This window comes from Hibiscus syriacus, unplaced genomic scaffold, assembly GCF_006381635.1.
Source record: "Hibiscus syriacus cultivar Baekdansim isolate YM2019G1 unplaced genomic scaffold, ASM638163v2 tig00110325_pilon, whole genome shotgun sequence".
In the NCBI taxonomy this organism is placed as follows: domain Eukaryota; kingdom Viridiplantae; phylum Streptophyta; class Magnoliopsida; order Malvales; family Malvaceae; genus Hibiscus; species Hibiscus syriacus.
Window position 1 is genome coordinate 194,820 of NW_024062683.1, and position 127,647 is coordinate 322,466.

General features: G+C 35.3%; 14 protein-coding genes, 1 non-coding gene and 3 pseudogenes across 20 annotated transcripts; 9 read left to right on the forward strand and 9 right to left on the reverse strand.

Annotated features, from left to right (window-relative positions):
- Positions 1-9,745: 9,745 nt before the first annotated feature.
- Positions 9,746-10,687, forward strand: LOC120117976. Of its 2 annotated transcripts, XM_039138124.1 has the most exons (3): positions 9,746-9,831; positions 9,873-10,028; positions 10,161-10,687. In XM_039138124.1, exons 2-3 carry the CDS (start codon positions 9,884-9,886, stop codon positions 10,583-10,585), a joined length of 570 nt encoding a protein of 189 aa, XP_038994055.1. In that variant the 5' UTR covers positions 9,746-9,831; positions 9,873-9,883; the 3' UTR covers positions 10,586-10,687. The 2 variants fall into 2 exon arrangements, with proteins under 2 accessions (XP_038994055.1, XP_038994054.1); XM_039138123.1 differs by having other exon boundaries at positions 9,778-10,028.
- A 2,331-nt stretch (positions 10,688-13,018) lies between these two features.
- LOC120118058 lies at positions 13,019-14,464 on the reverse strand (annotated as a pseudogene).
- A 1,267-nt stretch (positions 14,465-15,731) lies between these two features.
- LOC120117958 (protein DMR6-LIKE OXYGENASE 1-like) lies at positions 15,732-17,021 on the forward strand. Its single transcript, XM_039138108.1, has 3 exons — positions 15,732-16,189; positions 16,291-16,618; positions 16,716-17,021. The coding sequence occupies exons 1-3, from the start codon at positions 15,732-15,734 to the stop codon at positions 16,962-16,964; spliced, it is 1,035 nt and encodes a 344-aa protein (XP_038994039.1). The 3' UTR covers positions 16,965-17,021.
- Positions 17,022-24,601: 7,580 nt separating this feature from the next.
- Positions 24,602-25,846, forward strand: LOC120118071 (ethylene-responsive transcription factor ESR2-like). The gene has a single exon (XM_039138211.1). It carries the CDS (start codon positions 24,602-24,604, stop codon positions 25,844-25,846), a length of 1,245 nt encoding a protein of 414 aa, XP_038994142.1.
- A 5,803-nt stretch (positions 25,847-31,649) lies between these two features.
- Positions 31,650-34,233, reverse strand: LOC120117977 (BTB/POZ domain-containing protein At1g67900-like). 2 transcript variants are annotated; one of them, XM_039138126.1, is made up of 5 exons: positions 33,989-34,233; positions 33,835-33,904; positions 32,487-33,746; positions 31,894-32,403; positions 31,650-31,688 (listed from the first exon to the last, which is right to left on the reverse strand). In XM_039138126.1, exons 1-4 carry the CDS (start codon positions 34,045-34,047, stop codon positions 31,906-31,908), a joined length of 1,887 nt encoding a protein of 628 aa, XP_038994057.1. In that variant the 5' UTR covers positions 34,048-34,233; the 3' UTR covers positions 31,650-31,688; positions 31,894-31,905. The 2 variants fall into 2 exon arrangements, with proteins under 2 accessions (XP_038994057.1, XP_038994056.1); XM_039138125.1 differs by lacking the exon at positions 31,650-31,688 and having other exon boundaries at positions 31,799-32,403.
- A 5,289-nt stretch (positions 34,234-39,522) lies between these two features.
- Positions 39,523-41,029, forward strand: LOC120117979 (annotated as a pseudogene).
- Positions 41,030-41,157: 128 nt separating this feature from the next.
- Positions 41,158-41,893, reverse strand: LOC120117978 (probable E3 ubiquitin-protein ligase XERICO). The gene has a single exon (XM_039138127.1). It carries the CDS (start codon positions 41,660-41,662, stop codon positions 41,222-41,224), a length of 441 nt encoding a protein of 146 aa, XP_038994058.1. The 5' UTR covers positions 41,663-41,893; the 3' UTR covers positions 41,158-41,221.
- Positions 41,894-45,061: 3,168 nt separating this feature from the next.
- On the forward strand, positions 45,062-46,895 carry LOC120118049 (probable protein phosphatase 2C 14). The gene is made up of 5 exons (XM_039138196.1): positions 45,062-45,382; positions 45,485-45,655; positions 45,850-46,020; positions 46,109-46,288; positions 46,368-46,895. Exons 1-5 carry the CDS (start codon positions 45,098-45,100, stop codon positions 46,833-46,835), a joined length of 1,275 nt encoding a protein of 424 aa, XP_038994127.1. The 5' UTR covers positions 45,062-45,097; the 3' UTR covers positions 46,836-46,895.
- Positions 46,896-47,473: 578 nt separating this feature from the next.
- On the reverse strand, positions 47,474-49,385 carry LOC120118072 (annotated as a pseudogene).
- An 812-nt stretch (positions 49,386-50,197) lies between these two features.
- On the reverse strand, positions 50,198-51,081 carry LOC120117981 (eukaryotic translation initiation factor 4B2-like). Its single transcript, XM_039138128.1, has 2 exons — positions 50,660-51,081; positions 50,198-50,225 (listed from the first exon to the last, which is right to left on the reverse strand). The coding sequence occupies exons 1-2, from the start codon at positions 50,920-50,922 to the stop codon at positions 50,201-50,203; spliced, it is 288 nt and encodes a 95-aa protein (XP_038994059.1). The 5' UTR covers positions 50,923-51,081; the 3' UTR covers positions 50,198-50,200.
- Positions 51,082-55,521: 4,440 nt separating this feature from the next.
- On the forward strand, positions 55,522-59,813 carry LOC120117982 (coilin-like). Of its 3 annotated transcripts, none has more exons than XM_039138131.1 (13): positions 55,522-55,739; positions 55,824-55,888; positions 55,965-56,246; positions 56,362-56,565; positions 56,806-56,875; positions 57,251-57,328; positions 57,818-57,971; positions 58,100-58,137; positions 58,566-58,763; positions 58,863-58,934; positions 59,020-59,169; positions 59,316-59,490; positions 59,566-59,813. In XM_039138131.1, the coding sequence occupies exons 1-13, from the start codon at positions 55,551-55,553 to the stop codon at positions 59,754-59,756; spliced, it is 1,866 nt and encodes a 621-aa protein (XP_038994062.1). In that variant the 5' UTR covers positions 55,522-55,550; the 3' UTR covers positions 59,757-59,813. The 3 variants fall into 3 exon arrangements, with proteins under 3 accessions (XP_038994062.1, XP_038994061.1, XP_038994060.1); XM_039138130.1 differs by having other exon boundaries at positions 55,529-55,739; positions 58,097-58,137; positions 59,569-59,812; XM_039138129.1 differs by having other exon boundaries at positions 55,532-55,739; positions 58,097-58,137; positions 59,566-59,812.
- Positions 59,814-59,962: 149 nt separating this feature from the next.
- LOC120117983 (serine/threonine-protein kinase AFC2-like) lies at positions 59,963-65,210 on the reverse strand. 2 transcript variants are annotated; one of them, XM_039138133.1, is made up of 14 exons: positions 64,979-65,210; positions 64,254-64,440; positions 63,602-63,628; positions 63,341-63,494; positions 63,203-63,251; positions 63,000-63,114; positions 62,603-62,691; positions 62,269-62,425; positions 62,126-62,190; positions 61,947-62,044; positions 61,760-61,862; positions 61,503-61,677; positions 60,200-60,268; positions 59,963-59,995 (listed from the first exon to the last, which is right to left on the reverse strand). In XM_039138133.1, exons 1-12 carry the CDS (start codon positions 65,078-65,080, stop codon positions 61,528-61,530), a joined length of 1,296 nt encoding a protein of 431 aa, XP_038994064.1. In that variant the 5' UTR covers positions 65,081-65,210; the 3' UTR covers positions 59,963-59,995; positions 60,200-60,268; positions 61,503-61,527. The 2 variants fall into 2 exon arrangements, with proteins under 2 accessions (XP_038994064.1, XP_038994065.1); XM_039138134.1 differs by lacking the exon at positions 64,254-64,440 and having other exon boundaries at positions 64,979-65,114.
- Positions 65,211-71,811: 6,601 nt separating this feature from the next.
- LOC120118053 (glycosyl hydrolase 5 family protein-like) lies at positions 71,812-73,975 on the forward strand. The gene is made up of 3 exons (XM_039138198.1): positions 71,812-72,202; positions 72,531-73,299; positions 73,447-73,975. The coding sequence occupies exons 1-3, from the start codon at positions 71,813-71,815 to the stop codon at positions 73,956-73,958; spliced, it is 1,671 nt and encodes a 556-aa protein (XP_038994129.1). The 5' UTR covers position 71,812; the 3' UTR covers positions 73,959-73,975.
- Positions 73,976-75,836: 1,861 nt separating this feature from the next.
- On the reverse strand, positions 75,837-75,908 carry TRNAT-UGU. The gene has a single exon. It is a non-coding gene; the product is annotated as a tRNA-Thr (tRNA).
- Positions 75,909-81,381: 5,473 nt separating this feature from the next.
- On the reverse strand, positions 81,382-82,767 carry LOC120117984 (protein JINGUBANG-like). The gene is made up of 2 exons (XM_039138135.1): positions 81,458-82,767; positions 81,382-81,418 (listed from the first exon to the last, which is right to left on the reverse strand). The coding sequence occupies exon 1, from the start codon at positions 82,735-82,737 to the stop codon at positions 81,460-81,462; it is 1,278 nt and encodes a 425-aa protein (XP_038994066.1). The 5' UTR covers positions 82,738-82,767; the 3' UTR covers positions 81,382-81,418; positions 81,458-81,459.
- Positions 82,768-92,897: 10,130 nt separating this feature from the next.
- On the reverse strand, positions 92,898-98,207 carry LOC120117985 (ABC transporter B family member 15-like). Its single transcript, XM_039138136.1, has 7 exons — positions 98,016-98,207; positions 97,880-97,934; positions 97,622-97,806; positions 97,096-97,553; positions 96,471-97,011; positions 94,401-96,376; positions 92,898-93,279 (listed from the first exon to the last, which is right to left on the reverse strand). Exons 1-7 carry the CDS (start codon positions 98,205-98,207, stop codon positions 92,904-92,906), a joined length of 3,783 nt encoding a protein of 1,260 aa, XP_038994067.1. The 3' UTR covers positions 92,898-92,903.
- A 6,861-nt stretch (positions 98,208-105,068) lies between these two features.
- Positions 105,069-109,816, forward strand: LOC120117986 (protein SDA1 homolog). The gene is made up of 15 exons (XM_039138137.1): positions 105,069-105,558; positions 105,681-105,857; positions 105,938-106,062; positions 106,147-106,285; positions 106,603-106,752; positions 106,840-106,893; positions 107,141-107,236; positions 107,314-107,373; positions 107,490-107,564; positions 107,645-107,698; positions 107,957-108,058; positions 108,176-108,805; positions 108,987-109,085; positions 109,180-109,287; positions 109,539-109,816. Exons 1-15 carry the CDS (start codon positions 105,154-105,156, stop codon positions 109,689-109,691), a joined length of 2,427 nt encoding a protein of 808 aa, XP_038994068.1. The 5' UTR covers positions 105,069-105,153; the 3' UTR covers positions 109,692-109,816.
- A 2,488-nt stretch (positions 109,817-112,304) lies between these two features.
- LOC120117987 (actin-related protein 3-like) lies at positions 112,305-121,000 on the forward strand. Its single transcript, XM_039138138.1, has 9 exons — positions 112,305-112,382; positions 112,505-112,964; positions 113,875-114,021; positions 119,567-119,659; positions 119,800-119,919; positions 120,140-120,250; positions 120,350-120,486; positions 120,561-120,648; positions 120,817-121,000. The coding sequence occupies exons 1-9, from the start codon at positions 112,336-112,338 to the stop codon at positions 120,925-120,927; spliced, it is 1,314 nt and encodes a 437-aa protein (XP_038994069.1). The 5' UTR covers positions 112,305-112,335; the 3' UTR covers positions 120,928-121,000.
- Positions 121,001-127,647: the final 6,647 nt, after the last annotated feature.

The following is a 127,647-nucleotide window of genomic DNA, read 5'->3' on the forward strand; positions in this document are numbered from 1 at the left end:
GTAGTTCAAATGCGAATGTGAGCAAGCAGCAATGACATAAGAGCATGTATATTTGAGTGCTTGAAAGAAACCACAATCGCACCACCTCTCTTGCAGATTAACTCTGAAAGAGGTAGCTCCAATCCCTTGCAGCGGACGTGGCATTTCGGTTACACGAAACAATTTAAGGGTGCGAGAAAAATTTGTAACTAACATCCCATTTGATGTATCCACTTTTTTCTGTAAATCAACTACTAGTCATGGGTGGTAAATATGTTCGTTTTGCATCCAAGTAAGAGCTTGTCCACCTAGCTTTGCAAAGAGTTGACCCAAACGAAAATAAGTCGTTTTAACTAACGACGTGACTGGTAAATGACGCCCCCCCTTTAAGGCTGAATTTATTGCTTCAGCCAAGTTTGTTGTCATATGACCATAGCGATACCCCTCGTCATATGCATTTGTCCACATTTCTTTGCTGATGTCCATAATGTACTCGCACCCCTTCTTATTTTTGCCAAACAACTCTTGTAGCATCGACTCAAACCTTTGAGGTAAGAGTTCGTAACCTAAGCCATTAGGAATATGTAATAGTTAATATGAAGTATAAATAAGTAATAAGAAATTGATAGAAAAATTGGGAAAAAGTAACATACCCATCCGTAATAGTTTGCAGCAATATGACGGACACAATAACGATGTTGAACATGTGGAGGTCTATACATTGTACCCAAAGAGTCCATTGCTGCTTTTATCCTGGCTCCTCGGTCTGAAATAATGCATACTCGTTCCCTGGTGACAACATGTAAACGTAAATTTTTAAGGAAAAAAGCCCAAGACTCAGTGTCTTCTCCTTGAACGAGGGCAAAAGCAACAGGAAGAATATTGCGGTTTCCATCTTGGACCACAGCCAATAATAAAACTTGCTTGTATTTCCCATACAAGAAAGTACCATCAATTTGGACAACTGGTTTACAGTACTTGACTGCATTAATACACTGAGGGTAAGTCCAAAAGACACGGTAAAATTGGCAGCGATCGCGAACCATTCGATCATTCACGTAATGATGTTGAGTTTCGAACTCAACAACTGTCCCGGGATTAAGTCTTTGCACAACATGAAACCAACTGGGCAGCTCGTTGTAAGAGGAATCCCATTCGCCATGAAGTTTGCAAATGGCATTCTGTTTTGCCAACCACGCTTTTTTATATGAGACAGTGTACCCATATTGTGACTGTATAGCAGAAATCAACACTGCAATAACTATATGAGAGCTTTGCTTCACAATGGGCATGATTGCTTGACAAATAATGTTGGAGTCCAAGTTGGGATGATCCTGATTTATACCTGTTGCACAATATGTATGAGGACCGTTGTATATGGTTAGTTCCCATAAGTTGTTCTTCCTCTTCCTCTTTGATACACGGACCATCAATTAACATCCGTTGTCACGTTGGACGCAGTAGCAGACATATTTCTCCGTGTTAGATCGATCAACTCGGGACTTAACTGAGTTACGAATATTGTAACTCTTTATTGCCATCATTGCTTCTTCCTTCGATACGAACTCCATTCCAATATGTAAATTACCATCATTGACTAATGATTGAAGTCCATAGTTGCCAACATCATGAAGATCTGGAAATTCAGGCTCATACATTGCATCATAATCAGCCTCATACATATGTGCAGGAAGTTCAGCTGGTGTTGTATTTATCGGAACGTCATCCTCGTCATTATCAGAATGTACGTTAAACTGTAGTGAGTCAGGTTCAACGAATAATCCCGTTTCAGCACCATCTGCACCTGGCTCCCGAAGAGGTTCTTCTGGTGGAGATGAGGGTTCATCCGATAATCCAATGTTGAGGTCAAATAAGTTCCCGCTTGCGTGTCCTCCCCTTGAACTTGAGGCCATTGTATCATGTGGGATGTGAATAGACTGCCGTCTCGTTGGCATTTCCATATGTAAGTCGAAAACATTGGCAGATGAATGTCTGCCCCTTGAAGTAGAAGAGATGTTGCCATATGGATTATTGGTGAAGCCACGTGGGTTGAGATCATAAGCAGTTGCAGATGAATGCCTTCCTATTGAACTTGATGGCATGATATCTGGCGTTGGATCCGCCATTAATGATGTGAAATCATTACAGATCAGTTGTGTCGGGCTATCAACTTTATCAGCTTGATATGGAATGCCAAAGTGAGAGGAATATGAGAGACCACGAGTTACACGAACCTCAAAAAAAGTGGCATACATTTCAATAAGAGATTGTGAACTCCCCATATGAGCATCAATCATCATAAAAATATCATCATCATTTGAAAGCTGAAATGATGTATACGTGAGCGGAAGTTCAGTAGGAAATCTATACTGAAGTGAAGATAGTCTTCTCTGGCCTGCTACACGAATCTTTAACAAAATTTTTGTGATTAACTCCTCAATTGTGATGTTTCTCTTCAAGGTTAAGGGGATATAATGATCTGACTCAAAAACAACCCCCTCTTCAGCTTCCTTAATTTCTCCATCATACAAAACAATAGCAGAAAGACGACTTATTTTCAGAGAATTTGAGAATTTAGAGTTTAAGAATTTGAAAATTTGAAAGCTTGTGAACTGAAGTTTGTTTTGAAAGTTTATAATATGTTGAATATAATAGTGTCTATAATCGGAGTACTATTCACATGAAGACGCGTTCCCGGGCGCGCGCCTTCCATTATTTTGTCAGAGAATATGTTATCATTGCCCTATTATATCACTCATGTCCCTCGGGGACACTATTCATATCAGTACCTATTATTTCTCAGGGGACTTGAAGGCGCGTTCCCGGGGACGCACCTTCCATTATTTTGTCAGATAATATGTTATTATTGCTCTATTATGTCACTCATGTCCCCTCGGGGACACTAGATATATCAGTACCTATTATTTTTCAGGGGACTTGAAGGCGCGTTCCCGGGGGGGCGCCTTCCATTATTTTGTCAGAGAATATGTTATCATTGCCCTATTATGTCACTCATGTCCCTCGGGGACACTATTCATATCAGTACCTATTATTTCTCAGGGAACTTGAAGGCGCGTTCCCGGGGGCGCGCCTTCCATTATTTTGTCAAAGAATATGTTATCATTGCCATATTATGTCACTCATGTCCCTCGGGGACACTAAATATATCAGTAAATCAGGTAAATTATAACCAAAATTTAACTTTTTTTGAAAGTTCAGCAAGTTAAGAATAACTTAAATTAAAACGTTATGTGAAGTTTGAATAAATTAGATAAAATGTTATGGATAAATTGAATAAATGTGAAGTGATAAGTTGATTGTGACATTGAAATTGTATGGAATGAGCATCGAGATGTTTTTAAGAATAAATGTGAAGTGATAAGTTGATTTTAATGTATACGTTTTAATATATATATTAATGATAAAATCATATGTATGGATAAATTTAATTTCAATTTAAGTATTGTGAACTATAATTGGAATATAACTTTTAATTTCGAATACAATTGGAATATTAAGTTGAAATTTAATGTTAAATTTCGAATACTATAATTTATATTTTAATTTTAAATTTTGAATAATATTATTTTTATTTTTATTTTAAATTTCGAATAATATAATTTGTATTTTAAAAACATTTATCAAACATTTAATGTTAAATGTGAATAAAAATAACATTAAAAATATGTATGTAACAACCATGAAACATTTAAATAACATAACCAAATTACATAAAATTCTAAAATATAACTATTTAAATAACATTAAAATACAACTGGATCACCGATGTCGTCTTCTCGAATGAGTTCCACATGGCGGTGGTTGTCTATTTCGTGGAGGATTTCTTCGTGGAACTTGTTCTTCAGTCTCCTCATCTTCACTATCATCAGCAACAACATTTTCTTCATTTGGTGTAGATGACGCTGAAGGGGCTGAAGGGCCTGTATAAAATAACGACCCTGGATGAGTGCTAGTAACAATCCCACCGCTCCTCGGGAACTGTGAAAACTGTGAAAACATTGGCATCGATGTCTGTGATCCAGATGGAGATTGAGGTGTCTGCGGAGAAGCACCACCAGCCAAATAAGATGCATATGAACCATATGTTGGATCATTAAACATAGTCGTATATGCACCTCCATATGGTATTAAACCCTGCGGGCTAGGCATGTAACATGGCGGGCAAGGAATGTAACCCTGCGGGCTCGGAATGTAACCTTGCGGGCTCGGAATGTAACCCTGCAGAGATGGCATATAAACTGGTGGGCTTGGCATATGAAGTGGAGGGCTGGGCATGTACCCCTGCGGCATCGACGGATAAGGATGTTGTGGTGGGACTGATGCAGAACCGGTAGCGCCTTCTCTTCGTCCACGCGTCGGGGGACGATGATATTGAGATGGTTGACGTCTTTCTTGGCGCCTAGGAATGTTAACCCCTCGTGCTTCCGCCGAAAGTAGAAACGACTTCCCATTTTCATTAAACCAGTCCATATAGTTATCCGTAACCATTTGACCAGTTTCAGCGTAATATTGTCGAGGGGCTGTAACATCCGCAATACCGGGTTAGTGACCAAATTGTAAAGTTTCAGAATTTGGTGACTAAAGTAGAAGAATGAAGAATTCAATGATTATTTGAATATATATATTGAAGGTTATTTGGTAATTATTAAAGGAAATTAAGGGTATTATGGTCATTTGACCAGAAAGATTTTTTATAATTTTTTTTAAGGGTAATAAGCACGTATGAAGAAGAGTCCAGAGCATTCTTCAGTCTTCTTCTTCCTCCTCTCCACCGTGAAGCTTGGTATAAGGTAAGTGGGTCTTTAGTTGGTTAATTCTTTCGTTTTAAAGCTTGTTTTGATTCTTGGGATATTAAGAAAGATTAAGGAAAGCTTTAGGGGACTTAAACCTCAAAGATTAACAAGTTATGAGAAATTAAGAAAAATGAGTTTTGAAGTGAATTTTTGATATGGAAGGAGTTAATAGATTGTGAAGTTGAATTTGACTTGTCAAGGATTAAATTAAGAGGTAGGAAGTGTTAGAATTGGAATTAGAACACATTGGAATTTTGGTATGATTTTTGAATCTTATATGGAAGATAGAATTTTGAGTTTAAAGAAGGGATTATGGAGTAAAAATGAGTTTAAGTATGTGTATGAAAGTTAGGAATATTAAAGGGAAGGAAGTATGATGTGTTGAGCTGAAAATGAAGGATTTTCGAGCTCAAAATATGATTTCTGGGCAAGGGGAATCGGTACCCATTCAAGGGGAACCGATACCCCTTCAAACGAACAAGAATTTCCAGTATGTCATGGGGGAACCGATACCCCCATAGGGGGGAACCGATTCCCCCTAAAGGAAAATTGGGATTATGGGTTTAATAAGTTCGTTTTAGTTGCTAGTATCCAATTAGAAGGTGTAGGTATCTAATGATTGTCACGAAATGTACATTTATGTAGATTCTACGCATAAAGAAATTCCGGAACGTTTGGCAAGTAAGATCGATCAAGGGAAAGATAAGAGATTGGAATTGGCTAGTGAGGCCAGGTGAGTGCATATTAATTAGTTGATGGTGCTAAATGGAAACAAGACTTGCGACAAGTCTATTTCCTATGTTAGAATGCATGAATATATGATTATACGTATATGAATGACATGAATTGTATGTAGGCATGAATATATGTGTTGACATGCTTTTGAATGTAATGTTATGAGAAGTATGTGCTAAATAAGGTATATATATATATATATACATATGTGAAACTGAACTATGTGACTGCATGAGAAAGATATAAGCCATATGACATGATATAGGTGAATATGAGAAAGCAAAGTATGAGATATAAACTATGTGATCATAGTAAAATATAATTATATTTTTATATGATAAGTGAAATAAAATGGATAATATTGATCTATAGGAGGAAGTGAAAATAGTACACCAACTAGGGGATTTGAACATAAATGATAAGATGAACGTATAAGATAAGCTAGATGGGAAAGATTTATAGGTTTAAATAAAACTATAACACATGGGTTGAATGATGGAAATTTGTGAAGTTATAGGAGAAGATTATAAGAGCTATATGAAATTGAATTAAGTAACAGATTAGATTATATATAGAAATAATAGAAGTGAAATATGTTTATAAGTCTGCCCTAGATGAATACGAAATATAAGAGTGCTATATGATTATATTAGGATAATCTTGAGGATATATATATAGATAGATATGAAATGAAATGAAATGAGTTATATGAATACCCAATTATGTGATGAAATGGTGAATTACCTGAACATGGGAATATATATGTTTAAGAGAAGGCATACGATTAAGATATAAGCAATGTGACTATAAATATATGTGCTTTAAGTGATATGATTTATAAGTATTTCTATTATAATGTTACATGATATGTTATGTATGTTAAAGGAATTATGTGATGGTATAAGAATTGATAGGAAATATATATATGTGAAAACAAGTATATGTTACGAGACAAAACTTATGACTATAAGCTACGGGAAAGTGTTCTAGGTGTTTCGATATATTATATGAAGTATATGATCTTATGTGAACAAGACATGATAAGTATGTTTATATGAATAAAGGTGATTGGGTGAGAAATGATAGAAATTATATGAAAACATGACATATGTGACATGTGAATTATATGGAAATGATCTACGGGTAAGTGAACTACGTGACTATGTGATCATATGAAAAGAAGCTATGTGATACGTGATATGTGAAAGTGAATTACAAGTTTATGTGTATATTTGAAATGAAATAAATGATAACGCCCATGTTATGTGTCATGAGAGCTAGGGGTATAGTTGGCATGCCAAGAGTCGAGGGTTTATTCGGTTCTTTAGGACATATGTATATCCTTTGGAACCTGTGTGAAGTCTTGAAAGACACATACTTGATCCATAGTATATGTATATGATTCTTAAGGAATTCTACGTGGTCCTTATGGACATCATTCTACAGGCACTACGGTGCAATTCTACGGGCACTACGGTGCAATTCTACGGGCACTTCGGTGCAATTCTACGGGCACTTCGGTGCATTTATACGAGCTGTGGTGACAGCATAGTGCACAACCTCTATAGACTCACATATCGATAGTTCTCACATATGTACATGGGCTAATCCAGAGATATAAACAAATATAAGTTATTGGTATGATAAATGCTATAGAAATGATATGATGTTGTGTGTGTATAGTGTTTGATTGAAATAGTATGTGATTATATGATAAACTGTTAATGATGAATTATGTGTATGCATGTATTTACTGCAATTAATCTGATCTGATTTTATACGATATGAAAAATGCATGAACTTGCTGTAACATGATAGAACAAAACATGCATGTATCAATATAGATTTTAAAGTGCATTATAAGTTGTTATGCCTCACTAAGTCTTCGACTTAGCGTGTGATTGTTTCACACGTAGGTTTCGAGAAGAGTAAGGAGTGATGCGGAGCAAGACATGTCAGTTTTCCTTACCAAAAGATCAGATCAGAAATATTTGATAAAGTATGTTTTTGGTTATGTATAAAGTATTGGCATGTAATAAGTCATTAAGTACGAGCACTCTGATAAAGTCTGTATTTTGTTTTAAATAAAGTTTTAAATTTCCCGGGATTTTTCTTAAGAGTCAAGGTTTGAAAAGTCAATGTGACACTTCGGACTCGTATCCGGGTCGGATACGGGTTGGGGGTGTTACAGGGGCCAACAGTGTATATCGGTTCTCCCAAAGCGCAATCAAATCTCTGTGTCTCACCACCCAGTTAACATCTTTCTTTCCTCGTCTATCTATGTTATGCACGTCGTCTAAATTCCTAGGTGCTCCAGGAATATATTGCGTACAACCATACTGACGGAGCACACGATCAACTGGATGTCACTCAATAATAGTATAACATATAAAAGGTATAACCGATATCCATACCTCTAATGACCCACTAAGGTGGGGTGGGATGCAAGCTTTCACTTCATCGCTCGCATATGGTATCCACTGAAACTGAAATATAAATATACAATTCAAATAAATAAAATATTCTAATTATATCTAATATTTTAAATTAAAATATTAATAATTAAACAAATTTAAAAACATACCTCAGACCCAACTTTCGTATCAATAAGTAACGAATTTCCTCTAACCCAGTAGGTATACTTTTATGGTCCTTTCTTTTCATCGACCACCTATGAAATATAATATAAACTAAATATCACCATATTTAATTGAAAATATTTAAATCAAAATTTAGTTCGAAAATTACCTCAACAATAAGGGGAATACGTATGGTTCATTCACGATCGGGCATAAGAAAGGCATACGGAACCACGCCCATGATTGTATAAGCAGAAGACATCCACCGATAGCAGTTTTCTTATAATTCGTCGCCCGACACATTTCTCTAAATAGAAATGCCAAAACTGCAGCGCCCCAACTATATCTTCCAGCTTCATCAAAATCGATTAGATGTCGCAACCACATACAATGCACCTGGTTGCGAGATTTGTCGGGCATCAATATTCCTCCAATTATTCGTAGAATATATGCCCGAGCACATGCATTTGCTTGATCCTCTGAAGCATTTTCATTTAAAACCTTCAAATTAACTTTCAACCAAGATAAAGCTATTCTACCTCCATTAAACTCTGGCGGAGCAGCTCCAAGATAATCAATGCACATTGATTGCCAATCACCATCCGCCATAGCACACATCATATTTCCGTCGACGGGAAGCCCCAGATGCATAGAGACATCCTCCAATGTAATTGTGGCATATCCACATGGAATGTGAAAAGTGTGTGTCTCGGGCATCCACCTCTCAATCAGTGCAGAAATTAGGACATGTTCGAGTTTGCTACCGCCAATAATTGTTGCAATATACCCGAACCCGACAGAAGCCAAATATGACAAAATACGTTCCGGTGTCGGTATACGTGGATTTTTAATAAAAGTCTCTAAAATACGATCAGTATCCTAAATAATATACATTATAAAAAATAAAAATTAATATAAATTCATAATAACTTTAAAATAAAAATAAATTTAAATATTAACATTAATTATAAAAAATATTATCATATCGCTAAAATGTCTGGAGATATGATCAATATCCAATCGCAACAGCATTTTGTTTTCCATTATAATTGTAGACAAAACATTATAATTAGCACAAAAAAATTAATAATTCTAAATAAATAATAATTATATAAATATTATTTTAATAAAAAAAATAATATTTACATAAATATATTAATATAAAATATAATAATTATTTTAAAAAATACTAACATAAAAATAAATTTCTTACCACTAATAACAAATTTAAAACTCAAATAGTTGGAGAATTTGAGTTATATAAGAGAGGAGAATATGATTTTGGTGTGAAGAATGAGGGAGGGTTGAGGGGATTTATATAGGGGAGGAGGGGTAGTTAGGAAAAACGGATGGGGGCATTTATGGCATTTAATAGAAGGCGCGTTCCCGGGATACGCTTTCCACATGTGGTAGTCGAGTCATTGAAGACGCGTCTCCGGGGATGCGCCTTCCACACGTGGCATCCAACTCAGCAAAAACACGGATAAAGCACGTCCCCGAAGACGCACCTTTCGTCAGTTCAACCGAAAGGATACCACTTCGAAAAATATATATTAAACGGTGTCAAAAAGATAAATATTCGTTAAATACATGTCAATTTAGTCAAATCACCTTCTTTTCCCTCCCATAGTCTCTATAAATAAGGATTCTACACCTCAAAACCTAGGCTTGAAGACACCACTCTCCACGGTCCAGAAGCATCTTCTGCCGCCTCCACCACCCCTTTTTCCAAACACTGCACCTATCATCTTCCATACCCAGTCACCCAAAAAAACCATGGTCGGACAATCTAATCCCGCCACCATCAAATTCCTCTGCAGTTATGGCGGCAAAATACTCCCTCGTTATCCTGATGGCAAACTCCGTTATCACGGCGGCGAAACCCGTGTCCTCGCTGTTGATCGATCTATTCCCTTTTCTGGTCAGTACATTCTTCGACTTTTTTTCCTGCCATTTTTTTATTTGTATATGTGGTTTAACCTGGTCAAAAACCGGTCAAAATAAATTATGTGTTGTTGAAACAATGAGTGAAATCTATGATATGATATTACAGAGTTGATGTTGAAGATGGGAGAGATGTATGGTGGGAAATCGGTGATTCTACGTTGCCAGCTGCCGAAGGAGGATCTAGACGCTCTGGTTTCGATCACTTCCGATGAGGATCTCACGAATCTCATCGAGGAATACGATCGGCTTGCTTCCTCGCCATCTTTGAAGATCAGAGCGTTGCTTTCGTTTCCCAAATCCACCAAAAAAGCTATTTCTCCTTCTTCATCGTCGGCTTCGTCTTCTAAATCGTCGTCATCGTCTCCATCGAGTACTCCCAGGTTCCCCTGCATACCTCAGATCTCGGGGACTCCCGTTGCTTTCCCTCTTTGCTCGGCGACGGGGAAGAATATTCCTTACTGCGGTTACGATGTTCATCATGGCAACCCTTGCCATGCTTACCTTGTTCATAACAGGAATCACTGGCAATAGCAGCAGGTCTAAAGAAGATTAAGGGTCATGATGTATATTATGATCCTGTTTGAATTTCGCGAAGAACAAGTAAAACAATATAATACCCATAGAAGGAAAATTTAGGAACAAAACAATATGATGTATGTTGAACTGTAAATCCCTTTTATGGAGAACTGCTCTTACATGATGCGTGGTCATTAATGAATTCTCCCACTCCGGTTTCGTTTTGGATCATCTCTCCAAAAAACCAAATACTTTTCTTTTAATGGTGAGTTTTTCCCCCATTCTCCGTTCTTATCAAGCGCCATTAAACCCAATCGTTAAACAGTCCGGTATTTGCATACAATACAACGTTCTGTTCTCTTATCCTCAACAACTTCTCGTCGTCTTCAGTCACCCTTTTCATTTTCTGTTCTGGTTCCCATTTTTCCTTTTTTTTAATAGAATTCCATTGATTTTGCAGGTATAAGTAAAGATAAACTTGGGGTCTGAAACGAAACATCGAACCGCCCATTGAATGATATGAGGTAGTTATGGAGAGATGTCGTGTAAGTTGGTTTCTGCCATATTTTCTTTACTAGAGAAGTAGGCAATATTTTAAGCAACCATTTGTATTTTGTATAAAAGAAAATATTAATTGATGATGACCCATAATTGCTTGTTATCCATTGATGATTGTGGCATCATTGAGAGCCGACAGTAAATCCTTTGAACTTTGCATGCAAGAAGACAATGGCAAGTTGATGTGGGTCTTTTGTATTGTTGAATCTTTATTCCTTGCCATCTTATGTGTTCACAGATACAGCAACTATTTCCGGAACTGTATGCTTATGGTTTAGGCCTGGAATATCTATGTTTTCATCGAAACTCTCTGCGTCAGGTAGTTGTTGGGTTCCTATTATATCCAGAGTCGAGTTGGATTAAATTCCTAAATGGAATAAACCCTTCTCGGAGCTAGTCATGTTACTATATCAATTATGCTATACTGTGATGTTTGTTGATGGATGGTGTGTGCGGAAGATCTTTAGCGGGGTACAACAATGTTGATGTCGGATTTATCTCGAATTATTTGATATTATATTGCTGTTTATGCTAAGTAAGTTGTATAGGGCCGTGGCCAACTCCTGATCAATGATTTTCTTTTTTAACAGATTGTGGTGTTTTAATTGCCAGAGAGGACAAGCAAATCAGCATCGAAGCAAGCAAGCAAGCAATGGTTGTTTGAATAAAACACCAAACGAAGTAACGAACAAGTCCCAAAAAGCAATGGCAATGAATTATGGAAGACTAAGGGGACCATTACCGGAATTTATCGAAACTTGCAATGGAGAAGGAAAACCATATGAACTCTCATTGGACAGCTTGGATACATATACACATAAAAGACATAACACTGGAAAACGATAATAACGTGGATTAAAGTGAAATGGTATTGATAGAATAAGGATTGATATAAAATATTTTGGAACTTAGGAGTTAATCTATAGTTAGATAACAATTTGAATATTAATCTGAAATATTTTATATACAACGGATAAATTAAATTGCAAGGCATAGTTTGGAGAAATCGTGTGCAACTAATTCATAATTTTATAAGCAAGATTGCCTTTACTGTCCCAAACAATTTTGGAGAGATATGAAGGATTTAATTTAAAATAATATTAAATTGAATTAGTAAAGGGAAAACAAATAAGAATAGGAGTATTAGATGATTGTTATGTTTGGGGGATATAGATGAATTGTGTGCAAGGCTAGCCTATATGTCCCACCATGTGCTATCTTTGGTTTTTTTATAGCTTTTCCTCCTAACATTACTTTGATTAGACAATATTACAGTAATAAAGGACGACAATTAACATATGCTTAAATAAAGTTTTGTTATTGTTCATTTTTTTCCAAATTAAATTTGAAATTGTGAGCTTGAGAAATGACTTTGAATTTTAAGATGTAAATTTAAGTATTTTAGTTTAAATATATTCGAATTTGATTTTGTTAAAGAAATTAACTATGGAAATATAAAATCAAATTGATTTAAATTTATATACGTTCAGATTGTTTTTATTTGTATTTTGTAGGTTTCGAAATTGTGATGGAATATCGATATTATTAGAGAAGTTTTACTAAAATATTACAGTACACCAATGATGAGTTGAATGAACATACAGTGAATATAGTTTATTGAGTTATAATATACAAAAAAAATTTATGTACTGATTTTATATAAAGGAGTTTCATCATTTTTTGCTAGGAAAAAAAAGTATTTTGGATCTTCATTCTTAAATTTTTAGATCCGCTACTGATATTTATCTTTCACTATTGATTATGATGTTTGTTCGTATATTTAATTTATTTATTTATTTTATTGAAATTTTAGTTATTTCCCTATGTGGTTCAATTTTCATTATTTAGTAGTTAGTTTGTGTTTTAATGATCATAAACAAATGTTCGATATAATTAATCAGGTCCGTGTTGCAATACTTACAGTGGAATTACTCGCTAATGTAACATTATTTTCGGCGAAACAATATTTTTCCCAGCACATTGGAACATAACAATTTGGGGCATTTTTAAACTTTCAACTCAAAAGTTTCTTTGACCATCCGTCTTGTTCCTTCTTGCTTGAAGAATTCTTCAAGGAACTCTGAGAAACTATATTCCCTATATAGAGGAGGATGCTGCTCACCAATCAAATCCCGAATCGGACCGATAATTGTATCTTTACCCGGAGTGTAGAACGTCGCTATCGAAACTCGTTTTCGAGTTTTGTTCGTCACTGCCCTGTGGTGCACGCTCTTGAACCTTCCATTACTCAGTACCTTCATGCATTCGTACACCATGAGTCTTTTTGCAGTTAGATTCTAGTCGAATTCACCAATGATGCTAAAGTTTGTGTAACATATAAATGATTTTTACCTGAATTTGATCGCCGATATTGATGACAAATGCATTGGGGATTGGTTCAACTTGAACCCAGTTTCCATCTTTGATCACTTGTAGTCCAGTTACCCCTTCGGATTGCCTAATGATTGTGAGTGCACTCACATCAGTGTGAACATTTTAGTCCCAATGTAAGCTCAGGGTCCGGACATGGTGGGTAGTAGTTCCCCTGTGCTCGAAACGCCGGCTTCTCGCCGATCTTCATTTCGAGACAATCGTTTTCTAGTCCGAGTCCTTGAGATATCAAGCTCAATAGCCTTTTCATTAGAACATAAATCTCCTTTCCATATTCAGCAATAACCTCTCTGCACACAGTTGAAGATCATCAAATCAAATTTATATAATGTACTATGATCAAATTATCAGAATTAAACATTAAAAGCCATAAGACTGACCGGTATTGAGGAGGATTTTGGGGTAAAAGATGGAGGATATCATCCAATGGATGCCAAGGGTGAGCAAAGCATTCACTCCACATGGAAACTTTCTTTTGGCCGTCACTTTTAACATGGAAATTGAACAGCTTCACTTGCTGGGTTTGAGTCGTTGCTAAAAACGGTGCCTTTTCTTGAGGTGGGAGTTCAAAGAAAGCAGTGAGAACGGCCAACATTCTGTCGCATAATTCCTGGGGTACACCATGGTTGATGATCTGAAAGAAGCCATATTCCTCACAAGCTTTCGAGATTTTGTCGACAACTAATGCACACGGTTCCTCCATCAAGTCGATGACAGGAACCGAAGACAAAAGGGGTGGTTGGTTTAGGTTTGGTCTTTTGTCTTGAGGAAGGATATGGTGGGGAGAGACAGATAAAGGGCTGCTGCCATTGACGAAATGGAAGGTCTGGGCATCCATGAACTCTGAAGATTTTCTGCAACTCGCAAGGTGAACGGAGGATTTGTAGATATAACAAGTTGGAGATTATCAAGTTAGATATATTACTTTATTTATCACACGGAGAAGAGGGGTGGTCCATGAATATAAGAAACAAAGGGTTGGTCCATTAAATCAGATCGAGTGATATCTAATTTACATTTGCAGTGAAGGGGTTGAAGGGTAGGCAGGGCCATTAGTTGTCTAAGGGTGGTAGGTACAATGGACTCGCATTTGATGCCCACCCAAACGTTGTGAGCTAAGAAAGGAATCCTAAATCAAATTCTCCTCTGTTTTCAATCTTCTTTGGAAAATTCTAATTTAAAAAAAATGCTATTTTTAACGTCAAATTCTTCTATTTGTCTGCCAATTTGGGTAAGCAGACGCTTGAAATGAAAACAGTGTGGTGAGTCCAATTTTAGCCATTATTGCCTAAATGATATATATCAATAGAATATTTAAAACCCAACATCGTTTGGGATCATGTGTTATGTTTTCAAAATTCACGGAAGTCTTTTGATAAATAAACAATTCAAGGGTAAATTGACTCCAAAATTTACTTATGGCTCAAAATAATTAAATTTATCAAACTTATCGATTATTATGTACAAAATATTTTAGTTTTACAGAGATTCAGAATTATTGAATGAATACAAAAAGATCTGATTGTATCTGAAAATAAATTTTAATAGGGGATTAAATTATTGAAAAACTAGCGATAATCGTAAATCAGAATCGAGCGGCGTGAAAAAACTATCTATGAACGCAAACCGCATATCTAAATTTAATATGAGGGTCTAAAGTAGAAAAAAAAATCAACATAATGACAAAAAAGTTATATCTTAATCAATTTAGATAACTTTAAATCTAATCCTGAGAAAATTAAACAAAAAAAGATGAAACGAATGATAAAGAAGATTGATAACATTCCAAAAAGATAAAAAAAATTATAAATATAAAGAAAAACATATCATAAAAATAAAATTATTAAAAGATAAAAGATATGATATAATAAAGTAAAAAAAATTAAAAGAATATTGAAGTAAACCATAAGCATCATAACGTCAGCAAACAAAAAAGAAAAAGAGAGCAAGCCATCTAAATTTTGTGACTTATTTTTGCCTTACAAGTGCATGAACAACCCCTTTGTTTTTTTATGTTCATTGGTCAACGCTTATTCTCAAATCTTAATGTGATTAATAAACTAATAATTTTTTTTCAACTGACTGAACGAAGTAACAAATCTAATTTGTTTATGTGCAAGTTGTTATGACGTTTCCGGATCTCTATAATCCTCCGTTTACATTCAGAGTTCACCATACTTGCAGAGAGTTCCATAAAAAATCTTCAGACTTCATGGATGCCCAGACCTTCCATTTCGTCAATGGCAGCAGCCCTTTATCTGTCTCTCCCCACCATATCCTTCCTCAAGACAAAAGACCAAACCTAAACCAACCACCCCTTTTGTCTTCGGTTCCTGTCATCGACTTGATGGAGGAACCGTGCTCGTTAGTTGTCGACAAAATCTCGAAAGCTTGTGAGGAATATGGCTTCTTTCAGATCATCAACCATGGTGTACCCCATGAATTATGCGACAGAATGTTGGCCGTTCTCACTGCTTTCTTTGAACTTCCACCTCAAGAAAAGGCACCGTTTTTAGCAACGGATCAAACCCAGCAAGTGAAGCTGTTCAATTACTATGTTAAAAGTGATGGCCAAAAGAAAGTTTCCATGTGGAGTGAATGCTTTGCTCACCCTTGGCATCCATTGGATGATATCCTCCATCTTTTACCCCAAAATCCTCCTCAATACCGGTCAGTCTTATGGCTTTTAATGTTTAATTCTGATAATTTGATCATAGTACATTATATAAATTTGATATAAATTTGATTTGATGATCGTCAACTGTGTGCAGAGAGGTTATTGTTGAATATGGAAAGGAGATTTATGTTCTAATGAAAAGGCTATTGAGCTTGATATCTCAAGGACTCGGACTCGAAAACGATTGTCTCGAGACGAAGATCGGCGAGAAGCCGGCGTTTCGAGCACAGGGGAACTACTACCCACCATGTCCGGACCCTGAACTTACATTGGGACTAAATGTTCACACTGATGTGAGTGCACTCACAATCGTTAGGCAATTGGAAGGGGTAACTGGACTACAAGTGATCAAAGATGGAAACTGGGTTCAAGTTGAACCAATCCCCAATGCATTTGTCATCAATATCGGCGATCAGATTCAGGTAAAAATCATTTATAAGTTACACAAACTTTAGCATCATTAGTAAATTCGACTCCATTCTAACTGCAAAAAGACTCATGGTGTGTGAATGCATGAAGGTACTGAGTAATGGAAGGTTCAAGAGTGTGCACCACAGGGCAGTGACGAACAAAACTCGAAAACGAGTTTCGATAGCGACGTTCTACACTCCGGATAAAGATACAATTATCGGTCCTATACGGGATTTGATTGATGAGCAGCATCCTCCTCTATATTGGGAATATCGTTTCTCAGAGTTCCTTGAAGAATTCTTTAAACAAGAAGGAACAAGACGGATGGTCAAAGAAACTTTTGAGTTGAAAGTTTAAAAATGCCTCAAATTGTTATATTCCAATGTGTTGAGAAACTATCTTCATTGGCTGAAAATAATGTTTTACATATAAAAAAAATCATAACTTAATGATAATATAAAGAGTAACCCTTAAATAATTATCGGCCATCTCTACTAGTGGACATCGCCACTGCAAGAGTAAATTAAATACGTTAGATATCATGTGCATGAACAACCCCTTGTTTTTTAACGTCCATTGGCCACCCCTTCTTCTCAAATTTCAATGTGATAAATAAAGTAATAAATCTAATATGTTTATGGGCAACATGTTACCTCATTTCCGGATCTCTGTAATCCTCCGTTTACTTTGAGAGTTCACCACAATTGCATAGAGTTGCAGAATATCTTCAGACTTCATGGATACCTTCCACTTCCTTAATGGAAGCAGCCCTTTATCTATCTCTCCTGATCATATTCTTCCTCTAGACAAAAGATCAAACTTACCCAGAAAGAATATGGTTGGGAGACACAGAAAGATGGCTGCTGTCATTAACGAACTGGAAAGTTGGGCATCATGGAAATTTTCTGCAACTCTCTGCAAGGGTCTTCAACTCTACATTTTTTGAACATGTCTTAAACTATACTTGAGATTAAGAAACGGGACATTGATGGTTATAGATGATCATTAGTGGATTGTTGCCACTGATATTCCATTAAAGTGCTTAATAATTATTTCTAGTATGAATTTTATTATCCATTGCTGAATTCTACATATTTAGTAGGTTATTATTAGTAAATTGCAAATTTATGGGGGGAAATATCAATCTCTTCAAATGATTTAGTGGTTAAGTGCCTAAAGATCCACCCAAAAGATATCCTGAATTCAGTTCATCGTGGCATTATGCTTATGAGAGAGAAGGTTTTAAACAAGCAACTTCAAATCAACTATGGTTCTGCTATGATTCAACTCGTTTGCATGAATTTCAATTCGGGGCTTCGAAAATGTCCGAGACATTGTCACATGTTAAACTAGTGGGTACAATCTAGTTGTACCAGCACCGCAAGTAGCAAATTGGGTAATGAGACAAAGGAAATGTCTCTCTCTAGTTGGCGTCTCTGTCCAGGGCCACCCCCCAGATATAAAGTTATAAACCACCCTCTCTCCTCTACACTGTCACTATTTCTCTTTCTCATGCACTATGTAGTATGTATATATATATATACTATTTTACATACGTACCATTTCACTTTAAATAATATAAAATTCATTTAAATTGAAATTTGATTTATTTATTTACATGTGTTTTGATCTATTTTCACTAATATCTATTTACGAGAGTGTATATATTTTTATTTTAACTAATTTTACGATTACATTTAAAAATAAATAATTAAAGTATCAAAGTTAATCATAATTTTAAAATTAATATTTGGTTTGAATAATTAATTAATTAACACATTTTATCTTATAATAAAATTAAAACTGAATTTCACTAAAAATATTTTTGAACCAGTTGTTCACCATAAAAAAGTGCAAAGTTATTTTCATCTTTGTTAAATCAAATTATTTGTTTTTAAATCAAGTAAATGCGACGTGGTAATGCTATTAATGATTTTTAAAAGTTGAACTATTTTTTATATTTTATTTTTAATATATATATATATATATATATAGTATTATTTATTTTAATGTCATATTTCCTATTTAACATGTATAATTTGGGGTGAAGTGTTTATATTCTTTAGGGCTGCGGCGGATGCAAGAGGAATTCGAGTGGGCTCGTATGTAATTTAAAATTCAAATTTTTTTATGTTAATTGTTTATTTTATTAATAATATATATCTTAAAATTTTATTTATATACATTTCATATGAAAAATTATGTTATTAATATATATATATATATATATAGTTGACGTTCAATTCTTTTTTTTCTCTTTTTGATAAGTTGAGCTTTATTTATCCAAGAAGCAACAATCACGCTGCTAAAAAAAAACATACAATCACTAGACCAAAGGAAGTCAAAATCTAGCTATACACAAGTCATGGTTGTCAGCATCACTGCTAACATCCTTTCTGTACATTTTCAATCTAACAATTACTTTAATAACATCTACAATATCCCTCACCCCTCTTTTAATACCTCTAAACTGCCTAAAATTCCTATCTTCCCATATACAATGCATGTATGCACACCAAGCAATTTTAAGTATGTAAACAGGCAGGGATTTGCCCTTAAAAAACACAGCAGCCCAACTTAATTCCTCATTCCAGCTCCCAACAGCCTTGCGAATACCACACAGCTGTAAAACAGCCTTCCAAACCTTTATCGAGAAAGAGCATTCAAAGAAAATATGATCCCGAGCCTCTTGCATCATCCCATCGCAATTCCTACTACCACCATCCACCTGCAATCCCATTCGAATAAGTCTATCAGTTGCAGGCAACCTACCAAGGATTACCAATCAAGCAATAACCGAATGCTTGAGGACATTCATAAAGAACCACAGGATCATCTTCCATGCCACCTGTTCCTGCTTCTCTGTAACCTCATCCCACAGCCACCTCACCGTGATCTTGCCCCAATCATTGACACCTTCAAACAACTGCTTGCCCCCCTCTCTCATTCGCATAACCTTTTTCAAGATCCAGCTAAAATGGCGCTTACAATTCACTTGCCAAAAATCCATACCCTTGAACACATAATCCCGTACCCAAGCAACCCATAAAGATCTTTCCCCAACAAGGATATTTCTCATCAGCATTAGGACACAAGCTTTACTCCAACTCAGATTTTTAATCCCTAACCCCCTTCAGACTTAGGCAGACATACACAATCCCATTTGACCCTAGCTCCCCAGACAGGCACATCGCCACCTTTCCAAAGAAACTGAGCACACAAATGCTCGACTCTTTTGATCACAGCAGCAGGCATCACCAATTATCTACACCTGAAGTTTGCAATGCTGAATAAGACAACACCAATCAGCTGCACCCTACCTACATACCTGACAGGTAGGGAACCAAGCTTGAAACCTGTTGCCTCATGAACCAACCCTGATTGAGCCTCAGTCATACCAGAGAAAAACATCTCAAAATTTACAGCATTAAGCCTCAGCCCCGAAAAATCATAAAACACCTCCAAGATGCACTTAATACCCAAATGGAGTCTAAAGTTCCCTTGTAGAAAATAAGTAAATCATATGCAAAACACATATGAATAAGACCTATTTTCCTACATTTAGGATGATAGTGAAAGACCTTCCTTGCAGCCTTTGCATCCAGCAATCGAGAAAGCACATCCATGGACAAAACAAATAAGTAGGGATCCCCCTGCCTTATACCCCTTCTGTCTCCAAAATATCCAACAAGTGTTCCATTGAAAGAAACAAAGAACTTTGATCCAGTAATGCAAACTTCAATCCACTTCCTAAACTGAGCAGGCAATCCCAACACCTCCAGGACAACAAGGACAAAATCCTGACTTAGAGAATCATAGGCCTACTACAAATATGCCTTAATGGCACATCTAGGAGATAACGAACTCCTATTATATCCTCTAACAATCTCTTGAGCAAGGAGTGTATTATCAACAATACCCATACCTTTCACAAAAGCTGATTGATTCAAGGAAATCATTCTAAGAAAGTAAGAAGCAAGTCTAACAACCAAAATTTTAGTAATGACCTTATAGACAACAGAGCAGCAAGAGATAGGTCTATAGTCCTTTGTCATATCAGGATTTGGCATATTGGGAACAAAAGTTATGGCAGTAGCATTGCAAGCAGGGATCGACTCTGCAGTAGCAAAGAAAAACTGCACTGCAACAACAACATCTCCCCTTACAATATCCCAAACAGCTTTGAAAAAGCCAGCTGTGAACCCATCAGGCCCAAGAACCTTGTTTTTCCCTTGCTTAAGCACAACAGCTTTGATCTCATCACTAGTAACTCCTTTAGTCAGCTCAGTTTCAGCTCCACCAGACAGAATAATTGAGCAAATCCCTCAATACCTCTACAGTATAACCCTTAACCCTATCATCAGATGTACCAATCTGTCTGGTAAAAAAACCTCACCATCTCAGCAGCCATAGCATCAAAGGTCTCAAGCTTAAGCCCCTCCTCATCCTACGATACCCTAAGGGGGCGTTTGGATGGAGGAATATGGGATTCCTATGGGAGTAGAATCCGCATTCTCCCGTTTGGTTAGCCCGGGAATCTCATTCCCTGTAATTTAAGATTACCAATAGTGGATTTTTTGGGTATTTTACCGTGAATGTCATTACCTCCCTTTCTTTAGGTATTGTTGGATTACCGGCGTTTTCGACTCAAATGCATTAAATTTTTTTTTCTTCAAAAATATATTTCTTCTGTCATTGAATAATAAAAATTCTACGAATGTTAAATTACAAATATATCCTTAAACTATTTTAGATTTACAAAAAAAAGTCTATAATTAAAATTTTATATGAAGTTCAGGGGTTAAAATAAAATTTTACCATTTCATTAAACCTTTTTATATTTTTAATTTTGTAAAAAAATTATATAATTTTTATGAATTTAAATTTTTTAAAGAAAATATATAAATATTTTTCAACTTGTTAAAAAAATAAATATATAATAAGGATAATTTGGTCAAATATACATTCCAATAATCTTTTATTCTTTTAACCAAATATGGTAATCTTACATTCATACTAAGTCAACCAAACACAAAATACAACATTACCAATAATTATATTTCCTGGTAATTTTATTGCCTGGTAATCTTACATTTTCACTGGTAATCTTACATTCCGTAAACCAAACGCGTGTATTCCTCTCTCTCTCTTTACTGCAACCTGGGAGAAAAAAAAACTTTGTACACTGATCCCCACCCGCAGCCAAGCAGCCTTGGCTTTTTTGTTGATAAAACAGACCTTTAGCATTTTCCAACTCAACCAATTCCTGCAAAAGCTTCCCCTGAGCTTCCACATTACACAAGCCAGCACCAGACAGATTCACAAGTTGCTGCTCAGCTCCTCCCTCTTAGCAGCAACCTTCAAAGAAATATCAGAGTAATACTTCTTATTCTAAGCTCTCAACTCAGGCTCTAATCTCTTCAATTTGCAAAACAGTACTTGCATAGGGTTCCCCTGCAAAGGCACCTCCCAGGAATTCTTAACAATAGTCCTAAACTCAGGATGCAGAGTCCAGAAGTTTAAAAACTTAAAAAAGTTTAGGCTTTGAAGCAAGCCTCTCCCGAGTATGTCAAAAATATTTTTTAATCTGTCATTGCTTTAGAGTTATTTTAATATATGTAGGGTTTATGATTTTTTTAATAACATTATCTCTAAAAGTTGAAATAGATTAGAATTTTGATATATCATTAAACGAAAAAAAATACATCAAATCACTATTTTTCGTCCAAATAATCTCAAATCTAAAATTTATTTAGAAGAAGTCCGAATTGTCATAAGTAGCATTTAAAATATACGTGAATGATAGATCACACCGTGCATGAAAGATAGGTGAGAATCCCGGGTTCAAATATATACGTGTATAGGTGAATAAATGTTTATTATTAAATGGTTTATATTATATTATATTTATATATATTAATAAAAAATAAAAAAACAGTACATGAAATAAACTAGAGTTGCAATTAATGCGTCCTTCCTTTTTCTGACTTTAAAGTGTGGGGGACTCCTCCATTAAAGACCCTACTAATCCCCTACGTGGGACAGGTGCATGTGAGCCATTAAAACCTTGATTTTCAAACCCTAAACCAAATCACCGACGCACCAGCAAAAAGGCAAACCATTGCCCTCAACTCCTTGAAAACCCAATTATTTGCAAAGAAATGTCAACGCTGAACCATCTCAAAAGGGAGCAAACAGCGTCCGTGTGCCGCCGGTGTAATCATTCTGCACCCAACAGCTCAAAGCTCTTCAACTTGGAAGAAAATTGTCCAGAAAATATGGATTATTTATTGCATGAAACAGAAGTGCATTGATTTATAATACAATCACATCAATATTATTGAAACCTTTGAAAAGGAATTGCTCGTTGAGATGGAATTGAAGGAAAGAGAATTTAGAATGCGATAATAACGTTGTGGGATAAAAGTCTGCGTAAAGAGACGAGGATGGTCCGCAACACCTACAGGGGAAAGTACTGAAATTTAATCTCTTCAAAAATAGGGTTTGCTTAATTAATGTTTAAAGGTAAATACTGTTTAAAAGTTAATTTAATTATTGTAAAATGGGGTCCTTCCACTTGTTGAAAAAATCGTTAAATTAAAATTTTGGATTAAGATATTCAAATCTATAAAATTGTATTTTATTGTCACTTTAACATTTAATTTTTCTTATTTAATCTAATTATTTTTTTATTAATATAGTATGATTACAAGGTAATATTTACTATAAAAATTCTTGCTCGAACTTGAGATCTCTAGAGATAATAATCATCCATTTAACCACTGAGATAGTTTTATTCATGTTAATTATATATATATATATATTTATATTTAAAAATGTATGTATATCATCTCATTTATTTTTTATTATAAAAAAATCATGGGATGTTTTAAGAATGTATCACAAAACATATAATATATATTAATTTTAAATATTAAATATTAAAAACTCACAAAATATCATAGGAAAATACATGAAAATATTAAAAGAAATTACTAATAATTATAATGTAGGAATCAATTAACATTGTAACTAAAAACATTTAGTCTTCTTATTTATCTCTCTTGTTTTTTTTTTAAATTCTTTTATATGTTTATAAATAATTAACATTAACATTAATCTTTTGAGTTTTTTTTATTAATTTGGATTAATATAATTAAAAACCCTTATTATTTGACATTAAATGATTATATTGTTATATACACGGTGCTTAAACCCGAGACCTCAAGGGATAACAACAATAATAGATAACTCTGCTTGTTCTTGTAATATGTTCTTGTATGCTTTTGTAGCACAACTTCTATTTTCTCATGATTAAATTTATCGTTTACTTGGTTATATTATTTATCTACTCATGTTTTGAACTCTTAAATTGATTATCTTTTACTGATAAACTCTCACAATTATCACATAAATCGGAATTGAAATGCGATAAAATTAGTTTATCAAAATGTCATTATTATACACCTTTAAGTGTTGATGATGTTTATTTTTCATTGTAAATAATATTATTGTATTTATAGTTTTTGAATTATTTAATCATATTTTTAATATATTATTGGGTAATTCTATTTTATTATTTAGTAGTTAGTTGGTGACTTACGATAATTTAAAAAGAAAGATTATTTATTGATGTGATTTAATTTATTTTAATCTTATATTTTCTTTAATAATTTTATTATATATAGTTTATCTCCGTAAAATAGAATTAACAGTAATTGTTGTTCTTAATTAAAAAAAAAGAAACTAGTAATTATGATATAAAAAGTATTAAGTTTAAAGTTTTAGCTGGTTTGAATATATTTTGGGAGTAATGGGTCATTTCCATATAGATATCTCCTTACCCTCTCCTCTTGTCAGTTATATGTATTTATACCTATAAATACAAGCATATATGCTCCGCCACTATCCACATCCTTGCTTCCACTTTCAGATATTGTACTCCTTCTCTTTTCGCTTTTGATTTATCAGCTACTTTTTCACTTGCTCTCCCGATGGAGGAGACTTTCAGGCGACTAAACGGCATCGTTCATGTGCCTTCAACTGACCCTATCGAAGAAAATTCAAAGAAGTTCGCCGTCTCAGCCACAACCTTCGCCGCTGCCTCGAAGATTACCACCACCAGAAGCAGCACGGCAGCGACATCAAACAAGAGGTCTCTCAAAGAGAATGGTATATCTGGTGGGACTATGAAGTACCGCGGAGTCCGCCGGAGGCCTTGGGGGCGTTACGCTGCTGAGATACGAGACCCGCAGTCCAAGGAGAGGCGATGGCTTGGCACTTTCGACACGGCTGAAAAGGCTGCTTGCGCTTATGATTGTGCTGCTCGTGCTATGCGGGGGATCAAGGCTCGAACCAATTTTGTCTACCCTATAACCGAACCTCATTCCACCAACAACGATGGTCTTCTTCCTCATCCGTTCAACTTCTCCAAGCAAGCACAGCCATCCATCAGGGATCTTAACAGCAAGCACCATCAATGGCCACCCTTTACTAACCCCCAACTGGGAGAATTCTCTGTGGGCTCTGCGCCTCAAAGAAACGCTTCTTTGGACATGCTTTTATTACGCGACCTCTTAAACTCACCTTCAAATTCATCTTTTCCGGCGTGTCCTCCGTGTCTGGTTAACAATTTTCCATTGATCAATGGAACATCATCTGCTGCTGCTTCTTTCTCCATTCTGCCAAGTTCTACTTCGTTGATTCCCCCAACAAGCGACAACGATATCACTGGTTCTTTCATCGGCTCTACTATGACTCTTCCTCACAAGGAAAAGAATTCAAGTCACACAACGGCTGTGGCGCCACCGTCTGCTGCCATGGAAAACCCTCAAGCTAATGACATGGAGTTCTTCATACACGAGTCTTCTGATTCAGGCTTGTTGCAAGAGATAATTCAAGGATTCTTACCAAAGCGCACATCAAAAAAATCAGTTACTGATTGTACTCAAGATTCCATTGTTCCACCAGCAACTCATATGTCATTAAATCAATCCCTGAGTGAGTTGAAGGAGCACAAGAAGAACGAGCATTTAGACGTTTATATAGATCACCGTCATGGTGTTCCTCAACAGATTGAGAGCTTCAATGGAATCACAGGTCCTCAAGTGGGGCCATACTGCAATGAGATACCGGCGAACCATCTTCAGCTGGGTCAATCTCAAGACTTCATGTTGGATAATATTTGTCAGTTCCCAGATTTCTTGGCAGCCTTAGCAGCCAGGGTTCAAAATGGTTGATCATCCCATCAAAATGTAGATCGAGGCTCAGTTTTAGGGTTTTTCGTGTAAGTTGAAGTCATACTTACTACTTCTAGTATTATAAAATGTAATCAATCCATGGACAACTAAGTGAATCATCTTTTTGATTTGCATGGTGTAGTGAACATGGGATCTTATTTGGAAAACAATAAAAACGACAATAAAGTGTTTTCAATCTAGTAGTAGAAGCAAACTGCGTTGACCTTTGGAAGATGAAAAGGTGTCTGGCCGATGTTGTCGGAATTTTGGGTTCTACGTGATCGTGTAAACAATAAAAAGGCATTGGTTAAGGATCTGTGGGTGGATGTTCTGTGTATCTTCTTTGTTGCACAAACCTAAGTCTTTGAAAATCTAAATGCAACGAGACAATGTAAAGTCCTCACTGAAAATGACTAATGAGATGAGAAAGCCCGTCTCTATGTGTCCGATGATATGCAGGAATAATCTCTGGGAACTAAGACAAATTGTTTTTTTAGGGACCAGAGTGAACAAATCGAATCCTCTTGATTAAATACTCATCTTTATTAAGGATTATCACTCGCAATTAGGGGTGCTAATTGAAAAGATTAAAATATAGAGTTTGTGAATTAAGCATCGGGAGAATTGTCTTTAAAATTTATATATATTATTAAATAATTAATTAAATTATCAATTTGATGAATCAAAATACGTTCAGAGAACTCTACTAAAAATATATTTAGACAATTTTAACATAGATACCAAACTCACACGTGTATAAAAATACAGTACATGTCAAAACTTTAAATATAAATATAATTACGCAATAAAGTTGTTTCATTAAGTACGCATTAATTATGTATAAAAGTGGGGGTTCTTTCAACAAAAAAAATGTAGGATGTTATTACATTATTTTTATATTTATTAAATGATTTTTATTTAAAATACTTATATATTTTTCTCAAAAGTATCAAATATAATGTTAGATTGGAATGTAATAAACTTATAAATAGTCGAGACAGACCAACAGGATGTTTGGGCAGTTGCATTCTTCAATTTTTTTTATTTTTTATATAATTTAAGTATTTTTTATATTTTTATTAATAATTTGATAACGTATTTTTTAAATTTCTAATATAGTTTATTAAAAGATATATGTTGACAATAATCTTATGTTGTGGGTGAATTTCTAAAATTTTAAAAAATAACAAACTTTTAAAATTCTAGGGTGAAGACATATTTTCAATTTAAAATATATAAAAAATCTAAATATATAATAATTTTAAAATTTTAAGGGGATATTCTTCCCACCATTATTTTAAAAATCGGACCGGACCGGCCGGTTCAACTGGGAATCGCTACCAGTCCGGTCCATTATATCCCGGTTGAATCGGTGTTAGTGAACCGTTTTGAACTGTTCGAACCGGCTTTGAACAGTTCAAACCGGATCGGACCGGACCGTGAACCGTTCAACCTAAATTTTTTTATTTAATTTTTATTTAATTTTTTATATAATTATGACGTCGTCCGGTTCTTATGACCGGTCTGACCGGTTCAACCGGTTGAACCAGTAAATCGATAGCACGACCGGTCCGGTTCTAAAAACCATGGTTCCCACCCACTCATCCTTGATTTCAAACATTATATGCACGATGAGCTGTTAAGAGATATAATGTAGGATTGGGCGAAGCTAAAGGCAAGATAGATGGCGAAGCATTTATTCATAAAAATAGCCGTGCTTCAACTTTGGGAACAATGGCCTGAGCTGAGCAAATCTCATGAATGTACAAAGGACAGCATTAACCACTGAACAATATCTTCAATTAGTTCTTTAGGATTTTTCCCTTTAAAGGTTATTTGCAAAACTGTAAAAAACGTTTCACTGACGGGTGAATAGTTCATAACGAAGAAAAGGGTTGGTCTCCATCGCTTTATAGATGCATGCATGCGGCACTGTATCGAACGGTGTTGGCCAAAGGGCATGCAGTGTGCTCAGGGCCGTGGCAGGGTTTTCGGGGCCCTGTACAAATTCGTATAAAGGGACCCCTATTTTCTAGATATATTCGATTTCGGGGCAATAATAGTGGCGTTTTTTTAAAAAACGTCACAATATGTCTATCTATAGTGACGTTTATTGATAAAACACCATTATATATTTTTTTTGAGGCACCTTTTTTAGGGGGTCCTGCGCGGTCGCGCAGTTTGCGCCCCCCAGCCACGGCCATCAGTGTGCTTGGTATAAGGCCAAGCACTGGGTCTGCCTCATCATTATTTTCATCTGCTCATTTTCATAGGTATGCTGCTTTAAACTAGGGATTTATTATTATACTATTGTATTGTTTATAGTTGTGTTGAAGGAGATGAGATTGTAATGGTTAGTGATAGTTTGATTTTTTATTTGGATAGAAAGTTGTAATAATTGTTGGCTAGAGAGATTCGATGGGCTGAAGAAGACGACAGAGAAAGTTTGAGTGATTTATATGTAAACTCTTAATGTTAGTGTGATTTTATTTGTTTATTCAGATTCATATATAAAAATTTAAATTTATTTTAAAAGTTTTTAAATAAAAGAGCATTGCCTTATTTATTTATCATATTCATTTTAATATTATTCTTTTCCTATATACACTATCTATGTATTAAATAATAATATATTCATAAATATTATGAATGCAAATAATAACATTTTCTATCAATTTATAAATTTTCAAATAATCAGAAAATTCATATCTATATATTTTACCACGTGATTATATTAAATTAGACTCAAATCATGGATTAGGTTATGTTGAAGACCCACTCACTCTGGACCCAACCCATTTTAGTTGTAATTTTTTTTACATGATAGAAGTATTCAGTTTTATTAATAATAGAAAAATATTCAAATTATAATGAATATTTATAATCACGGTCATAAACTAGAACATTTAATAAAAATATTTTTCTATAATCACTCAGATAATAAATTAGTAACTTAAGATCATACAAGGACTATATAAGGAAAATATTAAAAATATAATCAAATAGTCTCGAATAAAAGATGGATATGAATAGATCTGATCGCATCGGTAAACGAACCAAAAAATAGGATCAAGTTATTGAAAGATCACCGACAAACCACAAATCAGAACCGAGTAATGTGAAAAAAACTATCCACGAACGCAAATCGCGTATCCAAATCCAATCTCAGGGTTCAAAGCAAAGAAAATAAATATGATAACAAATGAGCAATATCTTGATCATTAGTGGTGTGCTAAATCCAACCCTAAAAAAAATGATAAATTAAAATAACAACCAAACGACCTAAAACATGCCTAAAAAACATAGAAAAATATGTCATAAAGGCATAGTTATTAATTTTTTTTAAAGAAATGAAAGATACGACATAACAAAGTAATGAATATCCACAATCAGTGATTAGTACTAAAGCTAGTGCCGTTGTCGGTTATAAAGATGAAGAAGAAGAAAAGTCTAACATCGATATTTTAGTTGTAAATTTATGGCTTAATATAAAAATAAATGTCTTAACTATATTGTTTTCCCATTTAAGTACCTAAACTATTTTTCAGTCAATCCAGGTGTCTAATGTTACAAACGTTATCATTTTAAGTGTCCTGATAGTAACGGCCTTTGAAAAATTCCGTTAAACGACATATGTCACATTTTGATAATTTTGAAGATTTTATTTAAAATAAAAAACTTCAAATTATATTTTCTTTTAATTTTTTTTTGAAAATCTTCAAAAAATAACTTCAAAACTTTAAAAATATTCATTCTAATCCCTATACCAACGTCGACCACTGATGTCGTCTTCGACTGAACCTTCACCCGATCGAACTTTTACCGACGACACAATCACCATGAGAGGGAGAGAAAGGGAGGGGGTTGAATTTTTTTTCTTAAATATAATATATTTTTTAATTTTTAAAAAAAATAAAATCTTTAAAATTATCCGATACGATACATGTTCCTTAACAAGAATTTTTAACAGTCGAAAAACCTAAAATGATAACATTTGTAACATTAAACACTTGAATTAATTGAAAAATAATTTAAATACTTAAATGAGAAAAACAGTATAATTTGAATACTATTTTATATTAAATTTAAATTTAAATATGAAATCTTATAACTCGACTAATGACCGACCTAATTAACACTCAAGAGGATGTCTGCCATTATAACATAGGGACCCCGGCCATCCCCACCATAAGATTATTGGGAGGGAAAGGGATCATCTTCATCATCATTATCTAATTTCATGATTCAAATGCATGCTCAAGAATAGGTGATTATATATAGAGAGAGAGGATAGACAAGGTGGTTGGAGTGTTCGTATCTCATTAAAATTCTAAATTATTATATATTTTAAATATTTTTATATTTTTATTAATAAATTATTTTAAATTTTTTAAATTTTTATAAATTTATACTAATATAAAATTTAATATCCATTTATATATTATAAAATGGTTGAGGCATTAAAAAAGTTATAAATGTTGGTGGAGGGTAAATGGATTTGATATAGAAATCTCTTGACAGCGATGGTAAGACACATGTAAACAAGAGAATCATCATCATCTGTTCAAAGATCATTCAAGAACCAGTGTGAAGAGGTACGGAGTCCACAAATTTTCCATCTTTCACTTTATCCAGATACTGTAATTTTCATGTTGATGCCAATCACTGAAACTTGGCAACAGCAGGAGTGGCAGATGTCAAAGACAGATCTGAAGGTGGAGATCCCATCGGAGACTGAAACCGTAGAGGCCGCTCATGCGGCACCGACATCCACGTCGGGACTTGGCAGACAGCCGAAGACCAATTGCTTGTGCTCTCCGACCAAGCATCCCGGTTCGTTCCGCTGCAGGCTTCATCGAGCACCGAGTCTCCACCGGGCCAAAAGCATAGACTCTCAATCTACAGCTAAGCAGAATTCTCCCACTGCTGAATGATCTAGTACTACAAATGTATGGGGCCTCAATAAGTCTCACTGTATATATATATATCGTATGTGTTATTGATTAGTTTGCTATGAAATCAAGTTTCTTGGTGTTCTTGTTGAGTTTTTCCATTAATCTCCTTATCAATGATTAGGTCCCAGAACAAAGATTTTCACAGGTTTGGGGGGGGGGGTTGATGAGTTTGGTTAATGAAGGATTACTGAAAGGGGATGACTTGAATCATTAGTCCTAATTTGAAAAGGAAAAAAAAACATTAGGGTCATTCTTGTTGAGGATGAGACGGGGACATCTGAACCAGCATGCAACTGATTTCAATAATTCTGCCGAGGGAATCATTTGTCGGAAATTTGCTGTTATGCATAACAAGATCTCCACACACAAAAGTTTGAACATGGAGGATATGGAGGTTTTATATTAAAAGATTAATTTATAATATATTATTAAAATATTTAAATTATATAAGAATTAAAATTTTTATCTCTAAAATAGAATATGACATGACATAGGTCGGGGATCAAATTCTCCATACCATATGCGACATACTCCAATGAGGAAGGAGGTTGCGGCAAGTGATGGGAATTCATGGAGGGAAATGGCATTGAGGAAGATGAAGTTAAGAGCTCATCCAATCTTATTGAAACCTTTATTAATCAAACCCCAACACCCATCAATGAACAATATCACATGAAACTAACATGATTGAATAGAACTTTGATAAATTGTATAATACGAAAATTAAAACATTTCATCCATGTGAACAGCTAATCCATGCAGATTGTTCCATTGAATCTGTCATCCCATTCTTAATCATTTAACTAATCCCATCAGTATTTTCAGATACGGTTCTACGTAATTTGGAATAAGGATATCCGAATATAGCTAAGAACATGGATGTAAGACAGAATTTCCAGTAAAAAAAACAGCACTTTGTCCCGACAGTTTTGCACAAGAATTTTCAAACAGAATTTCCCGTGTCTCCTCAAAATCTTGATTATGATATTATTTTTACATCAACGATGCTCGTTTCTGGGTTAAGTCCCAGATTTTACGTTCATGTTCTTTGTTTCTAAGCAAAAATTACAAGGCATTTACTTAAATGACAGCAAGAAAATGAACTCAGTTCTTTTCACTGCCACTTCTATTGATTGACAACAACTTACTGAACATTTTTTTAGGTACCGTAGGTAAAGCACAGAAGGCCTTGAACTTGGAATGTCTTTCCATTCCATCTGGATCCATGTCGTGTTCGTCCAAATCATCATCTTCCGCTAGCTTCATCCTTAGTGTTGAATTTCTCGACTTGGGAGATTTAAGGCCCGAAACACTCCATTGATCGTCGGCTCGAATGCTGGTAGTAGAGCTTAATGTCCCTGGATGCTTTGATGGATCGATGTTATGGGAAGCTAAAAGCACCTTAATGTTGGTAGGGAGATCAGTTCCTTTGTCCCCGGCCGTGGCGGCTCGAGCTTGCTCGAAGAAGAGGACTTGTACCACTACTCTTAGAGGCAGTTTTTCATTTTGTGCAGCGTGCATGCAGGCCTCGGCGGAGAGTTTTTTGCAATCGAGTATGCGGCACAGCTTTTTCCTCTCGCTCTTGTTTAGGTCCGGGTGTGCCTGCACATACAAAATAACAACTACAATAAGCACTGATAGATCAAGAACATGAAAAAGACTATTTATTCAAGAGAGTTGGTTACCTTGAGATATATGTCGATAGCTCGGTAAAGATCATCGTGATCGAGCCGTGAGAAATCGGGGATTGTATCGGCTATTGCAATGAATTTCGATAGTGGTAACTTTCTGTCTCTAGCAATCTCTTGAAGATAGCCATCCACGGTTTTGGCTACTTTTAGTTTGGAACTGTGTAATGCTGAAGAAGATCTCCTACTTTCCTGAAACTCGAAACCGATATTCTCAGCCGAACGGGACCTTCTTCTCCTTTCGAACCCCATCTTTGATCTTGGGGGGCTAGTCGGAGGACTCTGTCCTTGTAACATGAACTGTTCCAAAATGGCGAGGACGATGTCTACGTCGTAAACGGTATCACTTGAGTACGATAGAGAAGGTATTAACAGATCGCCGACTCTTGCTTCCTCTAACTGAAGCGCTACTCTTCGAGCCAATTCCGTCTTCATAGACGATGAAGCATTAAGAATGTTGGCTGCTTTCAAGAGCTTAAGTAGAAAACTGCAGGAAACAGCTCCTTTCTCTGATGGGAGTAAACTCACTATCGATTCCAACAGCAGCCTGTGCTTTGAAGAAACCTCATCAGCCGAGTCCGAATCGGATGTTTGTCCTCGGTTAGCCTTTACTTTCCGGGATATATTCGGCAGCCACCGAGATGCATATATTTGCAATGCTTCACCAATGAGATTAGAGGGTATTTTCCCACCTGATTTAACAGCAATCATAGTTCTCCAATAAAGGTCTATACCCAACTCAGCCATGTCCTCTGCCCACCAACCTTTGATCATCGGTTTATGCCGCTGGCTCTCCGTTCCGGTACATGACATATCGCTAACCCGTCTCGAATGACTATGCGACAAGCTCACCTTGGAACGGTGTGCCAAAACTTTCGACGCAATAGATTCGATGCATCTGCTAGTAATTCCAAGGTCTTCACACCATAAAGGAAACGCCTTGGTGCTTTGTAATGTCACAATAGAGTCTCTCCACCCTTGTAAAATGCATGAATTGAAGAACACTTCGAGCTTGTAAATCAAGTTACCCTTCTCAACATTTTCGGTCATCTGCAAATTCTCGGCGGCGCATTGCGCCGCCACGATGTTATAGGCGCTGATCGTGATCGTGATACCGTAACAGAACTTGGCACAAAGCTCGAACGCCTCGATTCCGCCGGGGAAATCGGGTAATTCGATTACTTGGTGTTGTGATGTTTCAGGAGATATTTCATAGCAGAACCTCTGCAACCGCAAACACTTCGACAACAAAGGAAACTGCATATGTAGAACGAATTTTCAAAGAATCAATACAGCATCAAGAAAAAAAATAAATAAAAATTCAACAATCGTACAAAAATCTTACCTTGTGAAGCAGATATTTAGTTCCTTTAACTTCGATTATAAGGTCACTAGAGACTTCACAAGAAACAGTCCTGCATATCAAGAAAAATAAATCATCTTTCTCGAGAAAAATAAAATCTTTAACCATGGGTTGAATCGGTTCATGAGAATCATACCTTACAGACTCGGCTGTGTAGAAAGTGTCGGGCCGAGACCCGAGTTTCATAAACTTCATGACTCAGTTCTAGTGTTGTTTTCTGGAAATAAGCTCCTTCTCTAACAACAAGCAAAACATATTCTCCGAACAACCCAACAGACAAGACAACCCATTTGCCTGTAGGAAAATTTCCCAACTACAAACCACCCAAAGAAAATGACTTTATATACTCTAGAAAAGTATACAAAAAGACCCTTCTTGTTTAGCAGATAAAACAAATAAACTGAATTATACTGGAGGAGATGATATATCCGAGAAGAAAGAAAAATAAAACTCTCTCTCTCTGTTTCTCTGAGTTTAATATAAAGCACAATAGTTAGAAAAATCCAAATGAAGAAGCTTAAGAGAGTTTTCAGTCAAATCCCATACAGAATCTGATTTTGACATGCAAAACGAATAATCAAAGATCAAGTGAAGAAACTTATCAAAGCTCTCTCCAACTAGCTTACTAGTGGTACTGTAATTAAAAAATTTCCACATCAAGTACGAATTCAAACCAAAAAAATTATATATCAAATTTAATTTTAAATATTAAAATGTATATTTTTCTTTATATATATGTTTGTAGCATAGAAAAGAATATATGGTCTGAATTAGGGTCAATTTGGCAATGAGTGTTATGACCATGCGATGCCAGCATGTAGTGAGAAAGGCGGGGTCCACTTCTCACTCATCATTGCTACGCTGTTTCTTTATTTTCCACCCTCTACGCCCCCAGTATTATTTTACTCGAACACTAGTTTATAATAAAACATCATCATACATTAAATTTTAAAAAAATATAAATGAAATAAATTCGAATACATTGACGTGTACAATAGAATACGGAATCGATGTTGAAAGTCCTGGTGCTTTTCACTCGAATATCACTCAACAACCCTTTCCTCGAATTTAAGCCTAATGGTCCAATGATGATGAAAATTGATGGACAGGTTGGCGATTTTAGTATGAGCTAATGAGGCAACGAAATGTGTTAGCTTGGGCAGTTGACGGTCAGCTTCAAAACCATGTTTTTGCATTGGATTCTTACCGGTATGACTTCCCCCCCCCCCATTCTTTTGCAGCTTTTTTATTTAATCTTTAATTTTATTTATTTGTTATTGGCAGGTTTGGTGATCATGAAATTTCGTGGGAAAGCTAAGGGATAAAACGTGGAAACGAAGAGAGGAAAAGTGTTGGTTGGGTGCATAAATTGATGTCAACCCTACGTTAGATAATGGACGATCCACAAAGAGTGCAATGCTCATTTCTCTATATGCTGCCCAACGGGGTGGCCAGCAGCACACAACACCCTCCTTGTGTAGGACCATCGTCCCCCATCATTGAATGTCCTCTTGAAAATCTGAATTTTATAATTGATGCATCACTGTTCCATATGTTGTTTCTGGGATTTCCTTTGTCAGATCGAGTAATCTGAACCATTGAAATGATGCAGCTGGCGTCTGGTTTTGGTGATTTGCTGGTGGTGGTGGTAATGTCGCGTTGCTTGTCTGTCTGCTTCGGATTCTGTTCGTATAAGTAAAAACGCACACGCACGACCCCAGAGCTTGGCCGTGGTCGGAATCTTGTGTTTTCGAGACTTAATGAACTGTAACCTTCAGGGTTACAGCGGGACCTCTTATCCAGTGCCACCGGCCTCGGCCCTGACCTGACCTTAGCATGGGAACCCCAAGTCACTTTCTACTTTTCCAAAGTGGTGCCCCTCCTCGTTTACTTGCCGGATTTCTATGTTCCAAACTGTTCATTCATATATATATACATATATATAGGATTAAATGCATATATTCATTTTTTTTTACTTTTGGAGGTGAAGGACCGGCATCTTAGTCATGACCACTAACCATATTCTTGTTAATTGGAAAAATCGAGTTGTGTTGATTTTACACGTTTGTTCTTTTTGATTTAAGTAAAAAATGGTGATTCAATGAAAGCGATCAAGAGTGATGAGTTTAACAAGATAATATATTTGATTCTGATAAATAATGTAGACTCGTCTCTGATCCTATCAAGATATTAGAATTGGTTGGAAGTTATAAAACTCTCAAAGTTTCTAGAAACTTATAAACCTCCAAAAGAATAATAGTGGAAGTGTAACATAGTTTAAATGTAGAAAATATCTTTTATGGAAGAGATCAAAAAGGTATAATAATAATACTGAAGCAAAACGGTGACCTTTGAGCAGTTTATGTATTATGTTTAGTCAAATTATACGTTAATTACTATGTTAATAATAAGATTACTGTGGTTAATGGACAAGTAGGAGCAATTAGTCAATCGACAATAGCGTTTTAAAGCATGAAAAAAAGCACAATTTGCGGTTTTTAAATGATGGGATTTAGCTACCCAACTAACCCACCAGGCCACCACCTCTGACATGCTTGCCAAAAGATCCGCTTGCAACGCATGGTTAAGGCAGGATGAGTTTGACACCTCAAAATTGGATTTTTCAGCTTTACCTCATTATTGAAAAGCCAAAGATCTCGGATAAAAAAATGAAAATATTTATTTACAATTTAACCCTTAAATTATACCCATTTTCTCATTTCGATACTTAAAGTATCATTCCATTACATGGTAAAAATAGATGACATTCGTCTACCCAAGTCATCAATAACATTATCTCCATCGGTTGTAGTTGATCGATAATATCTAATTGTTGAGCAGAGAAAAATCCATCCAAAATATGATCTATTCAGCTAAGAAACTGAAAATCCAAGTGCTGAATTTACTACTAACACATTGTACTCTTAACAAAATAATTAATGTTCAAGGCATTAAATAAAAATAGTGAATTTAAATTTTTTTAGAGAATAATCGACGAGATCGTCTCTTCGATCCATCACTAAATACAATCAAAGTAGATTTAGATCGATTCATCTTTTGATGGATAAACTATGTCATTTATCGTTGCATTTTACATTATATTCTATTTTATTCATTGTACTTTTAATTTTTTTAATTTATTCACTGAACTTTTGAATTGCTTCTATTTTGATCATTATAAATTATTTTATTATTAAATTCCCTTTCTCGTCACAGTCGACCATCGTTGGCCTTCAGAATCATCAACCATTTGATCCCAAATTGTACCGAGAGACTCGCTTTGACACGCTGGGTTTGAATCGAGTGGTTGTTTCACAGAAAAATATCCCAAAACCCATGAATATCGACTGGAAACATTTTGATTTCCTCACTTTTGATCTCCAATTCATGGAATTCGGAGCATATTCAGAAAAAATGGAGGTCAGATTTGAACTCAAGGGATTGAGGAAAAGCGACCCATGAAATATGAGATCGAACGACCATCATCTACGGCCTCGATGTTTCGGCTTCCTCACTTTTGATCATATTCAGAGCATGTTCCGACACATTGAGGTCGAATTCAGACTCAAAGGGTTAAGACAAAGCGGGCTGATGAAATATGGGACCGAACACCCACCATCTACGCCCGTCGACGGTGGCATCCAATGACGACGAATAGTGGAAGGCCACCGTCTGGTTTTAATTTTATATTTTAAATTTTTTATATTAAATAATAATAAAAATGACGTGTCATATTAAAAGAATAATAAAATAATTTAGAGGTTTGATGTTTGAGAGCAGATACGTGTCATTCGACTGGATTTTAAGGTTTGATGTTTGAAATAATAATATAGATTTACACAAAAACTTTACAAGGAAAAAATTATTTTAATTAACAATAAATTATAAAATAATTATATAATTTACAAATATAATTATATTAGCTAACGCCACATGGAAGGGATTTTAAAGATTAGATTAGTTGTTTCTTTATATCATCAACATCACTTTCTTTAAACTAATGTTACATTTTGTTTAATAGTAAAATCTTTAGGTAAAATACCACTTTAACAAATCCCAAGTTGATGGAAGAGAGTAATATATAAGATAAGAGTCCGAGTAGGACGGTGTTGAGTTGCTGCTGATCACCACAAAACTAGTCCATGCCCAGAAAAGTAGGCGACAATGGCAGCAGCTTCATCAGCATTACTAAATTAAATTAGCTAACCCTATTTACATATATAATGGGGTGAAGAGAAGATAGGATAGTAGGTTGTCCTTAACGTCAGGTTGAGAGCAGCTTCCGTAGAAGACTTCCAGCAATCAGAATTATGAATTGATCACCGTAGAACTCGATCCCACGACCACAAAATTAAGAGCCTTGCGCTTTACTAACTGAACTGGACGGACAATTACTAAATTGTTTGCGTATAAAACAAAACAAAGGCAAAGCCCAAACGACACTACATCAGGATTGGGTCTGCGCCTTTTTGGTTACTCACTCACACCACACGTCAAAATTCTCACTCAAAATCATTTCTCTTTCAATTATTTCCAAACTGATATCTTTTTTAAATTTTTATAATATTTTTTTATTAATGATCTGATTATAATTAAATTGACAATTTTATCCAGATATTGTTTTATGCTGGATCTTTTATAACGTCCAAAATTGATCCCTCGCCATTACAATGAGGAATGAGCTTCAAGAGTGGTGCACGATTTTCTTGGACATATTTGCTCGATTATGTTAAGGGTATATTACAAATTTCATCACCGGTTTTCTTTTCACTCTTATTTTGATCATTAAAATTTTAAAAAATTCAATTCAACCTTTAGACATTAATTTTTTTTGTCACTCCTCCATCTTCTAAAAATTAATATTAAGTTTATACAATTTATAATATTATATATTATATTTGATATTTACAATAAATAAAATTTAAATTTTTTATCAAATGAAAGAAAATTAAAAAAATGATTTATGCAATATCACCCAAACACATCAAATGATTTCAAAAAATTGTTTTCTAAAATTCTAATTTATTTTAACAGACAAAATAATTGTTTAAATATGTTTTTCATGTGTTGAATAAATTTTAAATGTCAAACTCATCAAGCAGTCTCAATAATAAAAAAATATCATTCTCTGTAAAAGTTTTAAATTTGAGCAATTGTGTCTATAAGATGTATATGCGTTATCAATTAATTAAAAAAATTCTAAACATATACTACCTTGTAAGATCTCAAACTGTTAAGAAAAAATCTCGAAATGTTGAAGTGAACAAAATATTTAATTATCAAGTCAAAGGGGATAAGTAATAATTTAACTATTAAAATTAAGAATTTATTAATTGAATTTAATATAAAAGTAAATATTATTATTTCTAGAGTACTTATGTTTAAGTAATGCATACATAATTTAAAGAAGAGAAAATAACTTCAGTGACCAAAAATCCCAGATAATTTATCCTTCTTTCTCGATGGGTATTGTTTGTCTTTACAACTGCCACCCGTCAACAGAGAAGCACCAGCTCTTTTTTTTATATTTTAAAAATATTTATTCTCTTATATTTTTCATTAATAAGCCTAATTATTATTATTAATTTTGTATATTAAACGAACTATCAAAGCTAGATATTTTCCGTTTACTTGTTTTTCGAGAAAAAGTTTCATTCTTTGGCCCCTGGTTTCAGAGAGAATTTACAGATAAGTGGATGACGAATGGAGGAGGAGGCCATTATTGTTCCAAGAAAACTGATGATATCTGTGGCGATATTTGTGTCCAGGTACTTCACTATTCTGATAACACTTTCTTTTTGTTTCTTCATGCTTAAATTCTTGGGTTTTAATGTCAATGGGGTTGAAGATTTTTGTGAACTCTTTCAGCTTTTAATCTTCAAGTTAGCTGATCGGTGTTGCCTGCGAATCTGGTTGGTTTCTGGGTTTTGATTAAATTCTGAGCGAATGCCTCTGCTTTTGGTTTGGGGAATTGAAAAACATACCTGTTTAGGGATGTTGAATCGGTGAATTCAATCACGAACCGAATTTAATTAATTAAAACCAAATTAATCAAATATTTTTACTGTTAATCAAACTAAATTATTAATCGAATTGAAAACTAAATTATTAATCGAATTGAACAAAGTTACAATGCTTACTGCGCGGCACTGATTTGAAAACTTATGTTCTTCTATTTATACTCGTTCCGACCTACGTGTTCGGTGTATATGTTCACGGGCAGAATATTTCGTACTTTCTCCGGCCGTTATGGGAATCGCCACCCAAGCATTTGCACGTCTGGTATACGATGGAGAAACTCTGCAAACTTCATGGTTGGAGAGTTCGTGAATTTCCAAGACGGGTATACGATGCTGTGTTGTTTAGTAATGAAGTCGATGTTCTTACAATTCGATGGCAATAATTGTGCCATTACGTAACAGATTTAGTTCTTCTCAGTCTAATTCGACGTTTACCGGGATTCAGAATCCTATGGTTTTCGCTAGCCATCGAGATCGATTCAAGTTCGTTGAGCCGAGTTGACTAACAGGTCAATCGGAGTAAGGTTCAAGAACGGAGAGAACCCTTTTGTTGAAGAGGCTCTGCAGCGACTAACATTGGACCAGCTTCTCAAAATGGCCGGAATTTCCGATGATGCCTTGTTGATCATGTCAGATGTCGATGAGATACCTAGCCGGCATACTATCAACCTCCTTAGGTGGTGTGATGGCATACCTCAAGTTATTCATCTTCGGCTGAAGAACTATCTTTATTCTTTCGAGTTCCTTGTAGATAACAACAGCTGGAGAGCATCGGACCTGCAAAACAAGGCATGCACATTATCCGCAGACGGACGAGATTTTAGCCGATGCAGGATGGCACTGCAGTTTTTGTTTGTCTCATCGATGAGTTCGTATCTAAGATGAAAGCTTATAGTCATAACGATCGAGTGAGATTCTCCCGTTATTTGAACCCGAAGAGAGTTCAGAAGAGTAATTTGCAAGGGTTCTGATCTATTCGTCATGGTTCCGGAAGAGCGCACATTCAAGGAAATAATCGGGAAAATAGGATGGGACCTGTTCCTCATTCCTTCTCGGCTATTCATTTTCCATTGTATCTTCAGCAGAATGCAGATAAGTACAAGCTTCTTTTACCCGGAAATTGTTTGAGAGAAAACGAGTGAATTCTTCTGATTATATAGATACTGCTACAACTTTTATTTTGTTATCTGATATATGTGTACATATAGAAATATATAGCCAAAGATTGTTTATACTACCGAATCTAATCAAAGTAATATCTGTTCAGAATTTCTCTTAATCTATTAAAAACATATTCTAATAACACAATTGCTCGAATTCTAATCTTCTAGGAAAAAAAAAGAGAAATTTTAGTCAATAGATCGACAGAGAGGGCATGAACTGTGCTTGTTCCCAAACCATTTCTCCAAGCAACTTTTGTGGAAGAAATGTTTGCAGGACAACTCACTCACCTCCTCATCAGCTTCAAAACCACTCAAACACACACAACAAGCCTCCCTTACGGGAACCGAATCTTCAGATGACGACGGTGACGACGACGAGCACCGGTCGTGGCACAAAGACTTGAACTGAGTTATTGATATCCTCCTCTCCTTTGCATCGTTCATCGTCTCTTGTTCTGGGTACCCAACCGGGTACTCCTCGATATCTAAATTCGAAGAAGAAGATGAATCCAGGACTTGGAGTAAAGATCTCGCCATGTTTTTCAACAGAGCCACCGAGAGAACGGTGTTCATTACAAGCACCGGAAGCACACCTTCGGCTGAGCTAGGGAAATTCGACAAGCCCATGATGTTGTGATTTTTGTCCCACCAAAGCAAATAAATTAAACAAATACACAATAAAAATTCCTAAAGTGGAAATAATCAGATTTTGCAGCTGAGGAAGACAGAACAAAGGAAGGGAAGGGAGGGAAGCAAAGGTATGTTGCCCGTATAAAACATTAACAAAGGTTGCCCTTTTAGCAACGTAAAGGAAGTAGTTTGATAAAATCATAAATTGACACGAGGCATGGCAGAAACCAGTGTGCTAACCAGGGGCGGACTCACTGGGTACACGTGTGGGATTTGTGGAAGATGATAGGATTAATCATTGAATTAAAAAGAAATATCCGGAACCGGTTGTGGTGGCGTTTTCAGTTGATGGAAAAGGGTTTAAAGTAGAGATGGCACGTGTGCTGTGAACGGTTGTTAGGGCCAATGAGGTGGGAGCTTGTGGCGGAACTTTACGTTAATTGCTGATTCATTGTCCACTCATGAAAATTGAAACATCGCAAAGCTTTGTTATTTTTTTAAAAATTAAAACCAAAACATCGATTCACTATTAAACTAACGGCAGATAGATAATAGAAATGATATCTATTAAAACTGTGATTACGTAATTGTGATATCATAATTATTATAATAACATTCGTTACGTTCATAATTATGATAAATTCAAAAACGTAATTATAATATAAATCTTTAATTAAAATCACCACAAAGACATCTACCATGCAGCAAATTGTCCAGTCTTTGTCGTATGGCTACTTACCATACACCAACCTCGGCATCGTCACCGACAATCCGACATTGGAACAAGTCCATTATTGATAAAAAAAAAATTATGCCATCAGAAATGAATATTGCAATAGTTGTTTAACTTATATACCAAAAACCAGACTCATATTCTCATATTTACCTTTAATATGCTTAATAAATGTCTTTTTTTGTTAGGTGATTTATTTAACCTTGAGGTTGTGGGATCGAGTCTCATGGAGAGTATTTCATAATCTGGAGGTCTCCTACGGAAGTTGCTCTCAACCAAGTGTTGGGAGCAACCTACTATCTTACCTCTCCTTTACCCCCATTACATATGGGAACAAGGAACAACCATTAAAGTACAAATAATTGTCTTAAAAATTAATCCATATTAATTAATATAAAAGTTAAAATAAACGTCATCTTTCAAGATTAATATATAAGTAAAAAGTAAAATAACAATATGATAATAAAAAACAATAATAAAAACAGGTTTATTTTTTAAAAAGATAAGATAAAGTCATAGAAAAATTACTTTGGTAGTTGTATCTTTTAGAAATAAAAACAATTTTTATTTACATGTTCAAATTAAGGATAAAAGTCAGTAACGATTACAGAAATAATTATTTGTCATAAATATTATTTTTAATGATCATAAAAAATTTTAAAATTTTATAATGACTAGTAACGATAAGATATATCATGATAGAGTTAGTTGTATCATTTGTCTCCAAACTATGGTTATTATTTTAAATTTATTTTTACGCTTTTGTATATTTTAATTTTATCATCAAATTATGACTTTTATTTCAAATTAGTCTTTATACTATTGAATATTGTAATTTCATCCTCAAACTATAACTTTCATTCCAAATTAGTCCCCAAACTTTTGAATATTTCAATTTCATCTCCAAATTCATCCAAATATATAAACAGTTTCAAGCATAATTTAACTTAAATTTTATTTTATTTTTATAAACATATAATAATATAACTTTGCCTAACCATTTTATTTACAAAGGATGCCAGGGGCGGACCTAGGCCATGGCCGCCTCCATGCTAAGAGAATAAAAAATATAATTTTATTAAATTTAAATTAAATTAATTAGAGTCCTATTTAATTTTAAATTTAGCTATAATTTTATCTCTTCAAAAATTTTATAATTTTATTAAATATAATTTATTTATAATTCTATTTTATCAAAATTAAATTAATTAGAGTCTTATTTAATTTTAAAATTAACTATAATTTTATCTCTTCAAAATCTTATAAATTATACAATATCATGCTCTCTCTTTCTTGTTTATTTATATTCATTATGCACTTTTTAAATTCAAATAATTCTTTTTTTTAACTTGAAGGTAATCGAGTATCTTAACTAAAATTTAAAGTCTTTGATGTTCTTCTTCTAGTTTTTTATTACTTTTTTTTTCTGAATTTTCATACTTAATTTTTATTTCGTTCTTTAATTACTTATCAATTTGTGGTGTTATTAACGTTTGTTTAGTATTTTTTTTCAACACCACCTACAAGGTTATAATCAAAATTTAAAAGATACGCCTCATATCTTATTTTATTCAATCAAAATTATTATTACTTCTTTTTCCTCGATCATAGATGATTTTGGTCCTATGAAAAAGAGAGTTCATCTTGATCGATGAAAATATTATATTCCGAACTACGTTATTTTATTAATATAAATTCTTATATATATGAGAAATATTAGATAAGCATTTTATTATGTTTATATTGGCTCAGTCAATAAATTTTTTATGTATGTGATTAGTATATACGTATAGCTTGGGATGAAATTGAAATGTTCGAAAGTTCAGGGAACAATTTAGAATGAAGGTCATAGATTGAGAATGAAAATGAAATATTCAAAAATTCGAGGATGAAAATAAAAATTCAAAATTTTAAACATGAAAATGAAATATTCAAAAGTTTGAGGACTAATTTAGAATGATAGTCATAGCTTAGGGACGAAATTATAACATTTAAAACTTTTATGAATTAATTTAAAATAAAAATCATAATTTGAAAATAGGCGATAGAATTGTATTCTACCGATAGAATTGTATTTAAAAAAATACTCACAAATTAAACCAAATTAAACGGAGCAAGTCTTATCTAATATAAAATTCTTTACATTTCCAAGTAATCTTACTTTGAAAATATCAAATTCTTTATTACTTATCCGATATACATCAATGTGTCTTGGTCTTAATCATACTTTATGTAATAGTAGGTAGAGGAAATAGGCGAGACAGGTAATGTATGCAATTGCTATCATCTTATATCTGCATTATAGTAAAAAGGAAATGCCTACTTTCTTTTGAATTATTTAATAAATCTTCAACTTTATTTGAAATGTTGTTGGGTGAATTGCATTTATTATGCATCCAATTATTATACAGCAATAATTAAGGTATCAAATTGAGATGTAGTTATAATTCAAGGACCAAACCGGGAATAAAGCCTTAAACTATTCAAGTCTTATCTCAAATTCCAAAATTTAGAACGTTTCCCCCTCTCAGTCCCCACCAAGCAAAGATTCAAAGCTTTTGACCAATCTCCGCCAGCCCCCCAACGGCTCAAAAAACATCAGTAAAACCAAAACATCTATAAAATCTAAGCTTGTATCCCCTTTCTTCTTCTTCTTCTTCTTTTTCATTAGCCGTTTGCTTCAGTTTGATTTATAAAATATGACCAATAAACCTTCTTCAGTTTCACTTCAGCCAAATGAGAAGCCTCACGAACAACCTGTTCTTTATTGTAATCTGAAACGGAAAAGGCCGCCGACCATTGAGATCCCGAATGTCTTGCAAGAAATCCAAGTCAACTCCCTTAAAGTTAAAGACTTTACCCCACGGGACGACACCGTTTGCTTCAGTGGGTTAGGTGTGGCTGTTTACTCTGTCAAGGGGAAGAAGAAGTTCATGGAAGATGCACACAAGATCGTTTCTTGTCTCCATGGGAACTCAAACAAGGTAGTGTTTGTAAATGGGTTGTTTTTGTTTTGTAAAAAGAAAAAAATCAACCTTTTGGCCTTTCCAATGAGCAAAATTTGGGGTGTTTTGTGTTTATTGTAGGCATTCTTTGGCGTTTATGATGGACATGGAGGGAAGGATGCTGCTGATTTTGTTGCACAAAACTTGCACAATAATTTGTTTGAGATGCTGAAGGATTGTAAAGGAAATGATGAGAAGGAGGAGGCAGTCAAGTCTGGTTACCTTAAAACAGATGAGGAGTTCTTGAAGAAGGTAATAGCATTATGGCTACTTTGAATTCAAAATTCAATCTTTACCTATGCCCATTTGCTTCTTGGTTTAGGGTTTAGGACCTTCCTAAGGGCGTTCTCATTCGAATTTTGAACAATAGTTGCACCCTTCTGCACATAGAGCATGGCAATTATCAAATCCTACTGATTTGAATGTTAGAATTGTAATCTTTACAGGATATGGTCAGTGGCACCTGCTGTGTCACAGCATTGATTGAAGGTGATGCCATTGTTGTTTCAAACTTGGGAGATTGCAGGGCTGTTTTAAGTAGAGAAGGAGTAGCTGAAGCCCTTACAACAGATCATAAAGCTGAGCAACAAGATGAAAGAACAAGAATTGAGAATAAGGTGCCATATCTTACACACAAAAAATACATAATCTGGGTAGCTTGTTGATATGATTCCCATTGTTTATGTTGACATTGGTGGCACATAGGGAGGATATGTCGAGTTTCACCGAGGAGCTTGGAGGGTTCACGGGATACTCTCCGTCTCTCGAAGTATCGGAGATGCCCATCTGAAGGACTGGGTGGTGGCTGAGCCTGACACAAAAGTTTTTCAGTTGACACCAGATATGGAGTACCTTGTTTTGGCTTCTGATGGTCTTTGGGAAGAGGTAAGAAACGGTCTGTAAACTTCACTGCACTGCATTTATCATGTTGTTAGCTGTTTGAATCACTTGGCTGTTGAATCAGGTTAGCGAACAGGAAGCGATCGACACCGTGACACGACTATCTGTCGCAAAAAGAACCGACAACAATGGAGGTCATAGTAAAGAAAACGATGAGGATTATGGGCGTGTGAGTGTAAGTCCATCGAAGATACGGAGAATTTCATTGGTTAAGCAGCAACAGAAAGACACATGTCAATCCCCTAGGTACAAGAACAATATTGATGGTTGGAAAGATAATGATCGAGATGTCTTTGCTTGTGAAAACAGAAGTCCGCCGTCGAAGTTTCGCAGGATTTCGATGGTGAAGCGGATAAGCACGAAACTCGAGTCGCCTACTCAAGAAAACACCAGTTTCAAGAAGAAACCATCATCTGCAGCTGGTATCATGGCTGCTTGCAAGGAGCTGGTAAGCCTTGCTGTGAATAGGGGCAGTTTAGATGATATTACGGTCATGATAATTGATTTAAATCACTTCAAATGTAACATTTAATCGTGCTTCCGTTATTATTTATCATAAAGATTGTTAATTTTTGTAAAACAACCAGATTCATGGGTACAAATACTATGTAGCAGCAGATTTAACAAGCACATCCATTCCCCAACACACACATTGCAGATTCTATTAAGCTGAACATGTTCGAAATATTCAAAAAGGTGTAGAATACAAAGGAAAAAATAATTTATTCTGAATCAATAAATACAAATGTTTTTAACCTCAATCACTCTATTTATTTATTGTAGCTACACCCATATAAAACAAACAAGATTATTATTTTCAAGTGTTTCTCACTAAGCACGTCATATAGATTTATAATCATATATCACAAGCACCCTAGGGATTTATGCCAACGTTAAACTTTCAAATTTCAAACAGAAACCCACAAAATAAGAAACATTACTATATATAAATTTGTTCTTGAATTTCTAAATAAAATTATTATTATTTATGATTTTTCATAATAATAGTTAAGAAGAGTTGAGCTCCCCCTTTTTTAGTTCCTATAACAAGCCATGTTTAAGGGATTGAGAGGGTCTGAAAATGAACCATGGACGATACGATCAAATATGTAGCGGTTAGCTCCTTGGGTAAAGTGTATTCCGTCCCAATTGACATAAGTGGCAGGATGCTTGCATGGAGCCGCACTAATACATCTTTCCCATGTTTATGAACCTTTCCTCCACACCCCAATTTCTTGTTGTAATTGTACTTCCCGCCATGGCCGCAACATGCTCTAAAGTTTGATTGAACCCTGCATTTTCCACATATAATCCATTTGTCAAACACAATCCCACCATGTACGTTGTTTAGATGTGTTCTCATTTATCGGTTTTGCTTCAGTGTTTTGAGTGTTAGGAGTGAGTATTAGATCGAGTTGAGTTCAAAAATTTTGAATTAGTCCAAGTGTTGTATAGTATTAGAAGAGTATGTGGTTTAAATTTTATCAAAAAATAAACTTAAAAAGGAGTAATTGAAGAAATAAAGAAATCATGCAAAGTTTAGGGATTAAATTGAAAAAAAGATTTCGGAAAGAAGAATTGAAGCTACATAAATATTCTATTATGGTTTAAGAGAGTGTGATTCAAATTTGATAAATCCAAACTCGAAAACCGAAATTAAAATTCGAGTGAACTCAAATAATTCAAAAAAAAAATCAAGTTGAATCAAGTTTTGCTCATCTCTAATGAGTTTAATAATTAATTTTGATGAATTTTAGTTGTAGTTTGATATAATTTGTAAGTTTAAAAAAGAAATGGACTCACCATACTTTCTTCCTTGGCTGATAAGTGAATATTTCACCGAGTAAACATCCACATAAGTGATTGCAGCATGTGGCAAATCTTTGCGCAATTGTTCAACTGTGTTTTCAATCCACCGTTGAAAAATCGTGCCACTTCATTTAACGGCGAAGCACATCCGTATTGGTCGATCTGACTGGCCAACACCGGTATCCGCTCCATGACGTACGGTAAACATCCCACCGGACCTGTGTTGTGTATCCAAAAGTATCTGCCTCCTATGTCATAAATATACTGCAAATTACATACAAAATTTGCAATGAAAGATCAATAACCAAAGCTTAATCTATTCAAAGTTCGAACATTTGGTTCGAAAGATTTGTTTATTAACCTTAATTACAATCCGGAACTGATTAAGCACATCGGAAACGTAAGCCTTAACTTGGTCGACAGTCATGTTCAAGAAGTAACCGGCAGAGAGATCATTTTGGCCGATATCGAAGGTGTACATGGCACTTGAGAAGTCTTCTTCCTTTGGCAATAAAGTTTCATAAACACCACCTACGCACATATAACATAATTTAGATCGATCCCACTCGAAAAAACATCAAAATAGTATAAATCTAGTACCTCTTGTACGCAAGACTTGTGACCTGAGATGAAAATCGTACCTCTTTTACGCAAGACTTGTGACCTGAGATGAAAATCGTGGAACTCGTAATATTGAACATTCAAGGAGATGGGGCTCAAACCACTTTGTTGCCTGCTAGTGTTTTGAGGTCTAATGGTTGAACCAGCAGTGGCAAAGTTGGCTCCATGTGTGAAGTTGGTTCCCAGGGAGTCGAGAAATGCACTTAGATATGGTAAACCCAGGCTCTCAGCTGAACAAAAAATGTTCATAATCAGTAATCTTTCTTGTTTAGGGTGGTTTGCTTAAGAGGAAAAGAAAATGACCGATGACTGAGAAAGTTAACTATGGTGAAACAACTCTTTTTTTGTTGCTATAATTATCAGTTGAATGCTAAGAAATATACAAGAGAAAAAAGGGTACCTATGAAGTTTATGACAAGGCGGCCATCGCAGTAGCGGCCGGCGGGGTGGCCAAAGTAAGACATTCCATTAGGAGGAGGAGCTTGACCGAATGCAGCTGACAAGCCTCCGGTGTCGGAGTTGGAGTCGCCGAAGTTGAATATTGCTGGGAAATGACATTGTTTTTAGCAATCACCGCCGACGGTGTATTAAGGTTCATTGAGGAGAGAACAAATATAGAGAAAACTAGAATGGAGGATCGATCACAAGCCATACGTAAGAGAAGAAACAAAGAAGATTGCAAAGAGAGATTTTGCAAGTCAGTGATGAAGATGATGGCCTAGTACTACAATATTTATAGTATAATGTATTATAGGAACTGGATAAAACAGCATTTTAACCTCATAACTTGAAACATTTTGCAACGTTGTCCTTGAGTTTTTCTTCCACATTAGTTCCAAAATTAGGTAATTTTTCTCATTTTAGTCATTTTGATGATATTTTACACTGGGATTTGATTATATCACGTGATAGAATCTCCGGGTTTTTTAAGTTTAGATTTAAGATCTAATTAAAGAAATCAAGAACGTAAGACAAAATTGTCAAATTTGAATTTTAAAAGTTGTATGTCTATATAAAAATACTGTCATTTGTCTATTATTTTTTGTTATTATTATTTTGGATAAATTACCCTAAGATCAATAAACTATTAACTCGATTATAGTATGGTGAGTCACTTTCTTCTTTAAAATTACAACTTAAATTCATGGGACATTAAAGATAAGACCCTTCCGTATAGCATTCCAAAGGAATATTAAAGATAAAACTGGTGAACCACACAATGTTTCTTAAGCAAAATTCGAGTCCCATTGCTCTAGAAAGAACAAATAAAATAAAAATAGCCAAAAAGAAGGGGAGGAAAGGCCATTTTACATGAGAGCACCGAGAGAGAATAATGCATGGTTCCTTGTTACAATACTCGAGAATCCTTGCTCCACTTTACCAGGAGCAATAAGGTAACAAAAGATTATTGGTCCATGTCGTCAAAGGTTATTTGACGGAATTCGACAAAGCAATTCCGATTGCGGTTCACCATCTCTCCCTTGATCTTGGCCTGCCATATTAAAAAAATAATACCATGATTTCATTAATCTGATTTCTGTGTGCAGATGTGCATTGTTGCAGACCCTGGTATTACAATGTGCAAAAGAGCATAACAAGTGGCAATGACAGGACATCAAACGGAGAAAGGATTAGAGTAACAGCGAATGCTTCATTCGGTTAACATGTATCGGTCCTAGACAGAGACAAATAAAAATGCATCTTAAAAATATCGGTTTCTAGTTCACTAAAAACCAAAAAAGAAAAAAGAAAAGCTTCAAAGATGCATGAAAAAGGACATTTGAATATATCAGTCTTAAACTTGCAAATTCTACTAATTATTTATATCAATAAAATGGGGGGGGGGGAGACAAGGAGGCCAAGTTTTCCATGAAGATTGGGAGGAAAGGCATGAGAGATTTAACTGCTGATATTTTATACCCTTACCTTTCCATATCTCTGTTTCCTTGAAATCCTCTATCCCTGCCACCTTGAAATCCTCTTCGCTCATCACCAGGCATTGTCCATGCAGCTGCAGTACCACGAGATCTAGGCCTATCCGTGAACTCCACACTTCTAGAGCCATCAATAGATCCAGACTGAGAAGGAGGTCCATCAGGGAAGCTGCCAGTCCTGCCAGCTCCAGATCCAGGCCTTTCAACAGCTTTCTGCCCAAATCTAATTTTGTTCCCTAAATCTTTGATTAGCATCTCTAATTCCCTTTCCTTGTGCAGAAGTTTTTCATGTAAAGAGTGTTGGTCCCCGGCAGGTTCTGAACTCGGTGTCGAATTTTTCTCAAGTTCCTTCTTTAAATTATCTATTTCTTCTTTCAATATCTTTTCCTCTTTGGTTTCTTTAAATTATATATTCAAAAGTTGCTTGCAAACAGGAAAGGAACAAAATGGATTTACACACGATGACAAGCAATTCCGTAGAACAATTAGAGCATCTGAATCCATCTACATTACAGCCTCACACAGAAAATCACAATGGATCACATCAATACAGCAAAGCATTCTGTTAGAACAGAAAAATGGAATATCACAAAATGAAACTGATAAATAAGCAGAGCTTATAACCATTTGCATTAATAATCTCGCAAAAGAATGAAAGCAAGCTTGAAATATCACATAATGACTTAAAAAAAGCACATATAAGCATCAAAGAAATAACAACGCACTTTAAGAACCATAAAGAAGAGTCGAAGCCTAGCAGTGTTTTAACAAAACTGCTTTGACGGAAGGACATGGCAGTAATATCATCATGACTTTAATCTTGGACCAATAAAAACAAATTTAAAGGCAATAGGTAACTGTCTCCTATGTGACCTACCGGCTACCAGTGCACATGCTACTTACATATGCTCAACATTAATCTCAGAGAATATCACTATTTCAGTACATAAGCAACTTCTGAACATTTTTAAGGACTCAATCTTTGTTGTCTTCGTGCAACAGAAGGCAAAAAGTGGCAAAGATAACAAACCAACAGCAACATTGAATTTTAGCATTTTCAATCTACTAAATGCATGTAAATTTACGAATATGCAAAGAACTAAGCTTAGCTATCCAGAGAATGTTAATAGAAAGAAGAATCCCCTGGGCCAAAAAATGGAAAGAAAAACATAATTTTACTCCCCTAACTCACCAAGAAAGGAAAAATAATAATAACAGCTTCTCATTCAACAAGCCCCAATGCTTATATGGTAACATAACCAAGAATGGATTTAAGTCACAATTCAGTTGGCTGTGTATTCATAAATGAAATAAATTTTGGAATACAATAGTGCATGTTAATTTAATGCATGAAAAAGCTGCAAAAGCTTGATTCAGAAGCCAAACCTCTGTTCTGAACTCGGTCAAAAATTCATTTCTAAGATGAAGCCCTATACTCCAACTCACAAGTCCCAATGCTTATGGTAAAATAACCAAGAATACATTTTAGTCAAAATTCAGTTGGCTTGTGTGTTCATAAATAAAATAAATTTTATAATACAACAGTACATGTGAATTTAATGCATGAAAAAGATGCAAAAGCTCAACTCAGAAGCCAAATATCTGTTCGGAACTCAGTAAAAAATTCCATTCTAAGATGGAACCCTAAACTCAATTCCCAGCAGAGTGAGAGACACACATTGCATGATCTATTGTATTTTACACTACATAAACACCCACTTAAGAACAACCTTACCCTCTACAGGAAACAGACAATTGGAAAAATTCACATGCCATATATGGGTTCTGGTAATCAATCTGAACATGAACTGTGATCGAGTGATTTGAAGAAAAATGGAGGACAATATCTTTTCTAACCATGTTGATTGTTCATAATATCTGCATATTAAGAATGAATAAAAATTATTTGAATACCTTGAGAAAAAAGAAACCAATTCCTTTCACAGAAAAATTCCCAAATAAAGATCCATTGGCCCTCAAATTACTTGAGCGTTTGATCGCATTCGATCCCAGTGAGCTTCCAACTGCATAAGAGGTAAACTCCAGGGGTTCCAATAGTTTAAGATTTAAATCCTCTCTCCTTGTACTCCATTATATTTCATAACTCTTATGATTTTTTTTTCATGCAGGCATTAGCCGATCCATATTTCCATGGATTGGCAAATCTGGACAATGAACCATACATGAAACCCATTTCAAAATTGGAATTTGAGTTTGAAAGAAGGAAATTATCAAAGAAGCTCTTCCCCATTCGAGGCAGAGAACTTTGTAAAGTCTTCCCCTTTTTTTTTTTTTTGTAAAAACCGAACAAGCAATACAAACACATACATTTTCAAGGTATTTGGCCATTCTTTTGATTTTCAGTAGCCTTTTTTGTTCTTTTATTTTCGAAGCAGATTAGAAAGGAGGGGGTGAGGGTTTCATTACCTTGCTTGGTTCGAGCGTTCAACGTATTGAGGTCGGCGGAAGGTCTCGTTCGTTGGTGTTCCCGACCACCGTGGATGGTGGTCGGAGGGAGAAGGACTCATCGATCTGTGGGGAGTTGACTTCTATCTTGGGGGTTTTTTGAGTATGAGAAGGTTGGGGTGCTCGGCGTCTCTGGTGATGGTGGGACGAGGGAGCCCGGCGGTCGGAGTAGCAGTGTCTATGGGTTTGGTAGGTCTCGCGGCGGCATGGAGAAAGGAAACAATTTTTGTTTTATTTTTAATTATTAAAATATTATTTATTTTATTTTTAACTTTTTTTATATTAAAAAAGAAAATTAAATTAAGTGATGATGTGTTGTGTTCCGATTACTCACTATTTTTTATCGGGATTAACGATTTGGAATAAATAGAATAAAATATCTCGAACAATATTTTAAAGGTTAATTCGATAAAATTTAAGGGGCAATAATGTATTTAAGCCAAAAATTAAAGAGAAAAATGAGAGAGATGTGTATAAAAGAGAGGGAAAATGAAATCCGTTAATAGATCCGGAGCTCCGATTGCAATCGATGAAGCTTAAGAGCGGGTTTCAGTTATGACTTATTTATATTTGCGCCGTTAGTCGTTACGCTTTGTGAGAAAAAAATATCCGAAGTCAATGAGTTGATACAACTTTAGACGCGCAAGAAGGGAAGTGCAATGCACATTCCAATAAGAAATTATAGTGGGAAAAGGTGATAACTAATAGGTGTACCTGTATGTAACCGTGGAAGTGATTGTACTATTTGACTTCTGCGTTTTAGACCGAAGGGATAGGTCGGTTTTTGTCAATTATTGACTCCCATGAATTTGATTATATTTTCACTTAATATAAAAATAAATGTTTAAAATTTAAAGTTAAATTTAAATGTATGTTTTTTTTATTAAAAATACATGTTTAATATTTTCGTTATACTTTTAGACGCTTATTGTTAAATTTAGTCGTTAAGTGACATGTGTCATGTTTATAATTTTTTTTGACATTTTATAAGTCCGACCCATATCAGTTAACAGTAGAATTTAACATAATGGTCCAAACACTTAAAAATGTAACGCTAGAAACGTTAGACACATATACTTAATGAAAAATTCTCTAGATACATAAAGTTAACTTTAGTTATAATTTGGACAATTATTTTTACATTAAACCTTAATATTTTCTTATTCGTCATTTGATTTGATCGAACTAAGGTTTAGAAGATTTCACCTAATCTGATTTTTGAATGAAAATGTACATGATCCAACATACAACAACAACAACAAAACTCAATTCTCATATGTAATGGGGTAAGGGGGAGGTAGGGTAGTAGGCTGCCCCCAACGCCAGGACATGATCCAATATATATATTATTTTGATTTAATTAAAAAATAGAGATACATTATTATAATTATTTCTAAATATTTAAGAGATAATTATATTATATTTCATATTAAATTAAGTCAAATACTTATTATTTTAAATCTGACCTTATATGATTTAAAATAATCTTATAAAATCTAATTGAATTAAAATCCATCTAATTTAGATCAAAATATTCACCCCTAATTATTTCCCTTGTAGTTCAAGAAAAACTTTTGTTACATATCAATTTTTATCATCATTCCCTACATTATACGTGAATTATGAATTTAATCTAAAATTATTAACTCATTAATTTATTTTAAAATTAATTTATATAAAATTTGATTAAACTATTTTTAAACTTTGGTTAAGTCTATATTAGTCAATGAATTTTATAATTTGTTCTATTTAATCTTTTTGATGATACGACACTCTAATATTATGCCATATAATTATTAAAATATTAAAAATGGATAAAAAAATATAAGTTATACGAGTAATATAGATAAAAAAATAGATATAATAACTCATTGAGTGACCTTAGTAATAAAAAATAATGTTGTTATACTTAGAGGATATGTGTTTGAGCAGTAGTGTCTGTAGGACGTGTACGCATTGTCAATGATTATAAAAGATATTGAACATATATTGCCTTGTAATCATCCCAGACTATTAAAAAAATAAATTAAATATGTGAAGTTTAATAACACATGTTGTAATTTTTGAAACTTAAATGACCCAAAAAATCATTTGAGCATAGTTTAGTGACCATTTATGTATTTTACACAACTTTTATCCCTTTGTCAAATACCAACCCTATGCTTTATGGGCCGTAGTTCGAATACTGAGTTTCAGCCTAAGAAAAATAATAAATCCACGAGCCAGCTTTGTGACCCATCAGCCAGACAGCCCAAAACCTTTTGAGCGGACTCAGATAACTCATGAGTCATTCATTCTCGACAGTGGTTAACTCACAGTAGAAAAACCACAAAACCACGGCGGAGGGTTTATGAAACGGAGGCCAAACAGAGAAGTTCACATTCTTATTTCTCTGCACATTTGCTCAGTCATCGAAAATGGGGACGTGCCGGCTTCGTTTGGTGTTCGAGGATCCGAACATTCTCAGCAAGTCGCAGAAGAAACAAGACCTAAAACGAAGCTGGTTTCTCCTTAAACCCCAACATCAAACCATCTTCGATCTCACCTCTGATCTTATCGACATTTTCGACCTCCGAGAATCTTGCCCCAACGGCCTCATCCTCTACGTAAGTCTCTCTATCCATCTCAGATTGTTCGTACCCTAATTTGTACATATATTGCTTTGTCACTCCATTAACTTTTCATTGCAGATGGATGGCTTTGCTTTGCCTCCTTTCGAATCGATTTGTATTTTAAAAGATAAAGATATTGTCAGGTTAGTCTTTTTAGCTCTTGTAAGTTGTGCATGCTTTCTTTTGTATAGTTATTTTTTTTGTTTATTATGAAAACAGTGTGAAGAAGAAAGGAAGGAAATCGACAGAGATTATCAAGTCTGTTAATGATTTCAACCTTTTGGAAGAATCAGAATTTGTAGAAAGATTTGATGTGAATAATGGCGGCAAACTTCTAGCTAATGAGGAAATTGATAAGGAAACCGGGGGATATGAAAGTGAATCGGAAGAAGATGAACGAGAACTTGTGCCATTGGAGAATCAGGCACAAGTTGAAAGCACACCAATGGAGAATATGGTTTCGAAGAAAAGGAAGAGTCGGGATAAACTTCCAAGCTCGAGGTAAATTACTTTATACAATTTCATTAAACTTCTTATTTTACTTGGTTTGTTAGATACCCGCTCTAATAATTGCTTATCATTTTTAGTTTGGACTTTACGCTACATTTATTTTTAGGAAGAAGAAAAACAAATTGGCTTGTTCTGAGAAATCTCCGGTTTCTGGAGATGATGGAATTGATATTCGTCCGAAGAAAAGGAAAAGATCTCATAAACAAAAGGTTGTTGAGAAGGACAAGCCAATTGACATACAGGGAGAACCAGAGAATGCAAGTGGCCCGGAAATTGTTGAAAGTATTGATGATCAAACCAATTTGGGGAGGTAATATCTATCTTGATAATGTAGTTAAAATATTGTTTGGAGTTCTATTATTTTTATATCACTCATTTTGGTTTTGGTTCACCTTTTGTGCAAAATGCTTGTGTGTGTGGATAAACTATAAAGTAATAAACCCAATTTGATATACCCGTCCTATGCATCAGAATTTTTTTTCCTTTTCACTGCTTCTCTTACTGCATTGTGGAAGGGTATTTTTTTCATTCGATTGATTCTGTTTTACAGGTCCTCCCAGCCTCAAAATACTAGTAAAGGGGGCGACGGTGAACCTATGACAACTGCTGAAGTTAAAAAGGTTATCATTGACGCTATTGTTTTGAATGGAATAAATTAGTAGTTTCTAGTTAGATTCATCAATGTCCTGAGATGGTATCTTATCTTTTAGAAAAATGGTTTATGAAGTTTGTTGTGTCCATGAAGAGTCAATGCCGTTGTTAGCAAGAGCAATAAACCCAGGCTATGCAGCTACCTAATGCATACATCCGTGCCACATAACATAGTTAGATGTTGATGGTTAATCTTCCTGGCTCAGAATTTAGAATTTTACTTTCTTGGTTGCTTGATAATATCATAATTTTCAGTTTCGTCAACCGATCTTGCTGGCCTATTTCTCTATCCCTATTCCAGTTATAACACAACCAATCCTTCTGTTTAATTTCTTACTTTCCAGCTCCCTAGTAGAAGTGCACGGCGCAAAAAGGCTAAAAGGCGATGGTTGAGGGAGCAGGCCAAAATTGAAAAGGAGAAGGTAATTAGTCTTTAGAAATATTGTTAAGTTATTTTGGGCCTTTTAAGGTCAGGTTTTCTGGTCTTCAGACAAGAAGTTCTATCAATAGAGAAATAATGCCTACACATAAATGATTCAAGTTGATGATTCAGAGATTTTCTTATTTACCATAGATAGATGGCCAAGTAATATACTTTATTTATTTATTTTGGCTTTATATGCCTATGAACATGCTATACATGGATGTAATTGAGAGTTGGTGTGATTTTTCGTTTATAGTAAGGTGAAAAATAAAGGTTACAGCTTACGTATTCTAGTATATGAACGCATGCAGACACTTGATTGCAATATTTCTTACACTGTTTGGTAAGACATAAATTTTGTAAACTAATAAAGCATTTGTATGGTTTGTTTGTCCATACCTATATGCCTTTAGGAAAAAGGAACTCCTACATCATTGACTATAATGATAACTATGTTTGATCTGATTTGCAGCTGCAATCAAAACAGCTGCATGGAAAAGATGATCAGCAATCACCTGAAAAAGAGAACCTCAAATTTTCAAAAGACTATCAACAACCAATTAGCAAGAATGTTGTCGAGGATAACGTGGTTCCAGTAGTAGTAAGGCCAGGACATATTCGCTTTGAGCCCCTTGAAGAAGGTATTGGTTTCATCCCTTTCTAGTTCTTGAGGCTTAGCCGGGTGATACTAGTGATTCACAGTCTGGAATTACAACATAAAGCTTGAGAAATAGTTTACAATGTTCTGACATGTGTTGTTTTCCAGAAGATGCAGAGCAAGCTGTCCAACAAAGTCAAATTCCAGTGGTATGTTTTATTGGTATTTTTTATAGCTTGTGAACTTCACCATGGCTCCTCTTTTTTTCTCTTTTTGTTGTGAAATTGCTTTGAGGTGTACTGTCCTGCGGAATTATGGAACAGAAAGATGATGGCACAGAGATTATTTCCATTAGATGGTGATCTTATCTTGACAGGGGAGGGGAGGGAGGGGTTGGTTTGGAGGTGAAGATGAGATTTTGGTTATATCAGACCAACTTTTCTGCATTTCTTGCTTACATATATCTGCATAACATATTTCCTTTATTTTCAGGTGCACGGTTTACTTGAAAAAGAGGGAAATAGAGCTAATCTGATTCATTCATTTGTAGATGCGCTAACATTTTCCTACATGGGTTCTTATTCAGATGGCTCTGATGTTTTCATTGATGTTAAATTTGTTGTTTGGTCATGGCCAGAAAATCTTTCAATGGAATGGAATAACCAGCAAGAAGAAAGGTCAAAAATGGGGTATGGAGAAGACTCCTCGTGTGAGAAGGAATGATAACAGTTTTAGTCAAGTGAGTTCTGAAATGGAGGAGGATGATAACGAAAACGCCACAGTAACTGATGGCATGGACTTTGACAAGTTTACGACCTATTCTAGCTCGCCTAAGGTATATTTTGTTATTTTGCCTTATATTTATTTTGTATTAATTTTCTTCATAGATCGAAGCAATGTTTTTTTTGTTTTAAATATATATATATATATGCAGGAGGGAGATTTAGTTGCATATCGCCTAATTGAGCTATCATCAACTTGGACCCCTGAGCTTTGCTCCTACCGAGTAATGCACTTATCTAACTTTTGTTGTTTTATAGTTCCCAATCTTATTGGTATTGAGTTTTGTATCTACCTAATTCTGCTCATAGGTTGGAGAAATATCGCATTACAATGCTGAATCCAACACGATTAAGCTGACACCAGTGCCAGGATATCCAAATGCTTCCGAGAAGAGAATAGATCAGGAGGCTTCTGAGCTACCAGATACATCTCTTTACGGAGAAGATGGGTCATTAGAGGTATGTAACTGGAGCTATACATTCCTCATTTGATGAGGGATTCCTTTGTTTTCCTGTGTCCCAGCTGCTGTTTTATTCTTGTTGCTTTTATGCTTTGTTCCAGAGTGCAGGAAGCTTACGAATGTAGCCTTTTTTCCTTTTCTCAGATAGATTATTCCTCTCTAATTGATGTCCGCCTTGTCAAGCGTGGCAATTCGAACACCACAAACACAATTGCCGATGGCAGCAATGAAAATTGTGCACATGATCAGGATGCGTTAACGATACAGCCAAATGGTAGCAAGGAAGCAGCCACCTTCTCCGCCGCACCTACTGCACAAGGTATGGATAAAACTCAGCGTGTCAAACATCAGGTTATTGATTTTACAACTCATGTCCCCTTTTCATGTTTTCTAGCAGCTAATGGTGCAGTAAATGTGTGGGACGAAATTAACGAGGCCTTGACTGCAAAGAAGGCAGAGCTCTCTAAAGAGGACGGTTGGAGTGGAGCAGATAATTCGGGTAGGAGTGGCTGGTCATATCGGGCCCTGAGACGCAGTGCCCTTGGCCCCACCGTGGCCTTCTTAAGAGCACAGAATGGGATCTGAGCAATATTGCGAGCATCAGTTTTAAGTGTATTTGCCGAATTGTTTTTGAACCTTTGAAGATGAGAGAAAGGCAATTTTATTTATTCAGATAGAAAAGAAAATCAAAATCAAGTGTGGTGACGTGTTTTGACGAGTCCGATTGATAAATCCAAAAAGTATTTATACTTTTGAAGACAACTCCATACAAAATAAATAATTTAAGTACATCTTTTATTTACTCAGATTAAAAAAAAATAAAAATTGGGTAAAGATTCGACACTATGATTGGTTATTTTTTTCTAACAAAGTTAACGTTTCTGAGCAAGGGGCAAAATGTCTCGAAGAAATACTTTAGAGGTAACTCGATACAAAGCGAAGATTTAAGCCAATATGGTATATTATAATTAACTTTTTTTTCTATATGTTCATGAGTAGGTCTTTCCTGACAATAAGAAGAGTTTTAGCATTTTAATTTCATCAACAGCAAGCCCCTCTTGCCTAAGCCTACCATCAATATACATACTTGAGCAAGCACAATTAAAACCAGTGTTTAGGTCTGTAAACGAACCGAACGCACACGAACGGAGGTATGTTCATGTTCGTTCATTTAATAAATAGACGAACATAAACGAACACGAACATAAACGAACAAAATTTTTTTTGTTCATGTTCGTTTATTAAGGAATATAATTTGTTCATATTCGTTCATTTAATAAATAAACGAACATAAACGAACACGAACATAAACGAACACGAACATAAACGAACACGAACATAAATGAACACGAACATAAACAAACATAAACGTTGGAGACCCTACCTTCCATTGTTCTTTCATGAAAAATAATCGACAATGCAAATCAACCAAATCTACAGTAATAAATAGCGTAAGAGATGATTAGCAGTGATGAAATGTTTGAAGATATCAAATATTTCGATCGATCTTTTAAAGATATTAAATGATTCACACAACTTTAATTTAACGCTATAACATTTATCTTAGTGGTCCATGATTACATATGAACAATCATTTTCTCCTATTACACTCTTTTTCAGAAATGGCATAGAAACCTTTGTTTTGTTTTCTGGTAAATTCTATATATTTTTCTCTTTACTGATGCTCGTATACTTCCGATTGTTACCTTTATATTCACATCTATTTCTAGAAAGAAGTATGATGTTTTCTTGAGTTTTAGATGTGAAGATACCTGCAATAACTTTACATATCAACTATTAAGCCAAATAAAACAGAGAAAGAGATGAAAACAAACATGTAAAACTTCATATTGCACTATAATATAACTTGTTTTGAAGCTTTCAGCTCTCTAGTGAACACTAGGATTTGGGAAAAAAAAAGGGAAATGAATATAGGTGCGAGGTGCCTCACAGGATAACATATTGGATTTAATCTCCAAATAAAATTAGATTAATTATGGAGTTGGTCATCAGAATATCATATTAATTAATATTTTTAATATACTTACAAATTGGTCACCAAAATTGATTTAAGAAGATTGGGTTAAACATAAATGAATGAACATAAACGAACATAATCGAACGAACATAACCGAACGAACATAACCGAACGTTCACGAACGTAAATGAACGAACGAGACCTATGTTCATGTTCGTTCATTTAATTAAACGAACAAAAAATCTTGTTCATGTTCGTTCATTTAATAAATAAACACACATAAACGAACTTCTCGCCGCACGGTTCATGAACGGTTCGCTGAACGTTCAGTTCATTTACAGGCCTACCAGTGTTGGAGAAGGGGAGAAAGGGAAAAACTTAGAATCTCTGGAAATGATCTTTAGTGAAGAAGGGGTGCCTGAGGGCTTCCCGAGCAGTTAATCGACTGCCAGGGTCAAATTTAAGAAGACCTTGCAACAAGTCAATCAGATACCCCGCAGAATGATCTACATGTTGCATCACCAGATTCTGCCAGAAGAATATAAATCTACATTAAATCGGAATCGATGATAACATACCTACAGATTCATCATAGTCGCCAACAACACACCTGAAGACGAGGCAACTTTATAACAGCTTTAATGCTTTCTGTAGAGGTAGCAGCCGTTGGCCAACCCAGCTTACCTTTCTTGACATATTTCTCAGCATGTCGACTGCACAAAGAAGTTAATAAAAAAAGCAACATAAAAATTCTGCATCACCCATAAGAATATATATATATCCGAAAGAGTTCATACTGCGCTCTTTTCAACATGTGCTGGGGCAAAGGACCCAAAACCCTCTCCATCATTGCTAGGTGCTCCAAGTTCTCATGTGTTTGAAACAAGGCTTCTCCCTGTATACAACAATATTAGGGCCATTCCTTACCATCTAGCATGGAAATTCACAATAATATACTTTTAAACAATAAATGTACCGAGCAAAGTTCCACCAAGATACAACCAACACTCCATAAGTCACATGGGTAGCCCCATCCTAATCCTGAAAAGATGTATAAGCTCACGCTATGTCTCACAGATGGATAACATGAGGGCAGTGAAAAGGACAATGTCATCGTACCAAGAATAACCTCAGGTGCTCGGTAGTGCCTCGTGGAGACAATGTAATTGTGATCTTGGTGTTCAAATACTGCACTACCCAAATCAATAACCTTGATGGCACTTGATTTTGGTAACCTCCTATGGCATGTGTCCCTTATTGCTGAACAGGAGATAACCTGTTGCAATAGATTAAGCAAAAAATATACAAGAGTATGATTGTTAGATATAAATGTCATACACCTCCCGTCCTTGGTAGCAAGAAGCAGTCGATTGCAGAAGACAATGATTGTGTTGTCAACATAAAAAATTATCAACAGAGAACTAAAAAAATTGGCAAAGATCACTGAATATACCTCATCAGGTATTTTCACATATTCTGGAGAAACAAAGAGTATATTCTCGGGCTTCAAGTCAGTATGGATGAGATGTAAATCATGTATAACTGCATACAATATATAAGCAAATAAGAATCAGATAAAAGCAATTATTACTATTTAAAAAGTGGTCTTAACCTAAACAGTGTGCGTCTTATGTTGTGGGAAACAAATGTCCACATATGAGGTGATAACAGATAAAGCTATAAACTACTAAATGTATAAATGAATGAATAAACAACAAAAAAATGCCCAAAAGGAGCAGCAACTAATTTTTTAGTTGCAAAAACCGGATCATGCAACTCAAGAAAACCATTGCTACTCGCCACCAACTTCGAAAAGAAAAGGAGAGATGGCAGGAGTTATATCTACACACATGCTACACATTCCAAAAGTTGTCTGCCAAGTTCCCGGACAAGGTCAACCGGAAAGGGGCGATAATTATTTTTCTGAAGAAAATCGTATAAGCTTGGTCCAAGCATCTCAAATACCTGTAGAGGACATTTAAATCCACATACAAGTCTTAACTCCTAAACTATTCAAAATGTTGAAGAATACTGTGCTAGATGGTATACTTACAATGCAGATATGATTGCGATAATCAAACCAGTTGAGTAACTGAACACAGCTGCAAAAGATAAAGCCCATTCAACCAATGAGACAAAGACAACAAAAAAACCAAGACAAAATGGGGATAATTATTTGAGTAACACTCACCGACCACCATTCCTATCGTGTTTACCAAGATACTGAAGTACCTCAAGTTCCATCATTGCAGCTTCCCTGTATTTTTTGATACTTCGAACAACTTTTATGGCAACCATCTCTTTAGTTTCCCTGTCCAAGCATTCCAGAACCTGACCAAAGGTGCCTGTAGAATAAAAAGGATGAATAGCAACACAAGAACGACATTAACAAAGATGTCAACAAAACAAGAACACAAAGCAAGAAAGAACAGTATACGAAGTAAAAAACTACCTTCGCCAACTTTTCGGTAGATCTTGTCTGCAAAAACAAAAGCCAAAAACCATAAGCTGTAAGAAAAGGTTTGATTTTGGGAAGAAACAATAGTAGAGCAGCTAAAAATGTAGATGTATATCTTGTTAAAACAGTTTGATGGTAGAAGGGAAATTATAATGTTGGGTTTCTAAAACACAGAGATTCTGAATGTAGTAGGATCGGGAAAAGATCCCATCCCCTTCTTTCTTTCTTTCCTTCTAAAAAAGAGAATTATCTTGAGGAGGTGGAATAGATAAAAAGCTACAACAAAGAAAATGAACTAGTGCCATTCAAAAATTGACTTTCTCCATAACAGGAAGGTAGTTTCTAAAAGGGGTCCAGCTACTCCAAAAATTTATGACACGATGAAATAAAAGAGATTTAAGCATCCTTAAAAATATAACTGTAAGCCAATATGAAAATTCATTGGCTAGGCTAATCTCTAAAATTAATCCAAAAATAACCTTCAGGTAGTAAAAATCAAGGCAAGTGACAAAAAGAAAACGAGGCAATATTACAATGTTTGTATTCAGATATCATCTAGCCTGTAATAGTCTATCATAAAAACAGTCCCATAGAACACAACAAAATGCGGAATTAAGCTCTTCAATAGGTGATTAAGTGTAATTACAGCGAGAAGTTAAATTTTCTCCAAGTGCAAACATGTAATGCCCATCTTTGTCATCATCTCGCCAAGGGGGAGAGACTGTTCGAGCTAATCCCTTTTCAAATAGAGAAGTGTGATCTGGGTGTGCCCTCGAAGGCCCAAAGCTCGTCAAATTTCCAACATCTTGTCCATTATAAACCCATGACTGAGCCTACACACAGCCATTCCATTCACACTCCACAAAATAAATAGTAATTCAAAAACTTATCATCCCCTTCCATCAAATTTCCTAATTTGATGTCTCACCATGGGCAACATATCTTCCGGCGGGCTCAAGTTAACATATTTTCATATGAAATAAAGTTTTAGAGAATCAACACTAACAATAATAATAGAGATACAAAAAGAAGAAGATATTAACAACATATAACCAAAAGGATCAAAAAGTTACCAGAAAACTTCTAATATGCTTCAATGTTATAAAGATCAATACATAAAAAAATATCGTTATTCTCACACGTTAATTGAAAAGAATAATCAATTTACCCAGAAAACCAATTGAAAAAAAAATAAACTTTACCTCCCAAAAGATGAAAAATTCACCTTTTCTGCGAAAATCTCGCATAATTAAGCTAATGATCAGAGCAAATCAGCAGGGAACTTAACGAAGCAGACAGTAAATGAAAGTTCCAAAAAAAATTGAAAAAGATAATAATAATAATAATATAATAATAATAATAAAAAGCTACCTTTTGCTGAGGTTGATTAAAATCCCAAGCTAATCTAGGCCTCTTCATGGGATGGCGATCCATGTGAATATGAGGAAACTCGATAACATAATCCATCTCCATCTCAAGCTAAACAGTAACCCTGATCTTTAGATTTTATGGAATCTGTGAAGAGAACAATTCCTGCGAATTGTAATTTAGCTGAGCAAGGAAATGTAAAGGAAATAATCAAGCTTAATCTCAGTTCTCAGGTGAGCAGCTGGATTCGTTCGGTGGATTAATCTGGACCGTTTATTTGTTTAGTATTTTTGTTCTTCCCTTGACAATGGTCAGTTAACTATGGTTTAAATTTTAACCGTGGTTGAGTTTAGTGTTTCTCAAGTTTTCTCTCGGTGACGATGAGTATTGAGTTGGGGGACAGATGGTATATTTTAGGAATATAAAAAAATGGATAAAATACACTCGAGGTCATTGACTCATACTTGGATGGCATTTTACTTCGATGCAACGATTTTTGATCCGATCCAATTTTATTAGATTGAACTTTTATTTTGAAATTTTAAGTTCGAGTTGGTTCAAATTTTTTTAAGAGTGAATTTACTCGGACTAAGTTTAGGTTTAGGATATTTCTTTTTAATTCAAACTGACTCAGCAAACTGTTATAGTTATCTCTTATATATTTAAGGATAGTTGTCGACGGGGAAGGCCAAGGAACATAAAGAATCGTGGTGGTGGAACGACGAAGTCCAAACTAAGGTGAAGACAAAACAAACTTGCTTCAAGGAGTTTCTACAATGCAATGACGACGAAGAAAGGTCGAGAGCTAAACAAAGATACCAGGAGGCAAAGCGGGAAGCCAAGAAAACGGTAGCTAAAGCAAAGGATAAGGCATACGAGGAAATGTACAAGAGATTAGACACCAAGGAAGGACAAAATGGAATCTTCAGACTTGCAAAATCTAGGGAGATTAGGAAAAAGGATCTAGGTAACATTAAGTTTATTAAGGACAACAATGGTGTTCTTTTAGCGAACGATCACGATATTAAGAGGGTTTGGGGTAGTTACTTCTTTGGCTTATTTAATGACGGTGCCTCTACATGTAGAGATAATATCGTTGATGGGTCAGCCGACTATCATACTACGGCCAATGACTGCCCTACAAGTAGGATTGGGTTTGAGGAAGCCAAAATGGCTCTTAGAAAGATGGGAAGGGACAAAGTTGTCGGTCCTGATCAAATTCCTATCACTGTGTGGTTGGCCCTAGGAGAAGAGGGAGTTAAGTGGTTGACCAACATCTTTAATATTATTTTAGAGACTGCCAAGATGCCAGAGGAGTGGAGAGAGTCTACGGTGATACCAATCTATAAAAATAAAGGAGATCCCCAACGTTGTGGTAACTACAGAGGTATTAAACTACTCAGCCATACCATGAAGCTATGGGAAATGGTGATAAAGGCTAGGTTGAGACAAGTTACTAGGGTTTCGGAAAACCAATTTGGCTTTATGCCAGGCAGGTCTACCACGGAGGCGATTCATCTACTTCGACGGCTTATGGAGAAATATAGGGAAAAGTCTGGAGATCTTCACATGGCGTTCATTGACCTTGAGAAGGCTTATGATAGCGTTCCCCGCGATACGATCTGAAAGACTTTGGAAACGAGACGGATCCCAACTGCTTATATCCAGGCAATTCGTGATATGATCTACTACTTACGTCATGACTACAGTTGGCGACACCGAGGCTTTCCCGGTGGAAATCGGACTCCACCAGGGGTCAGCTCTTAGCCCTTACATCTTCGCCTTGATTATGGACGACATCTATTGTGCGACACCAGACGGTGTACCATGGTGTATGCTTTTCGCTGACGACATTGTCCTAGTTGCTGAAACAAAATCTGAGTTGAATAGTAGACTGACTACCTGGAAGATTGCTTTGGAAGAAAAAGGTTTAAGGATCAATATTGAAAAGACAGAGTATTTATGTTCAAACTTCAATGGGAACCAAAACGATGAAGATGCAGAAGTATGCATAGAAGGACATGTTCTCCCCTCAAAGGATTGTTTCAAGTACCTAGGGTCTATGATACATAAAGATGGGGGTGTAGATGATGACGTTACACACCGTATAAAGGCGGGATGGCTAAAGTGGAGGGCCGCTACTGGAGTTTTGTGTGACAAGAAGGTGCCTCTAAAACTTAAGGGAAAATTTTATAGAATGGCAATAAGACCAGCGCTGTTGTATGGATCAGAATGTTGGGTAACCAAGAAGGATCACGTAAGGAGGATAGAGGCCGTAGAAATGAGAATGCTTCGATGGACATGTGGTAGGACTCTGTGGGATATGACGACAAACTCTGCTATTAGGATGTCCTTGGGGGTGGTGTCTGTTTCCAAAAAATTGAGGGAGGGAAGACTACGGTGGTTTGGGCATGTCCTTAGGCGACTACCGTCGGATACGGTCAGGAGGGTAGAGTCGATTACAGTCGACGGTGCCAGAAAGAAAAGGTCGACTAAGGCGGAAGTGGGAAGACTGCTTGAGATCTGATTTGATGGATTTAGCCCTTACCGAAGACATGACCTCTGATAGGAAAAATATGGAGGCTAAAAACTAGGGTAGTCGAGTAATGTGGGTCACATCTATAGGGTGTATCATCTCTGTCTTCTTTTAATGCCTTTGTAGTAATTTCCATGACTTCTACTTTTTATACGTTTTTGTTATTGGTATTTATGAAGGATTAGAATTGGGCTTGATATCGTTGACTTCTGTGTATTATTCTCTTCATGTTTCCTCTTTTAAATTTAGTCGGGTCTTATGTTTCTGTCTATATGCAGAGATTCTTTCGCATGGATTATTTTGCAGGGATTAATTCCCATTACAGACGCACATATGATTTTAATGACTGCATATGAATACTGTTTAGCTATGTATTTATGTATTTATTTATACATGCATTGCATTTTATCTATATTTTTAATTTTCTGACTGCCGGAGGTCTTTCTCGGAAGCTACTCTCAACCTGGCGTTTGGGGGCAGCCTACTACCCTACCTCCCCCTTAGCCCATACATATGGGAATTGGGTTTTGTTGTTGTTGTTGTTGATAGTTTTCTTTTCTCAATTATGTCTTTAATTTATCTAATAAAAATAATTATATATATAGGTTGAGTCCAATTAGATCAAATGCATATTTTAATCTAGAAATCGAGTCTAGTTTCGAGTTGGTGGAACTCTCCTAAATCATTGATTGAATCAAGTGCAAGTAAAGGTTTTTATTTTATCAAATTCGGATGAACAAAAAACTCAACCTAATCAACTCATGATCATTTATAATTAAACCATTATCTCGATAATTAAACTTTTTAAAATTATAAAATCATCATTATATTTAATAAAGTATCATGAAATTATCACTAATTATAATAGAATAGAATAGAATAGAATAGAATATTAGAATTAATATTTAACATTTTTATTAATGACAATTTTCCTCTATCTTGATTCAATCTTATTTGATTGGAATCGATTTTTTTTAATCGAGAATCGAAATGATTTTTATTAAAAAATAAATAAATTTAAGGTTAATGTTTAAATAAACATACTGAATTCATAATTGAGGTCACTTGGAATTTGATAGACAATGTGAGAAATCGAAAATTTAAAGAAAGGATCATTTGCCTTAACAAGTGTATCGAGCATTCCACCATCTATGTACTTCATCACAATTGCTTTCCCACCCGAGTTTGAGTCATAGGCTGCGAGGCACTCGGATCATCGTAGACGATTTTCGGCACGTAGATCTTCGAAGTTCGCCATGTGGCGAACCTTGTAAACGGTGCTGAAGTGAAATAAGCAGAGTACCCAAAAAAAAAACGAACCTTCGGCATCAGCACTTTGCAAGCCTGCGGTATCGAAAGAGGACAAATTTTAGCTTATACATCACGGCACGGCACGGCCCGATGAGTCGGGTACAAAAGGCTTACATTCCTCGGTACAAAAGGCTTGAAGCAGAGCTGCCGAAAGTTAACACAAGTGTAACACCACGGTTACTAGTTCTTATGCATTCCTCGTAGCATAACAACTACATCTTCCATTACATAGAAGGGGAAACTATGAGAGTAGTGTACAAGCCATTGTCCAGTACCAAGTCGATGTCGTATTCACCGGCCACGTCCGTGCCGACAAACGATCCATAAGTTATTCTCCTATACTATTAAGTTCCAGAGCTGATTTATATTACAATCGGCGATGGACGGAATCTTGAAGGCTTAGCAAATAGCAACCAAGTAAAGATTGTTCTTCTTTTAGTACGTAATTGTGGCATTCACATTATATCAAGTCAAATCGGATTTAGGACCGAGAATAATAGTGTAATTGACTTATTTTACATAATAAAAATGAAAAATATATATAAGTCGAATCAAGTGTGGGTTTTTATCTTAAAAATTAAGATGAGTTTCAGGTCGGATAGAATTTCTCTAAATTCGGATCGAGTCAAATAACAAATAAAAGAATATTATATTCGAATCAGATTCAAATGAACAAAAATCCAGTCTAACTCAACCAATGATCATCCCTGCCCACAATAACCTATGTCAAATCAAAACTAACATCAAAGGTCATGCGTTATCCCCTACGCTCTACATTATACTATTATTATAAAAATTTCAATATCATCCTCCAGAGCTTCTACAGACATCAGCATACCAATTAAAGAATGGCAAATAATAGATTTGTGTATGATGAGAATTTCTTTTTATGTATGATGAGATTTGTGATTAATGAGATCAAGGTAATATCTTTCTCATATTGATTAGAAATCCATATTAGGTCAGATTTATATGAATAAAATCTTAGAGATTTTAGAAGAGATTTTGCAATTGCATCAAACCAAATCCATTAGTATCTATGTCTAAGATAAAATTAAATTGGATTTCGTTTAGGAGAGAATATATTCTCCTAGGGTTATTTTTTCGTCTATAGAATTCAAATTTGATCCAAAGACAGCCGTTGATCGATGATTCTTTATGAGAGCCGGAGAAAAAAATAATTTGGGAGAAAAGATAAATAAAGTAGATGAAGGTATGAGAGGAAGAGTCAAGGAGCAGTCTTAGGTTCTACCTTTTTCTCAACTGCAGCTGAGAGATATTTATAATCGCTTTAGCTGATGATGTCAAGTGTAGGGTCATTATAGCTATTAATAGTTTAGCAGATTAAATAGACATAATCGTCAGATATTGGATTTCACTATGATATATCTCATGTATATGTCAAAGGTTTTGTTTATGCACTATAGTTGGCTCGGAGAATATGAGCTCTTTGAAAGTTCCAACAGACAGAAAAATCTATCTGAAGGTATTAACTATTAGAAAGTTGAAAATTTCCGAAGATGATCTCCGAAAATATAACCAGACGAATGTGATTTTGCCGACCCTTGCACATATATGGCATAACCTACATGAAAAGCAAAGGAAATGCATTGCCTTGAAAGTGTGCCAAAGGTGGTCTGCACTGCACCAGTCATAATAATATCTTAACCCTAAAGTAAAACGTATGTGTGAGTCCTGAAGCGGGGATGTATCATTTAGATTTCCCTGTTTGTCAAAGTCCCATTGCTTTGCATCAAGGATGGCTCAAAGGGGTTGTCGAGGTAGTTGTCTCGTGGAAATTTCAAATTTTAATATTATTTAAAAAAATTATGAATAACATAGTTTTATCTTTAAAATTTTATAAATTCGTTTTTATGCCCGTCTCTACTGTCGACTATATGAATCCATTACTTGGCGTGTCACCAACAACAAGAGGCATAAATGGTCCAAAAGGGCAGAATGCTGAACGCAGAGATATGCATGAAACCAATCATTTGGTTCCACCGCCAAACCTGCTTTTCCTTCCATTGAAATCATGAAATGGGTAATATATCGTCTCCTCCGTGCATGCTTTAGCGTAATTAATTACTTACAGGGTCTCGTTTGAGTTGGTGGAGATGGTGGAGACAGTCCACATGCTCATTTACTAACAAGAACGGATTTAAGATATTAATTTAACACATAAAGTGTAATTAATAATAAAATTAATTAATGAAATATTTTTCCATTTATATAATTTAGTCACTTATTGCTAATTAATCCAATAAAATAATTTATACACCCCTCCTCCATTTAACCATTTGTTTTATTATCAGCTTTGTCATTCAGCACTTGCAAGCTCAAAAGACTTTTGTTTTTGATGAAATAAGAAATGTTACTATATTAATAGTCGTTGGACTTTTAAGATATTTTTATTTTGGTTATTGAATTTTTAAATCTTGTATTATAGTTTCTAAACTTTTAATTCGATTTCATTACGATAAATGATTAGAAAGTGTTGGTGTGGATCAGTCCCAATGGTGGAAAAAAAATTGTCTAACCATAAGATTGACATAGTTCTATTTCAAGTTGATCTGACGATTAATAACAACATATCAAAAAGTTTTAACTTCTAGTTTTTATTAGACCATTGCCTCCTTTCTTCATTGTTTTTGTTGTCGTTCATGGTTTTTATGATCGAAAAAGATCATTAAACTATTCCTCTTCTTTTTTCTCTTTATTTCAAATTTGTCGAAAAATAATCAATTGATTATTTTTTTACTCGGTGATAATTTTAAATTTTTCATAATCAATGAACTCAAAAAAATATTATAATCAAAGGACCATTTACATAATTTTCCCCTATAAAAATAATAATACTTAAAAGCTCTCTCTCCCTCCAAAACCGACCCTTGTGTGTTTGCTTTTGTTATTGACAACGATATCTACACAACTATATATAAATAAGACACTCAAGTTTTCCAATGCAACCCCTCCTTCAAGACAAAAACATGGGAAGCTTCATTTCCTCGTCCATTCTCCTTTTCTTCCTGTTCTTTCCCATCGTCACGCCTCTGCCTCTATCAACGAATTCACGTTGGATCGTCGATGAGGGAGGACGACGCGTTAAGCTAGCGTGTGTAAACTGGGTGTCGCACCTCGAACCGGTGCTTGCCGAAGGGCTCAGCAAGCAGCCTATGGATACGCTGGTCAAGAAGGTTGTGTCAATGGGGTTCAACTGCGTTAGGTTCACTTGGCCACTCTATTTGATCACCAATGACTCCTTGGCATCCCTCACCGTTCGACAATCATTTCAAAGGCTCGGCCTCCTCGAATCCATCGCCGGAATCCAAGCCAACAACCCTTCCATCATCGACGTCACCCTCATCAAAGCTTATCAGGTAATGATAATAAAATTCAAGTCCTTGTTTTCTCCGATTAGGTTGCCTAGAAAAGAAGAAAAAGTGAACACTTGGAAGACCCCACTCTCAAATAAACTATAGCATTGAAAAACCAAGCTATCATCATTAATGTTATCTCAATCTTTACGGCATTGATTGATTAAGGTTTATCCAAACAAACCAATAAATTTAAGACAATATTTATCTTAAAATTAATCTAATATTATTTATCAATTTACTTTTTATATTAGTAAAACAGTATCTGTATTCTTTTTGAAATTCTTAAATGAAATAATAATAAAATCAAAATATTTATATTGATATTCAGGCAGTGGTGTCAAGCCTAGGAGAAAACAATGTGATGGTCATACTAGACAATCACATAAGCACCCCCGGATGGTGTTGCAGTAACTTTGATGGCAATGGTTTCTTCGGTGACAAGTACTTCAACCCGGATCTATGGATCACCGGGCTTACTCGAATGGCCACCTTGTTCAACGGTGTCACCAATGTGATCGGCATGAGTTTGAGGAATGAGCTCAGAGGCCAGAAACAAAATGTAGATGATTGGTATAAGTACATGCAGAAAGGGGCTGAAGCAGTGCACTCGGCAAATCCGAATGTTCTCGTTATACTCTCTGGATTGAGTTACGACAAGGATTTGTCGTTCATCCAAAACCGACCGGTTAAACTCACATTCAACGGAAAACTAGTATTCGAGGTGCATTGGTATGGTTTCTCCGATGGGCAGGCATGGGTGACCGGCAACCCGAACGAAGTGTGTGGCAGAGTGGCAAGAAACGTGATGAGGACATCAGGGTATTTGGTCGATCAAGGATACCCGTTGTTCGTTAGCGAGTTCGGAGTCGACCAAAGGGGAATCAATGTCAATGACAATAGGTACCTGAACTGCTTCATGGGTGTGGCAGCTGAACTTGACCTGGACTGGGCATTGTGGACACTTGTTGGGAGCTATTATCTAAGAGAAGGTGTCATCGGGTTAAACGAATACTACGGAGTCTTGAATTACAACTGGTGCGAAACTAGAAATTCAAGCTTCTTACAAAGAATCTCAACTCTCCAGTCTCCTTTCCGAGGTAAGCCAATAAATAATAGTTCATTTTTGTCCGAATGAAATAAACAAAATAAAAGATAAAATATAGAACTTACAATGAATACTATGATCTTAATGTCAACTGAAAACTCAATGCAAATATTTTGTTATTCTACGATGACATATAAAGGTCCAGGTCTATCAGAAGCTAAACTGCACAAAGTGATCTTCCATCCCTTAACAGGGCTTTGTGTCCTACGGAAATCATTGCTCGACCCGTTGCGTTTAGGTTCATGTACCGACTCCGACGCTTGGAGTTACACATCCCAAAAGACTCTGGTAGTAAAAGGAACTTATTTCTGCTTAGAAGCAGATGAATCCGGGACTGCGGCTAAACTTAGTATCATGTGCACTGACTCGAGTTCGAAATGGGAAATGATATCCGAGTCCAAGATGCATCTCTCGACCAAGTTTAAAGATGGTAAATCCGTTTGCCTAGATGTAAGTTCCGACAACACTATCATCACAAACAGCTGCAAATGCATTAGTAAAGGTAACACATGTGACCCTTCGAGCCAGTGGTTTAAGCTTGTGGACAGTACGAGGAGGTCGAGTGGGAAACAATCTTTGTTGCAATACTTACCTGGAACCGGCTTCGTCTCGAACCTTTTGGTTGGGCCCATACAAAAAGCTATTATTTAGTTTTTCAGTGAAGCAGATAGGCAAAGATATATGCAGCTATACCTTGCATTTCCTGTTGAAATGGCAGGGAATTTATTCAATATGCAGTTCCACCATTTTTATCAAACATTTGTGTTTATATTTATATATTTTGATAATATAGAAATGAAAAGAAATTATACCGGTGGCGGTCATACAAAATCCAGTTGATTTGATCAAATCTAGGGTTAAAAAGGGTAAAACAGCTGTGGGAATTGAACCCACGCCGTTTCGGATCAGAGCCCAAATCTGGCTCCTTATTAGGGATGACAAACGGGCGGGTCGGGTGCGGATACCCCCCTCCCCCATCCTCATACCCACCTAATATTTTTCAATCCACCATCCGCTCACCACCCATGATGTGTACAAATTTTCAAATCTACACCCACCCACGCGGGTACATTTTCAAATCCATCCCCACATCGACTACCCATTAGCGACATACTCATCTAGACCCGCCTGACAGTAAACTAATGGGATGTTGGAGTTGGTTCCCAGATAGTTCGTGATGGGGTAGCAACACATGCTTCAATTTGTCAGAGGAGTGGCTCTACGAATGTTATAGAGACAGATTGTAGGGAGCATGTAGTTACAGATATGGATTGTTGAGTTGCTTTCGATGTTAATGCTCATAATGCACCTAATATGGGTTTTGAGGGGTTAAAGAACATGAAAACTGCTGCTTTTGATGTTAATGCATATGGTACGGCTAATTTGTGTTTGGATGAGCAATATGAGCTAAAGAACATGGAAAGTGACGTGGTTAGTGGGATTATGGGTTTAATCAAAGAGCCGAATTTTTCCCTAATTAAATATCAGATTAAAGACTAAATATCCTTAATATTTGGTTAAATTATATGTTATATATTATACAATATTAAAATTTATAAATTAGTCTCTAAAATTACACCTAAATTCATAATGGTCCAAAATTTAATAGATATTTAGCTGGGCGGGCGGATGTGGGTCGGGCGGATGCGGGGCAGGTAATGTCTCAAACCCATTACCCGCCCACCACCCACGACGGGTACCACTTTATAAATCCACACCCGCCTACTACCCGCTAAAATTATACCCATCCCCGCTCCAATTAGAACGAATGCGGTGCGGAATCCACGAAATTGTACCCGTTTACCATCCTACTCCTTATACCACTCGGCCAAACTATCTTACCGAAGACATCTTCTTTGTTTTTTAAATACTAAACTTATAATTATTTTGAGTCCGCCTTCATACATTGGGATTTAGTTATTCTATTTGTACTTCAATCATTCCATCCTCCATTTTGACACAATTAAACCAATTAAAATTATTTTGTTAAATTAACTAATGAAATGTTTTGAAATAAAAAAGTAATTGATTTGATAATCATGTAACTAAAAAACCAATGGTGTAATGAATTAAACTTCAATAAAAAATTTAGATGTTAAAATTCTGAATATTCCATAAAATAACAAATATCTTTAATAATGTGACAGATGTCATATAAATGGAGGATGTCCTAAAAAACGAATTTAATAAGGGGAGAAAGCTTTGAAAAAAGCAGATAGCTCCTGAGCAAGGGAAAGAAGTCTCTTAAAATGGGCATTAAACCTTTTGATTTCAGCCAAGTTACTGCTTCAGCCAGCTTCCCTTTCCTCAATAATCACTCGTTTTTACCTTAATCGCGCACTTAAACACCTAATTTAAGCTATTGGTAATAAGTTAAACCCCAGTTTCCACTGAAGAACGCAACGCCAGCGACTGAAATGAAAGTCAAAAAGGAATTTTTTTACAGCAGAAAGTTTGCGAGGGGTAACGGATCGCAATGAATGATGGGGCTACAATTTGGAACCTCTGCTCTCAAAAAGTAAAAGCGCTTGCCCTCACGCAGGATCGAACTACGGACCTTCAGTTTACAAGACTGACGCTCTACCACTGAGCTATAAGGGCATTTGCAACGCACCCTAAGTTATTAAATTATTTTCCATTTATTTTGCTTAGTTAACTACGTTAATGAATTGAAATATGTGAAGGAATTGAAATATGTGAAGGAATTTGATATCAGTAATGTAAAATTACATAATTTCCCTTCTTATTTTTTTGTTTTATTTTAGTTTGTTTTACAACTTACATCTAGTAATATATTATAAAAATTAAAAAATATTAAATTTTCATTTTATTGATTGATTATTCATTTTAATAAATTATAAAAATCATGCTAATAAAAATCATAAGTTAAAATCATCGCAATCAAAATATGTTAATAAGTTACCAAAAGATAGAGCAATATTTCGATACATTACAATCAAAATATGTTAATTAGTTACCAAAAACTATTTTTATTCAATATATGAATTAGAAACCCGACCCGACACGACACGAAATAATAAAAAAATATTTTTATTCAATAAAAACATTAACTTAATTGAAAAAAATTATATATAGAGGGGTATTATTGTAATTATTCCTAAATATATAAGGTAAAATTATATATTTTTTTCGGGTCGGTTCCAATTTTTTTCACCCTAAACCCAAACCCGGCCCGACCCGAATATCACACTTAAAAAAACCTGGCCTGACCCAAATATCACACTTAAAAAAACCCGACCCGACTCGACCCGAATATCACACTTAAAAAAACCCGACCCGACCCGAACAAAATAAAGTTTCACCCGACCCGACCCGAATATATGAATTAGAAATCCGACCCGACCCGAAATAATAAAAAAATATTTTTATTCAATAAAAACAGTGATTTAATTGAAAAAAATTATATATATATGGGTATTATTGTAATTATTCCTAAATATATAAGGTAAAATTATATATATTTTCGGGTCGGGTATTTTTCACCATAAACCCGAACTCGACCCGACCCAAATATCACACTTAAAAAAACCGACCCGACCAAAATAAAGTTTCACCCGACCCGACCCGAATATATGAATTAGAAACCCAACCCGAAATAATAATAAAATATTTTTATTCAATATATGAAAAACTTACCAAAAGATTGATGAGGGTAGTATGATCAAATTTCAATTCCCTCCAACAAGGGAATTGAATTCCAGCCATTCTTGGATGGAATTCACTTTCCCTCATTTGATGGAAAGTTGAAGTCATGAGTGATTCCAATTCCCTTGGAAAACTTGAACCAAACATGAGAAATTGGTGGAATTGGAATATATGTTGGAATCATTATTATTAAAAAAACAAATCATGTTCTATTATTGGATAATTAAACAATTAATGTTAGCTGATGTAATATATTCACATATCAATGATTATGAAATCAATATGTTTATATGTTATTTTTCTTAATAAATTAATACTCTTTGAAAAGATGATGATACATGTCATTATAAAATTAAGGAAGAGTGGAACACCTAACTACTAGGCTAGACAAGAAACTTGATATATTTGGATAAAATATACTATAGGTTACACTATAAAAATAAATTATTAAAAATATTTGAGGCTTTAAGAGAGATCAAACTTATAACATTTAAGGGGAAAGTATAAGGTCTAGGTAAGAAATTTATTATATTTTGATAAAATATGATATTTAAGTTAATCGTGTGAAATAAATTTAAAGAAAAATGCATAAAGATCTAAGAAAGATTAAACCTGGGAGCTATGCCATGTAACAGTTTACTTGATCCTTTATAATATATGCTGAGCACTCTTTCTTCTCTTCTGCTTGTTTTTCTTTAAGTTTCGTTTGAGTGATACTCAGTTCTTATCATTAAACTTCGATTGAAGTGAATGTTATACTCTTTAGAGGATTTAGATTTGAGTAGCTACACCTATATGATATATGTTATTAATATATTAAGAAATTTTTTGAACAAAATATTATATTATAATCAATTCGGATTGTTTAAAGAAAAATAAGATACATTAGAGTTATAATGAGCTCGAGACAAACAAAAAATGGTTGTTAGGGTAAGATAACAAGTTGGCAAGTTGATGGGTGCAACTTGAAATTCTGTAATTCTTCCTTCCATTGAAGACTGAGACCTCCTATCGGTTTCAACCACCAATCATGCCATTGTTTAATTCACTGAGAAATGTGAATCACAAGGATTTTTATAATAATAATGTTCTCCAGCTCATTCAACAATATATATATACACATTTGGTCATTTCTCCAATAATTTATTAATTTATATGTAATAAATCAATAAAAATTAACAATTCAAATTCATGTATTTATAAATAATTGAACTAGACATTTTATTTTTTTTAAAAGTATAAATATCAAATGCTAACAATTTACATTCTACTTTATACCAAGGTGTATATATACAATAACGAAATTTTTATCTATTCTAAAATTTGGCTTTTTTCTAAATAATTATTTATTTTACTGAATGTATTCACTGTGAAATTTTATTTATGTTATTAATAATAAACTTTATGTTAATATATAGGGTAAAATACACGTTTAGTACTTTAACTATCGTGATTTTGTTATGTTTTCGTCATTCAATTATTTTTTAAATCGTGTCTAACGTTATGCTTTTGTTTCATTTCGATCGTCATTGTTAAAATTTTAATATAACGGCTGACGTGACATTTTAAAAATCAATGATGACATGGCATTATCTTATGGTGACACGTCAACATCATCATTAATTTTTTTAATGGTGGGTGACCAAAATAAAACCAAAACGTAATTTTAGGTATGATTTTGAAACAAAAAAATAGTTGGATGACCACAACGGAATAAACGTGATAATTGGAGTACTAAATGTATAGTTTACCCATATATATATATATATATATATATATGGTAAAATCATATTATAAAGCACTTAAGTGGAAATTCTTGTACCTTTTATCTAGTTGAACTGGTTACTTATGTTAAAAACCAGAGCTGTTAAATGAAGGAGTTGACTTAAAAGGTGTCGTTATTTAAACCAATTTTCTTAGTCATTAATGCTTGATTAAATTACTCTTTGTATTTGTCTGATTGATGCAGAAAGAGACAAACACAAGTTGCGAATAATCTACAACTTAATTATCAGATTCAATACCATTAATTTAAGTCTAATATTCTTGAGATCTTACTCAGTAGATTCTGCTGACCAATACATTTTTGTAATTTTGCCAATTCTACTGACTAAAACTGTATTTAAGCTTCGTAATTTGTGGGTTAATTAAGTGTACTTATTAAAACATATTGTCATGATCATGATTTATAATAGTTTAATGCACTGATGGACAGAGAATCTTGGGGGTTAGAGAAAAGTTTTGGAAAAGACGTTTGCAAGAAAGTTTTCCTTTTAATTATTTTTTGACATCCGTTATATTTATTGTGGAATTTTCTTGAATAATTTAAGATAATTATAAGATAATGTATATGTTCGGTTATATTATAGGATCAATCTCAACCATCATGCATTATATTATGTGATGGTATTATCGTAGAATATCTTAGGTCCTCGAGAAGGATCAATCTCCATGATGATGAATGACATTTCCATTTGAATATTTTAATCTATATTTACATATTAGTGTCACAAGAAGCTCCACGTCCGTAACTGATGATGCCCACATTATATGTGTGCCCAATCCATATTTTCATATTTTAATCTTCAAAATAGCATATCCATGCACATATCTTAGCTTAGCTGAAAGAAAAAAACAAAGAGAAAAGGCCCAAGCAAAGGAATAATATTATTGTTTCATAATATATTTGCCACTAAGACATACCAATATCCATCAAGAAGATGAGGCGTGCGACTGCTGATTTTTGTCCATCACTTTAATATCTACACACCTCGACGTCCACACAAATGACTATTGACTCAGCTCTCTCTCATCGTTAGCTTTTTTTCTTTTATCGCCATTGTTATACAACTTGCCAACTTGCTTATATCGTCTCCAACCTCAAGTGTATGGTCCCTCATCTTCACTAAAAGGAGCTTCAACGATGAGTTTCTTAGGCACTTCCAACAGTGAATCGTACTGTAAAAGTAAACGACAGGGTTTGTTCATTTGTGTGGAAATTGGAATCAACCATGGAAAACAATGCCATGCTTATCGTCATAATTTGAATTACTTTTGTTTGGATGTGAAGACGAGAGTCTCGCTTTTTACTATTATTATCTGTATGAAGCACTTACTAATATTATATCAACATGATATAATAAGTAAATAATTGTATATTTATTTATTATCTTAAAAATTATTAGTCAACTATTCTTAAACTGTTTATAATGTATTCAAGTCAAAACATTTTTTTTATCTTCTACCGATTGATTTTATCTCAGATACTTAACAAAGAGTGAAAAAAGAAGACGAGATTATTATTATAAATGTTGAAACTTTAAAGTATGAGAAGAGACTACCATGGTACAATTGTAGGGTGAGTTAAGGACACCGACTAACATTATAGATCAATGGAAAAGACAACACGAGGATAACAAATAATCAAAAGTTTAGCCTAACCAAAGTGAGACCTTTGATATTGACCTATTTGTTTTCAATTGTTCGTGGCTAACAAGGAACTGTTAATGTTATTTTCCGGGAATTGATTGAATTTCAGTAAGTGTTATCATGTGATCACGTACACGTGACCGGGATACAGTCTGAATAGGGGGATCGACGAAAACGCATGATCCTTGCCTTGGTTAACCTGTCAGCTAATTTCAAGCTACACCCACGCATGCATGCATGTGCACGAACAATACTCATGGTATTAAGAGGGGTAATGGTGCATAAATTACGGTAACATTTCGTATTATTGATTAAAATAAGTTTGATTCGTCGGTTGTTGATAATTACCTTTTTTAATTAAAATAATGAGTCGTGGTCGGTAAGAAAATGATCGTTCATCGATATCTAGAAGAGGAAGAAAATGAGTTATGACAAAGAATATGGTGATCGAGGACGACCAATAGCCAGAGGGAGGATGAAAGTAATATATTGTTAGGGTGTCATCCCATTTTCTAATCTCAAATGAGAGTATTTATAATGTGATTTTTAGTACGTATATAAGTAATAAAATCATAATAATTATTTATAAGTCAACAAATTAAATATATTTAGTTGTCAGACTTTATATCCATAAGTCATGTGAACTGACATCAATCGTTTTATAGTTGATTAAAGCTTGTATCTAAAGGATACATGTTATTCAAAACTTTGATAAGTGAAAAGCGTCGACTTTAATCTGGCGGAGGTTTCCAGGAGATATCCGAGAGGTATAAGACATATTAACAGTGTTGATCAAGGATTAATTATTTTTTAATATATCTAATATTCATTTAACTAAAAATTTATGAATAAAACAAAGGAAACAGTTCTTCAAAAAGTCTACAAATAAAATAATAAGAAAGAACCAACAGATAGTAATGGTTGGTTGGTGAAGCAAACAGACCATTTAAAAAGAGAATACACAAATCAGTGCCCCTCTGATTTTTTTTAAACGATGTAATTAAGATTAACTTATAATTTTTTGGATATAAATTAAGATTAACTTGTAATTATATCACTAATTCCATTTTAAAATATCCGTCGTCGACGAAGGACTACTCGGTTTCGAAAGCGAGACCTTCCACGTTCTAATCTCGCCGTCAAGGCTCCCGCTAATGATCGAAGCGACGTCACTCCGTTCGTCATCCTTAACCGCCGTCAACGACTTCACCGGTTTCAGGTGACCTTCCAAAACCGCCAAACAGCAATATTTCCCTTCCCCTCCGCGTTGCCAAATCCTAACCGTCTGATCTGCGGATCCACTCATGAGCAAATCAGAGACGTTGACTAAGCACAGAATCGCTTTCCCATGTCCTCTCAACGCTCCCGTCACTGCCATGTAATTAGCGCTATCCTCTCTCTCCCAAACAAGTATCGAACGGTCGCACGCTCCGGAAAACAGCACCGATCCGTCGGCGTTCAAAGCTAACGCGTTCACCGCTGATTTGTGCTTCTCTAATGTCGCCACCAATGAGTACCGATTCTCACCTGTCGGTTTTGACCACACTCGGATCCGTCTGTCGGCGGAGCCTGTGTAAACAGTGCCGTCAACGGTGACGGTGACGGCGTTAATGGCATCGTCGTGTGCTTTAATAGACTGTAAACAGCGGAGATCAGAAGCGCGCCATATCTTCAAGGTTTTATCCCAAGAAACGGAGTAGATCAGACCTTTATTAACCGCCAATTCAGTAACGGCGTCACCATGTTCGATCCACAGCCGTTTCACGTGACGGCGCACGTTGACGTAGTTCTTCGGGAGGATAAAACGACGTAAACGATCGTTAACGGTAGGGAGAGTGGTTATAAACTTGTGCTTCTTAGCCATGGTCATTTGCCAAACACGGATCTTACTGTCCTGGTGAGCCGTGAAGATTTTTCCGTCACAGAAAACAACACACTTAACGGAACCGGAGGATGAACCCTGGGTTTTGTATACATCACGAGGAGTGTATGTCTCGCGATCGTAGACGTTGATTTCGTCGTTAGAAGCAGCGTACAAGAAGTTACCGTGTACCGCGATGCAGGTAATCGGATGCTCCGATCGGGGCTTAATCGAAGTAACGCCGATATTAGAGGCGGAGAGCCCTAAGGTCTCCGGGAAAATATTTTCCAACGAAGGGACAGATGGAAGAGTCTGGAGGGAGGGGTTGCTATGGAGGCCACTACAGCAGATGGAGTCACTTGAAGAACCAGAAGATGACGTAGCGCCGCCGCTATCTTCGGGGGAGCTGTCTCCCGGTGACTGCGAGGGGCTTTCGAAGAAGAGTGTGGCTAGCCATGATGATCGGGCCTTCATGTGAGGCTATTTTTGATGAAGAAACAAAGAGAATTTTGGGTGCAGAGATACTAGTGACGCAGAAGCTTGGGTGTGGTTTTTATAGAGAGAGAGTTTTGCGACGGAAAAAGGAAATTGATGCCACTTGGACAAGTGATAAAGGATAAAGTACGGTTTGTCCTAGCAATCGGTTGTGAAATTAGGATGTGATTTAGAGGAAAAAAAAACTGTCATGAATTTTTACTTGAATATTAAATTTATTATTTATATTTGTTTGGATAATTTTTTAAACTTTTTTAATAAATATCTTCTCATTTTTCATTATTACTTTTAACTATTTATTTTTATTTTTTATTTTTTTATTTTAAAAAATTAATAATAGATACATTTCATGAGACAGAAAAAATAATAAATTCAGTCCGAAATAAAACCAAATTCAAATAGTAAAAAAAAAGGGAAAAACGACTGACGAATGGGGTGAGACATCATGAGTGAAGTGGGGCCTATCATCCTACTTGCTGCTTTACAGTTGGGAGTGAGAAAAAATTGGAGTGGATAACCGCGTCCAATCTCCCAAACCAGCAAAGGCAAGAGAGCGGTATGCGCAAAACTTGGAATCTTCTTCCTTTCTTCTTCATTGAGGGAATGAGTATGGCACCGTACGAGCACCTTCGCTTTAGTTTGTGTACTCGTTTCATTTATTCACTAGGTGAGTTATAAAGATGTAATTTCCTGATATAATTTTGTTGATCGGAAATAAATTGGTTTCATCAACTGTGAACGTCTTCTTTTTTTAATTTAGATAGAAAATTATGATTAATAAAAAAATAACTGTTGTTTGGGGCAAAACTCTCGAGATAATGTTATCGAAAAAATTATTTCACGAGATAATGTTATCGAAAAAATTATTTCACGAGATAATGCACTCCCAAGATTAATTGCTCAAATATGGTGAAATCTACAGTATTGGTCGTAGGTCGCTATGTCATCCTGGCGACCTGATAGGTCACCATGGCTTCCCGGCGAGCTGCAGAGAGAGAATGAACATTTGCATGTGACATGCACGTCCCCAACGCATAGGTCGCCATGCGCTCCGAGTGATCTTATAGGTCGCCATGCACTCCCAACCCCCTTGTACATCCAGAAAATGATGCATGTGCCATGCACGACGTTCAGCGGAGAGAGAATGATCGCCAACACTCCCACATAGGTCGACATGCACGTCCGACGACCAAGTTTATGTTCCCTCGTGCCATAGCTGCTCCCGCTGCTCCCTCGTGCCATAGCTTCGAGATTGTCCTCTCCCGCTATCATTGTTGCATTGTTGCAGCGTAAAATCAGCTGTTGCATGCAACAATTAGTGTTGCATTATTGCAGCATTCAACTGTTGAAAAATTTACAGCCTTCAACATGAATTATACAGCTCAAATTGATTGCAGCTTACCAACCGTGCAAAGATCATTATATATTGGATATGAGGGGTTTAGGGTAGAATCATAAGAAAGAAAGAAAATTTGGCGAGAGAAAGGAAATGAAAGGAAAGGAAAAGAAGAAGAAGAAGAAAGAGAGATAAAGGCTCAAACATCGTTCGTGAGGTAATTTTTTATTGTTTAATTTAGTTTATTATATGAAATAATTAGTTTGTTAGTTTAGGGTTTAGGGTAAAACAAAAATTTAGTTAATTAGTTTGTTAGTATAAATTATTAGTTTGTTAGTTAAAGTTATATTATATTAGTTTGTTAGTTTAAGTTATATATTAGATTATATAAAAAATTAGTTAATTAGTTTCTTAGTTTAAGTTATTAAATGTAAAAAAATATTTAATTAATTTGTTAGTGTGTTTAAAAGTATATTAGGTTGTTTGTTGAAGTTTAAGCTATATTATAAAAAAAGTTAATTAGTGTTTAATTAGTTTGTTAGTTTATTATTTTAACTAAATTATATTATAATAAAGAAATAGTTTATTAGTTTAAGTTATATTATAATATATTAGATTATATAAAATTAATTTGTTTAATTTATTGTTGTTTAAAGAAATAATTTTTTACACGTACAGGGCATTATTCCACAACATTTGCCCACGTACAGATTGATTCGAAGAAAGAAATAAGAAAGAAAAAGAAAAGAAAGGAAGAAGGCATAAATACGGGGTAATTTATTAATTTTTGTTGTGTATGTGTAAATTAGTTAGTTAGTTTAGATTAAATTATATAAATTAATTTTTTTAATTTATTATCGTTTAAAAAAATATTGTGTTTAAAAATATTTAGTGTTGTTTTAAAAAATTATTTTGTTTAATTTATATTAAATTAAGTGTAAATTAGTAAGGAGTAAAAATTGAATGAAATATAATCTTAAAATTTATAACAATTAATTAACAAATTTGTTTGGTATTTAAAAAATAAAAATATTATCAAACTAATCATTATTATTAGTAATCATTACTAAATGATTTATGAAATTATCTTATCTAATTTTTTTAATCTAAATTTATATATATTTTTTATTTGTAGAGAAAATGAGCAAAAACTTTTTCACGATTGTCCATTATAATGGACCGATTATGGAAAATGAGGTCGGAGTTATTTTTCAATCTGAAAAACCAATAAATATGATGTTCAAAAAAGACATCACATTTATAGAAATGAAGTAGAAGATAGAAAGAAAAAATTCGAGCTGTAATGGATGGTTTGAGGTACAGATTTATGATATGTCCCAACCCAGTCAGATATGATGCAGTTTCACTTGAAGATGATGATGATATTTGAACCATAATTGGATTACATGAGTCAACCTATATAGCAGTTATTGAGTTATTTGTTGATGTGCGTAACATATGTGATGTTCCTGGGTCATCAAGAGATGTGGCTCGAAATTAATCTGAAATGGCTTTCGATCGTAAGTTTGAGTATCCGACATACAGGTTCCAGAACAGTTTTATGGAACTATTAGAAAGTGGAAATGAAGTCGGAGGGACATCTGCAGCAGCAGAGTATGAGACGAGAAACATACCGTAATTGGTTGTTGATATTGATGTTGAAAATCGATTGGGAGAAATTTATAATGATTTAATCGAAGATGAAGAAACCGAAGAACCCGTTTTAGGCGACGATGAAAGTTTTTTCGGTGGAGGTGTAATTAATGAAGTTCCGACACCGTATGAAGCTACTCCTCACATGTATGAGATAGACTATGATGCGATGAGGGCACCTGAATTCCCAGACATGCCACATTTACTTACGTACCAAATGTTTGAATCATTCGATAATTCTGGTGAATTTTCAGTTGAGGTGCAATTCAGAGGAAAAAATGAAGCTACGCTGGCGATTAAAGAGTACTGCATCAAATGCCATGTTGATATCCATGTTGCAGAGTCAAACCAGAAAACCCTATACGCGAAGTGTGTAAAATATGGCCCATAGTGCAAGTAGAAGATCAGAGTGTCGAAAAATCAAAGGCACGATGTTTGGGTCATCACGAGGTACAATAATCCACACACATGTTTGTGAAACTCCATCGAACAAGATCACCGACTATTGGATTCCGATGTAATATGCGAATACGTGAAGGCGATGGTTGAAAAGGATCCAAGGATATCTTGTTCAGTGTTAGTTGTATCTATTCGAAGTCAATTTGGATATTAAGTAAAATATGACAAGGTGTGGAATGCAAAGATGAAGGCAATGAAGCTGACATATGGAGATTGGGATACATCGTACAATGAGCAACCACATTTGCTACAAGCAATGAAGCGATTTATCCCATGAACCATACTAAAGTCTCAAACTATGTCCACGTATGACGAAGAAGGTCAATTTCTGCAGGGGAAGAAAATATTTCATAGACTATTTTGGGCATTCAAGGCATGTATTGAAGGATTTCCATTTTGCAAACGTATGATCCAAGTAGATGGTACGTGGTTGTATGGTCAATATAGGCCTGTATGATCTCTAATGAAACTGTAAAATTAAAATAATAATAAAATTGATTTAAATCAAATAATATAGTTAATTTAAATAATAATTAAAAATAACAGATTATACATACCTCCTTTTTGGTCTTAATGTTGATCTTCAGCCTGAACTCTTTAATGTTGTTGTGCACTAAACACGTGCCTTCAATTTTATGCCTCCATTTGTATATCAATCAAAACAAAAATATAGTCATTTTGTTCAATAATTTTAATCAAAATAAATATTTATAATAAATATTTTATATTAAAATAAATATTTTGATTAAAATAGAGAATTCATATTACCTTCCGGCAAGTGAAAAGTCAACCGCAGTCCGACTAATCGGTGTCAAAAACGGAAGTCTATGCCAAGCCCATAATTGTAGCAGCAACAAACATCCACCGATTTCTACTGTATTATTATCATTCACGACTAATGACGCCTTGCATATCTCACGATACAAGAACGCCAATATCGCCGATCCCCAGCTATATTGTCTACTATTCTCAAAATTTCTTAAAAAAAGAAGATACTGAGTGTGAACATAACTACCAGAGTTATCTGGCATCAAAATACCCCCAATCAACTGTAATATATATGCTTGTGTTGCATATATAATTTCGTGTTCCGTACTATTTGGTTGAAGTTGAAATTCATTCTTCAACCATGACAACCTTACACGCCACCCTTTACACTCTGGTGGTACGACATTTTTCCAAGAAACAAGCTGTAAAATTGTGCCACATTATTAAAATCATGTGACATTATCACCGACATCCCATTTGTTTGGACCCCGAGTTGCATTGTCACATCCTCCAGAGTTATCGTACATTCGCCACACGGCAAATGAAACGTGTGCGTTTCTGGTCTCCAACGTTCAATCAACGCAATGATCAAACCTGAAACCAACTTGTAATATCGTACAAATGTTACATACCAAAATCCAACATCTTGCAAGTTTTCTTCTATCAATCGGTGTGACTTGGCCACTTTATGTAGCCGAAGACGAAGGACTCGCTGCTCGTCCTCCTGCAATTAAATATTTCAAAAAATTTATCGCAATCATAAAATAATATTTAATTATAATTATTTATTAATTATAATTCATTAAACAAATATTTTATTCACCATTATTCTCAAATGACTTGAAAAATGTTCATTGTCAAGTCTCAGTAGTGAAATTTGGTCAGCCATTGGAATGAATATGTAAAAAAAATTAAACAACAATATTTAAAAATCATTTAATATAATCTAATATAAACTAACTAACTAATTTATAACACAACAAAAAAATTTAATATAATAACTTATAATATAATAAACTAACAAACTAAACTTTTTAAAATATAAGTTAAACGTAAACGCTAAATCCTTAAACAACTAATAAAATATTCTTTTATATAATTAAAACTAATAAACTATTTTTTTATTATAATATACTACTAATAAATAAACTTACTAACTAATTTTTTATATAATATAAATTCAACAAACAAATATAACTTAACTATTTAACTAACACAAACTAATTAAATAATTTTTTTATATAACTAACGACTAACAAAATAAACTAATTAATTATTTTTTTAACTATAACTATCAAACATACTAATTAAATTATTTTTTATTTATGTATAATATATAATTTAAACTAACAATCATATAATTTTTTATAAATAATTACAATAATACCCCTTTATATATTATTTTTTTCAATTAAGTCATTGTTTTTATTGAATAAAAATAATATTTTTTTAATTATTTCAGGTTGAGTCAGATCGGGTTTTTAAGTTATATATCGGGTCGGGTGAAATCTTGTTTTGGTCGGGTCAAGTCAAATCTCGGGTGGAGGATTTCTTATTCTCGGGTCGAGTCGTGTGGACCAAAAACTCGACCCAACCCGACCCATATCCATCCCTAATTGTAAGAGATCTAACTCATGTTTAATCGTGACATAGAGATATCTATAGTGTCTTTTAGTACTTGTTTCCAACGTAAAATCATTATAACTATTTAATGATTAGATCTTGAATTTCAATCTTGATAGATTATGTGTGTCTATTAAAAGATCATGTGGATCTATAATGAGTATTGTTAGGTATTGTTGACTAGAATCCTATGTTTAAGGGGCATACGTGAAAAAAAATCTCTTGAAGATTTTAATTTGTGGAAAACTGACAATTTTAACCGTAAGTTTAGAAGTTTTCGAAATCTCTATTAAGAGATATAACAAATTCGAATAAATATAATATATTGATGTGTTTAGGGTTTTATTATCTACGTAACTAAAGAAATATTGATATTCGATGTTATAATAGAGATTGGTCGAGAAGTATTAAAGTGTTATCACATTTTAAAATTTATAGATTTATAGATTTTTAAATTTTTATTGATTTTTATTATTTATTTAATTTTCCACTTCTTAAATTAAATATATCTCATATAATTAACAAATTCAACCCGGTGCGTGTGATCTGTAGTTGGATAAGGAAGTCAAGTAGTTGTGTCGGAGCCAACAAAAAGAACCAATGGGCATTCAAAGGAATAATGAGTTATGAGTAATAAAATCCAAATACCAGATGTGACTATTCCCTAGATTTCACATCTAACATCTTAGGCTTAGTCAACTCAACCCAGTAACGCGCCGTTATATAGGACTATACACTATAGTTCAATATCATGACATTTATATAATAAAACTTCTTAATTTAGAAAATTTTACACATTGAAATATAAATTGAGAAAATAATTTCAGTGATTAAAAATGCCTTTTAATATACGATTTTAGTTAAAAAAAAATTTGGATTTGTCAAAATGACCAACTAAATCGCAATGCGATCGATAATTCGCAACGCGATCTCCGGTATCGCAAATCAGTTTCCAGATTCGCAACGTGAACATCGACTATCGCGCGACAGCCACGACCCGAGACGAGACGGACGGCGGCGACGCGCGATAGTCCCCCTTGTTCTCTATCATTCAACAAGAAAGTGGGAAAGCCAAGCCTTAAATATCATTCCCAATAGTGTTTCCAATACTATGTGGGATTGAGCATTACCAACACTTGTTTCCAATACTATGTGATTATTCAGGAAACAATTAACAATCATGCACCTTAAAACAACTGAATCAGCAACCAATTGCATTAGTATTATACGATTAAATATGTCATAATTAAAAGTCAATCTATAATTATCGATTATTGCAATTTTAAGCAAAACATTCAAAAAAAATTGCATCACTCGCGAGAATAAAAAAAATTGTTATCGTGCAATTACAATCAATTTAAAATAAATTAGAATTGCATGAAAACTAAACGAACCACAAATACTTTTCATACAAATACTAAAGTCATTAACTATAATTCACAAATAATATCACTATTTAAGGCTCAATCCCACATAGTATTGGGAACAAGTGTTGGCAATGCTCAATCCCACATAATATTGGAAACACTATTGGGAATGATATTTAAGGCTTAGCTTTCCCACTTCCTTGTTGAGTAATTGAGAACAAGGGGGACTCTCGCGCGCAGCCGCTGCCGCCGTCCGTCTCGTCTCGTGGTCGTGGTCGTGGTCGTGGTAATACGTGTCTTCGACACGTCCGCGCGAATACTATTTTTTTAGAGAAAATTCTTAAGAACAAAAGCAATACCACCAGTCGTTGCGATTTTGGACTATCGCAACGCGAATTTGGAAAATCGCATTGCGATAGTCGATGTTCGCGTTGCGAATCTGGAAACTGATTTGCGATACCGGAGATCGCGTTGCGAATTATCGATCGCATTTCGATTTAGTTGGTTATTTTGGCAAATCTAAAAAAAGTTGGTTAAAATCATATATTATAAGGTATTTTTTGTCACTAAGGTTATTTTCTCAAATATAAATTGAGAAATAAATCAGAAAAAATTTAAATCTTGCATATTTGAGTATAACTCTTTAAAATAACTGATGAGTCTTCAAACTTAGATGGATACCCAACCGTTAGACATGTTGAATATCCATAAAATTAATTATTTAATATAAAGATGCAATGGTTTGCTGTAACTATAACTTATTGTAATATATTATTTTAGAGGTAAATTATGCATTTATTATTTAAATTATCAGTTTTGATTCGTTATAGTACTTAAGTTTTCATTTTTCTTTTCAAAACTTAAGTATGATTTAAGCACTAAACGTTTTTGGTACCTAGACTCTCATTTTTTTTAAAACTTAACGACGAGATATTAAAATGAAATAAAAATTAAACTTTAGGTATGGTTTCGAAAAATTGAAAGTTTAGGTATTGAAATAGATCAAAACTGACAGTTAAGATACTAAATCCGTAGTTTACCATTCTTTTAAAAGGAAGGGGTACTTACTAAAAAAACTTTCTTCTTAATTGGATTAAAACAAAACTTATTGTACTCCCTAATTAGAAGTGTGACTTAGAATTGGAGATATCTCTTTACAAAATTTTACTTTTAAAATAATAAAATTGATTTTTTTAAAAAAGAATGATAAATATTGATATTTTCGTATTATAAAACTTAAAAATTACAGACGGTAAGGTGATTTTTTTAATAATTTAAGATAATTATAAAGTAATATATGTTTATGATTTTTTTATCATCAACAATGCACACACAAATTACAATAGCTCGAAGTTAAAATCTCTAAAAACAATAGATTTTTGAAATCATATTTATCTATATAAGGATGAGCATGAGACTCAAATCCGACTGGTTCTGATTCTGATTCGATCAGGCTCAATCAATCAGATTTTTTTACAAAAAATTAGGTTCGGGTTCGAGTTTAGGGTGAAAAATAAACGACTTGACCAAAAAAACATATAATTTTATCTTATATTTAGGGATAATTGTAATAATGTTATTATATATATATTTTTTAATTAAATATATATTTTTATTGAATAAAAATAATATTTTTAATAAATATATTATTTTGGGATATTATTTTGGGGACGAATTAAATATATATTTTATTATTATTCAATGAGATTCCATCATGCATGACGACTCATGATTTGATATAAGCTAATAGTGCTTAAAGTGCTGTACAATCATTGATTTTGTAGCAAAATTACATTTTTCCACCACCATTATTGTATGTTCCACTTTCAAGTATTTTTTTACCCAGATTAAATCAACTTTATAAAATGAAATTTTACTTTTTCAATAAAATAATAATTTTTTTATTGTCCTTTGTTCCCATATGTAATAGGGAAAGGGGAGGTAAGATAGTAAACTTAACCCAACACCATATTGAGATCAGCTTCCGTAGAAGACCTCCGAATTATGAAATACCCTCCGTGAGACTCAATCTCACGACCTCAAAGTTAAGAACATTGTGCTCTACCAACTGAGATGGATAGTTATCTCCAATAAAATAATAATATATGAGATCTTATTATATCTACGATTCAAATCAAATAGAATATTATATATATACAAAATGTATGAATTATTATTTATGTATTACCAAAGAAAAATGTTTTTCACGAGTGAGATAAAAATGATAACAAGTATTTGATTTATTTAAATTTAAAATTCTGAAATAAATACAAATGGAACTTAAACAAATTTTAATAATGTTTTTGATTTTTTATTGATAACATACCCAAAAATTTTTCATTTTTTATAAAATTTTATGTGATAATTAATTGTATATAAAGTGAAAATAATTTATGTGGAACAAAGTAATAACAAAACTTCAAAAAATATAAATAATAAAAAAATAAGGGTCAATCCTTAATTATTATTAAGTCATCAATATAAATCAATATAGAAATTAAAATTTAGAGGGTCAATATCTATTTAACCTATTTTTAAAATTAGTAAAGATTTAATAAGTATTTAAACTAAAAAAAAATAAGGCTCTAATTTAATTTATCCACTTTCAAAATAAATAGGGATATAAAAAGTATTTAAAATTAAAAAAGTGGGTTAAGAACTAGTTTTTGTTAGTTTCAAAATTATGAGGGACCTCAGAAATAATTGGACCTAAAAGTTCAAGAGTAAAATTTAATTTTCCTAATTTCAAAAGTACAAGGGGTCTAAAGATAATTTTTCCAATAATTTCTTTTTTTATCCAAACCTATATCGACCTTATCAACATTCATCAACCATGCATCTCACGTTGAAACCCTATTTCGTTCTCGATTTAAAGACAATGAAACAATTCCCGTACAGCTCCCCCCCCCCTAATGAACTCAACTCAACAACAATGGTGCTCATCTGTAGGGAGACTGACCATTTTGAAGCTTGATCAAAGAGTAATACGCCCCAGCCCGACCCATGCCCAGGAGACCAGAATGCGATCCTTGTTCCACCACCTTCCCGCTCTTGATCACAGCTATTGAATCTGCTTTCTGTATTGTGGACAACCGATGAGCCACGACGACGCATGTTATCCGAACCATCATCTTCTCCAATGCCTTCTGGACTAGACTCTCCGACTCGCTGTCGAGTGCACTGGTTGCCTCGTCTAGGAGAAGGATCATCGGGTTCTTTAATATGGCTCGAGCCAACGCTATCCTTTGCTTCTGCCCTCCCGATAGCTTAGCTCCTCTTTCACCACAATATGTCTCGTACCCATCTTTCATGGCACTACATCACATTAATACATGCTCGTAAATGACATACACCATATATCGCAGTTTGAGGTTAATATAGAGGCATAATGTCAAATTTCTAACCATACTTTTAATAAAACAATTATTTTGATCTCTACTTTTATTTTGGAAGTACTTTAATTTCAACATTTCATTTTGAAATAAAATATCCCCAAGATAGATAGAAATCATTAGTTAATTAATACTTAATACTAATCGCTGATATGATAAGTTCTATGTGTTAAAAGTGATGATGTATTACATATTATATGTCAAAAGTGATGATGTATTACATACTACATGTCAAAAGTGATGACATAACACATGTTATATGTCCAAAGCGATGATATAATGATGTCATATATTTGATGACGTGATATATATCACGGGTTCAAAGTGATGACATGTCACATGACAAATGTCTAAAGTGATGATATATCATGTACCATTAGGGATTGGCATGGGTCGGGTTTTTGGTCCACCCGACCCTACCCGAGAACAATGAGTCCTCCACCCGAATCCCGACCCAACCAAAACAAGTTTTCACCCGACTCGACCTTGACCCGATATATAACTTAAGAACCCGACTCGACCCGAAATAATAAAATAATTATTTTTATTCAATAAAAACATACTTAATTGAAAAAAATAATATATAAAAGGGCATTATTATAATTATCCCTAAATATATAATAAAAATATATATATTTTCGGGTCGGGTTTTTTTACCCTAAACCCGATCTAAACCCCAATTTTTTTTTTATAAAAAAAACGTATCCCGATCGGGTCGGGTCGAAACCTTTCGGGTTCGGTCCCATGCACATCCTATGTACCATGCGATATGTGTTATATTATCACTTTGGTCACACGACACATGTCACATTATCACTTTAAATACGTGAATGTGCTACATCATCATTTTGGGCACATGATGATGTCACGTCAATACTTTCAACACATAATTTATCACATTTAATGATATAACATTATTTTGTCTCAAAATAAAATGTTAAAAGTTAAAGTATTTTAAAAAAAAGAATAAATGTAAAAATAATTAGTGAGTCTAACGTTAACCAAATTATTTTTGGCATTATGTGTGATATAAATAGTTAATACCTTATAAATTCATGGGCATTGGCTAGCTTTGCAGCTTTACTTATTTCAGCTTCGCTAGCTTCCTCTTGACCATATGCAATGTTTTGCCGGATAGTACCTGCAAAAAGAGTGGGCTCTTGGCTCACCAATGCAATATGCGACCTCAAGTTCCTCAAGTCATAGCTCTTGATATCGTGTTCATCGATGAATACGGATCCACTTTGTGGGTCATAAAATCTTTCAATCAAACCAATAATGGTGGATTTCCCAGATCCACTTTGCCCCACGAGCGCCATTGTTTTGCCCGCTTCGATTTTGAGACTCAACCCTTTGAAGATCATCTGGTTAGGCCTTGAAGGATAAGAGAAAAACACATTCTTCAATTCAATCTGCCCCTTATTACTTTCATCAACTTCAATCCCTTTACCATGTTCTGGTTCAATCTCACTTCTCCGATCAAGAATCGCAAATATTCTCTTGATGGCACCGCCGCCTTTGGCCAAGTCCGATGTCATGCTTCCGGTATCGGCTATGTTTTTACCGGTGCTCATCAGTATGAAGAATGCTTGGAACAGATGCTTTGGGGTCACCAATCCTTGATTTATCAGCCTCCCACCGTACCAGAATGTTAGCGCAATGGAAGCTGTTGTAAGAAACTGTGAGCTAAATAGACCAAACCCAGAAATGTAGCCTTGTTTGACGCTTTGTTGTCGGGGACCTTTCATTGTTCCTATGAACAGATGTAATATCCTTTTCTGAGAGGAAAATGCTGTGATGGTTCTATGGTTAACAATGGCTTCACTTGCTAACTGGCTCCCTTCGTTTTGTGCCTTTTGAGCTTTTTTAGACATGCTTTTCATTAGAACAGTTCGGGAGTAGAAGCATCCGATGAGCAATGGCTGAAAGGCAATCATAACAATGGCGATCCTCCATGTTACGATCAATGAAAACAGAAAGGCCAAGGAAGCACTAAAGAAAACCTGAACCAGTAACGACATTCGGTCCGCAATGAATGAACGGAATGTGCCAGCTTCGGTCGATAACCGAGCACAAACGGCGGCACTAGAGTTTTCCTCTTGATCGAACCAGCCGACCTCGAAGGTGAGTACTTTGGTGAGTGTTTTTTCACGTACCCTTTTGACTAATCGTTCGCCCATGACTGCAAAATTGTAATGTTGCAGAAGATTTGCAAAGAAACTTGAAACCGCCAGCCCGAGGAAAATTAAGCTGTAGAGTCTGATTTCGGATTTGAGCTTGGAACTGTCTTTAATGAAGTAAACGGAGGCAACCGTTCCCATGGAATAGGCGTAGATTGGTTGAATTGCTCCACTGCTCATGGCACCTATGCACCCCAGTAATGTTCTCTTCCATTCTGGTGCATTCATTCGAAACAATCGCCATGCGGATGGTTGAGAGTGAGAAGAATCATTTTTGTTCATGTCGTTTTGGTTTTGGTTCGAATGCATATCGACCGAGCTTGCAACGGTGAAGGAATATACCGGGGTGAAAGGGTATGCTGAGCCAAGAGGATATGCAGGGCTGCTTTGGTAGCTTGATCTTATACTTACTGGTGTCCCTGGAGTCCCCGGTGTTCGGCTAGTGAAGTTGTTTCTACCTTCGGGTTGATTAAACGAACCATCGGATGCTTCATTTTGCATTGCTGTTTGCTGCAACTCGACCATTTTCTTATAGGCCCCTCCGACCCCATTGTTCATTTGGATAAGTTCGTCGTGCGAGCCGGATTCTATGACTCTTCCTGATTGGATAACTGCTATCAAGTCTGCATTACGGATTGTCGAAAGTCGATGTGCAACGATAATCGTAGTCCTTCCTTGTGAGGCATTATCCAAGGCTTCCTGCACTATCTTTTCAGATTGTGCATCCAATGCACTCGTTGCTTCGTCGAGAAGAAGGATCTTCGGATCTCGGATCAGTGCCCTTGCTATGGCGATCCTTTGCTTTTGCCCTCCTGATAACTGAAGCCCGAATTGTCCTACCTGATTTGCAATGGTAACACAATTAGCTCAGCAAAACATACAACATATGAACTTCTGAAGTCATATATATCAGTTACAGCATACTATGGCTTACTTGAGTTTCATATCCATCAGGCAACTTCACAATGAAATCATGCGCATTTGTGGCCTTCGCTGCCTTAACAACAAGCTCCATCGATGCTCCTTCTTTACCAAAGAGAATGTTCTCTTTTATGGACGTTGCAAAGAGAATTGGCTCTTGATTAACCAGTCCCATTTGGGATCTCAACCATTTAATCTGAAGTTTCTTTATATTGTGTCCATCCAGGAGAATATCTCCATTGATGGGGTCGTAAAATCTTTCGAGCAAGGAAATGGTTGTCGACTTGCCGGAACCACTACCTCCAACAAGGCCTACCGTCTTTCCTGCTTGAACTTTAAGATTAAATCGATGGAGAACAAGTGTTTCGGGCCTGGATGGATAACTAAAGTCTACATCCTTGAATTCTACATCTCCTCTCACATGTGATAGGAGTTTTTCCTTTCTGTTTTCGGAGTGTATATTCGGATTCCGATCGATCATCTCGAAAATCTTCGAGGCAGCATGCCTTGCCTCTAAGATGAATGACAGATTTGGAAGAGCACTCATAACAGCCCTGAAAATTAATGTTCAACATGAAACCAGAGACCAATGTTGTTGAAAAAGGAGAAAAAAGACAAGATTATAGAATGTAACTCACAATCCTCCCATGATGATACAGATCCCAGCGACGAAGACAGCACCGCCGCTTTCACCTTTTTCAGTCACGAGAACACCGCCAACCCAAGCTTGAAAAGCCCATGCTGCATAAATCATTCCCATGCTTCCGATCAGCAAGCCTTTAGTGAAACCCTGTTTCATCCCCAGCTCCATACTTTTCTGAAGAGCATTGCTAAACTTGTCTAGAGTTTGAGACTCAGCGACATAAGAATAAACTGTTCGGATCGAGGAAATAGCATGCTCTGCAATCCCACCTGCATTACCATAAGCAGCCTTCATCTCAGCCCCTACGTTCATCAGTGCCTTACCGAATCCGAGTCCCGGGATTATGAACATTAGCGCGAAGGGCAGAGCAGCCAACGCTAGTCGCCAGGAAAGCTTGAAGCAAACCACAAGGCTTAATATGAATGATGTGAGGTGAGCCAGGCAGTTTGGTATCTGAAATCAACCATCAATCATGAGACAAATATGTACTTTTTCGAGAGCTGAGAAGGCAATCGGCAAACCTTGTCGGCGATGGTGTCTTGGATGGAATGCACATCGGAAGTGACGGTAGAGATGACCTGGAACGTCGAGGAAGAGGCTGTTTGATCATCGAAGAAACCGACTTCTTGCCTGAGAACCGATTTTAGATATTCGGTCCTCATGCGAGATGCCTGCCGTTCTGCACTTCTCGTCCAACAAACTCCCTCTGGCATATGAACATATAAGCAGTTAAAACGAAACTTTTCCCATACCAAAATGGAAATTACATTTGCACATACCAATGAAAGCAGATATTCCCACTCCGATTGCAGAATAAAGCAGCCTAAGTGCATACTGTAAAATCAAACACAGGCAGCTTGTTAACAACGTATCAAGCAAGTTAAGATCTTAATAGTACTACGTTAGCCATGGTACCTTGTCGACTACTTCATTGGAGAAAGATTGATCAGCTGACCCGTAATCGTTTAACGCGCCGCTAAGTATGTACATGTTAACAGGGGACATCATCCCGTCTCCGATGCTACCCAAAGTTCCGAAAAGCAAGAGCAGTTTGTCTATCCCATCGGCATAGCGGAACAGCCCACCACCTCCACCTTTGTTCGCCATAGCAGTGACTTCAATGTCGTTCCCTTGATGCTTGATCTTTGTGATAAGTAAAACTTATAGCTATAGAAATGTGTCTGGTTTCGGGTGAAAGGACACTTGGATTCGGGGCTTATGCGTTTTGAATTAAGTCGGCACTTGTTTTAAAGATTTGTTGGTTTCAACAATTCCAGACAAGAAAGTGTCCGTAATAGTTAATTATAACTCATGAGTAGGCTTATTAACCTATTACTAACAGGAAATCTTAGCTCAAGGTAGAGAATTCCTTGTTAATGACACCTGCTTGTCTCCTTTACCCTCTAGATTCCTTCTTTTGTTTCTCTCGTAATTGTACGCTTTCACGATGCTGCCTAATTTGTCAATATGTGTCAGAGACATTATCAAAGAAGAAGATACCCTTATGAAAAAGACGGAGTAATTCCTGTTTGATGCTTATGCAATTTATCTTTTGGTAGTTTGGGGCAACTCCTGCGTCATATGAACACCAAGTCTTCTGCATGATAAATATATATAGAGACGTGGACATGATGTTGGATTTTCTTAAGGAAAAGTATCCACACAAAACAAATTTATGCATATGCTGTGATACTTGCATGACACTGTGTTGGCAACGCGCAGTTGCCGGCAATACAGTTCCGCAGCCCGGCTTGTCACGGCCTGCTGCCGCATATCAACAACTTGTGACAACCATTACTCCCTGTCACGCTCACCTAAAATGAATATCAATAAAAGGTCTTTTTTCTTAAACTATTCCATGGAATGCTAGTGGGCTTATAATGTGACAACCATTACTCCCTGTCACGCTCACCTAAAATTTTTCTACTTTGTTAATAAGAAAATTCTGAACAAATCTTAGATTAATCCCTAATGTTTCTACAAATGATTTCTTTGAGTATTTTAGTCTCCAACATTTTAATTTGTAGTTAAAATAATCTTTGTTGAATGAAAATCATTAATCGACTAAGATTAACACATGTTGTTGACGTGACATTTCACATTTGTTTAATTAGTACATGGCACATGTTAAATAATCACTTTAGTGACAAGACACATGCTACATTATCATTTCGAGTGACATAATATATATTACGTCAACAATGAAATACATGTGAAAATGATACGTCAACAACATACATTGATCATTAGTCAACTAACCGTTTTCATTCAACAAAAGTTATTTTGACAAAAAGTGAAAATATTAGAGGCTAAAATATTACAAGATAAGGTCCCAATTTATTATTTGTACAGATATTAAGGGTTAATTTTGTTGTTATGCCCTCCCTTCAAAAAAAAAAATTCCCAATGCAAGTTGCCATTACTATAATTGAAGGATCAAAAAGGAAAAATTTATGGTTGGAGGGACTCTTTTTGGAGGTGGACTGGGAAGGTTCCGCCAATAAAAGGTTTAATACTTGCTGACTGTGTTGCTCTAACTCTTCGCTTTTATTGAAATACTCATGTCCAACCAAGGGTTCTCCAAATGCATGAAAAAACTTGCACACGAAATCGAACATAACTGATTCTGAGTAACATAGCTTGCTGATATTGCTAATGTGCACCACTTTCTGCTTCTGCCTCTAACTTGATTTGTCAGTCCTTACCTAAAACTAGTCAGCCTTTCCTTTGCCCACCTCTTCTTTTCCATTTTGACACAAGCGGTATTTGAATCTTTAGGCATGGCAGATTCTACAAAGCAAACATTACTTATTTGATATAGGGTATGTTATATCTATCATATGCTTAGCGATACTCTCAAGTCTATCATTAAAAGTATGTGTGCTGAAGAGAACAAAAATATTTGGGTTTTATCTTATCTAAAAACACATTTATATTAGCATTATCATATCAATGCTGTTGTCAAGGTATTGAAAACACTTTCTGATATAACAATCATATTATTTACTTGACAATTGGTATTACCATCGACTCCTTTGCCATAATAATTTTGTTCATTGTGAATGACTGATGGGTTACTACCATGTTTAGACTGAGCATACCTTGCTGGCGCAGAATCTGCTAAGAACTTGCTTGTTCGATTTTTGTTTAATCAATTCATACCAACTGTTAAAGCATACTGATGTAAGTTAACTTTTAAGCTTTCCTTTCAAGGCTAATTTTAAGCTTCCTTTTCGATCTCAAGCCATTTACCTCTTTTTCCCATCGTGGTGCCTGCACAAGCATTGGATTTTGTTATGTCTGCATTGCAACTAACTGACCCTATGGTGAGAAGTGGGATTAATAAGGATATTTACTCAAGTGGACATGGTATTATGCCAGTGACGAGTGCATGGACCGAGCATACCATGCTGGTGTAGAAACTGCTAAGTACATGCTAGTTTGATTTTTGTTTAGGCAGTTCATACCAATAGTCGACTGTCAAAGCAGACTGCCATAAGTTGTTTGTGTGATTCTCACGCTCTACATGTATTTTGACCATTGCAAGGTGGATGTGCTTCAGTCATTGAGCTCTATTTGTATGTTACATCATTGAGAAGCCTTGTATATGAATGGTTCGATCCTTAGCTATCCTTCCTACAGGACATATTTATTTTTTTCTAACAGTTTCCGGATCAACTGGCACAGATAAAAAGGTTGGTGGTAACTAATAAGCTTTTGAATGTATGTCCTTTCTGATGAAAATAAAAGATGTATTATACAGATTTCATGCATAATGTCAGTTTTCTTCTGCCCTTAATTGCCGTCCAAATATTAGATATGAGTATCTGTGTAACGTGTACAAATTTCAGACTTTGGGAGAAAAGATATTGCAGTTTTTTAGCATTTGTTTTCTCCAGGACTTGCAGGAAATCATTTTATCTGCTATGAACAGGTTAAATCATGGCTTAGTATGTCAGTTGTGCGAATATTCCTAACCAGGGAAAAATTTTAAATTTTAAAGGGAAATGAAATTATAAAATTTTAGAGTAAACAACAAGATTGATCACTTTCTTTAAGTATACTTTTTCTCATTAAATTAAAAAATATAATATTTGGTCGTTTTTATTTTTATTTAAATAAGATGTGATCACTTAAAATTCTATCCTTATATTTTTTACGGATTATTAACGTGTTATATTGTTAAAAGAGTAAATTACACAAATGGTCACTGATAGTCATTAATATTAAAAAATTAGAGGAATTAACATACCAAAAATGAAATGAGATGCAAATCTTTTCATCTTCAACCTGTTAAGTTCATGTTTAAGCATGTGAAAATCAGCATTTTTATGCTTAAATTTCTCTCTTTTTTATTCCTTGCTCCCAGATTTTGGATCAGTGTTTCTGAGAGATGAATTCAACAATCAATTCTACTGCTGACCGAAAAGTTGGAGATGCAACAGCTGCTGCTGATCAGTTCCCTGCTGGTTTACGTGTTCTATTTGTTGATGATGATTCGACTTGTCTTATATATGATATTGGAACGGATGCTAAGAACTTATCTTTACGAATGCATTTCTTCTATTCTTTTTTGTCTTCAAATCTTCCGTTTTAATTACTATTTTTTTCACGTCATGATTTGTATTTTTGGTTTCGAGTTGTGAATTGGGGTTTCCTTGTTCTTGCATTTTGTTGAATTTATTTGTGGGTCCATAGTGAAAAATCAAAAGAAGATGACCAAATCATGTTGTTACATGGTGCTTGCGATTACCAAATCAAACTGGTTCGTATCGATCGCTGAAGAACATGTGGTTCGAAAGAGGAAGAACGAGTGGAAGGACTTTGGGCAATGGAGAAGAGTAGAAGGAGATCTGCAACTAAAACAGTCCGATGATGCGGAGTACTCATCCTCTGCTAGTGAAGGTAATTGGAAAAGCTCGAAACGGAGGAAGGATGATGAAGATGAAACCGACGAGGGGTGATACATCGACGCTAAAAACTAGACGAGAAGGACGATGAAGATGAAAACAAAAATTTATTCAAATATTATTGATAATTTGTTTAATTTATACTTTTTAATTTTATATATTCAGTGTTTATATATCCTTTAAAATGACAATTACCTATTAATGATCACATCTTTATTAAATAAAAATTAAAGTGATCAAATATTATGTTTTTTAAATTTAGTGAAAAACGTATATAAAAGTTACGAAAGTGACCAATCTTATAATTTATCTAAAATTTTAAGGGTGAAAATATATTTTCAATAGAAAATAAAAAAAAATAAAAAATATATAAGAATTTAAAATTTGATCGCTTCCTCTCGGTCTATCGTGCTCTTTATCGTGCTCTTAACTAAGAATTGTTTGAGAATACATGTTATGTTATTATAAGGGTGACGTAGGACATATGGAAAAACATGTGTTCACCATTATGCAATCTTTAACTAAGCATATTTGTCATGTGGAGAAGGATTCATCCACGAGCCATAGCCGTCATAACTATTGTTTGTTTTGTGTTCGGACCCAAAATTAAAGTATATACAAACTGAATCAAGGACGAAAGTCCATAATTAATATCGAAAACAGAGATAAATACATGCATCTTTGTCCCCAAGATTTGTGTAGGTGTTTTTCTCAGAACATGTACGAACATGATCCTTAGATTAATACTAACAAATCTGATTCATGAGTGTCGGAAACAAAATCTACTTCCTCCGCAACAATAAGATCTAAAATGTCTGGTTTTGTTTACACATGATCTTCCTGCCGCATGCATTCCTTGATAGTTTAACGGCGTAGGTTTAGGGAACCACAACCCTAGAGGCTGCAAGCTCTTTTTTTTTCTTTCTCTTTTTCTAAACGTGGATTGCCGATGATGATCGAGCTGGATATATCCAGGCATTGAATATGGAAAGTTGTGGAAAGAATAATCCAGGGTGTTCTCATTAGGTTATGGAAGGTGGTTGCATGTGCATTTAAGTACACTTGGCCCTTCCCCATTCCCTTGGAAACCTTCCATGAAACTCTCAACTTTGTGCTGCCATTATATATATTATTTGAGGTTATCCTTATTGCCCCCATCACCATCAAAGAAGCTGAGAGATTTCGGGATATCATGTCAGAGTCCAATGGTTCATCAGTAAAGCGCCATTTGAGGTGCAGATCGAGGAGGTCCGGTTACCGAAGGGGTTCGAATTCGAGCCCTTTCCGAAGGAAGGTAAAGAGGTTGAAGAAGCTGATTCGGAAAAAGGAAGCCGTGGGTTTGGATGATCTTTTCAGGGAGACGACTGAGTATATACTGTGCTTGCAAATGAGGGTCAAGATTATGCAAGTTTTGTTGAAAGTTTTGACAGGTTATAATGAGCGATTCATTTGTAAAGGATGGATGATATTCATATTCCTTCCTTTGAGTTTGTTTTATTATAAATCTTAGGATTCAATTGTAGAAGCTTTGAACATCCTATTTGTGTGAAAATGAAGCTTAAATATATACAAGTTTATGGCAAAACTTTCGATATAATGTTCTCGAATAAATTAATTCACGAGATAATGCACTCCCCAGATTAATTGCTCAAATAGGGTGAAATCCACAGTGTTGGCCGTAGGTCGCCATACCATCCGGGCGACCTATTAGGTCGCTATTTCTTCCCGGCGAGCTACGAGATATTTTGCATGTGCCATGCACGTCCCAACACGCTTGGCATCCGAGGCCATCCGAGCGAGCTATGCGAGAGCATCCGAGGCCATCCGAGCACATCCGATCGAGGCCATCCGAGGGGTAGGTCGCCATGCACGCTGGGCTAAGTAACAAATATTACCTACATCGGTAATTAGGCTTTCATACGATTACCTAAATTTCCCTTAGTAACAACGATTACCTACATCGGTAATTAGGCTTTTTAACTGCACGAAAATGGAGGTCGCCATGTATGCCGAGCGACCTTATAGGTTGCCATGTGATCTCGGCGACCAAACTGACGGGATGCCTAGTTACCGATATAAGTAATGAAGCAGCTCACCACAGCTTGCAGGGACGACATGGCGATATGTTCAAACCATAGATTTCACCCTATCTCAACAAATAATTTTAATTAGGCTTTATTTCAACTAATAATTTTTTTCAAAACTCTACATCAACAAATCACCCCCTAAGTTTGTATCTTTAATTACGGTCTTTGTTGAGTTGGGTCCTCGAGGAGCATTCATTTCATATATGACATCACCTTAGATGGATCGTGAGGTATTAAGAAGTACGACAGCATCTATGAAAATTTCAAATCTCCGTTTAATTAGACGTATTTTTTTTATATTTTTATTGGTGATTTAATTTAATATTTTTAATATTTTTAATTCTATTTTTCTTTATATAAAATCTTTTGTTAATCTTTAAACATCATAAAAACGAATCTAGGATTTTACGTTAGAAGATAAATTTATATTAAAAAATAACGATATAAAGATTACTTATTGTAAATATAAAATATATATCTAAATTATAAGGGAATTTAAAATTTTCGGTTCTTCGTCTGAGTGAAAATCACCAATATTGGATGCAACCATATTAACATTTTATATTTTAAGGGTAAATTATATATTAGTATCCTAACTATCATTTTTATTTTATTTTGTCATTCAATTATTTTTTAAATTATATTTAATGTTACATTTTGATATTATTTTGGTAACTTATCATTGAAAAATAATAGAATTAATGATGTGATAATTTTTTTATTTTTTCAATAATGATGTGAAATTTTTTTATGATAATACATCAACATCACCATTAATTTTTAAAATATAAATAATTAAAATAAAATTAAAACTAAATGTTATGTATATAATTTAAAAATAAATAATTAAATTACTGAAATAAAATATAAGTGATAGTTGAAATAGCAAACCGAAGTTTACATCGAAAATATAAAATGTTAGTGAAAAAAAAGTATTATCTTTGAGAGCCGAGTGACAAACTATTTGGTAGGCATACGTTTCACTAATTTCAGGGTTTACCGTTTACTCGAAAAACCCTAGAAACAGAAAAGAAAGGGGGAAATCAACTTCAAGTAATGGTTTCACTAGCCAGTGGCTCGGCGGAGCCTCTCTCTGCATCGGGACGGAGCGCAGAGAAGCTGAGTCTCCCCTCCCTCCAATCTAAAATGAAAATTGACCCGGAAGGCTACGATAAGGAGCTCAGTCTCATCCGCAGCCAATTCTATTCCGCTCACGAGCTTTTCCAGCAGCAAGCGGCTCTCAACTTCTCCTCCATCAGTGGCGTCGGTGCGGACCCAACTGTGGCCAAGGACCTCGCCGACCGCTCCATGTTCTTGGCCCACGTCACGTCGTTTTATCCCAAGCAGCTCGCCGAGTTCCCTTCTGATCTCGCTGCTTTTCTCAAATCATCTGCAAGGACTCTTCCATCGGGTCTTAGGTTCCACGTCACACAAGCTCTCATTCTCCTAGTTAACCGGAAGGTGATTGAAAAAATTAGTTAGCTTTTTTTTGTTATCTATATTCGTAAGGTTAAAAAAATTGTCGAGTATTAATCTTAGATGTTTTGGTTTGACTTGAAAATTTGAATTTTGGCATTTGACAGATTATTGATATAAAAGACACTCTAGCGTTGTTCATGGAGTTGCAGATACTAGATGATAGGAATTTGAGGAAATTAGCTTTTTCTCATGTAGTTCATAGTATTAGAAGAATGAACAAGAATCATAAGAACGAGGCCAAGAATCGTGCCCTCCAGAATGTCTTGTTTGCATTATTGCAGGTCTTTAAACAATGCCATTTTTTTCAGTCATAGTTTATTGTTGGTTGCCTTTTTTAATATATTTTCTATATTTGTTAAAGCAAGAAGATGAAGCAAAAGCAAAAAGGTCTCTTATTACATTAAGTGAGCTTCATCGGAGAAAGGTTTGGTTTGATGATAGAACAGCAAATGCAATTTGTATGGCATGTTTTCATTCATCTTCTAGGTATATATGATTTCTCTATGGTTAATATCTGTTGTTTATGATGTTGAGTTTTAGTAAGTAAATTATTTGTATTTGATTTTGCAGAATAATGATTGCTGTTCTCTCTTTTCTTCTTGATTATGAAAAGATTGAAAATGATGATGAGGATACAGATGATTTAAGTAGTGAAGATGAAATGGCTAAAAATCCCCAAGTTGTCATCAACAAGGAGACTGCTTACAAGGTTATTTGCATCTTCTGATCCAAATTCTGTTTTTTTTTATTCTTTTACCACTCTCCTTTGCTATTAGTGCCAACTCTGAAATTTCCTTGATTCTACCAGGGGCTCTACACTCCTCTTAGCTTTTGTAGGTTTATGATGATACAAATAAGTTTTAGTAATTGAAATATATATGTATGTATGTATGTATATACATGGCTGACGTACGGAATATCATTGCCTAGCAGTTTGTGTCTTTTTTATTGTTATTTAAAGAACAGTAGCTGCTTTCTGTTTTCTTTAGATTACAATATATGTGGTTGGTTTTATTGTATTTCAAGGCACATCATAAGGGTACAACTGCTAGCAAGAAGAAAAAGAAAGCTAAACTACAGCGTGCTATTCGTAGCATGAAAAGGCAGCAACGCCTGTCATCAGAATGTAGCAATAATAGTTATTATTCACCCCTTTACCATCTAAAAGATGCACAGGTTTGACCCTTTTCACACATTTTATGAATTGCATTTGCTGTAATATTACATTTTTGTCGAAAGCATAAGATTCTGTTTTGTACACAGGGATTTGTAGAAAAACTGTTTTCTCGCCTTCAAACCTGCAATGAACGATTTGAGGTGAATGCTTTTCCCGATGCTTCGAATTTGGCAGATTTTACCCTACCTCCTGTAGAAATTATATTTTTTCCATCATTTTTATCCTACCTGATTGTTTAGTTTTTATATTTCCTTCTGAATTGAATGTCTGACTTCAGGTTATGAAAGCTTTAGTTAGAGGTTCATATGCAGTTTGTTTTCACCTGTCAATAAACTCTTAAATTAAATGCCTCATTGATTTTGAGTTCCCTCCCCTGTTTAACTTCAGGTTAAAATGATGATGTTGAAAGTGATTGCTAGAACAGTCGGCCTTCACCGCCTGATATTATTAAATTTCTACCCTTTTCTTCAAAGATATGTTCAGGTATGCTGTCTTCGTTCAAGTGTTCCGTCATAAACATAAAACTTGCTCTGGTTAATACGAGCTGGGTATCTTTGCAGCCTCATCAAAAAGATATCACTAATTTACTTGCAGCAGCAGTTCAGGCCTGTCATGATATGGTATGGTTTTCCATTTGATTGTTTGAATGTCTCATTTTAACTATTAGCTTTTTATTTCCCTTCTTACTTTAGCTTTCACTGGTTTCCTCTCACCAATTTGAATCTTGTTTAAGCAGGTTCCTCCTGATGCAGTGGAGCCATTGTTCAAACAAATAGTAAATCAATTTGTACATGATCGTTCACGACCAGAGGTACTGCTTGTTGCTTAAAAGCTGCTCTATAAATCATTTTTCTTTTTACTGACTGATTAAATATTTGCGTGATGTTCTAGGCAATTGCTGTTGGACTGAACGTGATAAGGGAAATATGTTTGCGCATGCCATTGGTAACTATCAATGTCATTTGGTTTCTGAACCCATGGACTCATTAATACTACTTTCAGCACTCCCCTGGACAAAACTAACACATACACAACCTTCAATCGACCCTATAAAAATACTTTCAAATATTTGATATATTTTAGGTGCTTCTGTTAAAGTGAATCGATTGCTATAAATTACCTTTTTATTTCATGAGTGCATTCATTTATGCATGTTATATTGCTTAAAATCTTTGAAGACAATCATTTGTTTCTTGATACTAGCTGATGAATGAAGATTTACTACAAGATCTCGTATTGTATAAAAAGTCACATGAAAAGGCAGTTTCAGCTGCAGCTCGCTCCCTTATTACTTTGTTTAGAGAGGTATTTTTGTCTCTCCATACTTTTTTGCGTGCAGATGCCTGGTTCTCTAACATTACATTTTCTTTTTTGTGTTCATTCACCTTGACTGCATAATTCTCCACTTTGTTTTATTGTCAGATTTGCCCTTCACTGTTGGTTAAGAAAGACCGTGGCCGTCCAGTGGACCCTAAGGCAAAACCAAAGGCATATGGAGAAGTCAATATCCTTAGCAATGTTCCTGGCATTGAATTACTGGAACATGGAGATGAAATTGATGGCAGAGAGGATGATGAAAGCGGAGATGAGGCTGCATCTATTAGTTCTGATGATGACAATGGAGGCAGTGATGATGAAAAAAGTCAATATACTGCTGATGGTTCAAATGAGGATGAGGATATAATGGATGAAGAAGATGCCGGGAATGACAGTATTGATGAGGATGAGAGTGATAGCAATGATGCCAATGAGGAAAATGATGATGGGGATAACATTGAGACTGAGGAGTTGGATGCCGAAGAGGATGATGACTATGAAGATGTTAGTGATTATTCAGAGCCAGATGATGGTGCAGTAGATGGTGGGAATGAAGATCCAAAGGCAAAGGCAAGAAAGAGAAAATTGTCTGATTTTGAGGGTCAACTTGTTGCTGCTGATACAAGTCTTCGAGCTTTAAAAAGGTTGGCAGAAACAAAGATGAGTGGTTCTTCATCAGACTTAGCAGATGATATTCTCTCTGATGAGCATTTCCAAAAGATCAAGAAACTTAAGGTATGTTAATTTTGTTCTATCAGATGTAAGTCCAAGTTGATGCCTAAAGTGTTATCTTGCGCAGATCTATTTACTATCCTATCAAAAGAACTATAGTTTGTTGCAGAAGTTCGGACTTGGTAAACTCAATTATTATTATTTTTGTTTTTTTTTGGGGGGTTGTCTTCATTTATCTTATCAGGCTAAGAAGGAAGCAAAAACTGCATTGGCTCAACAAGGCTTTAAGATTCCAAGTTCTGATCAACTAAGTTTCAAACGAGTGGATCCTTCAAAGCTTGAAGTATGTCTTCTCTGTATTGATAAGCACATTTTCCCAACTAATTACTGTTCCTTGTAAAAAAATGTATTATCAAAATTTTATCTGTGCTTCATAGGCCCATGTTCGACTCAAGCTTAACAAGGAGGAGAGACTGGCATTAGTAAAAGCAGGAAGGGAGGACAGAGCACAGTACCAGGCTCGAACTGCTATAAAACAGAAAAAGGTAATTTCGATTTCTTTTTACGTTTTATGGGTCGGTTTTCCAGGATGTTAGCAACTCACTTTAGTAAACCAATCAACTATAGCATTTGAAGTTTCCCATTTTTGAACTTGTTTTAGACATCTTGGCTTATCTTGTAAGAGAACGAGTCATTGCAGTTAAGAAGAAAGTTTTGAAATTGTGGTGCTAGTTGGATTGTTCGTATAATCCGCTAAGCCATTTGTTTTGTTTCTCGTGTGGTGTTGTGAATGCAGACGGGTGGTCTAAGCAACCGCCAGAAGGAACACAAAAAGTTTATGCCTCTTGCTGCGAAGAAAGCTAAGGCGCAAAGATCTCGACAAGAAAAAAATAAGAAGAGGTCGCATTCCGGCAAGCAGTTCCGTGGGAAGAAGGCTTGGAAGCAATGATAACATCAGGCAAAGCATTGATAATACCATTTCCACAGAACACAGCAAGCTTGGTTAAAAGTTGAGATCTTCTGGTTATTCTTTTAAATTTCATGTTATAATATTATTTCTCTTCTTACAACCATTATGTTATTGTGGCGTAAACGCCTATTAGCGTAGGAGAAATGTCGAGAGTATTTCTCACATGTTGCGCTAGTGTTTTTCTTTTTGGTAACTTGTCAATCATGTTTACATTTTTCATGCTGACATTAATACAATATCTTATTATTATTATTATTATTTTTTATTGTATATATTTTGAAAACTTTTGTCTTTCATGAGTTTGAATCTTATTATTATTTAAACATATTTTCAGCGTAATTAATATTGTATTAGAACAATAATAAAATATAAATCCTCCTTTGATTTTTGCATAATATAATAATGAGCTCCCGATTTTTACTTTCTGTTATATGAAAATCTATATGAGAATTAAATTTACATAAAATGATTTTTTTTATAAATTTAAATTGGTCATAAGAATACGTAATTAAGGATGGATAAATTTCAAACAATATTACTTTTTAAAATTTTGAGTTAATAAAGACCAAATGTGCAAGTAACGAATAATAATTTTATTAACGCAAAAGAGTATGTGAGGCCTCACGCTTTTCAAAAGAAATCAATGCAGCTCTTATAATTTTTTACACTCAATGTGACCCTCAAACTTAGAAAACAAATTTAATGTGATCTTTTGACTAACGGTTTTCATTATTGACCGTTACAGTGCTGACGTGGTGGTCTATAGTGGCTGGTGATGTGGCAAATGGGCTAGATTGATTTTTTTGTCGAGTTCGAGGGTCGAATTAGATTTTTTTAAGTTCAATGGCTTATTTGATTTTTCTTCAAAAATTTATTTTAAATTTTAAATTTAAACTATACAAATATAGAAATTTGATTCATTTGAAAAGTTGGATAATTTGGATTATGAATGATATGCTAAAATTGAAGGTGCAAAAGGTATAAAATTTTTAAAGATTGTGATGAAAGAAATGAAAGAATTTGTATAAATCAGCTGAAAATAATTAAAATATAAAAATATCAATTTATTTCTTTAAGTTATTTTATTTAATTATCGATTGAATATTAATTCACTTGAAATTATTATTACAATTAAAAAATAAGTATTTATATGTATTTAAGTTTATTATTTTAAACTTAAAGGTTGAGATTTAAAAATAATTTAAGTATCATAATTTTAAAAAAATATTCCCGAGCAAATATATTTGATCGGGTGGTCAAGTTGCTTATTTTTATTCTTCATATTTCCTTAGTAATTTAATTTTAAATATATATATATTAGTTTTTTTAGTAATTTAATTTTTATTTTTAGTATTTTTATATTTAATTATTTTATATATTTGTATAGTTTAAATTTAAAATTTAAAATCTAAAATAATTTTTTTTCTGAAAAATCAAATAAGCCTTTGAACTTTAAAAATATCCAATTTGACCCACGAACTTGACAAAAAACCAATTTAGCCTATATGTCATGTCACCAACCATTATGGATCCTCACGTTAGCACAGTGAAGTATCTCGTCAATAACGATTAACGATGAAAAAAAGTTGGTCAAAGAGTTAAATTGAGTTTATTTTCTAATTTTGATAGTTATATTAGATGAAAAAAATGAAGAGGACCGCATTGATTTTTTTCAAAAAGTATGAGGGCCTCACATATCCTTTTACCTTCTATTAAATGTCACATCAAATTATTTGTTAAAGTAACTTAATAAGAACTTGATTCATCAAATTAAATCTTTGTAATTAAGTGAGTGATAACAGATGTTATGAACTTAAAAATATATATGATGATCTATCATCATGATGCATGCAGACCAAGTCGTACGATGCGAAACTCACCGTCTTATCACTGCCACACATGTCCTACATCCACGATATTGGCTAAACTCTCGAGATAATGTTCTCGAATAAATTAATTCACGAGATAATGCACTCCTCAGATTAATTGCTCGGGCGATCTACTAGGTCGTCATGTCTTTCCGACGAGCTATGAGAGAGATTGCATGTGTCATGCACGTTCCAACACGTTGGGCATCCGAAGGCATCCGACCGATGCCATTCGAGCGAGCTATGCGAGGGCATCCGAGGGCAAGAGGAATCACGCGAGGAGCAGGAGGAGTGCATGGCGACCTACAAGGTCGCCAGGAGTGCATGGCAACCTATGCTGGAAAGCTGCCACGCCGTAGGTCGCCCGGGAGGCATGACGACCTACGGCCAACACTGTGCAATTCACCCTATTTAAACAATTAATCTTGGGAATACGTTATATCATTAAATAAAATTTTCGAGAACATTATCTCGAAAATTTTGCCCAACGACATTCTTGCCTTGTCCTTCTCTTCCGTATATACATAGTCTGTTTGCTATGATAAATATCAATCAACTGAGAAACTCGAAGAAACGATTCTGATGATATTGGAGTTTTGAAATGGCTATTATTATTACACTTTTTTGGGTTTGGATATGAGCTACGTTAGCTATAATTCTTCGAAGAAGCTAATAATACCCTTGAAACGTCGCTGCGTACGGTCGGGATCCAAGTATCGTCGGCATCAACTTCCCCGCTTCCGTTTCTCTACGGAATGGACCCCACTTCTCGCCCCACCGTCGTCATTGACAACGGTACTGGGTATGGTTCATCTTCTGGAAACCGTAACAGGAATTCATCTTCTCGCCCCACAATATGTTTCATCATCTGTTCTTTTTTGTTGTTTTTATTATTGAATGTGCCCTCTTTTTTATTTGTTGCAGTTATTCTAAGATGGGATTCGCGGGTAACGTGGAGCCGTGTTTTATTCAACCAACAGTAGTAGCGCTTAACGATTCGTATCTAAACCAGACAAGAGCTTCCTCGAAGCTAAACATGGCTAACCAATATTCAGCTGGTGTAATGGCAGACCTCGATTTCTTCATCGGAGATGATGCACTGTTGAGATCGCGAGCGAGTAATACTTATACCCTTAGCCATCCTATTAACCACGGCCAGGTGGATGATTGGGATGCTATGGAACGGTATTGGCAGCACTGTATATTCGCTTATCTACGTTGTGATCCTGAGGACCATTACTTTTTGTTGACCGAGAGTCCACTCACTGCTCCCGAGAATCGAGAGTACATGGGTGAAATTATGTTTGAGACGTTTAATGTTCCGGGGCTTTATATTGGTGTGAACTCCGTTCTTGCTTTAGCAGCTGGGTACAGTACATCTAAGGTCTGTCACTCACTCGTTTTCGACCCATTTTGTTGTGTCATGGTAATGGTATTGTATGCCTTCGTTATTATATTTGTTATACCCCCGTCAAACATCCTCTGAGTATTATCTTCACATTTCAAAATTTTCGGAGAACCCCTTCGTAGTTAGGATTTTGAAAGAATAATTGCGGAGAAATAACCTTAAACACACAATATTCCTAAAAAAAACTGTAATTTCTTGATTTGATCTCTACAGTATTAAGTGACTTGCCATGGTTAAATGCGTCAACTTACCATATTCACTCAGATTGTTAATTTACAAGTAGTAATTATGACTCTATGCCTGACATCGACATTAAGAGTCATTATAAAGCCTCTCGACTAAGATCAAGATAAGAATCTGTAAACATTTATCTCTCACTTATTTCTTTTCTATCTCCTTATGGAGACAAAATATCTTAACATCGGCTAACAATGGTCTAACCACCGACTGTGACTCGCTCAAATCAAAATGAATGAACCACCTACAACCACCGTGACCCATCTGTTACAGTCAAGAATATTACACAATCTAGTTTGAGTCCTTAGGTTGTTAGCATTATTTATAATAATAACAAAAAACATCGAATTGCGAGTTTGAATGTTGGTTCTAGGCGGTTACATATGCAGTAGTAATCACGTGTTGTAGCAAATGCTTTCAGATTTATGTATTATTTATCCAGTCTTTACATTTATAATACATCAAGCTTGGTGGAAATTGTTTATGATGAAGGAATGAGTTGTCTGATATGTTGAAAACTTCATGGTCATAGATTTTCAAGAACCTATCTTGTATTTAGCTTTATACCCTACATAATGTGCTTGTTCCTTTCTCTCGCTAATCATTCTTTTATTTTGATCACATTTAGATTGAACTACGTTTTCTGTAGTGTGATATGACAGGGGTGGTAGTGGATGTTGGAGAGGGGGCTACTCGTGTTGTACCTGTTGCAGAAGGTTATGTTATTGGGAGCTGCATTAAGTCGATACCGATAGCTGGAAAAGATGTTACTCTCTTCATACAGGAGCTCATGAGGGTATCTCTTTTTTCATAACTCTATGCTTTGATATCATTGGATTTCTATTCATACAATTTCAAAGTACTCGAGGGTTATTATCATGTGTTGATGAGAAAAACCACAAATAGAAGAGTAGAATTTTATTAATTTTACTCGTATACTTCTGTACTTTCATTTTTTTTTTTTGCATCCTTCATATAGGTATTTGGGGTGTGTGGAATAATCTGTGGGGAAATCAATGTCATTTGACGTATGTGCAATTTGTTGTTTGAATTTTGTTGCCTATTCTTTTGTTTCCATTTGAAGAAATGCTAGTTTTAGTTCAGCAACAGCTGTTTGTATTTTTGTTTTCTTTTTTCAATTTCTAGAGTTTTTGCATTAGATTATTGTTCTGTTCATGTTATCCCTCGACGAAGATGGCTTTTCCTGTAAAGGCTCATGGAAACTGAACTTAGATATTGTTGGAGTAAAGGTCAGTAAGTGCGGCTGAATAAAAAAAAGAAGGGGCACCGCACAATTGATTTTTCAACAATTGCAAAGTCAGAAATGGGAGGCACGAATTCGGTGCAATTAATATTTTGTTGAAAATGGTATTGGTTTAATTACACTTTAGTCATTGTATTTTAGGGTATTTTTAAATATTAATCATTAAGCTTCAACTATAAATACTCTAGCTCATTCAGCTTCAAAATCATCCCAAAATCTTCCAGTTCTCTCTTAAGTGTGTTTTGTAAACACCTGTAAAATTTCTCTTTAGTGAAAGATCTGCAGCAGTCCGGAGACGTAAGCACAATTGGCTGAACTCCGTTATCAATTTCGGGTATTATTTTTCCGCTTTTATTTCACATTCTCACTAATCTGGTTATAGGGAAATTACTCGTTCTAGGTTTAATTCCCAACAACTGGTAATCAGAGCTTTTGGTTATGAATTTTGTCAATTTTTTGCGAGGTTACTATTCATTATTATTGACGTGAATAGTGAAATTTTATCGGCGATACGAATTTGTCGACGAATGTGTTATAATACACGGTGGTTCGCACAAATTGTCAGAAACGATCCAAAGAAGCCAGATTCGAGTGGGAGCGATGGCTGCAGACGAAGGGAAGGTGAAAATTGAATTGAAAAGTTCGATGGTGCGGACTTTGGTTTTTGGAAGATGCAGATTGAAGATTTTCTGTACCAAAAAAATCTATATCAACCTCTCTCAGGAAAACAACCAGAGGGCATGAAGAATGAAGACTGGGCTCTTCTCGACAGACAAGCCCTCGGAGTTATCCGACTGACGTTATCCCGCAATGTTGCTTTCAACATAGCAAAGGAAAAGACCACGGCGGGTCTTATGGCGGCTCTCTCCAGTATGTATGAGAAGCCATCGGCCTCAAACAAAGTTCATTTGATGAGACGATTATTCAATTTGCGGATGACGGAAGGGGCATCGATGGCACAATACCTAAATGAACTCAACACAATCACAACCCAGTTGAGTTCAGTGGAAATTGAATTCGATGATGAAGTTCGAGCTTTAATTCTCTTATCATCTCTACCATATAGTTGGAATGCTACCGTAACAGCAGTTAGCAGCTCGTCGGGAAATAGTAAATTGAAATTCGACGATGTTCGAGATCTGGTACTAAGCGAAGAAATTCGACGGAGAGAATCGAGTGAAGCATCAACCTCCTCAGCCTTGCACACGGAGTCCAGAGGGAGAACTTCAGAAAGAAATTCAAATCATGGCAGATCGAAATCCAGACGGGAAAAATCCAGAACGGGAAAGAAAGATTTTACCTGCTATAATTGTGGCAAGAAGGGTCACTTTAAAAGAGTTTGCCGAGCACTGAAGAAAAATACCGACGCACATAAATCTGCCAACGTGACAGAGGAGACAGGTGATGCCATGATTCTAAGCGTCAACAGTCCGATTGAATCATGGATCTTGGATTCAGGGGCATCTTTCTACTCCACCCCATGCTGAGAAATCATAGAAAATTATGTCAGTGGTGATTTTGGGAAGGTTCATCTAGCTGATGATGAAACCTTGAAGATCGTCGGAAAAGGAGACATCCGACTAAAGTTGCCAAACCAGACCACCTGGACGCTGAAAGGTGTGAGACATATTCCTGGTCTCAAAAGAAATTTGATTTCTGTTGGACAACTTGATGGAGAAGGATATAGCACAACCTTTTCAGGTTGTGAATGGAAGATTACCAAAGGAGCACTCGTCATTGCTCGTGGTAAGAAAACTGATACTCTCTATGTAACCTCAAATTTAGAGAATATCATTGCAGCCACAAATGCTGATGGAAAATCAAACTTATGGCACCAAAGGCTTGGTCACATGAGCGAGAAAGGGATAAAGACACTTTTGTCAAAAGGGAAGCTGCCGGATTTAAAGAATGTAGATGTCGGACTATGCGAGGATTGCATCTTTGGCAAACAAAAGAAAGTCAGTTTTGCAAAAATTGGCAAGACACCGAAGGCTGAAAAGTTAGAGTTGGTTCATACTGATGTATGGGGACCATCTCCAGTTCCATCTCTTGTAGGCCCACTATATTATGTCACATTCATTGATGATTCTACAAGAAAGGTGTGGGTTTATTTTCTGAAGAAGAAATCAGAAGTCTTTGATACCTTCAGAAAATGGAAGGTCATGGTGGAAAATGAGACTGGTTTGAAAGTCAAGCGGTTGAGGTTTGACAATGGAGGAGAGTACAAAAATAGGAGATTCAAAGATTTCTGTGCAAACAATGAGATCAAGATGGAGATAACAGTTCCCATGACACCACAGCAGAATGGCGTAGCAGAGCGCATGAATAGAACTCTGAATGAACGTGCCAGAAGCATGAGGATACATGCCGGATTACCCAAATTTCTATGGGCTGAAGCTATCAACACTGCAGCTTACCTGATCAACCGTGGGCCCTCAGTTCCTTTAGATGACAGAATACCAGAGGAAGTTTGGAGCAAGAAAGAAGTAAATCTTTCACACTTAAGAGTGTTTGGTTGTATTTCTTATGTACACATAAACTCCGCTGAAAGAAGTAAACTCGATGCTAAGTCCAACAAATGTGCCTTTGTTGGTTATGGCGGTGATGAGTTCGGTTACCGATTTTGGGACTATGAAAATCAGAAGATCATCAGAAGCAGAGATGTCATTTTCAATGAGAATGTGATGTACAAAGACAGGTCAACTGTAGAATCAAGCAGCTCTAATACCAAAGCTGAAACAAAGGAATTTGCTGAGTTCGAGGAGATTTCTAGAAATGATGTTCAGATCAATCCTGAAGCAGTTCAAGAAGAACCAGGCACACCAGAACTGAGACGCTCCTCCAGAATTCCTAAACCAACCCAACGATATTCTCCTTCTTTGCATTACTTGCTGCTGACCGACAATGGTGAACCAGAGTGCTATGATGAAGCAATGCAAGTGGAGGATTCAGTCAAGTGAGAGTCTTCCATGAAAGATGAGATAGACTCGCTTTTGTCAAATCAGACGTAGGAATTAGTTGAATTACCACCAGGCAAGAAAGCGCTCCACAATAAGTGGATTTATAGGATCAAAGAAGAGCACGATGGGAGCAAACGCTACAAAGCAAGATTAGTTGTCAAAGGCTTTCAGCAAAAAGAAGGTATTAACTATAATGAAATTTTCTCTCCAGTCGTAAAACTGTCTACAATCAGACTGGTGTTGAAAATTGTAGCTGCAAAGAATTTACATCTTGAGCAGTTAGATGTAAAGACAACTTTCCTTCATGACGATTTGGAGGAAGAAATCTATATGAGGCAGCCAGAAGGCTTCATAGAGGCAGGCGAGAAAAACCTGGTATGCAGGTTGAAGAAGAGCTTGTATGGTTTAAAACAAGCTCCTAGACAGTGGTACAAGAAGTTTGGTAGTTTCATGAGTAGCAGTGGTTTTACCAGATGCCAAGCAGATCATTGTTGCTACATCAAGAGGTTTGACAACAGCTTCATTATTTTATTATTGTATGTTGATGACATGCTCGTTGCAGGCTCAGATATGCAAGAGATTATAAACTTGAAGAAAAAATTGTCGAAACAGTTTGCTATGAAGGATCTGGGCGCTGCAAAGTAGATTCTTGGGATGAGGATCAAAAGAGCGGGGACTTTGATGTTATCACAAGCTGAGTACATCAACAAAGTACTCTCTAGGTTCAACATGCAAGATGCTAAACCAGTAAGTACACCTTTAGGTGTTCATTTCAGACTCTCCAAAGACCAATCACCAAAGACGGAGGAAGAACGTGCACACATGGTGAAGGTGACGTATGCCTCAGCAATTGGAAGTCTGATGTATGCCATGGTTTGTACCATACCAGATATTGCTCATGCAGTGGGAGCTGTTAGCAGGTACATGAATAATCCAGGCAAGGTACACTGGGAAGCAGTCAAATGGATCCTCAGATATCTGCGGGGTACCACAAACAAAGCACTTTATTTCAAATGTGGAGATACAATGCTGACAGGCTATGTAGATGCTGACTTAGCCGGAAATGTTGACATCAGAAGGAGCACTACAGGGTATGTCTATACTATAGGAGGAACTGCAGTGAGTTGGGTTTCTCAACTACAGAAGATAGTTGTTCTCTCCACAACTGAAGCAGAATATGTCGCTGTTACGGAAGCTAGCAAGGAGATGGTTTGACTCCAAAGTTTCTTGGAAGAGTTAGGCAAGAAACAAGAAAACAATGTCTTGTATTGCGACAGTCAAAGTGCTATACATCTAGCAAAGAATCCTTCTTTTCATTCCAGGATAAAGCACATACAATTGCGATATCATTTTATCCGGTCTCTTCTGGAAGATGGGGTTTTGAAACTTGAAAAGATCAATGGAGCTCAAAATCCGGCAGACATGTAGACAAAGATGGTGACTACAGACAAACTGAAGTTGTGTTCAACTTCAGTTGACATGCTAGAGTAACAAGACTAGAAAAGTTGTTGCATTGATCGAGGTGTGAAGACAAATTAAAATCAATCTTCAAGTGGGAGATTGTTGGAGGAAAGGTCAGTAAGTGCGGCTGAATAAAAAAAAGAAGGGGCACCGTACAATTGATTTTTCAACAATTGCAAAGTCAGAAATGGGAGGCACGAATTCGGTGCAATTAATATTTTGTTGAAAATGGTATTGGCTTAATTACACTTTAGTCATTGCACTTTAGGGTATTTTCAAATATTAGTCCTTAAGCTTCAACTATAAATACTCTAGCTCATTCAGCTTCAAAATCATCCCAAAATCTTCCAGTTCTCTCTTGAGTGTGTTTTGTAAACACCTGTAAAATTTCTCTTTAGTGAAAGATCTGCAGCAGTCCGGAGACGTAAGCACAATTGGTTGAACTCCGTTATCAATTTCGAGTATTATTTTTCCGCTTTTATTTCACATTCTCACTAATCTGGTTATAGGAAAATTACTCGCTCTAGGTTTAATTCCCAACAGATATGACCCTTCTTGTGGTTGTTTTGAGTATGCATGCGTGTGTGTATCTTGGATTTGAGATATGGTCATTGTAAAATTAGTATTCAGTTGTCATGAATTCTTGACCTCTGCAGGAAAGGGGAGAGAAAATGCCACCCGAGGACTCATTTGAAGCAGCTCGGAAAGTGAAGGAGATGTACTGCTATACTTGTTCTGATATTGTCAAGGTTATTTTGCTTTCAGTGGATTGTGATTTTGGAACAGCTCTTAACCTCATGATTCTTACCCGGCTTAGTTACTGTAATGTTCACAAGTTCCAACTTTCGAATGGTGATCCGATAATGACTATTTTCTGGAACTGTCTTAGGAGTTCACCAAGAATGATAACGAACTTGCAAAGTATATCAAGCAGTGGAGGGGTATTAGACTGAAGACAGGGGCACCATACACCTGCGATATTGGTTATGAACGATTTTTAGGCCCTGAGGTTTGTCCTCTTTTTGCTTGCAAAGTGATTTCTAAAGTCTAAGATTGCTGAAACTTTTGGCATTTATGTTGCTGGCTGCCTTGGTGTGCAAGTTTTTCTTGATTCCCTTGAATTTAGATTTCTTCATGGTGTGCTTTGCCCTTTTCCAACTTTGTTTTTCAAGAAACGAAAACTTGAAGATTGCTTGTTGCTGATGCTTTTTCGATGTCTGGTTCAACAGCTTTTGTTTAGTCCGGAGATCTATACCAGTGATTATATAACTCCCTTGCCAGCTCTAGTAGATAAATGCATTCAGTCAGCACCAATTGACACAGGAAGAGCTTTATATAAGGTGAAGTATGCATAGGCTCAAATGCAAATCTTGATTTTTTGCTTTATATAACTCTTTGGCATCTCTTTCACTTTTTGCCTGATATTTCAACTCTTTCAGAATATTGTATTATCTGGTGGATCAACCATGTTCAAAGACTTCCACAGAAGGTTGCAGCGGGACGTTAAAAAGATCGTGGATACGCGTGTTCGGGCGGCAACCGCTCATCATGGTGGGGATATAAAAGTAAGGATTTTGTGCTTGTATTTTCATCCCATTAACATTTTGCCAAAGCTCAGTGCTATTCTCCTTTTGGGGCTTCACCTTGCAGGCAAAACCATGTAGTCAGTCATCCTATCCAAAGATTTGCCGTTTGGTTCGGAGGTTCTGTACTGGCATCGACACCGGAATTCTTCGCGGTACGAATCTCTGCTTCTAAACGAACCTTCTACTCATCATTTATTGCTTTTATCGATATGTAAATTGTCTGATGTGCTTGCCATTACTGTCTCCATGTGCATCATTCTTAATCTTAAGAACTAAACTCCGGTTTTGGCTGAAAGTCTCCTTAACTTGCCAATGTGAAGGCTTGTCATACAAAAGCAGAATACGAGGAACATGGAGCAAGCATTTGCCGTGTGAATCCAGTTTCAAGGGGATGTTTTGAAGCAAATATCCATTTCTCAGCTCAGTATTAACAGAGCCTTCTCCGGTGACCCGCTAATTCGAGTTCCATCATGCACATCGGTTCACTTCGATGATTCCGGCTTTACTCGGTTCACACCGTTGTTATTGCAATATCTAAGAGATTTTAAGGTCAACTGTGTTTAAGCACAATTATTTCCAACTTAACGATCGACTTTGCTCGATTCACATCGTTATTATGCAATATCTAAGAGGCTGTGAATTCGATTGTGCTTAAACACAATTACCTTCAGCTTAGAGATCGAAGATTATAAACAATTTAGTCATTATAGTTTGTAATGAAGTCTTACCCCCCATTATTCCAATTAAATGCACAAATTAAAAGCTTTATAAATAATTTCATGTAGTCAATAATATATTTACAATTTCATCACTTGTTTTTATATGTTGATATATGTGGATATTAACTTTCATATATATATATATATATATATATATATATATATATATATATATATATATATATATATGTTGAAAATTGATAAATTCCCACTGAAAGTTGGAATTGGAAAAAAATCAATTCCACCTAAAACTTTGAAAAAGGGAATGGTAGGCATGAATTAGATGTTGAATATTTTGAATGGAAAAATTAATTTTAGTCATTAGACTTTAGGATATTTATAAGATTAGTCCTTAAAATTTAACTATAAATACCCTAGCTCATTTAGCTTCAAAATCATCCCAAAGCATTCTAGTTTTATTCTAATACTAGAGAATTTAGAGAGTATCTTGAGAGTTGTTTTCTCCTTTTTTATCAAAAGAGAATTATTATTGTTTTCTCCTTGGTAGATCGAGAGAGGTTGTAATTCCTATTTTCTCATAGTGAAATTCTTCTACCGTTGCCCATGGTTTTTACCCTAAATTTTTAGGGGTTTTCCACGTAAATTTTGTGTCTATTTTATCTTCATTTTCATTTTCTCAAATTATCAGTTGCGATTTTGCTCTATCCGATAGCCGTCTTACGCAACAATTGGTATCCGAGCCAGATTAGAGTGTGTAATATCTGCTTATTGTCTTTGTGGTTGCCACCAAAAGGTGGATCCTCCAACATAAGAAAGTAAGAAGTTATTACTCATTCTTTGAAGGTTCCAGAGAACTATTCACGATAGTGAAATAGTGGGAGTTATCCGTAAAAGAAGCTATGGCAACGAAATTTGATATTGAAAAATTCAATGGGAGAAATTTCTCATTGTGGAAATTGAAGATGAAGGTCATCCTGAGGAAAGACGGTTGTCTAGCAGCTATCATTGAAAGGTCGGTGGATTTCATAGATGACAACAAATGGATCGAAATGGACAAGAATGCTATGTCAAACTTTCATCTAGCATTAGCAGATGAAGTATTGTCAAGCATCGAGGAAAAGAAGACAGCTAAGGAGATATGGGATCATCTCACCAAACTGTACGAGGCCACATCGCTGCACAATAAAATTTTCCTTAAGAGAAAATTGTACACTCTCCGTATGCCAGAATCTACTTCAGTGACAGAGCACTTAAATACGTTGAACACTTTATTTTCTCAGCTTACATCCTTAAGCTGTAAAATAGGAGAACAAGAACGTGCTGAACTTCTACTTCAAAGTCTACCGGATTCGTATGATCAACTCATCATCAACTTGACAAACAATAATGTCACCAATCTAGTCTTCGATGACGTTGCAGCTGCTGTTCTACAAGAAGAAAATCGGCGCAAGAACAAGGAAGACAGACAAGTAAATCTGCAACAAGCAGAAGCATATACAACGATGAGAGGGAGATCAACAGAACGTGGCCAAAGCAACAGTCACAAACATGGTAGATCGAAGTCGAGGAGCAAGAAGAATTTAAAATGCTACAACTGTGGAAAGAAGGGTCACTTGAAGAAGGATTGTTGGAGTCTAAATAAAAACTCCAATTCACAAGGCAATACCGCAAACACTTCAGATGATGGAGATGCTCTATGCTGTGAAGCGTCAACCACTGTGGAAGGAAGAAAACGATTTGCAGATATATGGCTCATTGATTCGGGAGCAACATATCACATGACCTCAAGAAGAGAATGGTTCCATCATTATGAACATGTCTCAGGAGGATCTGTGTATAGTTGCAATGATCATGCCTTAGAGATCGTTGGCGTGGGAACCATCAAATTGAAGATGTACGATGGAACAATCAAAGTTGTTCGAGATGTGCGGCACGTGAAAGGCCTGAAGAAAAATTTATTATCCTACGGATTGTTGGATAATAATGCAAGCAAGATTGAAACACAGAAAGGAATCATGAAGGTGTTCCGTAGAGCACTTGTGGTGCTGAAAGGCGAAAAGATAGCTGCAAACTTGTACATGCTGAAGGGAGAGACTTTGCTAGAAGCAGAAGCCTCTGTTGCCTCATGTAGTTCAGATTCTTCAATGCTATGGCATCAGAAACTTGGACACATGTCAGAACAAGGAATGAAAGTTCTTGTGGAGCAAAAGCTACTTCCAGGCTTAACAAAGGTATCACTTACTTTGTGTGAGCATTGCCTAACAAGTAAGCAGCACCGGTTGAAATTCAACACGTCAAATTCTAGAGGCAAAATGTTCTAGAATTAGTTCATTCTGACGTATGACAAGCACCAGTTACATCCCTAGGTGGAGCAAAATACTTTGTCTCATTTATTGATGATTACTCTATGAGATGTTGGGTGTATCCTATTAAGAAGAAGTCAGATGTGTTTTCAACTTTCAAAATCTTCAAAGCGCGGGTGGAACTTGATTCTGGAAATAAGATCAAGTATTTCAGAACAAATAATGGAGGTGAATACACAAGTGAAGAATTTGATGACTTTTGCAAGAAAGAAGGCATCAAAAGACAGTTCACAGTGGCAAACACTCCTCAACAAAATGGAGTGGCAGAGCGGATGAACAGAACCTTGTTAGAAAGAACAAGAGCAATGTTGAGGGATGCAGGCCTAGAAAAATTATTCTGGGCAGAAGCAGTCAATACCGCCTGTTATTTGGTGAATCGAGCTCCATCAACTGCAATAGAGCTTAAGACACCAATGGAGATGTGGACTGGTAAACCAGCTGATTATTCAAACCTCCATATATTTGGAAGTATTGTGTACATGATGTACAACTCCCAAGAAATCTCAAAGCTGGATCCAAAATTCAAGAAATGCAAATTCTTGGGGTATGCTGATGGAGTCAAGGGGTATCGCTTGTGGGATCCCACTGCCCGCAAAGTGATCATCAGCAGGGATGTTATCTTTGTAGAGGATAAACTACAAAGAAAAGAAGACGATGATAGCACTGAAAAGTCAGAGACTATACAGATAAATGTGGAAAAGGAGTTTGAACAAGGAGATTCTTCTGAAGCAGAACCAGCACATGATGAACAAGAACCAGAGAGTTCTAAAGCACCAACAACTAATCAATCAGATCGTGTGAGAAGACGTCCCAATTGGCACTCAGATTATGTTATAGAAGGTAATATTGCATACTGCCTTTTAACAGAGGACGGTGAGCCATCAACATACCAGGAGGCAATAAAAAGCTCAGATGCTTCACTGTGGATGATGGCGATGCAAGAAGAAATCGAAGCCCTTCATAAAAATAATACATGGGACCTTGTGCCACTACCACAAGGAAGGAAGCCGATTGGTAACAAATGGGTCTTCAAAATCAAGCGAAATGGTGACGATCAAGTTGAGAGGTATCGTGCAAGACTGGTGGTCAAAGGATATGCTCAAAAAGAAGGTATTGATTTCAATAAAATATTTTCTCATGTGGTTCGACTAACAACAGTTCGAGTAGTTTTGGCAATGTGTGCTACATTGGACTTACATCTAGAGCAGCTAGATGTTAAAACAACTTTTCTTCATTGAAATCTTGAAGAAGAAATTTATATGCTCCAGCCTGAAGGTTTTGAAGAAAAAGAAAAGAAGAAATTGGTTTGCAGGTTGAACAAATCTATGTACGGTCTAAAGCAGACGCCGAGGTGTTGGTATAAGAGATTTGATTCCTTCATTATGTGCCTTAGATACAACAGACTTAACGCAGACCCTTGTGCTTATTTCAAGAGGTCTGGTGATAACGATTTTGTTATATTGTTGTTCTATGTAGATGACATGTTGGTTGCAGGACCCAACAAAGATCATATTGAAGAATTGAAGGCACAACTGGCTAGGGAATTTGAAATGAAGGACTTGGGATAAGCAAACAAGATTCTAGGGATGCAAATTCATCGAGACAGAAGTAATAGGAAGATTTGGCTTTCACAAAAGAATTACTTGAAAAAGATCTTGTCAAGATTCAACATGCAAGATTGTAAGCCAATTTCTACCCCTCTTCCTATTAACTTCAAATTATCCTCCAGTATGAGTCCTAGCAGGGAAGAAGAGAGGATGGAGATATCTCGAGTACCGTATGCATCAGCAGTGGGAAGTTTGATGTTCGCTATGATATGCACAAGCAGTGGGAGTGATTAGTCGCTACATGGAGAATCCAGGAAAAGAGCATTGGAATACAATAAAAAGGGTCTTGAGATACATCAAAGGGACCTCAAATGTTGCATTATGTTATGGAGGATCAAATTTACTAATCAATGGGTATGTAGATTCTGACTATGCAGGGGATTTGGATAAAAGCAAATCTACTACAGGGTATGTGTTCAAAGTTGTTGGTGGAGCTGTAAGATGGGTTTCAAAATTGTAGTCAGTTGTGGCTACATCCACAACAGAGGCAGAATATGTAGCAGCTACACAAGCCAGTAAAGAAGCAATTTGGTTGAAGATGCTATTGGAGGAGCTTGGGCACAATCAAGAGTATGTCTCTTTGTTTTGTGACAGTCAAAGCACCTTGCATTTAGCAAGGAATCCAGAATTTCATTCAAGGACAAAGCACATACGAGTTCAGTACCATTTCATTCGTGAAAAGGTGGAAAAAGGGACGGTAGATATGCAGAAGATCCATACCAAAGACAACATAGCAGATTTCATGACAAAGGCGATCAACACTGATAAATTTACTTGGTGTCGATCCTCTTGTGGTCTGTCAGAAATGTAAGCAACATGATGGTACAAGGTAGAAAGAATGGTGTGAAGATATGATTGTTCCAATCAAATCTTCAAATGGGAGATTGTTGAAAATTGATAAATTCCCACCGAAAGTTGGAATTGGAAAAAAATCAATTCCACCTAAAACTTTGAAAAAAAGGAATGGTAGGCATGAATTAGGTGTTGAATATTTTGAATGGAAAAATTAATTTTAGTCATTAGACATTAGGGTATTTACAAGATTAGTTCTTAAAATTTAACTATAAATACCCTAGCTCATTTAGCTTCAAAATCATCCCAAAGCATTCTAGCTTTCTTCCAATACTAGAGAATTTAGAGAGTTTCTTGAGAGTTGTTTTCTCCTTTTTATCAAAAGAGAATTATCATTGTTTTCTCCTTGGTAGATCGAGAGATGTTGTAATTCCTATTTTCTCATAGTAAAATTCTTCTACCGTTGTCCGTGGTTTTTACCCTAAATTTTTAGGGGTTTTCTACGTAAATTTTATGTCTCTTTTATCTTCATTTTTATTTTCTCAAATTATCAGTTGCGATTTTGCTTTATCCAATAGCCGTCTTCCGCAAAAATATATATATATATATATATATATATATATATATATATATATATATATCAAATCAATTTTATTTTGTCGAATAACAATATCATGTTTATGTATATGAATTTATTATCTATTTTTTTATTTTATTTTGATTTAATGAATATGAAATATTTAACAAATTAAGTATTTATCTTATTTTAAAATACTATTTAATATACATTTGATTTTAAATGTTGGAGCTCCATTTTGTATTAACCTCCTAATCGATTACTTTGGTATTTTAAAATTTGATCTATATTTTGGAAATGGTTTATTAGCGATGTTTTGCTTAAGCTGTCTTTGTCGATCATTTTGGTGATTCAATATAATTCTTTAGATTATTTGAATTTATTATATTGAATAACGCATGCTAAGTATTAACATATATTATGGCACATATAATTCTGATTTCTGGGACATGGAAATTAGTCTTAATATAAGCTGGAGCTTCCGAAGCTCGCTTAAAATGAGACATCAAGCTTCGACTATTCTGTCCATGGGAGCTGCTACTATAAAAGATATTTGGCTTCAAATCAGAAACAGGGAGGAGATAAAATGGCACAAATTAATATGGTTCCCACTCCATATCCCAAAATTTAGCATTATTACTTGGATGACTTTGTTAAATAGACTTCCAACTAAAGATAGATTGCTTGGAATGGGATTTGAAATTGATAATACATGTGTGCTTTGCAATGTCTCTCTAAAATCTAGGGATCACTTATTTCTCCATTGTCCTTTGTCTAGCTCACTGTGGGATGCGATTTTGCACCTAAATGGCATTAGAAGAAGACCATGCACTTGGGAAGAACACATATCTTGGGCATGTGCTACATGGAAAGGTAAATCTCTACTGGTTACTATCTTGAAGCTTGCTTGGACATCTTTTACCTATACTATATGGGAAGAGAAGAACAAAAGGTTATTTACAGGTTGCTCAAGATCTTTTGAAGCTATGTTCAACTACATTAAAGATACCATTTCAATCAAATTACGGGGTAGAAACATTAATAGGATTGATAGTATCAATATCACACTTTGTAATAAATGGGGTATTGCTTATTGAAGTTGTTTTGCTATAATTTTGATTGTAATTTCTGG

Bases quoted from the DNA above. Each gene is read 5' to 3' on its own strand.
- LOC120117982 (XM_039138129.1), top strand. From the start codon at position 55,551: ATGGGGACGTGCCGGCTTCGTTTGGTGTTCGAGGATCCGAACATTCTC. The intron at 57,972-58,096 runs GTATTGGTTTCA...GTTGTTTTCCAG, and splicing joins CTTTGAGCCCCTTGAAGAAG to AAGATGCAGAGCAAGCTGTC. The intron at 59,491-59,565 runs GTATGGATAAAA...CATGTTTTCTAG, and splicing joins CGCCGCACCTACTGCACAAG to CAGCTAATGGTGCAGTAAAT.
- LOC120117987 (XM_039138138.1), top strand. From the start codon at position 112,336: ATGGACCCCACTTCTCGCCCCACCGTCGTCATTGACAACGGTACTGG. The intron at 112,383-112,504 runs GTATGGTTCATC...TATTTGTTGCAG, and splicing joins GTCATTGACAACGGTACTGG to TTATTCTAAGATGGGATTCG. The intron at 120,649-120,816 runs GTACGAATCTCT...GCCAATGTGAAG, and splicing joins CGACACCGGAATTCTTCGCG to GCTTGTCATACAAAAGCAGA.
- LOC120117984 (XM_039138135.1), bottom strand. From the start codon at position 82,737: ATGAAGGCCCGATCATCATGGCTAGCCACACTCTTCTTCGAAAGCCCC.
- LOC120117958 (XM_039138108.1), top strand. From the start codon at position 15,732: ATGGATGCCCAGACCTTCCATTTCGTCAATGGCAGCAGCCCTTTATCT. The intron at 16,190-16,290 runs GTCAGTCTTATG...AACTGTGTGCAG, and splicing joins CAAAATCCTCCTCAATACCG to AGAGGTTATTGTTGAATATG. The intron at 16,619-16,715 runs GTAAAAATCATT...GAATGCATGAAG, and splicing joins ATATCGGCGATCAGATTCAG to GTACTGAGTAATGGAAGGTT.
- LOC120118071 (XM_039138211.1), top strand. From the start codon at position 24,602: ATGGAGGAGACTTTCAGGCGACTAAACGGCATCGTTCATGTGCCTTCA.
- LOC120117981 (XM_039138128.1), bottom strand. From the start codon at position 50,922: ATGCTAATCAAAGATTTAGGGAACAAAATTAGATTTGGGCAGAAAGCT. The intron at 50,226-50,659 runs GTAAGGGTATAA...TTAATATGGCAG, and splicing joins GGAAACAGAGATATGGAAAG to GCCAAGATCAAGGGAGAGAT.
- LOC120117983 (XM_039138133.1), bottom strand. From the start codon at position 65,080: ATGGAGATGGATTATGTTATCGAGTTTCCTCATATTCACATGGATCGC. The intron at 63,629-64,253 runs GTAATTACACTT...TTGTTTTTGCAG, and splicing joins AGAAAATTTAACTTCTCGCT to ACAAGATCTACCGAAAAGTT. The intron at 63,115-63,202 runs GTAAGTATACCA...TGTCCTCTACAG, and splicing joins ATCGCAATCATATCTGCATT to GTATTTGAGATGCTTGGACC.
- LOC120118049 (XM_039138196.1), top strand. From the start codon at position 45,098: ATGACCAATAAACCTTCTTCAGTTTCACTTCAGCCAAATGAGAAGCCT. The intron at 45,383-45,484 runs GTAGTGTTTGTA...TGTTTATTGTAG, and splicing joins TCCATGGGAACTCAAACAAG to GCATTCTTTGGCGTTTATGA. The intron at 45,656-45,849 runs GTAATAGCATTA...TAATCTTTACAG, and splicing joins ATGAGGAGTTCTTGAAGAAG to GATATGGTCAGTGGCACCTG.
- LOC120118053 (XM_039138198.1), top strand. From the start codon at position 71,813: ATGGGAAGCTTCATTTCCTCGTCCATTCTCCTTTTCTTCCTGTTCTTT. The intron at 72,203-72,530 runs GTAATGATAATA...ATTGATATTCAG, and splicing joins CCCTCATCAAAGCTTATCAG to GCAGTGGTGTCAAGCCTAGG. The intron at 73,300-73,446 runs GTAAGCCAATAA...TGACATATAAAG, and splicing joins TCTCCAGTCTCCTTTCCGAG to GTCCAGGTCTATCAGAAGCT.
- LOC120117986 (XM_039138137.1), top strand. From the start codon at position 105,154: ATGGTTTCACTAGCCAGTGGCTCGGCGGAGCCTCTCTCTGCATCGGGA. The intron at 107,237-107,313 runs GTATGCTGTCTT...GTATCTTTGCAG, and splicing joins TTCTTCAAAGATATGTTCAG to CCTCATCAAAAAGATATCAC. The intron at 109,288-109,538 runs GTAATTTCGATT...TTGTGAATGCAG, and splicing joins CTGCTATAAAACAGAAAAAG to ACGGGTGGTCTAAGCAACCG.
- LOC120117977 (XM_039138126.1), bottom strand. From the start codon at position 34,047: ATGAAGTTTATGAAACTCGGGTCTCGGCCCGACACTTTCTACACAGCC. The intron at 33,905-33,988 runs GTATGATTCTCA...CTTGATATGCAG, and splicing joins TACACAGCCGAGTCTGTAAG to GACTGTTTCTTGTGAAGTCT. The intron at 32,404-32,486 runs GTAACCAACTCT...TTGTATGTGCAG, and splicing joins CTATCGACATATATCTCAAG to GCACACCCGGACCTAAACAA.
- LOC120117985 (XM_039138136.1), bottom strand. From the start codon at position 98,207: ATGGCGAACAAAGGTGGAGGTGGTGGGCTGTTCCGCTATGCCGATGGG. The intron at 97,935-98,015 runs GTACCATGGCTA...TTGATTTTACAG, and splicing joins CCAATGAAGTAGTCGACAAG to TATGCACTTAGGCTGCTTTA. The intron at 97,012-97,095 runs GTGAGTTACATT...ATTAATTTTCAG, and splicing joins TGTATCATCATGGGAGGATT to GGCTGTTATGAGTGCTCTTC.
- LOC120117978 (XM_039138127.1), bottom strand. From the start codon at position 41,662: ATGGGCTTGTCGAATTTCCCTAGCTCAGCCGAAGGTGTGCTTCCGGTG.
- LOC120117976 (XM_039138124.1), top strand. From the start codon at position 9,884: ATGGTCGGACAATCTAATCCCGCCACCATCAAATTCCTCTGCAGTTAT. The intron at 10,029-10,160 runs GTCAGTACATTC...ATGATATTACAG, and splicing joins TCGATCTATTCCCTTTTCTG to AGTTGATGTTGAAGATGGGA.